Source organism: Cervus canadensis, chromosome 17 (assembly GCF_019320065.1).
Source record: "Cervus canadensis isolate Bull #8, Minnesota chromosome 17, ASM1932006v1, whole genome shotgun sequence".
NCBI classification, from domain to species: domain Eukaryota; kingdom Metazoa; phylum Chordata; class Mammalia; order Artiodactyla; family Cervidae; genus Cervus; species Cervus canadensis.
This window is the reverse complement of record NC_057402.1, coordinates 19,208,230-19,352,408: the sequence shown is the minus strand read 5'-3', so window position 1 is coordinate 19,352,408 and position 144,179 is coordinate 19,208,230. Positions and strand designations below refer to the sequence as shown.

At 37.7% G+C, this 144,179-nt stretch overlaps 2 pseudogenes; one reads left to right on the top strand and one right to left on the bottom strand.

The window, feature by feature from the left end:
- Positions 1-56,632: 56,632 nt before the first annotated feature.
- Positions 56,633-58,540, bottom strand: LOC122454912 (annotated as a pseudogene).
- Positions 58,539-116,497, top strand: LOC122454911 (annotated as a pseudogene).
- The last annotated feature ends 27,682 nt before the right edge of the window (positions 116,498-144,179 follow it).

The following is a 144,179-nucleotide window of genomic DNA, read 5'->3' as shown; positions in this document are numbered from 1 at the left end:
CATGTATATGTTCAAAAGATACTTTCTGGTCATATATGTATTAATCATTGCTGATCAAAATAAATGTCAGAGTGATATTTATATATCATGATGTTCCGAAAGTCATTTGAGACAACTTTCAGTTAAAAGGTAATTAAAAAGTAAATCCAAACTCCAGAAACAGAAGTAATAAGAATAGACCCTAAAATTTTATGTTAAGAATAATATAATAGGTCCAAAATGGAGTTGCTTATGTTAAGCCTCACATCACCAAATTGAGAGTTAGCTTAATTACAGTTTTGGTTCTTCCAGACATGGAATCTTAAATCAGTCAATCAGGAATCAGATCAGTACTAATAATTTGCCTAACAGACCCTTGCCATCCCCTAAAGTGTAGTAACTTTGTGATGTTACTGCTGTTTGGCCTAGTATAACTTCGTTGTTCCTGCTCCTTTCTACTTGTAAAAGTCTTTCATTTTGTGCATTTCCTCAGGCTCCTTTCTGTTTGTTAGATTAGATGTTGCCTTATTCAAATTGATTTTTGCCCAAATTTAAAGATTTTAATATGCCTTAGTTTACCTCTTAACAGGCACAAAGGGGAATGGAGAATGTTACGTGTGCTGTAGCTTGGTTAAATGGTCACAACCTGTTGTTGCTACTCAGTCACCCCGTTGTGTCCAACTCTATGTGACCTCATGGATTGCAGTAGGCCAGACCTCCCGATCCCTCACTATCTCCCAAAGATTCCCTAAGTTCATGTCCATTGCATTGGTGATACCATCCAGCCATCTCATCCTCTGATGCCTTCTCCTTCTGCCCTTGATCTTTCTTGCATCAGAGACGTTTCCAATGAGTTCGCTGTTCGCACCAGATGACCAAAATTCTGGAGTTTCAACTTCAGCATCAGTCCTTCCAATGAGTATTCACGGTTGATTTCCTTTAAGATTGACTGATTTGATACCCTTGCTGTCCTAGGGACTTTCAGGAGTCTTCTCCAGCACCACAGTTCAAAGGCATCAATTCTTTGGTGCTCTGCCTTGCTTACAGTCCAGCTCTCACAACTGCACGTGACCATTGGGAAGACCATAGCCCTGACTATAGAGGCCTTTGCTGACAGAGTAATTTCTCTGCTTTTCAACTCACTGTCTAGGTTTGTCATAGCTTTCCTGCCAAGAAAAAATTGTCTTTTGATTTCATAGCTGTAGTCACCATCTGCAGTGATTTTAGAGCCCAAGAAGAGGAAATCTCTAACTACTTCCAGATTTTCCCCTTCTATTTGCCATGAAGTAATGAGACTGGATGCCATGATCTTAGTTTTTTTGATATTCAGTGTTTTTTTGGGGGAGATATCATTTTCTTTTTTTTTTTTTTTCTTTTTTTTCATTTATTTTTATTAGTTGGAGGCTAATTACTTCACAACATTGCAGTGGGTTTTGTCATACATTGACATGAATCAGCCATGGAGTTACATGTATTCCCCATCCCGATCCCCCCTCCCACCTCCCTCTCCACCCGATTCCTCTGGGTCTTCCCAGTGCACCAGGCCCCGAGCACTTGTCTCATGCATCCCACCTGGGCTGGTGATCTGTTTCACCATAGATAATATACATGCTGTTCTCTCGAAACATCCCACCCTCGCCTTCTCCCACAGAGTCCAAAAGTCTGTTCTGTACTTCTGTGTCTCTTTTTCTGTTTTGCATATAGGGTTATCATTACCATCTTTCTAAATTCCATATATATGTGTTAGTATGCTGTAGTGTTCTTATCTTTCTGGCTTACTTCACTCTGTATAATGGGCTCCAGTTTCATCCATCTCATTAGGACTGATTCAAATGAATTCTTTTTAACGGCTGAGTAATATTCCATGGTGTATATGTACCACAGCTTCCTTATCCATTCATCTGCTGATGGGCATCTAGGTTGCTTCCATGTCCTGGCTATTATAAACAGTGCTGCGATGAACATTGGGGTGCACGTGTCTCTTTCAGATCTGGTTTCCTCAGTGTGTATGCCCAGAAGTGGGATTGCTGGGTCATATGGGCAGTTCTATTTCCCAGTTTTTAAGAAATCTCCACACTGTTCTCCATAGTGGCTGTACTAGTTTGCATTCCCACCAACAGTGTAAGAGGGTTCCCTTTTCTCCACACCCTCTCCAGCATTTATTGCTTGTAGACTTTTGGATAGCAGCCATCCTGACTGGCGTGTAATGGTACTTCACTGTGGTTTTGATTTGCATTTCTCTAATAATGAGTGATGTTGAGCATCTTTTCATGTGTTTGTTAGCCATCTGTATGTTGTCTTTAGAGAAATGTCTGTTTAGTTCTTTGGCCCATATTTTGATTGGGTCATTTATTTTTCTGGAATTGAGCTTCAAGAGTTGCTTGTATATTTTTGAGATTAATCCTTTGTTGCTTCATTTGCTATTATTTTCTCCCAATCTGAGGGCTGTCTTTTAACCTTACTTATAGTTTCCTTTGTTGTGCAAAAGCTTTTAAGTTTCATTAGGTCCCATTTGTTTATTTTTGCTTTTATTTCCAATATTCTGGGAGGTGGGTCATAGAGGATCCTGCTGTGATTCATGTCGGAGAGTGTTTTGCCTATGTTCTCCTCTAGGAGTTTTATAGTTTCTGTTCTTACATTTAGATCTTTAATCCATTTTGAGTTTATTTTTGTGTATGGTGTTAGAAAGTGTTCTAACTTTTACAAGTGGTTGACCAGTTTTCCCAGCACCACTTGTTAAAGAGGTTGTCTTTTTTCCATTGTATATCCTTGCCTCCTTTGTCGAAGATAAGGTGTCCATAGGTTCGTGGATTTATCTCTGGGCTTTCTATTCTGTTCCATTGGTCCATATTTCTGTCTTTGTGCCAGTACCATACTATCTTGATGACTGTGGCTTTGTAGTATAGCCTGAAGTCAGGCAGGTGGATTCCTCCAGTTCCATTCTTCTTTCTCAAGATTACTTTGGCTATTCGAGGTTTTTTGTATTTCCATACAAATTGTGAAATTCTTTGGTCTAGTTCTGTGAAAAATACCGTTGGTAGCTTGATAGGGATTGCATTGAATCTATAGACTGCTTTGGGTAGAATAGCCATTTTGACAATATTGATTCTTCCAATCCATGAACACGGTATGTTTCTCCATCTGTTTGTGTGCTCTTTGATTTCTTTCATCAGTGTTTTATAGTTTTCTATGTATAGGTCTTTTGTTTCTTTAGGTAGATATACTCCTAAGTATTTTATTCTTTTTGTTGCAATGGTGAATGGTATTGTTTCCTTAATTTCTTTCTGTTTTCTCATTGTTAGTGTATAGGAATGCAAGGGATTTCTGTGTGTTAATTTTATATCCTGCAACTTTACTATATTCATTGATTAGCTCTAGTAATTTTCTGGTAGAGTCTTTAGGGTTTTCTATGTAGAGGATCATGTCATCTGCAAACAGTGAGAGTTTCACTTCTTTTCCTATCTGGATTCCTTTTACTTCTTTTTCTGCTCTGATTTCTGTGGCCAAAACTTCCAACACTATGTTGAATAGTAGTGGTGAGAGTGGGCACCCTTGTCTTGTTCCTGATTTTAGGGGAAATGCTTTCAATTTTTCACCATTGAGGGTAATACTTGCTGTGGGTTTGTCATATATAGCTTTTATTATGTTGAGGTATGTTCCTTCTATTCCTGCTTTCTGGAGAGTTTTAATCATAAATAGATGTTGAATTTTGTCAAAGGCTTTCTCTGCATCTATTGAGATAATCATATGGTTTTTATCTTTCAATTTGTTAATGTGGTGTATTACATTGATTGATTTGTGGATATTAAAGAATCCTTGCATTCCTGGGATAAAGCCCACTTGGTCATGGTGTATGATTTTTTTAATATGTTGTTGGATTCTGTTTGCTAGAATTTTGTTAAGGATTTTTGCATCTATGTTCATCAGTGATATTGGCCTGTAGTTTTCTTTTTTTGTGGCATCTTTGTCTGGTTTTGGAATTAGGGTGATGGTGGCCTCATAGAATGAGTTTGGAAGTTTACCTTCTTCTGCAATTTTCTGGAAGAGTTTGAGTAAGATAGGTGTTAGCTCTTCTCTAAATTTTTGGTAGAATTCAGCTGTGAAGCCATCAGGTCCTGGGCTTTTGTTTGCTGGAAGATTTTTGATTACAGTTTCGATTTCCTTGCTTGTGATGGGTCTGTTAAGATCTTCTATTTCTTCCTGGTTCAGTTTTGGAAAGTTATACTTTTCTAAGAATTTGTCCATTTCATCCAAGTTGTCCATTTTATTGGCATAGAGCTGCTGGTAGTAGTCTCTTATGATCCTTTGTATTTCAGTGTTATCTGTTGTGATCTCTCCATTTTCATTTCTAATTTTGTTGATTTGGTTTTTCTCCCTTTGTTTCTTAATGAGTCTTTGCTAACGGTTTGTCAATTTTGTTTATTTTTTCAAAAAACCAGCTTTTAGCTTTGTTGATTTTTGCTATGGTCTCTTTAGTTTCTTTTGCATTTATTTCTGCCCTAATTTTTAAGATTTCTTTCCTTCTACTAACCCTGGGGTTCTTCATTTCTTCCTTCTCTAATTGCTTTAGGTGTAGAGTTAGGTTATTTATTTGCTTTTTTCTTGTTTCTTGATGTAAGCCTGTAATGCTATGAACCTTCCCCTTAGCACTGCTTTTACAGTGTCCCATAGGTTTTGGGTTGTTGTGTTTTCATTTTCATTCATTTCTATGCATATTTTGATTTCTTCTATGATTTGTTGGTTATTCAGAAGTGTGTTATTTAGCCTCCATATGTTTGAATTTTTAACAATTATTTTCCTGTAATTGAGATCTAATCTTACTGCACTGTGGTCAGAAAAGATGACTGGAATGATTTCAATTTTTTTGAATTTTCCAAGACCAGATTTATGGCCCAGGATGTGATCTATTCTGGAGAAGGTTCCATGTGCAGTTGAGAAAAAGCTGAAGTTGATTGTTTTCGGCTGAAATGTCCTATAATATATCATTAGGTCTAGCTGGTCCATTGTGTCATTTAAGGTTTGTGTTTCCTTGCTAATTTTCTGTTTAGTTGATCTGTCCATAGTTGTGAGTGGGGTATTAAAGTCTCCCACTATTATTGTGTTACTATTAATTTCCTCTTTCATACTCGTTAGCGTTTGCCATACATATTGCAGTGCTCCTATGTTGGGTGCATATATATTTATAATAGTTATATCTTCTTGGATTGATCCTTTGATCATTATGTAGTGTCCTTCTTTGTCTCTTTTCACATCCTTTATTTGAAAGTCTATTTTATCTGATATGAGTATTGCGACTCCTGCTTTCTTTTGTTCTCCATTTGCATGAGATATCTTTTTTTCCAGCCCTTCACTTTCAGTCTGTATGTGTCTCATGTTTTGAGGTGGGTCTCTTGTAGACAGCGTATATAGGGGTCTTGTTTTTGTATCCATTCAGCCAATCTTTGTCTTTTGGTTGGGGCATTCAACCCATTTACATTTAAGGTAATTATTGATAGGTGTGGTCCCGTTGCCATTTACTTTGTTGTTTTGGGTTCACGTTTATACAACCTTTCTGCATTTCCTGTCTAGAGAAGATTCTTTAGCATTTGTTGAAGAGCTGGTTTGGTGGTGCTGAATTCTCTCAGCTTTTGCTTGTCTGTAACGCTTTTGAATTCTCCTTCATATCTGAATGAGATCCTTGCTGGGTACAGTAATCTAGGTTGTAGGTTATTCTCTTTCATTACTTTAAGTATGTTCTGCCATTCCCTTCTGGCCTGCAGGGTTTCTATTGATAGATCAGCTGTTATCCTCATGGGAATCCCTTTGTGTGTTATTTGTTGTTTCTCCCTTGCTGCTTTTAATATTTGTTCTTTGTGTTTGATCTTTGTTAATTTGATTAATATGTGTCTTGGGGTGTTTCGCCTTGGGTTTATCCTGTTTGGGACTCTCTGGGTTTCTTGGACTTGGGTGGCTATTTCCTTCCCCATTTTAGGGAAGTTTTCAGCTATTATCCCCTGAGTATTTTCTCATGGCCTTTCTTTTTGTCTTCTTCTTCTGGGACTCTTATGATTCGAATGTGGGGGCGTTTCATATTGTCCCAGAGGTCCCCGAGGTTGTCCTCATTTCTTTTGATTCTTTTTTCTTTTTTCCTCTCTGCTTCATTTATTTCCACCATTTTATCTTCTACCTCACTTATCCTATCTTCTGTCTCCGTTATTCTACTCTTGGTTTCCTCCAGAGTTTTTTGATCTCATTTATTGCATTATTCATTTTTAATTGACTCTTTTTTATTTCTTCTAGGTCTTTATTAAACATTTCTTGCATCTTCTCAATCTTTGTCTCCAGGCTATTTATCTGTAACTCCATTTTGTTTTCAAGATTTTGGATCATTTTTATTATCATTATTCTAAATTCTTTTTCAGGTAGATTCCCTATCTCCTCCTCTTTTGTTTGACTTGGTGGGCATTTTTCATGTTCCTTTACCTGTAGGGTATTTCTCTGCCTTTTCATCTTGTTTATATTGCTGTGTCTGGAGTGGGCATTCTGTATTCTGGAGGTCTGTGGTTCCTTTTTATTGTGGAGGTTTTACCCAGTGGGTGGGGTTGGACGATTGGCTTGTCAAGGTTTCCTGGTTAGGGAAGCTTGCGTCGGTGTTCTGGTGCGTGGAACCAGATTTTTTCTCTCTGGAGTGCAATGGAGTGCCCAGTAATGAGTTTTGAGATGTGTCTATGTGTTAGGTGTGACCTTGGGCAGCCTGTATGTTGACGTTCAGGGCTAAGTTCCTGCGTTGCTGGAGAATTTGCTCGGTATGTCCTGCTCTAACACTTATTGGCTCTTGGGTGGTGGTTGGTTTCAGTGTAGGTATGGAGGCTTTTGGATGATCTCTTATTACTTAATGTTCCCTGTAGTCAGTAGTTTTCTGGTGTTCTCAGGTTTTGGGCTTAAGTCTCCTGCCTCTGGATTTCAGTTTTATTCTTCCAGTAGTCTCAAGACTTCTCCAACTATCCAGCACTGATGATAAAACTTCTAGGTTAATGGTGAAAAGATTCTCCACCGTGAGGGACACCCAGAGAGGTTCACAGAGTTACATGAAGAAGAGGAGAGGGAGGAGAGAGATAGAGATGAGCAGGAGGAGAAAAAGGGGGACTCAAGAGGAGAGAGACAGATCTACGCAGTTGTCTGTTCCCAGAGTGTTCTCCGTAGCCCAGACACCCACAAAGATTCACAGAATTGGATTGGGAAGAGAAGGGGAAAGGAGGAAATAGAGGTGTTCTGAGGTAGAAAACCGAGAGTCAAGATTGGGAGAGAATAATCAACACACTCCTGAATAAAAATGGGAACTGAATATTGGATTCTTAAATGTCCACAATTTATATCACATACTGAAAAACAAAGATTAAAAATCTAGAGTAGAGGTTAGACTCTTAAAAATACAATATTAAAAACAAAAACCAAAACACAAAAAAAATTTTAGAAATATATATGAAGTTCAGTTTAAAAATAGGGCTTCTCTCTCTTTTTTTTTGCAAGGTTTTAATATAATGCAAATGAAAATTAAGGAGTAGTAGAGGAGTAATAGAGGACTTTAAAAGGAAATAAGAGAAAAAGAAAAATAGAAAAAAGAAGAGAAAGAGGAAAAAACAAAAAATTTTTTTCCTAATTAAAAAGATCGTAAAAATCTATGAAAATGAAAGTTAAGGAGTAATGGGGGAGTAATAGGGAATTTTAAAAGAAAATGAACGAGAAAAAATAAAAAAGAAAAAAAAATTTTTTTAAATGAAAAAAACAAAAGTAAAAATATATCTAGGAATTTCTCTGGAGCTGTTGCGGTCAGTGTGGGTTCGCTTCAGTTTCATATAGCTTCTCATTCCAGCCTACACTTCTCGATATCTACAGGCCCCTTCCGGTGTAGTCAGTGTTATGTACAGGGATTTTAATCTGTTGCACAGGTCCCTTCTGAAGCGATTCCCTTTGTTTATTTGGCTTCTGTTTGCCGTTCTCTTCAGTGCCTAATTTCCGCCCTGATACAGGTGTGCGGAGGTGGTCTCTTGTTCAGGTTGCTAGTTCCGTCGCGCTGCCGGGAGGGGCTGGTGCTGCTTTCCCCTCTACGCTGCTCAGGCTCCCAGCTGCTCTATATGGAGTGTGTCCTGCGCTGCGCGCGGTTCCAGCCCTTGGGTGTTCCACAAAAGCGCGGAACAAAAAGCTGCACCTGCTTTTTGTGCCTTCCCCGTCTGAGCGGCTCAGGCAGCCAGGAGCTTGACGGGAGCACTCTCCCCGGGTGCAGCACGCCTTCTCCCCTCAGCGGTCCCAGTCTCAGTTTCCACCCGTGCCAGTTGGGTGCGTGCGCCTTCTGCCCTCCGAGTCCCCAGCCCCAGTCCCCGCCCGCGCCGGTTGGGTACCTGCGCCCTGTGTCTCCCCGTGACCCTCCCGGCGGATGTCAACCATCCAGAATCTCAGGAAGTCTTTGGTTAGAAACTGGAGGCCTGTTTGCAGTGCGGTAGGTGATGCGGTCCTTGGGGCCGAGCCTGCCCCTTTCCCCTCTCCCCTGCCTCCAGCCTCCGGCGGGGCTGGGCTGGGCCGGTCCGCAGCCTGCGAGCTCTTCTCTGGACTTGCTCAGACCCTTTGTTCTACAAACGGCCGGCAGTGTGTTTGGGCCGGTTAATTTTCTCTCTCTCTCTTGCTATCCCACAGTTTAAGTTGGTAACTCACAAAAGCTCCCTCCGATTGTCCTCAGGGCACTCAGGCCTGGTCCTTACCCTAAGCAGTGCCGCCCACTCCTCTCCATTCCGCCCCCACTTGCTGGTCTTGATAGTCAGTTTTAAGCTGGCTCTTTCACTCTCCTCCCTCACCCTCATCAAGAGGCTCTTTAGCTCCTCTTTGCATTCTGCCATTAAAGTGGTATCATTTGCATATCTGAGGTTGTTGATGTTTCTCCCACCTATCTTGACTCTAGCTTGTAACTCACCCAGCCTGGCATTTCTCATGATGTGCTCAGCATAAAGGTTAAACAAACAAGGTGACAGCATACAGCCCTGTCATACTCCATTCTCGATCTTGAACCAATCAGTTGTTCCATACAGGGTCTTAACTGTTGCTTCTTGACCTGCGTACAGATTTCTCAGGAGACAGGTAAGATGGTCTGGTATTCCCTCTCTTTAAGAGATTTCCACAGCTTGATCCACACAGTCAAAGGCTTTACCGTTGTTGATGAAACAGAGGGAGATGATTTTCTGGAATTCTCTTGCTTTCTCTATGACCCAGAGAACGTTGACAATTTGAACTCTGGTTCCTCTGCCTTGTCTAAACCCAGCTTGGACATCTGGAAGTTCTTGTTTGCATAATGCTGAAGTCTAGCACGCAAGATTTTAAGCATGATCTTACTAGCATGGGAGATGAGTGCAATTGTCAGTTGGTTAGAACATTCTTTGGCACTACCCTTCTTGGGAATAGGGATGCGGATTGACATTTTCCAGTCCCGTGGCCACCGCTGGGTCTTCCAGATTTGCTGACATATTGAATGCAACACCTTGATGGAATCATTCTTTAGGGTTTTGAATAGTTCTGCTGAAATTTCATTGCATCCACTAGCTTTATTTTATTTTTTTAAATTAATTATTTTAATTGGAGGCTAATTACTTTACAATATTGTAGTGGTTTTTGCCATACATTGACATGAATCAGCCATGGGTGTACATGTATCCCCCATCCTGAACCCTCCTCCCACCTCCTTCCCCACCCCATCCCTCAGGGTCATCCCAGTGGACTGGCCCTGAGTGCCCTGTCTCATGCATCGGACCTGGACTGGTGATCTATTTCACGTATGGCAATATATGTATTTCAATGCTATTCTCTCAAATCATCCCACCCTTGCCTTCTCCCACAGAGTCCAAAAGTCTGTTCTTTACACCTGTGTCTCTTTTGCTGTCTCGCATATAGGGTCATCATTACCATCTTTCTAAATTCCATATATATGCATTAATATACTGTATTGGTGTTTTTCTTTCTGACTGACTTCACTCTGTATAATAGCCTCCAGTTTCATTCACCTCATTAGACTGATTCAAATGCATTCTTCTTAATAGTTGAGTAATTCCATTGTGTATACGTACCAAAGCTTTCTTATCCATTCGTCTACCGATGGACATCCAGGTTGCTTCCATGTCCTGGCTATTGTAAACAGTGCTGCGATGAACACTGGGGTACAGGTGTCTATTTCAATTCTGGTTTTCTTGGTGTGTATGCTGAGCAGTGGGATTGCTGGGTCATATGGCAGTTCTATTTCCAGTTTTTTAAGGAATTTCCACACTGTTCTTCATAGTGCCTGTACTAGTTTGCATTCCCACCAACAGTGTAAGAGGGTTCTCTTTTATCCACACCCTCTCCAGCATTTATTGTTTGTAGACTTTTTGATAGCAGCCATTCTGACTGGTGTGAGATGGTACCTCATTGTGGTTTTGATTTGCATTTCTCTGATAATGAGTGATGTTGAGCACCTTTTCATGTGTTTGTTAGCCATCTGTATGTTGTCTTTAGAGAAAAGTCTGTTTAGTTCTTTGGCCCATCTTTTGTTTGAGTCATTTGTTTTTCTGGAATTGAGCTGCATGCGCTGCTTGTATATTTTTGAGATTAATTCTTTGTCAGTTGCTTCATTTGCTATTATTTTCTTCCATTTTGAAGGCTGTCCTTTCACCTTGCTTATAGTTTTCTTTGTTGTGCAGAAGCCTTTAAGTTTAATTGGGTCCCATTTGTTTATTTTTGCTTTTATTTCCATTACTCTTGGAGGTGGGTCATAGAGGATCCAGCTGTGATTTATGTTAGACTGTGTTTTGCCTATGTTTCCCTCTAGGAGTTTTATAGTTTCTGGTCTTACATTTAGATATTCAATCCACTTTGAGTTTATTTTTGTGTATGGTGTTAGAAAGTCTTCTAGTTTCATTCTTTTGCAAGTGGTTGACCAGTTTTCCCAGCACCACTTGTTAAAGTGGTTGTCTTTTCTCCATTGTATATTCTTGCCTCCTTTGTCAAAGATAAGGTGTCTATAGGTGCTTAGATTTATCTCTGGGCTTTCAATTCTGTTCCATTGATCTATATTTCTGTCTTTGTGCCAGTACCAAACTGACTTGATGACTGTTGCTTTGTAGTATAGCCTGAAGTCAGGCAGGTTGATTTCTCCAGTTCCATTCTTCTTTCTCAAGATTGCTTTGGCTATTCAAGGTTTTTTGTATTTCCATACAAATTGTGAAATTATTTGTTCTAATTCTGTGAAAAATACCGTTGGTAGCTTGATAGAGATTGCATTGAATCTATAGGTTGCTTTGGATAGTATACTCATTTTCACTATTTTGATTCTTCCCATCCATGAACATGGTATATTTCTCCATCTATTTGTGTCATCTTTGATTTCTTTCATCAGTGTTTTACAGTTTTCTGTATATAGGTCTTTTGTTTATTTAGGTAGATTTATTCCTAAATATTTTATTCTTTTCATTACAAGGGTGAATGGAATTGTTTCCTTATTTTCTCTTTCTGTTTTCTCATTGTTAGTGTACAGGAATGCAAGGGATTCCTGTGTTTAATTTTATATCCTGTAACTTTACTATATTCATTGATTAGCTCTAGTAATTTTCAGGTGGTGTCTTTAGGGTTTTATATGTAGAGGATCATGTCATGTGCCAACATTGAGTTTTACTTTTTCTTTTCCAATCTGGATTCCTTTTATTGCTTTTCTTCTCTGATTGCTATGGCTAAAACTTCCAAAACTATGTTGAATAGTAGTGGTGAGAGTGGACACCCTTGTCTTCTTCCTGACTTGAGGGGAAATGCTTTCAATTTTTCACTATTGAGGATAATGTTTGCTGTGGGTTTATCGTATATGGCTTTTATTATGTTGAGGTATGTTCCTTCTGTGTGTGCTTTCTGGAGCGTTTTTAATCGTAAATGGATGTAGAATTTTGTCAAAGGCTTTCTCTGCATCTATTGAGATAATCATATGGTTTTTATCTTTCAATTTGTTAATATGGTGTATCACATTAATTGATTTGCAAATATTGAAGAATCCTTGTATCCCCAGGGTAAAGCCCACTTGGTCATGATGTATGATCTTTTTAATATGTTGTTGGATTCTTTTTGCTAGAATTTTGTTGAGGATTTTTGCATCTATATTCATCAGTGATATTGGCCTGTAGCTTTCTTTTTATGTGGCATCTTTGTCTGGTTTTGGTATTAGGGTGATGGTGGCCTCCTAGAATGAGTTTGGAAGTTTACCTTCCTCTGCAATTTTCTGGAAGAGTTTGAGTAGGATAGGTGTTAGCTCTTCTCTCAATTTTTGGTAGAATTCACCTATGAAGCCCTCTGATCCTGGGCTTTTGTTTGTTGGAAGATTTCTGATTATAGTTTCGATTTCCATGCTTATGATGGGTCTGTTAAGACTTTCTATTTCATCCTGGTTCAGTTTTGGAAGGTTATACTTTTCTAAAACTTCATCCATTTCTTCCAAGTTGTCCATTTTATTGTCATATAGTTGCTGATAGTAGTCTCTTATGATCCTTTGTATTTCTGTGTTATCTGTTGTGATTTCTCTATTTTCATTTCTAATTTTGTTGATTTGATTCTTCTCCCTTTTTTTCTTGATGAGTCTGGCTAATGTTTTGTCTATTTTATTTATTGTCTCAAAGAACCAGCTTTTAGTTTTGTTGATTTTTGCTGTAATCTCCCTTGTTTCTTTTTCATTTATTTCTGCCCTGATTTTCATGATTTCTTTCCTTCTACTAACCTGGGGTTCTTCATTTCTTCTTTTTCTAGTTCTTTAAGTGTAAAGTTAGGTTATTTATTTGATTTTTCTCTTGTTTCTTGAGGTAAGCTTGTATTGCTATGAACCTTACCCTTAGCACTACTTTTACTGAATCCTATAACTTTCTGGTTGTCGTGTTTTCATTTCCGCCTGTTTCTATGCATATTTTGATTTCTTCTGTGATTTGCTGATTATTCAGAAGTGTGTTGTTTAGCCTCCATATGTTTGTGTTTTTAATAGTTTTTTTTTTTCCTGTAGTTGACATCTAATCTTACTGCACTGTGATCAGAAAAGATGCTTGAAATGATTTCATTTTGTTTGAATTTACCAAGGCTAGATTTATGGCCTAGGATGTGATCTATCCTGGAGAAGCTTTTGTGTGCACTTGAGAAAAAGGTGAAATTCATTGTTTTGGGGTTAGATGTCCTATAGATATCAATTAGGTCTAACTGGCCCATTGTATTATTTAAAGTTTGTGTTTCCTTGCTAATTTTCTGTTTGGTTGATCTATCCATAAGGTGTCAGTGGGGTATTAAAGTCTCCCACTATTATTGTATTACTGTTAATTTCCCCTTTCATACTTGTTAGCACTTGCCTTACATATTGTGGTGCTCCTATGTTGGGTGTATATATATTGTTATATCTTCTTGGATTGATCCTTTGATCATTATGTAGTGTCCTTCTTTGTCTCTTTTCACAGCCTTTATTTCAAAGTTTCTTTTATCTGATGTGAGTATTGCTACTCCTGCTTTCTTTTGGTCTCCATTTGTGTGAAATATCTTTTTCCAGCCCTTCACTTTCAGTCTGTATGTGTCCCTTGTTTTGACATGGGTCTCTTGTAGACAGCATATATAGGGGTCTTGTTTTTGTATTCATTCAGCCAGTCTTTGTCTTTTGGTTGGGGCATTCAACCCATTTACATTTAAGGTAATTATTGATAAGTATCCCATTGCCATTTACTTTTATATTTTGGGTTCGAGTTTATACACTGTTTCTGTGTTTCCTATCTAGAGAAGATTCTTTAGCATTTGTTGAAGAGCTGGTTTTGTGGTGCTGAATTCTCTCAGCTTTTGCTTGTCTGTAAAGCTTTTGATTTCTCCTTCATATTTGAGTGAGATCCTTACTGGGTATAGTAATCTGTGTTGTGGGTTTTCTCTTTCATTGCTTTAAGTATGTCCTGCCTTTCCCTTCTGGCCTGAGGAGTTTCTATTAAAAAATCAATTGTTATCCTTATGGGAATCCCCTTGTGTGTTATTTGTTGCTTTTCCCTTGCTGCTTTTAATATTTGCTCTTTGTGTTTGATTTTCATTAATTTGATTAATATGTGTCTTGGGGTATTTTGCCTTGGGTTTATCCTCTTTGGGACTCTGTGAGTTTCTTGGACTTGGGTGGCTATATCCTTCCCCATTTTAGGGAAGTTTTCAACTATTATCTCCTCAAGTATTTTCTCATGCTCTTTCTTTTTGTCTTCTTCTTCTGGGACTACTGTGATTGAAATGTTGGGGCATTTAACATTGTCCCAGAGGTCTCTGAGGTTGTCCTTATTTATTTTAATTCTTTTCTTCTTTTTTTCTCTGTTTCATTTATTTCTACCATTCTATCTCCCCTCTCACTTATCCTATCTTCTGCCTCAGTTATTCTACTGTTGGTTCCCTCAAGAGTGCTTTTGATCTCAGTTATTGCATTATTTATTTTTTATTGACTCTTTTTTATTTCTTCTATGTCCTTGTTAAACATTTCTTGCATCTTCTCAATCCTTGTCTCTAGTCTATTTATCTGTAACTCCATTTTGTTTTCAAGATTTTGGATCATCTTTACTATCATTATTCTGAATTCTTTTTCAGGTAGACTTTCTATCTCTTTCTCTTTTGTTTGGTTTGCTGGGCATTTATCATGTTCCTTTACCAGCTGAATATTTCTCTGCCTTTTAATTTTGTTTAGATTGCTGTGTTTGGGGTGGGCTTTTTGTAGGCTGGAAGTTTGTGGTTCCTCTTTATTGTGGAGGTTGTGTCCCTATGGGTGGGGTTGAACTAGTAGCTTGTCAAAGTGTCCTGGTTAGAGAAGCTGTGTCTGTGTTCTGGTGAGTGGAGTTGGATCTCTTCTCTCTTGAGTGCAGTGAAGTGTCCAGTAGTGAGTTTTGGGGTACTATGGGCTTGGTGTGACTTTGGGCAGCCTGTTTTTAAGGCTCAGGGCTGTGTTCCTGTATTGCTGGAGAATTAGCATGGTATGTCTTGCTCTGGAACTTGTTGGCTCTTGAGTGGAGCTTGGTTTCAGTGTAGGTATGGAGGCTTTTGGAGGAGCCCTTGTTGATTAATATTCCCTGGAGTCAGGAGTTTTCTGGTGTTCTCAAGTTTTGGATTTAAGCCTCCTGCCTCTGGCTTTCAGTCTTATTCTTACAGTAGCCTCAAGACTTTTCCATCCATACAGCACAGATGATAAAACATCTAGGTTAATGGTGAAAAGATTCTCCACAGTGAGGGACACCCGGAGAGGTTCAGAGAGTTACATAGAGAAGAGAAGAGAGGAGGGAGTAGAGGTGACCAGGAGGAGAAGTTCAGTTCAGTTCAGTCACTCAGTCATGTCCGACTCTTTGCGACCCCATGAATCGCAGCACGCCAGGCCTCCCTGTCCATCACCAACTCCCGGAGTCCACTCAAACTCATGCCCATCAAGTCGGTGATGCCATCCAGCCATCTCATCCTCTGTCATCCCCATCTCCTCCTGCCCCCAACCCCTCCCAGCATCAGGGTCTTTTCCATTGAGTCAACTCTTTGCATGAGGTGGCCAAAGTATTGGAGTTTCAGCTTCAGCATGAGTCCTTCCACTGAACACCCAGGACTGATCTCCTTTAGGATGGACTGGTTGGATCTCCTTGCAGTCCAAGGGACTCTCAAGAGTCTTCTCCAACACCACAGTTCAAAAGCATCAATTTTTTGGTGCTCAGCATTCTTCACAGTCCAACTCTCACATCCATACATGACCACAGGAAAAAGGAGGAGAAGAGGGGGAGTCAAAAGGAAAGAGAGCAAGCTAGCCAGTAATCAGTTCCCTAAGTGTTTTCCACAGCTCAGAACACCCAGAGAGATTCATAGATTTAAGTAGAGAAGAGAAGGGGGAGGGAGGAGATAGAGGTGACCTGTGGGAGAAAAGGGAGAGTAAAAAGGGGAGAGAGCAGTCAAGCCAGTAATCACACCCCTAAGTAAAAATGGGTAGTGAAGATTAGATTCTTAAAGGTACAAAATTGATAACAAATACCAAAAAGCAAATATTAAAAATCTAGAGTAGAGTTTAGACTCTCAAAACTACAATATTAAAAATACAAAACAAAATCAATCACAAATGTTATAAAATGTATATAGATGAAATTTGCTTTAAAAATAGTGGGGTTTTTTGCAAGGTAATAGTAGGTTATAAAAATGAAAATTAAAGGTGTAATAAAGTAAAAATTAAAAAAATGAAAATAGGAAAAATCTATATGTAAAAAATATATACAGTAACTGTAAAAATGTATGCAGTCAGCAAAAACAAGACCAGGAGCTGACTGTGGCTCAGATCATGAACTCCTTATTGCCAAATTCAGACTTAAATTGAAGACAGTAGAGAAAACTACTAAACCATTCAGGTATGACCTATATCAAATCCTTTACAACTATACAGTGGAAGTGTGAAATAGATTTAAGGGACTAGATCTCATAGACAGCTCCTGATGAATTATGGACAGAGATTCATGACATTGTACAGGAGACAGGGATCAAGACCATGCCCAAGAAAGAGAAATGCAAAAAGGCAAAATGGTTGTATGAGGAGGCCTTACAAATAGCTGTGAAAAGAAGAGAAGTGAAAAGCAAAGGAGAAAAGGAAAGATATACCCTTTTGAATGCAGAGTTCCAAAAAATAGCAAGGAGAGATAAAAAAAAGTCTTCCTCAATGATCAGTGCAAAGAAATAGAGGAAAACAATAGAATGGGAAAGACTAGAGATCTCTTCAAGAAAATTAGAGATACCAAGGGAACATCTCATGCAAAAATGGGAACAATAAAGGACAGAAATGGTAGGACCTAATAGAAGCAGAAGATATTAAGAAGAGGTGGCAAGAATACACAGAAAAACTGTACAAAAAAGATCTTCATGACCCAGATAATCTAGATGGTGTGAGCAGTCACCTAGATCTAGACATCCTGAAATGTGAAGTCAAGTGGGCCTTAGGAAGCATCACTATGAACAAAGCTAGTGGAGGTGATGGAATTCCAGTTGAGCTATTTCAAATCCTGGAAGATGATGCTGTGAAAGTGCTGCACTCAATATGCCAGCAAATTTGGAAAACTCAGCAGTGGCCACAGGACTGGAAAAGGCCAGTTTTCATTCCAATCCCAAAGAAAGCCAATGCCAAAGAATGCTCAAACTCCCACACAATTGCACTCGTCTCACACGCTCACAAAGCAATGCTCAAAATTCTCCAAGCCAAACTTCAACAGTACGTGATCCATGGGTTTCCAGATGTTCAAGCTGGATTTAGAAAAGGCTGAAGAACTGAAGGTCCAATTACCAACATCCATTGGATCATCAAAAAAGCAAGAGAGTTCCAGAAAAACATCTATTTATTTCTGCTTTATTGACTATGCCAAAGCCTTTGACTGTGTGGATCACAATAAACTGTGGAAAATTCTTCAACAGATGGGAATACCAGAGCACCTGAACTGCCTCTTGAGAAATCTGTATGCAGGTCAGGAAGCAACAGTTAGAACTGGACATGGAACAACAGACTGGTCCCAAATTGGAAAAGGAGAACGTCAAGGCTGTATATTGTCACCTTGCTTATTTAACTTATATGCAGAGTGCAACATGAGAAATGCTGGGCTGGATGAAGCACAAGCTGGAATCAAGATTTCCAGGAGAAATATCAATAACCTCAGATATGCAGATGACACCACACTTATGGCAGAAAGCAAAGAAGAACTAAAGAGCCACTTGATGAAAGTGAAAGAGGAGAGTGAAAAAGTTGGCTTAAAACTCAACATTCAGAAAACTAAGATCATGGCATCTGGTCTCATCACTTCATGGCAAATAGATGGGGAAACAGGGGAAACAGTGAAAGACTTTATTTTGGGAGTCTCCGAAATCACTGCAGATGGTGATTTCAGCCATGAAATTAAAAGACGCTTACTCTTTGGAAGGAAAGTTATGACAAATATAGACAGCATATTAAAAAGCAGAGACATTACTTTGCCAACAAGGTCCATCTAGTCAAGGATATGGTTTTCCCCGTAGTCATGTATGGATGTGAGAGTTGGACTATAAAGAAAACTGAGCGCTGAAGAATTGATGCTTTTGAACTGTGGTGTTGAAGAAGACTCTTGAGAGTTCCTTGGACTGCAAGGAGATCCAACCAGTGCATCCTAAAGGAAATCAGTCCTGAATATTAACTGGAAGGACTGATGTGGAAGCTGAAACTTCAATACTTTGGCCACCTGATGGAAAAAAACTGACTCATTTGAAAAGGCCCTGATGCTGGGAAAGATTGAGGGTAGGTGGAGAAAGGGATGATGGAGGATGAGATGGTTGGATGGCAGTACCGCCTCAATGGACATGAGTTTGGCAAGCTCTGGGAGTTGGTGATGGACAGGGAGGCCTGGTGTGCTGCAGTCCATGAGGTCACAAAGAGTGAGACATGACTGAGTTACTGAAGTGAACTGAACTGAAAATTATATCTAGGAATTTCTTGGAGTTGTTGGAGGGCAGTTCAAATAGTTCCTTGTTCCAGCTTGTACTTTTTCTCCAGGTCTATAGATCCCTTCCAATGCTTAGTCATTGTTTACTAAAGAGTTTTAATCTGTTGTCCCTGTCACTTCCAGAGTGGTTCCCTCGTCTTTGTTTATTTTGGCTTACTCTGCAAGTCTCTTCAGTGTCTAATTTCTACCCTGACACAGGGGGTGAAGATGGTCAGTTTTTAAGGCTCACTTGTTCTGTTATGTTGTGTGGAGGGAGGAACACAGCAAAAAAATATCCCTGGCGTGTGTGGAGAGTCCATGCAGTTTATGGACCACACTGGGTGTGCCCCAGCTCACTGCGGGTGTGTTCCTTCCTGGTCTACACTGCTCAGGCTCCAGCTTGCTCTGCAGGGGAACTCTCCAAAGTGGGCCCTGCGTTTCGTGCACTTCCCAGGTCTAAGCTGCTCATGTTCAGGTTCTCAGGTGGCTCCCCAAAGGCACAGACTCAGTTCGGTGTGCGTTTTATCCCCTTCCCAGGTCTGAGCAGCTCAGGTGTCCAGGTGCTTGGCGAGAAACTGTCCCAGGTGGGCCGTGTGTCTTAATCACCTCCCTGGTCCCGGCCCCTTGGTTTCCCGGGTGCACCCCAAGAGTGCTGTCTCAGGCGTTCTGTGTGTCTCCTCTGGGGAGCTGATCTCAGGCTGTGACCCTCCTGGTAGATGTCAACCATCCAGGATCCCAGGAAGACTTGGTTAGCAACTGGGAGCCTACTCACAGTTTGGTGAAGGATGCCATCTCTGGGGCTGAGATTGCCCCTTGCCTTCCGCTGTCACCTGCCTGTGTCTCTGCCTCCGCTGGGGGGAGCGGCGGGTCCGCAGCTGGCTAGCTCTCCTTTGGTGTTTGCTCAATCCTTTGTTCTGTGAATGGGCCAGGCTGCACCTTAGGTTAGAGCTTTTCATGGGAAAGTTCTCTTTCTCTTTTTCTTTTTTCCTCTCTGGTCATTCCACAGTTTGGGTTGCTATCTCATGTGAACTCACTCAGATTGTTCTCAGGGCATTCAGGCCTGGTCCTTACCCTAAGCATGTAACTCGTGCCTCCCTGTCCAGCCCCTGCTTGCTGGTGGTGGACGCTAGCGTCTGGGCTACTTCTCCACTGGGAGTTGTGGTTAGGCACGTATTCTGTGGGATTTTTCTTTTTTTTTTCCTCCTGCTTATGTTGCCTTCTGAGATTCTAAAACTCCCCACAGAGTTTCCTGATGTGAGAGGGTTTCCTGCTGTTTGGAAACTTCTCCTTCACGACTCCCTCCCCAGAATGTTTCTCCATCCCTAACTCTTTTGTCTCTCTCTTTGTCTTTTATTTTGTCTTACCTCCTTTCAAAGAGAATGGGCTGCCTTTCTGGGTGCCTGGTGTCCTCTGCCAGCGTTCAGAAGTTGTTTTGTGGAAGTTTCTCAGCATTCAAATGATCTTTTGATGAATTTGTAGGGGAGAAAGTGGTCTCCCTGTCCTACTCCTCTGCCATCTTAGGACCACCCACCTCCACTACCTTTATTAACAGTGGTGCTTCCAAAGGCCCACTTGGTTTCAGACTCCAGAATGTCTGGCTGATGTTAGCTGACTGCACCATCGTAGTAGTCCAGTTCATTAAGATCTTTTTTATACAGTTCTTCCATGTATTCTTTCCATCCCTTCTTGATCTCTTCAGTGTCTACTAGGTCTCTAGCATTTCTGTCCTTTATTGTGCCCATCTTTGGGTGAAATGTTCATTTGATATTTCCAATTTTCCTGAAAAATCTATAGTCTTTCCCCTTCTGTTGCTTCTTCTTCTAGCTTTATGCACTGTTCATTGAAAGAGGCCTTCTTGTCTCTCCTTGTTCTTTGGAACTCTGTTTAGTTGGTTGTGCAATTTCCTTTCTCCCTTGCTTTTCACGTTTCTTCTTTCTTCAGCTATTTGTAAAGCCTCCTCAGAGAAACACTTTGCCTTCTTGCTTTTCTTTTTCTTTGGGGTGGTTTTGTTCACTGCCTCCTGTGCAATATTGCAAACCTCCGTCCATAGTTCTTCAGGTACCCTGTTTACTAAGTCTAATCCCTTGAATATATTCTTGGCTAAATGGTCACAATCTAGATATGTGCAAATGTGAAGTGTTCTTTTTCAAAACTCTCCCCAAACTTTACTTAACCTTGAAACCCCTAAGCTTCCTTAAGAAGACAGTTCACATTTCAATTTAAATATCAGCCTAATCTTGTTATTTTTTTTTCTTTTTGGTAGTCAAATCTTAGCCACTTCCTAATTTATAAGATCAATCTAAGTTTCAGCAGTGTAAATGGATGTAAGGGTGAGTTTCTGGAAGGTGTAAATTTGCAAGGTTCAAACTTACTTTCTCACACTCTCCTTTCCTCCTGGGCCTGCTTTCCCATCCTTGCCCTGGACTGAGGATGTGTGATATATGACTAGCCTGTGACTGTTCACTGTTGGGGTGGTGACTGGATATATCTGCATACATGTGGACACACATCAGTAGGAGGTGAGTTTGCTCTACAGCCCCTCTTTGTCCCTGCTGCACTTGTATGAAACTGGCAATTGACTCTCTGAGTGACCAGAGTCTGTGTTCTGATTCTGCAGTGTAGGTATTGATCCCCTGGGGTCTGCTTAGCTCTGTGTTCACATCTTCAGTTGTCTGACTACCAAATACTAGAAAGATGAGTCCTTTGGCTTCTAGGGTCCTCATGCACGGTTGAGCACCCACACTACTTCCTCTTGATTGAAGAGACTCTCATCAATCTTAGCCATGCCTGCTCTCAGCTTTGCTTGCTTTCACTTGTGTGGTTCCCCACTCCTGGCTGCTTTAGTGACTTAGCAAATCAGGAAGAGTGCCACCATTTCCTTCATAGTGGATAGTAGGGAACCATGCAAGGGCCTCCACTCTGCCTCTTACTGAGGGAGTGAATCGAATGACTCCCTCCTCCTCCATAGCAGTAGACAATGCTTTACACTCTGCTACACCAAAATGCAGTGTCCTTTATGCCGTCTAGATGCTGTATATAAAAATATATACAGCATATATACACACATATAAAAAAGTGTATACACCATACTATATAAAAGCATCATGGTGCATAGACTGATCTTTAGAATTTTATGGAACACAACTTTTTTTTTTTTTCTTTTTAGCAAGACAAGACAGTTTGCTACATAGTGGGCTTTTGATGGCTTCCCTCCCCACCATTTTTTTCCTCAATTGAAACTCTTCTGTAGCAATCCTAGTGCATTCCATTTAACTCTGGATCTGAACTGAGAGGCCTGTGTTTATAGTTCTAGGTCCTGGCTGGACCCTAGTCTCATCTGGAAGCATTCAGAAACTGTAACTCATCAGTGTCCACCCCAAACTAATATGCCAGTATTTTGGGGTATGGGTATTTTCCCAGCATAGCATTTTTAAACCAGTGGGCTAGAGGAAAACCTAGTGAAGATGAATGAAAATGAAAAGTGAAAGAGTTAGTTTCTCAGTCGTATCCAACTCTTTATGCCCACATGTACTGAAGCCTACCAGGCTCCTCTGTCCATGGAATTCTCCAGGTAAGAATACTGGAGTGTGTTGCAATTTCCTTCTCTAGGGAATCTTCCCAACCCAGGGATCAAACCTGGATCTCCCACATTGCAGGCAAATTCTTTACCATCTGAGCCAAGTGAAGATGGATGAATATTCTATTAGCTCATTCAGTTCAGTTCAGTTGTTCAGTCATGTCCAACTCATTGCGACCCCATGAATCGCAGCACGCCAGGCCTCCCTGTCCATCACCAACTCCCGGAGTTTACTCAAACTCATGTCCATTGAGTCGATGATGCCATCCAGCCATCTCATCCTGTCATCCCCTTCTCCTTCTGTCCCCAATCCATCAGTACGATCTCACAATCTCAGAATAAGATAATATACTAGAAAACCTAAACTGAAGAAGGTAAGATGGTTGAACTAAGGATCTTGAGTTTTTAGCTTTCAGGCAGTCAAGCAAAAAGGGAAACAGATTGTACAACACAGCTTTCAGTATCTAATAAAGGACACATTAATAGTTCAGGGTTAAAACTTCTCCGTATAGAAGGCATTGATTGTATGAGTCTTAATCTAAGAGACATTCAAAGACATAATGGTTCATATCATTGATAACACTTTTATGATATAAAAATGTTTACATATGTTGTTATTGCTTTTATTTGTTGTGAAAAAGAAACATTACTCTCTGTTCATGGGCTTTTCAATCTACCAGCCCTACTACAAGCATCACAATATTGTAACTTCATAAATATTGTTCCTTTATAGCACAATTCATGCTTCTGCACATTATCTATACTGTACCCTTTATGTATTATACTGCTGAGACAGCAAATATGTGGTTAAACATCCCATAGTTCCACAACACTAATACAAAGTCTGCTCACGTATTGGCTGGGTTTTGTGTTCCAGGGACTTAGAAACGGGAGGGGAGGAGGGGGAGGGTGCGTTGTTTGTTTCAAAAAAAATAGCAGAAGTATAACAAATGTGGGTATTTGTTTCTGTAAAAATGTCTATATAAACCTAGCTCAACTAGGCCCACAGCTGTCAATCATCAGTGCAGGAATCAGCCTTAGTCTGTCTCTTTAAGAGTACACATTTTTATCACCATAAATTTCTCTTAGTAAAAATGGAAAAATCAGCCTGCATTTCTTCTCAGGTACTGGCAAATTAGGGGGAAGGAGTTCTATGTCTGGTGAAGCATTGTATTAAATATAAAGAATTTAGCAAGTCATGTGAAGGTGAGAAGTGTCTTTAAAATTTGCACATTGAAATAGCTTATAGCTAAACACTTATTATGAGACTATATATGTTTTATAACTTCAACCAACATGTGATGTTATGGGGATAAATCCAATTACCTAGGAAAAGATAAACTTCCAAAGGAAATATCAGTTTCAAGTCTTGGTTTCTAAAACTTCACTGTATATAAAGTCATTTATAATTGTCACTGGTGAAGTCATCATAATTTGTTTTCCTGGTACCTGTGGGCTGGCTAAACCCCTTCTGTTTTTCGATTTTATATTCACCTTTTCCTGTTTTTTCCTGGAGAGTAAGCAAAAGGAACTTGTAAAAGACATAATATGAGTCATCCTTCAACAAAAGATTTCTCTTGAGATGGTGCTTCTGAGAGTAAATTGCCTTCTTTCTCTTCTGCACAAAATAAGGACTGAGGGTTGTTCATTCTCTCTATTTCTTTGGCTATTGTGCCTATAATCTCTCTCTCTCTCTCTTAGTTTAGTGGATGGCAATTATGTGCTGTTTTTCTAGGTGCCAATTGTAACTGCTGTGTGATATCACAATGGTGGGAGGCAATTGTATATCTCTTTCTTTTGAGAGGCATGTATATAATCAGTGATTCTATCTATTATGATGGCAAGTGGGTGGTGTCTAGAGCACTCTCATTTTTCAAAATAAAATGATATTTATGCTGGATGTCCAACTGTTAATTGAACTATGAAAGTTCGACTCTTTGTGAACCCACGAACTATACAGTCTGTGGAATTCTCCAGGCCAGAATACTGGAGTGGGTTGACATTCCCTTCTCCAGGGGATCTTCCCAACCCAGGAATCAAACCCAGGTCTCCCACATTGCAGGTGTATTCTTTACCACCTGAGCCACCAGGGAAACCCAAGTTTCTAGTTAATTGAACTAGAAACTTAAAAAAAGAAAGTTAGAAAATAAATGATATATTCCTTATTTCAAGTTTCTTTTTGTTGTTGACCATAAAGAGCAATACGTGGAATTTATAATGAGACTATTTAGAAAGATGGATGCACATTTAAAGTATGATGAAAAAATTACAAAGATTTCTCTTTAGGCAAACCTAGTATTTATTCTTACCACTTCTTAGTAATGGCTTTTCCCCCCTAATTTGTATTCCCTTTTAAAATGTGTTGACTTGGTTTAGGTGTCTGTAATTTTGAGAGCAAAGTACTACACTAGCAGTGTTTCAGACTTGTTCTATGCTTGATGACTACAAAGAAGCAATCTAGAGTAGGATATCAAAGATATTTCAGCTGATGTGCTGAGAAAGTCACTTAACCTCTCAGAGTCTGAGTTTTCTAATTTTTAGAATGGGAAATGAATACTTGCTTCATAGGGCTATTGGGATAATTAAATGAGACCTAGTACATAAAAGAACTTATCAAAACATGCCATCTTTCCTATATCTGTGATGATGATAACGGTGATGAAATGTGAGAAGTGAAAAGGACTGCGAGGATCATCTGTCCCAATTCCTTTATTTTATTGGAAGATCAGAGATGGGATGGCCAGGGTCACCCACCTTTATGGCTGAACATTGCTAACTCTTTTAGATCACTACTTATGATGTTTTGCTATCTTATTCTACAGAATTTCTGCAGGCAATTCAGAATCCCATGGTTTGTCATCATAGACAGTATTGGTATTTCATGATTACCTTATGAATGGCAATAGCCACGGCTACAACATTTTTCATCATAACCAGCAAGAACAAGTGAGAATTTCAAAAAGCAACTCTCTTTGCTTCTCTGTTTTTTCAGTGAATCTCTGGAATTTAATTTGGTCTGAAAGTTCTCCTCTCCAACAATCAATAGCAACTTTAGGGACTGGGGAATGAGTCCAGAATCCTCAGCCTGACTGATATGAGGCTAGTGAAACATGTTTTACTCTTTACTTGTTATCTGTAAATTTGTATGCACAATATTAACAAAGAAACATCTGTCTTCATTTTAAAAAGAAAATAATTTTATTGGCTCTGGAAATCATTAATTTATTACAACCTTGCATCATTATTTGTATAGTCACAAAATTTGAAATATTTCAGTATAGTAATATTAGTATTTTGAAGACAAGTTTATACCTCTGTCTTATGGTTTTGGTTTATCTGGATTGTTTCATGATAACTGCTAAGCTAATTTAGTTATGGAGATCTTATAATTCCATAGTGCTCAGGTCTTTCTATTAAATAAATACTGAGCAATTTGATGTATAACCACTCTGTCCAAATTATGTCCTACAAGATTTGACAATAAAGAATTGTACTTAGCATGGATTATTTGGTTGGAAAACTTTGTGCTATGTGTAACAGAAAAGCCCCAACCCTCAAAAGTCTGCACATAAGAAATTTATTTTGTCATGTACAATGGGTTTGCTCCAAGGCTGATTAATTAGGAGATATAATGAAGTCATCAAGGCCTCAGGTTCTTTCTATCTTGTCTCTCTGCTATTTTTGTTATTGTGGCTTCTTTTCCACATGACTACAAGACTGTTGCTACAGTCCCAAGAATGACATCGAGACACAATGACATCCAGCAGAACTGTGACCGTTTCCTTGTCTCTTTATGACAATGGAAACTTCTCACAGAAGCCTTCTAGTAGATTTGCTCTTCTATTTCACTAGACAAAGTCACAACACAGGTTGTTATGGGGACTCAAACTATGCTGATTGGCTAGATTAATAAGGTTCCACTTCTGGGCTGGGACTAGGACTAATGTTCATGAGGAAGGAAGAAAGGGGCCATTGCTGTTGGATAGGAAACCAAGAGTGTCTGATGTATACACAAGGAGTTTGATGGTAAATGATGGTAAAACTAGGCAAAAAGGGAAAATAAGAAATTACTCTGAAATAAACTCATAAATATCATTAATGTTTATCTTCTTGATTTATCTGGAGGAAAAGGAGAAGAAATATAACTTAATTGTGCCATTTAAATGGTTTCTTTTTCTGGTAAATTGTCCTCCCGCTGTTGATGAAGATAATTATTCCATTTGTGTATTAGAGTCCTGCTAGCTTAATAGATCCCTAATGAAATTAGCAGAAAGTATGTGTCTCATTATGTAACTTTACGGACCAAAAAAATATATATTATTAGAGACACCTATAAGTATTTTTATGCCATGTATTTATGTGGTTTTATTCATTTGTGTTATCAAAAGCCATTTGGCTAAAGTCCTTATATGAATCCTTCATTTAAAGAGTAGCAATATGAATTGTATCCTGTGGGCTTTTTTAAAAAGCATTTTCTGATATTAATTTTGCATTCATTTCTAGCAATTTTTATTTTCTTTTTGGTGGGGTCATCAAATTTGAAGCCAGACTATTAGTGCTTTCAAGGCATAGTAATTTGGACTGTCTTTGAAAGTGAAAGCGTTAGTTGCTCAGTTCTGTCTGACTCTTTGCGACCCCATGACCTGTAGCTCACCAGGTTCTGTCCAAGGAATCCTCAGGCAAGAATACTGGGGTGAGTTGCCATGCACTTTTCAGGGGATCATCGCCACCCAGGGATCAAACCCAGGTCACTTGCCTTGCAGGCAGATTCTTTACTGCTGAGACACCAGGGACACCCCTGTAGGTACATCACCAAAGGCATAATCCATGAAAGGAATAATTGAAAATCTGGACTTTGTTAAAATTAAAAACTATGATAAGACAATATCAAGAGAAGGAAGAAACAAGCCACAGACTGTATGAAAATACTTGCAAAAGACAAAACTGATAAAGGACCATTACCCAAAATACACAAAGAACTCTTAAAACTCAACAGTAAGAAAGCAGCCCAATTAAAAATGGGTATAACTTAACAGACACTTCACCAAAGAAGATACATGTCATCAGGGAAATGCAAATGAAAATAACAATGAAATATATACCTACACACCTATTAAAATGGCCAAATCTAGAATGCTGACAACACTAAATGATAGCAAAGATGCAGAACATCATTTGTTACTGGTGGGACTGCAAGATGGTATAGGTAATTTGGAAGACAGTTTGGTAGCTTCTTACAAAAACTGAACATATTCTCATACCATTCAGTCATGCACCTTCATATTTACCCAAAGGAGTTGAAAACTTAATTACACACACAAAAAAATCCACACATAGATGTTTATAGCAGCTTTATTCATAATTGCCAAAACATGGAAGCAGCAGGATGTCCTTCATTAGATGAATGAATAAACAAACTGTGGTACCTCCAGACAATGGAAAATTAATAGTGGTAAAAGAAATGAGTTAGCAAGCCATGAAAAGACATGGAAGAACCTTAGATGTTTATTACCAAGCAAAAGAAGCAATCTGAAAAGACTACATAATGTATGATTCCAACTAAATGATATGCTGAGACGGTGATACTATAAAGGTAATAAAAAAGTCAGTGGCTTCCAGGAAGGTCAGGGGAGATGAATAGGTGGAACACAGAGGTGTTTTAGGGGAGTGAAAATGCTGTGTGATAGTGCAGGAGTGCATACATGTCATTACACATCTAGTTCAAACCTGTAGAATGTGTAATGCAAGTGTGAATGGTAAAAGTTGGTAATGGGGAGGCTGTGCATGTGCAGGGCTGGGGAATGTGTAGGAAATCTCTGTTCCTTTCTTAATTTTTCTGTGGACCTAAAACTGCTCCCCTGCAAATATTCTCAATGAAGAAATAGCATGTGGAAGAGAATTCAGTTTCTTTCATCTGAGGCCATTCTGGATTCGTCCTAGCTGGTCAAACCCAAAACAGAACTGTTTGTGTTACGTTTACAATTCTTGAAAAATCTACAGTATTATTTTGGCCTTGTAGATCATTACACCTAGAATTTCTCTTCCTTGACAAAATGTCCCTCTATGATCACTTTTGGAGGTGTGTTTCCTTCTAATTATCTTTGTAATCCTGCCTCATCCATGTGGTGGTTTACTGGATTTGATCTTCAGCAATCTAGTTTAGTCTACATATACCTTTTTCCTGAGGAGAATGTTGCTACCTTCATGATTTGAATTAGGTTCAGCAGGCAGATAACTCTGGAATTTATAGGTATACATTTATAACCACTCTTATCTGCATATACAATGTCTGCTCAACAACTACTATCTTGCATATCCTCTAAGTAAATCAAATTCAACATGGAGAACACTTCCTATCTTATTTCTTGTTTAGGTAGTCCTGTCATTGAAGCTAATTATCCTACAATTATTTTTCACTTTATGTTCTCTTTTCACTGAGACAACTTCTATCATAACCTTAAGTTTTGTCCCTTTATTTTCAACAAGTCTTAATAAAAAACTTTTATATACTTACACTGTAGCCTTTCTGAAGATAATTTTTGCATTTTTATCCTCATTTTTGTTTCTCACACCTCTAATAGATTCTGTGTATCATTGCAGTGATTTTACTAAATATCAGGGAGAAGAGGGAAAACCAAGGGTTTAATATTCATTGCAATCCCAATTCTGGAGGAAACTCTGGGCTATGTGTTTTATTCAGTCTTTCATTCAGAGTTTTTTTTTTTTTTTTTTGGTAATTACAAGAGGCAGTCATTATTCCAGGTACTAATGTCACTAGGATGTGTTGTGTGTACCATTCATAATTTCTGCCTTCACAGAGCTGATAATTTAGTAGATGAGAGACAATGTGCAAGTAAACAAACAAAAAAGCCCTTCCCCCAAACAAGGCCAGTTATGAGATTGATGTGAGTGTATGCTTAAAACTTTTTTTCTTACAGTAACAATATTCTTGAAAAGTTAATTAATACAAAGCTATTCTCCAAAATGAGAAAGTGAATTTTCCTTGCATTGAATACTGTGAAGTAGCCCATGTGGAATAAAGCAGGCAGGTGACTTCAACAGTAATCTAAGGAAAACACCTCAGGAATCTGCTCCATGAAGAGCCAACCCTGTCAAGCTCCATGGTGAGATACTGATGTTTAGAACATACTCAGGAAAAATGTGTTGTAGAAAATGAGCTCACAATCCCAAATCATCAAATAAATGTATAAGACTGATGCCAAAAAGTGTATTATAGAATCTAAAAATAGAAAATCCTGGGCCTAAGAAAACAATTAAAAGACAGTTTAGAATCTATTTTTGAAATTCAATTAAAAAAGTGAACAAGGGCTAGGCATACAGAAGAAAGGAAATTCCACAGAGCTAACAAATGTGGAAAGAGGTGCTCAAACACACATGTTAATTGGAAAAAATGCAAATTAGAAAACACAATGAAATATCACTTTATACTTATCAGCCCCCCAAATAGAAAATAGGATAAGTACCAAATATTAGTTGGGACATGAGACTATAAGAACCCTGATGGGAATGCAGATTGGAGCAGGCATTCTGGAGGGCAATTTTGCAACACTTAGTCAAATTAAATACTGACATTTCCTATAGCCTGTAAATGCCAGGATTTTTTCCTCCCAGAGCAACAGTTCCATAAAGAATGTGTGCAAAGATATTTGTTGTAGGCTTGTTACTGGTAGTGGGGAGCTTAAGGCAACAAACAGATAAATACAATGGAAAAGTATGTAGTGCTTGGGAACTACGGCTAAACAAACATAGAACAACATACATTTCTAAAATATGTAGCTGAGTAAAGATAGCAAGAAATAGAATGAAATTTACAAACCAATTGTATTACATACCCATGCCCAGGAAATTAGCATGACATATTTTAAATGGCATATACAATGAAATAGATAATTACCAAAAACTTTAGAATGGTTGGTGGTGGAGCAGTGAATGGAGATGAACTTTGGAAGGAGGAAAGGGAGTTTAAAAAATGAGAAAGCTTCACACAGACTAAAAAATAAAATATAAATTGTGAGCTTCCTTTGAGAGATAAAAGGAAATAATCACTTCCAAGAAAAAAAGAATAAAGAGATTAGGAAAATGAACTGGTTAAAGGTTCCGAATGTGAAGAAGCATTTGGAACTACAAAATGCTATGAAGGAAACCTGGAGAAGGGAATGGCAACCCACTCCAGCATTCTTGCCTAGAGAATCCCATGGACTGAGAAGCCTGGTGGGCTATAGTTTATGGGGTCACAAGAGTCGGACATGACTTAGTGACTAATCCACTCTCACCATGAAGGAAACCAGTCATATACTATCATAGAAAATAATGGTAATGTGAGAAAAGAATCCTACTCAGAGAGCTAGTGTAGTTTAAGCCAAAACCAGTAGGATTGAAAGCAGCCAGCCTGTAAATACTCTTGAGAAGAGCCTCTGAAACAGAAGTTGGCCTGTTTGAGGAATTGAAAGAAGGCCAGTGCAGCTGGTGTGTGGTGAACAGGGGGAGAGAGGTCTAAGAGAAGGTATAATCAGAGGCTAAGCCATGTAAATCCTTTGGATTTCATTCCAATTAAAATGAAAAACTCTGCAGGGTATTAAGCAGATGTTAACAAGATTTGGTTTACATTTTTAATTTTTAGGAATTTATTCTGCTGCTCTGGGTAGAATGAATTAGAAGACAGAAAGAGGAGGAGGAGAAGACTGAGGCATTCTATGAGAAAGCACTCTCTTGGACTAGCATGGTGATCTTGGAATTGGAGAGAAAGAGACAACATGTAATTTTCAGACAGAATCAATAGGAAAAGAATGGATTGGTTTGGTAGGTGAAGGAGAAGAAAATATAAGGACATTCCCTCAGGTTCTTAGCTTACCTTTTGCTGAGAAAAGACTCGTTAAAGAATATATTTTGAGGTAAAATCAAGAATTCAGTATCAGACAAGCTAACTTTGGCCTCTTGTGAGACATCCAAGTAAAGATGTCAAATCAAATGCTGAATAGAAAAGACTGGAATACAAAGGATAGGTGTAAACCAGAGATGTACATGGAAGAGGCAGTTTCATATGGACTGTATTTAAGGCATGGGAAAGATGAGATTAGCCAGACAGAATGTGTAGAGGGAGAAAATAGGATGTTATGGAGCATCCAGAGGCTGTCTGGTAAGGGCAGAGAGTTAGAAGGGAAGACTGAATAGGGGTGACCAAAGAGCAGTGTTTCATGAGAGAAGGAGCTGCAGGAATTGCCAGGAAGTGCATTGTGGACAGGAAGATGGGATCATTCAAATGGCAACATGGAAGCCATCAGTGACCTTAGTAAAAATAATTCCATGTCTGTGAGGGACAAAGGCCAGAGTGGAACAGATTGAGGAATGAACATAAGAAGGTAAGGTTGAGACTGTATTAAGTGTTGAGTATTGTCAACACTCTTGACAATACTTTGGAGGTCTGTTTCTGAGTAGTTGGGATAATAGGTAGTCAGTTATTTAATAACCTTCACAAACTGACTGTAAACTCTGAGTACTTGCTTTATTCCAGCTATATTCCATTCACTCATTCTCCCAGGTCAGGTTGAATGGAAGTATTTAATTTTTTAAACATAAGCTGATTACTGAACCTCCCAGGGCTTGGTTGTGTCCGACTCTTTGCAACCACATGGACTGTAGCCTGACAGGCTACTCTCTCCATGGAATTTTCCAGGCAAGAATATTGGAGTGGGGTTGCTATGCCCTCCTCCAGAGGATCTTCTGACCCAGGGATCAAACCCATGTCTCTTGCATTGACAGGCAAATTTTTCTTACCATTAGCACCACCTGGGAAGCTCACTGAACCTCCCAATACAGACTAGTAATTTAGCAACCCATGAAACCAATATTCTTGAAGTATTTGTTAAACTTTATTGGGAGTGGCACCTGTAACAACAAAGATTTTTGTTTATTTTAGCTTTGTTTCAGTTATTTTCTTCTTCCATGGGAGTAGAATTGGTTTATATGTTGTAAAAGAGATGGGAATATCAGACCACCTGACCTAATGCTTGAGAAATCTGTAGGCAGGTCAAGAAGCAACAGTTAGAACTGGACAGGGAACAACAGACTGGTTCCAAATTGGGAAAGGGGTACGTCAAGGCTGTATATTGTCACCTTGCTTATTTAACTTATATGCAGAGTATATCATGCAAAATGCTGGGCTGGATGAAGCACAAGCTGGAATCAAGATTTCTGGGAGAAAAATAAATAACTTCAGATACACAGATGACACCACCCTTATGGCAGAAAGTGAAGAAGAACTAAAGAGCCTCTTGATGAAAGTGGAAGAGGAGAGTGAAGTTGGCTTAAAACTCAACATTCAGAAAACTAAGATCATGGCATCCGGTCCCATCACTTCATGGCAAATAGATGGGGAAACAATGGAAACAGTGACAGACTTTATTTTTTTGGCTGCAAAATTGCTGCAGATGGTGACTGCAGCCATGAAAGTAAAAGATGCTTGCTACTTGGAAGAAAAGCTATGATTAACCTAGACAGCATGTTAAAAAGCAGAGACATTACTTTGCCAACAAAGGTCCATCTAGTCAAGGCTATGGCTTTTCCAGTAGTCATGTATGGATGTGAGAGCTGGACTAAAAAGAAAGCTGAGTGCCGATGCTTTTCAACTGTGGTGTTGGAGAAGACTCTTGAGAGTCCCTTGGACTGCAAGGAGATCCAACCAGTCCATCCTAAAGGAAATCAGTCCTGAATATTCATTGGAAGGACTGATGTTGAAGCTGAAACCCCAACACCTTGGCCACCTGATGCAAGGAACTGATTCACTGGAAAAGACCCTGATGCTGGGAGGGATTGAAGGCAGGAGGAGAAGGGGACAACAGAGGTTGAGATGGTTGTATGTCATCACCGACTTGATGGACATGAGTTTGAGTAAGCTCTGGGAGTTGGTGATGGACAGGGAGGCCTGGCATGTTGCAGTCCATGGCGTTTCAATGAGTCAGACATGACTGAGTGACTGAACTGAACTGATTCATAAAGTTGTGAACTAAGCTGTTGGCATGTTATTTATGTTCTAGTCTGTTGATAACAGTGCCTTTTGTAGACAGACACCAGGACAGTTTCCTAGCTGGCCTATCATTTTAATATAGCTTTCCTATTCTAGTTCCTTTGCTTGTGGTAATATTCTCATCTTTAAGTGCTCAACTTACATGCTCTAACATGTCCTTTTACTTACATAATTAATTTTTCTAGGTCTAAATTTCCTTCTCTGACCCTGTTGTTTCTACCCCTTTCCTTTGGACCTCTGCTTTACTTTATTTTATCTATAATATTTATTTAGCAATTAAGTTTGTTCTTTACTTGCAATTTTAATGTTATTTTTATTTAATTAATGAGTACTCATTTGTAATACCCAATAATGATTTTGAGTGGCTCCTGAAGACCTTGTAGGCTTGGAAGTTTGGTTTACATTTTGGCTCTCTCTGTGACATCTATCTTACACATATATTTTCTCAGGAAGTATAGATGGTATGTGACATCAGACATTCGACTAGAAAGGAGTTTTTGTATATTGCCTCTTTCCTTATGTCTTTGATAAACATTAAAAAAACTTTAAAGTCAATTTATCTATGTTCTGACATCCAAAATGTATCATATTAGTAAAAAACAACAACAAAATTTGATAAATGTTTGAAAATCTGAAGTCATGCAGACCAGCTTTAGAACCAACTTCTGTCTTTTACAATTGAGACCATGTTTCTTCTTCTCTCTAATCCCTGCTTCCTTCTATCAAATGGAAACAAAACCTACTTCTTTGTGATATTTTAATAAGGTAATTGTGAAAAGCACATAAAAGAATGATAACCATTGAGCTGTTAATTACCATAAAATAGTAGAAGTAAACAATTTTGGCTGCCCAAGTTGAAATCAGGCCCCTAGACTCTTCAGCTTTATGTCTTTGATATGATCTGGATGATTTATATCAAAGGATTTATTTGACCTATTTTTCAACTTGGGTAGGAATTTTCTCTCATTTACAAACACAGTGCTTGTTACCACTTGAAGAAATTCAATGTGTTTCTGCTGAGCTGAATTTCAAGTGACCACTTAGCCTGCAAATGTGTGTGTGTGACCCTGATTTTAGCATTTCTATCTCTTATGCCAGCTTTTAAAAATAGCTTCTCACGCAGGTATTCAGGGAAAAAACCTGCTTATATTACATCCAGTTTTAAGTCAGTTCTGTGCTACCTACCTTTCTATGTTGTGCTTTGATCTGATCCAGGCTAAAATGGGGATTAGTGCTGGAAAATTCTTAGAATTCATTTTCTTTCATCTTTCCTTTCATAGAACTGTTACCACATTAGATTATAATGACTGAAATGTAGGAAAGCCTTTATGTTATTTTTGCTAATTCTAATTTACCATTTACAAATTCTAGATAGTTATAACTGGGGCATTGAATTATCTAAAAGAAATTACCATGTGTGAGACATAAAATATATTTTAAATCAAACTGAAATGTCATGTCACTTACAAACCATGGCAAGAAAACAAAAAGATTATGTATATTTCAGATCTTATGAGGGGTACCTCAGAGCCTTCCTCTTCTGTTTTTAGGACCACTTCAAAGTGTTTCATTCTTCAACATGTTTGCATGTAAGTCTTCATACCCCTTTAGGAAATCCCAGTCCTGTCCTTGCTCCTATTATGGGACATGAAAATTTCCCAGCAGGCTGTGGGGCTGGGTTCTCCCCACCAAATCTAGTTTTCTTGGAGGAGTCCCTCCAGCGAGGCAAACCTATGCCTCTCCATTATTTTTCAGTGTCCAATGGGTTACACACACACACATGCACAAAAATACAAAGGGTAAAAGCAAAATCCAAACAGAAACATTTTCCTCAATATAATTATAATCCTTTTTTGTGAGTCTTCACCAAAAAAAAAAAAAAAAGTACAAATAGAAACATTTTCCTCCCTGTGGTTATAATCCTGAAGAATCTCCCTTCAACAAATGGAAGAACATGCCTCTGTATGTCTTGATGCTGAGCAGTGTTTGACTTTCCTTGTTTCTCCTACTGTGTTTAGCCTCAGTCTTTCCAGTACATAAATATAAGGAATCATTATAGCATCGAAAACTGTAACATTTCTTTATGGTGATCACCACTTCTTAACTACACAAAACTTATACTGTAACTTGGAGCTTTTAGGAATTCTTAAAATTTTATGTCAGGTCAGGTCTTGGATTATTGTAGATGAAAGCAGACTGTGAAGAATCATTATCTTTCATCCAAGCAACTTACAGGAAATGGGAAGGATGTTTTAAAAGGAAATAATCAACTGAAACTTACCTGACAATAACCAGAAAACATATCAAGAAAAAAGATCAGAACTGACACCAAAATGTTTCTGTAAGCAAGAAGAAAATATTGGAAGAAAAATGCCACTCATTAAAAAAAAATTATGTTCCTAGACACATAGAAAATAAAAATGAGTCTTACCAAGAAGATATAAAACCACTATCAATATTTTGGTGACCATTTGGGTCTACTAACCTATCTATAATTTTCTATTTCCTTATCTGAACAAAATTTTGGTCAAGTTACATTAACAAGGGAACTCCCTGGTGGCCTAGTGGTTAGGACTCTGTGCTTTCACTGTGGTGGCCCAGATTCAATCCCTGGATGGGGAACTAAGATCCTACAAGTCATACAGGGCAGGACCATTAACAAAAAGAAGTTGTATTAATCATTTCATAACTCAATTATTTAAATATATAAGTAACAGTGATTCTGACATGTTATTAAATATCTGAGGACTTGATTTTTGGCTGTGTGATATTCTATAATGATATGGTCTATGGCTTACTTTGTGTAATCAGTCATCTATTGTTGCACAATTAGAAAGTTTTCAAAGATGACTTTATAAAAGCACCTTCTGTAATTACTTCTAATAGTAACAGTTGACTTATCTTTGAGTCATTTTCTTGTGAAAATTGAGATCTAATAGCTTTTTAAAATATTTCTTTTGGTAGTAACTAGGCCCCTATATGATTAAAAAATCTACCTTTTATGGCTAAATTCACAGATCTATAACAAACTTTTGAAAGCAAGAACAAGTTTAATTCATGGTAACGTGTTTCTACTGGTAATCTTCCCCTTCAAGGTACTGAAAAAATGGGACTTACAGTAATTATAAACTCTTTTAAGTAACACTGCTGTGTGTGTGTCTGTGTGTGTTGTGGGTGTGAGGGGTGTCTGAAGTTCCTTTAAAAGTAAATATAGTAAGAAAATGTCAAGATTTTGACCTGTTTTTTCTGTACGATAGGAATAGTGGAGCAACAACTGTAGTGTCTGTTTATTAACAAGATCCATTTTTCTTTGTTGGTCATCCTGTTGGCATTTCCAGCAGATGGCATTATTACACTAAAGAATCAAGCAGTACAGTCAAGCATGACTTCAGTAAATGCACTTTTTGGAAAGGAAGGGGAGAAGGAAAGGATATATAACTTATTGGGGTCTATTAGGTGTCGGTTCTTTTATACATGTAACTATGCTTAATGCTCACAGTGATTCTTGTAGGTGGGTGTTATTTTAAGAATAAATTGAGGCTTAAAGAATTTAAGAAACTTGGTATTCACAAAACAAGGAAGTGACTGGTTTAGGATTATAATCTAGATTTGGCTGATTCAAAGAGCCTGTGTGACAATTGTGTTCAGAATCTGTGGTATTACAATAAAAATATTCATTCCATAGGAAAAACTTCAAATGAGTGAGATTGATAACTTCCAAAATATTCTCTAGGGGAAAAACATTTAGAGTTTTTTTGTTTTTTAATATTCTCAACTTAAAAGAATTCAGACAAGCATTTCTGGAATAGTGGAGACAAGGACCTTTGAAAATCTACTCCTCTATAAAAGCAATGAATATACTAGCAAAAAAATAAATAAAAATGTAAAAGTCAATGTTTTTAGAACTCTAGGAAATAACCAAAGATTGCAATGATCTGCTAAGTGTTTGTATCAGAAAAAATCACTGAATGTTGGTAATAGCAGTAATATCTGTTGCGTTATAATTTGTTATAGTCCTGTTCCCTTCTCCTGAACACCATGGTAGCTTTGAAATCCAGCAACACTGCAGCCCCAATTGTTGTGAATTTAAGCAGCTAAGAGATCATTGGAGAAGAATGCGTTTGACTATCTCCAGCCCAGGAAAGTCACAAGAAAACAGTAACTATAACTACAACGACAAAAACAGTCATGAAAGCAAACTCTGGGAAGGGAAATCTCGCCTTGAGTTGCCACTAATTTTTGACAAAAAAACAAGGTGAGCAGAGAAACAGGGAAATATGGTCCATATAAAGGGGGAGAAATCAATCAAGGAAAACTGTCTGAGAAAGCTCAGACATTGAACTATTTAATAGAGCTTGAACTTTAAAAAAATCTGTGATAAATAAGTTTAAAGAACTAAAGGAAACAATGTCTCAAAAAATTAAAGATGGATTTCCCTGGTGGCACAGTGGGTAAGAATCCACCCACCAATGCAGATGACACGGGTTTGATCCCTGCGCTGGGAAGATCCCACGTGTCGTGGGGCAGCTGAGTCCACGTGCCACTACTGAAGCCTATGCACCTACAGCCTGGGCTCCACAAGAGAAGCCACCGCAATGAGAACCACATGCATCACAACTGGGGAGTAGCCCCCACTTGCCACAACTAGAGAAAGCCCACACAAAGCAATGAGGAGCCAGTGCCTCCAAATTGGTAAATAATTTAAAAAATTGAAGGGAAGTATGATAATGATGTAATGCAAATAGAGACTATCAATAATGCAATAAATTTGTTAAAATACCCAAATAGAAATTTTAGTGTTAAGAAATAAATTACTTGAGATGAATATTTACTAGAAGTCTTTAACAGCAGGTCTGAATTGACAGAAGAAAGCATTAGTGAATTTAAAGACAGGTCAATTGAAACTATTCAACATGGGCAACTGAAAAAAAAAAATCAAGAGAAAAAGAGCCTCGGTGACCCATGGAATATTATTAAGAATATCAACAAGTGCATAATGGGAGTTCCAGAAGAAAAGGAAAGAAAGAGAGGGGCATGAAGAATATTTGAACACATAAATGATGAAAGCTTCCCAAATTTGATGAAAAACAAGAGCCTACACATTAAAAGGGGTTTCCCTGATAGCTCAGAGGTAAAGAATTGGCCTGCCAATGCAGGAGAACTGGGTTTGATTCCTGGGTTGGGAAGATCCCCTTGAGAAGGAAATGGCAACCCACTCTAGTATTCTTGCCTAGGAAATGCCATGGACAGAGGAGCCTGGCAGGCTACAATCCATTGGGTTGCAAAGAGTTGGACATGACTTAGCAACTAAACAACAATAACAACACATTAAAGGAGATCAGAAATGCCAAAAAAAAAAAAAACCCAGAAAAATATTCACACCTAGGCAAGTTAATAGTGAAACTGTAGAAAGCTAAAGACAAAGAATAATCTTGAAAGTTGGAAGAAAAAAATGATTTATCATCATCAAACTATCCTCCATAAGATTGACATCTAACAACTAGGAAATAAGACTTTAATGACAGTAAACTGTCTAGATTGAAGAGTTATATATATGGAAATATATATGTATACACACACATTAAGCCCTGGTAAAAAGGAAATAAGAAAGTAATACAGATTAGAGAAGAAATAAGTGAAATGGTAATTTAAAACAGAAGAACCCAGAAAACTAAGTCTTAAAAAAAGATCAACAAAATTGGCAGATTGTTAGCTAGAGTGAACAAGAAATAAAAGAGCTAGTTATTGTTCAGTCACTAACTCGTGCCCTGACCCTTTGTGACCCCATGGACTGCAACAGGTCAGGCCTCCCTGTCCCTTATAGTCTCCTGGAGTTTGCCCAAGTTCATGTCCACTGAATCAGTAATGTTAGACTTGTTACAAAAATCAGGAGTGAAAGGGGGTACATCATCATATCACTACCAACATTGCACATATAAAAATTTTTATAAGGAAATTCTATGAACAACTATGGCAACAAAATGCATAACCTGGGTGAAAGAAACAAGTTTCTAGCCAAGTACAAATTACCCAAACTGTTTCAAGGTGAGACTCACATTCACAGATCAGAAAACTCATTATTGTTAAGATGGTGGTACATCTAAAATGGATCAGCAGAGTAAAATCAAGTCCTATCAAAATCCCACCTCTCTTTTTTGGAAACCAACATTGAAAGTCATATGGAAATACAAGGGACCAAGACTCACCAAGACAATCTTGGAAAAGAACAACATTGAAAGATTTACATTTCTCAATTTCAAAAACGTTCTTTACAAAGCTACAAAAATCAAAACTATGTGCTGACACAAGATAAATGGAACAGAATATTCCTGAAATAAAACCTGACTTTTGTCAGTTGACTTATGAAATGGGTGTCAAAACAATTCAATGTGTAAATGATTCTGTTTTCAACAAATGACACTAGGACAAGTGAATATTCATTTATGAAAAGATTAAGTTGAACCCCATATCACATCATATAAAAATTAAATCAAAATGGATCAAAGTCATAAATGCAGCAGCTAAAACTATTGATATATAGCTGTTAGAATAAAGAGTAATTTTTTCAAGACCTTGGTTTAGGCAATAGTTTGTTAGATATATCATAAGTACAAAAGACAAAAGAAAAAATCAATTCACTAGACTTCCTCAAAAGTAAAATTTGTGTTTCAGACACCATCAAGAAAGGAGAAAGACAGTGTACAGAATAGGAGTAAATATTTGCATATCATACATCTGACTTACAAATTTATGTCCAGCAAATAAAATTCACAGCTCAATAATAAAAGGACAAATAACCCAGTTAAAGATTGGCTAAGGATTTGAATAGATATTTCCTCATGGACATAGAGATGACCTATAAGCACATGAATAAATGCTAACATCATTGGTTATTAGAATAATACAAATCAGAAAGACAGTGATGTATAACACCTGCTGATAGCTAAGATTAAAAAATAAAAACAAAAAATCAGGCAATAACAGATGCTGGGGTATGGAGAAGTTAGTACCTTCATACTTTGCTGCTGGAATTTATGGTACAACAGCTTTTGCAAACTGTTCAACAGTTCTTCCAAACAGTATATATAGAGTTGTTATTAGATTCAGAAATTTCACTCATTGGTATATAGCAAAATGTCAATCCTTGAGTCACCTAAAGTGGATCCTGCAATTACACTCCTAAATATATAACCAAAAATGAAAATATATGTCAATATAAAACCCTGTACACTGATGTTTCAGCAGCAGCATTCATGACACCCCAAGTTTACATAACCTAAACATCTATCAACTAATGAATGGATAATTAAAATGTGGTATATCAATGCAGTGAAATATTAATCAACAATAAAAGGAATTAAGTACTGATATATGGTACAGCATGGATGAAATTTGAAAACATGCTAAGTGAAAGAAGCCAACAGAAGACAACATTGTGTATAATTCCATTGATATATTATGTCCAGAATAGGCAAATCTATAGATCCAGGAAGATTAATTGATGCCTAGACCTTGTGGGTGGGGACGGAGAAAGAGAGTGATTGCTAATGGGGATGGGATTTCTTTATGGGGTGATGAAAACGTTTTAAAAGTAGATTGCAGTGATAATTCACAATTCTGTGAACATACTGAAACCTACTTTAAAAGAGTGAATCTTATGATATGTAAATTATATCCCAATAAAACTTATAAAAATCTATAACATAAATGTAGTTTGTCTTTTCAAACTGGGGCAAATGTCCCTATCACTTGGAATGTGTAGGCAGGATATGTATCAAATATTGAATAACTTTTGGGGGTCAAGGACTTTAGAATAAAATTCACATTTAGAATGATCCTCTTTGTCATATTATTATTATCCTTGTTATTTTATAGAAAAGGAAATATTATGTTTGAGGTTAACTTCTTTCCTTAGGGTCATACATTTAGTAAGTGCTAGGGCCCAAGTCTGTCTTTTATGCAAAGCCTGTGTGCTTTTTATCCTACACCTATAGTTCAATTTAAAGATGTTTAAGAACCTCCCTGGCAATCCAGGGGTTAAGATTTCGCCATCCAGTGCATGGAGTGTGGATTTGACCCCAGGTCAGGGATCTAAGATCTCACATGCCTTGCAGCCAAAAAAAATCGAAATATTAAAAAAAAAAAAAACCAACCAGAAACAATACTGTAAGAAATTCAACAAAGACTTCAAAGAAATGGTCCACATCAAAAAAGAATCTTAAAAACAAAGATGCTTCCCTGGAACCATGTTCTAACTTGTTAGGCTGTACCCAGGTTTTTTGCTCTATAAAGGGTGGTATGGAAATACTTACCCACCCCCATTTTAGCATTTACTATTAGTAAAAACAAGATGAGAAAAATGTCAGTTTTCTCTTCTCACACCACTTTATTAATTACTACTTTCAATGCTGATCTATCTGTGACATTCTTATTTGGTCCACTACATAGAAATGAGCACTGTGTGGACGGATGTTTCTTGTCTGTCTGCAATCTAAAATTTGACTCCAAAATAAAGAAGGTGAATGTTTGAGAGGAGGGGATTTTCCTTGGTATAAAAATGAGTTGGCTCTCATATCGACTGATGACTTCACTGCCACAAAGCAGTTCTGAAATAGTCTTAGTTTTCAAATATATGCATTGGTTTTGGAGTTGGTATTGTTATGTTAAAGTTGAGTTGGCTTTGAGAAAATTATATATGCATCTGTGTGAGATTTGTTAACACTTTCCAATTATAAAGGAATTATATATGGAATTCTTTGAAGAGGCAAACAACCTTAATGCACTGATAATGATTCTTTGTACAGAACCTTTGAAAAACAAGGTACTTATCTCCCTGGGTCTCATGAAAATGAAGCTCCATATTAGCTACTCCCAAAGGTCCTTTCAGCTCTTTGATTATATGACACTCTGACTAGCATGCCAAGGCACACGTGCAATCCTGCTGAGAGTTCCATGGAATCGTTAATGATTATTCATGGCAAGGGAAGCAGAGGTAACACTGACTCTGAAAGCCGATCCTTCTCACTGTAGAAGTGCACTCTTGTGTTACAGTGTTTCTGTGTATGAGAAATGCCACCTGCCAATACTTGAAGGTCTTTGAGCACAGGGGATCGACTCAATGCCCTTTAGGTTAAAGCATCTCCTGCAAGCCCAGTGGTGTACCTGTGGTGAGGGCAGTAGCATGGATGCTCACATTGATGTCTTTTAGAGCTTGTGCTACACGCATCCTGCTTGATCTTTGTTTCTTACTATCAGAGTCATGTCAAATCTAGGATGTCTTCTTATCCTTTTTTTTATTTTTATTTTTTGTTTATGGCTGCTTTGCTTTTAAGCAGAATCTTTGTTGAACTCCACTAAAATGAATGTTCTTCTAGTGCCTTACATATGTCTTTAGTGAGGTTCTATAGTAAAATAATAGTAGATTATTTGAAAAGAGAAAAATGTTCTAATATTATCTCAATTAGCAAGAAAAATTATAGATGATTCACAGAGTCACAAAATAGTTTTTGTTCTTGATCCTTTTTTTTGCCATTGAGAGCAAATTCATTTTTAGCAATATAAACTAAAAATTATTCATTAGTTCTCTGTGAGCATAATAATTAGCAGTCTAAAATTGGGACAATATTTTAAGTTTAACTTTATTTTTAATTAGCAAGATGAGATTAAGTAGGGATAGATCAATGCATTATTTCAAAACCAAATTTGCTTTAAACCCAGTTCTTTTTATTTCAACTTCCAGGGTACTGGGAAGGAGTTAAGGTTGCCATAAAGGGAAATGGTATACTGAGAAGCGTTGAATGGGGTTTCAAAGGGCTAGTCATTTTTTTTTTTTTCTGAAGAACTTGGGCTAGCTGTAGTCTAAATCATTGCTACATATAACTTCAAGAGCTTAAAGAATCTAAAAGCCAATAACAATAAACAAAAGAAATACCATTTTGGACCTTTAGAACTCTAGAATTCAGCCTTTTCTCTCTATAATCACACCTCACAGTTGAATTTTTTCCTCTAGTATAAGAAGGATACTCAAAGCTGGTGCACTGGGATAATCCAGAGGGAGGTGGGAGGGGTGTTCAGGATGGGGGACACATGTACACCCGTGGCTGATTGATGTCAATGTATGGCAAAAACCACCACAATATTATAAAGTAATTAGCTCCAATTGAAATAAATAAATTAAAAAATTTTGGAAAATACAAAACACAGAGGATATTAAAAAATTATTTCAGCTAATATTTTGGCATATATCATCCTAACTATCACAGTCTTAAGAAATTTGTGTACTATGTGAATCTAGCTAGTATTTGTGAGGAATTTAGCTAAAAAACAAATATGAGATAATTCTGGGGGCCTTGTTATCAAACGGATCAGTATCCTGAGAGAAACATGTTTATAATTGAAGAAATGTATATATTATTTAGTTTGCCTATGCCCTGGGTCTTGTATAGTGAGGGCTTTTGGGTTGCTTACTAGGGAAAATTAGATGCGGGTGATGGTCAGTGTTTTATAAGGTAGGAAATACCTTATATTTATTCTATAGAAATATTATATTGTAAAAAATAGAATATTTTATTGTAACAATGAGCAAAGAACAAATATAGGTAAGGATGTCTGGAAGGAAAAAAGGCTGGCTAATCTTGAATTGTCCAATGAGTAACTTAGAAAAAACAAAGAACACATGTGTGGTTATAGGAATTGTACTTTCCCCAATGGTTTTGAGTGGAAAACACTCTTCAGTTGTTTCTCCCTTATATGGATTCTGTACTTTAAACCCCTGAAGAGCCACATAACTCTTTTGATACAACTCTCTGTGCTGCTCCACCTGTATACTTTGCACGTTATAAAATATAGTCATTTTAAGTTAACGCCTTTAAATTCTGACATATATGTTATTGTATTATTATTGGCCAAGGCCTTTGTAAGAGGCTGTTATGAATGAAAATTTTCCTAGTAAAGAGGCACATTTGGAGAACTGCATAAATATTGATTGAAATACAAGCTGGTACAAGAAAATTACAATTTCCATGGTTTGAGCAAATATTACAGTTCTGCAACAGTGATGATTTTGTCAAATTTAAATTCTCCTAAACAGATATTCTATAATGCTCTTTTGTTTAGGTTAGAGATGGGCATCATATTTAATTGTCCAATTATCTTTTAATGCATCTTTACTAAAGGAGGATATTGTTGAGCAAAACTAGATAGAGGTGATAAGCAAAAGTTTACAAAATAGTCTTTTTATTTTATTTTACTAAAATGAAATACTGTAACAATCCTCTTTTGGCTAACAGGGTAAATTATTCTATAACCAAATGAACTCAGTGTACACATGAATAAACATAAATGCATTCATGTGTGCACACATACATGCACACACACACACAAGCCCACAATATTTAGCCATGTTGTCAGCTGGTGGAATCAAGCTTGATACAGCTATTACTTTTGCAGTTATTGCATAATATAGTTTAGTTGAGTAATGATGATTATAATGAAAGAAATTGGTTTCCTGTAGTTAACCTCTGACTTAAGTCCCACATTTAACCTGAATACTGATATGGGTATCTGTGTTTGATTAAGGTCATGACAAATATACCATTTTTTGAGGTTAAAAAGAGTAGAAACCTAAAGATGTTAAATGCATAAGCAGGTCACATTTCTGCTTCTTTAATTGTGCTTTATAATATTATTGCAAGTGAATAGATAATTTTAGATGTTGCTTGCATTATACTCCTGAGACAGACACTGCAACAGTATAGTTGTCAAGGAATTATAAAACTTTCAGTTAACTTTTTGTTAATATAAGCATTTTCTTTGGATGACAAGACCTTTTTAGAGAGAGTAAAAAACAAAGCTATTTTAAAAAGAAAACTGAAGGTCACTGCTCTGCCCTGAGGGAGTGGCATGATTTCTATCTTACAGTAGTACTTGGACGTTTTTTAACAAGACACCTTGAAAGACCTCTTTATGTTGGGAAGCAGGAAGCCTCCAGGGTATGGTTTTGAACGAGACTGATGGTTGGACTGCTCAGCATCAGAAATAAACAGTTACTTGTAGGTGGGCGTGAACTCAGGAGAGAAAAACAACAGGTCAGAAACATGATAGCAAGTGGGGGACAGTAGAGGAATATCAAGAGTGAGAAATTCCTAGGAGAGGGATGATTAAAAGTCTACACTCAGTTTTTGCTCTTTCTTATCAGGAGCTATAATCATCTGTATCTTGCTCCATCATACACATCTTCAGTAGTGTCTGTTATATACACAATTTTTTAATGTTATAAATAATTGTATTTTATTTTTTAAATTTAATGTTTATTTTATGTTGGAGTATCTTTTTGTTTGTTTGTTTGTTTTGCCACCCTGGTGGTAAACAATCCACTTACCAATGCAAGAGATGCAAGGGACATGGGTGTGACCCCTGGGTCAGGAAGATCCCCTGGAAGAGGAAATGGCAACCAACCCCAGTATACTTGCTTGGATGATTCCATAGACTGAGGAGCCTTGAAGGCTACGGCCCATGGGGTCACAAAGAGTCAGACATGACTGAACACGCACACATAGTTAATTTACAATGTTGTGTTAGTTTCAGATATACAGCAAAGTGATTCAGTTATACATATACATTATCCATTCTTTTCCAGATTCTTTTCCCATATAGATTATTACAGAATACACAAATTTCTTGACTGAATAGTCTTTTGATAAATCAAAGAAAAAGACTGTTCAAGAGGGAGGTCACATATGTATACCTATGGCTGATTCATGTTGATGTTTGACAGATAATAACAAAATTCTGTAAAGCAACTATCCTTTGATTAAAAAATAAATACATTAAAAAAAAAGACTGTATGTCTGAGGTGGTGCTGAGCAGAGAAGAGTAGAAATATGTTGGGTCAAACAATTAATGGTGAACACTGAGCAGGAGAAGAGATCATTTTTAGAGGTAATAAAATGCAAGCTTTTAAATTGTGGCAAAACTTCTCTCTAAGGGATTAGCTTTTCCCTGGACCTGAGATAGGGGTGAGAGGAAATCATAAAGTGAAGAATGACCTTGGCTGACATCTAGATAATCTTGCCTTGGTTGTTTCTGAATTTCCACGCGCAAGTCACTTCTTTTACATTAAAAAAACTTAAACAGCAATTTTAAATGGTGAGAAATTTTTTCTCTCTTGGTGGAGGCAGTGTGACATTTTTGGGCTCATTGGAGTTTCAGAGTATAATAGGGAATCTTTGAAACATTTCAAAAATTTTAAGCCCAACTAACAAAAATTAAATCGCTTTTCGTGATAAAGTGGCATGAGCTAACTAATCTGTCAAATATCTCCTCTGTAATAGAATTACATCCATTCAGTTGATAATTCTGTAATGTTATCACATGCTGATAAGAAGCTCTGATTAGCAGTTAGATGTCTTTGATGGAAAAAGAAGGAGAAAACAACTATTAAAAATGTCAGTTGCTATTTCTGCTCCTTCCTCCTGGACTGATGTGAGCTCTCTCATTTGGAATCATCTCTGTTCCTTGAGCAGACAGGCTGCAGAGCAGCAGCAAAGACAGAGACCTTTGACCCCTAATGGCTACTCCCTCACAGAAGACTGCTTCATTATGAGATGAGTGGAAATGGCTCACCTGTCTTGTAACTATAGGCAGATTCTTAAGGAAATCAGTAGAACTCTCAATAGAGGCATCTATAAATTTATGGTGATGACTGCAGATGCAAGGGTCCGTAGAGATTTCTTATATCTCCATGGTTTGAAGAGAAGAGCATGTGTCAAATAGGACCTGAAGTGGTCATTGTTCAGTCATCAGCAAAGCAAATTCTCAGCTAAAATTCAAGATTCAATCCATCCTTCAGACCCTAGTGAAGTGAAAGTGAAGTCGCTAAGTTGTGTCTGACTCTGCAACCTCATGGACTGTAGCCTACTAGGCTTTTCCATACATGGGATTTTCCAGGCAAGAGTACTGGAGTGGGTTGCCATTTCCTTCTCCAGGGGATCTTCCCAACCCAGGGACCTTCCTGCATTGCAGGCAGATGCTTTACCCTCTGAGCCACCAGAGAAGCCTTCAGAAGAAGCAGATATTTTTAACCAAACCTCCTACTGATGCTCCTCCCCACCCTCAACACCCCCCAGGAGAATCGTGCAATATATATGGTCTTTCTGTTGGCCTGTGGGCTTTTCAATTCATATTCATTATTAGAAAAAGATATAGTCTAGAATCTGATTCCTTGATTTTTTTTTTAAATAAAAATTTCACCCAATATTTTAAATACCAAGAAAGAGCTTGAAGGAGAGTGTGATGGTCTGGGAACAATATCTAGTCCCATTTTCATGAATAAACTGTTACAGAACACCTTTCACATACAGAAATGCTAGAAGATGCATAATGATACTTTTTGGACTCTTCCCCCCCTCTGAAATATTCACCTTGAGAATAAACATCATCAACTTTATGTACTCTTGCTCGGCAGAGAAAGTGTTATATACATATGAAATGAATGAAGAAGTTTCTTTTTTATCTCTAGAGACTTGGGAAACTAGACCTTGAAGAGGAGGACAGGCAAGGTGTTGGAAAGGAGGATATGGGGAGAGACATAGCCCTAGGCTGGGGCCAAAAACTGAGACCTTGAATCTGAGGAAATATCTTCTCTTTGTGGGCAGATAGGACTGGAAAAAGATCAGTTTTCATCCCAATCCCAAAGAAAGACAATGCCAAAGAAATGTTTAAACTATAGCACAATTGTGCTCATTTCACATGCTGGCAAGGTTATACTCAAAATCCTTCAAGGTAGGCTTCAGCAATTTGTGAACCGAGAACTGCCAGATGTACAAGCTGGATTTAGAAAAGGCAGAGGAACCAGAGACCAAATTGCCAACATCTGTTGGATCATAGAAAAAACCAGAGAATTCCAGAAAAAATATACTTCTGCTTCACTGACTACATTAAAGCCTTTGTGTGGATCACAATAAGCTGTGGAAAATCCTTAAAGAGGTGGGAATACCAGACCACCTTAACTGTCTCCTGAGAAACCTGTAAGGCAGGCCAAGAAGCAACAGTTAGAACTGAACATAGAAAAACGGACTGGTTCCAAATTGGGAAAGAAGTACGTCAATGCTGTGTATAGCCACCCTGCTTACTTAACTTATATGCAGAGTAAAGTTAGTTGCTCAGTTATGTCTGACTCTTTGCGATCCCACGGACTATAGCCCACCAGGCTCCTCTGTTCATGGAACTTTTCAGGCAAGAATACTGGAGTGAGTTGCCATTTCCTTCTCCAGGGGATCTTCCTGACCCAGGGATTGAACCCAGGTCTCCAGCATTGCAGGCAGACTCTTTACAGTCTGAGCCACCAGGTAAGCAGAATACATCATGTGAAATGCTGGACTGGATGAAGCTCAAGCTGGCATCAACATTGCTAGGAGAAATAACAACCTCAGACATGCAGATGATACCACTCTAATGGCAGAAAGCAAAGAGGAACTAGAGAACTTCTTGATGAGGGTAAAAGAGGAGAGTGAAAAAACTGGCTTAAAACTCAACATTCAAAAAACTAAGATCATGGCATCTGGTCCCATCACTTCATGGCAAATAGATGGGGAAAAAGTGGAAACTGTGGCACATTTTGCTTTCTTGGGCTCCAAAATCACTATGTATGGTGACTGCAGCTACAAAATTAAAAGACACTTGCTCCTTGGAAGGAAAGTTATGACAAACCTGGACACTATATTAAAAAATAGAGACATCGCTTTGCCAACCAAGGTCTGTATAGTCAAAGCTATGGTTTTTCCAGTAGTCATATATAGATGTGAGATTTGGACCAAAAAGAAAGCTGGACATCAAAGAACTGATGATTTCGAATTGTGGTGCTGGAGAAGACTCTTGAGAGTCCCTTGGACTGCAAGGAGATCAAACCAGTCAATCCTAAAGGAAATCATCCTGAATATTCTTTGGAAGGACTGATGTTGAAGCTGAAGCCCCAATACTTTGGCCACCTGACACGAAGAACTGACTCCTTAGAGAAGACCTGTATGCTGGGAAAGATTGAAGGCAGAAGGAGAAGGGAATGGCAGAGGATGAGATGGTTGGATGGCATCACTGACTTGGACATGAGTTTGAGCAAGCTCCAGGAGTTGGTGATGGACAGGGAAGCTGAATTGGACACGGCTGAGTGACTGAACTGAAATGAACTGATTCTTTGGAGGGACTGATGCAGATGAGTTCAGTACTTTGGCCACCTGATGCGAAGAGCCAGCTCATTGGAAAAGACCCTTATGCTAGGAAAGATTGAGGGCAGGAGAAAGGGGCAACAGAGAATGAGATGGTTGGTTGGCATCATCAACTTAATGCACATGAGTTTGAGCAAACTCCAAGAGATAGTGAAGGACAGGCAAGCCTGTGTGCTACAGTCCATAGGGTCGCAAAGAGTTGGATCTGACTTAGCGATTGAATAACAACAGTTTATCACCTCAGCTTGGACCTTTGCCCCAGTTCTGAGAGCTCTTAACAATCAGTCTTGCAAATATATATATATATATTTACCAGAATTACAGTGCTAAATGAGTCATATATTCTTGTGAGTACCCTAATAAAGAATTATATATATTTTACTTCTAATTTTTAAAAATTTCCATGATAATGACTTTCAAACACATCCATGGAAAAACATCACAGACATTGTTCTCGAAAGTAGCAAATATGACTTCACCACTAATTAATAGCAATGTCTGCCTTGATATCCCACTGGTGTTGTTTTAAGGACCCTAAATGTTCAAAGTTTGTTCTGTACAAAGTTGCATTGTGAATTATGTTCTATAAGTTCAGATCTTACATGTTATAAAGCAGTAGTTAAGATCCTAGTCCTTGAAGTAAAATTCTGGACTTAATACAAGGCAGAAATAAGACTTAAATGAATCTTTGGGCATGTCATTTAAAGTCTTTGAAGCCCAGTTATTTCATCACTTGCCACCTACCAAATACTTAACAGATACTACTTATATAGTGTTATTTTTATTGCATTATGCTTCCATTGATTTTAAGACAAATCTATTCCATAAATTAATAAATATTACCCTGTGCTGTTAGTCTTTCTTGGGCAAATATTTAGGGTAATTTGTCTTAGGAATGCATTATCAAGTGATGAATACCCTGATTCATATACTTTAAAAATTTTTAAATTGATATTGTAAAGAAGAGCAGAGATGTCTGTATCGGAAAAAGAGCTACATTCAATGCTTCAAATTTTTTCCAAAATTCTGTGGTATATACTGTGGTATATACAGTGTTCAAAAAAACATGAATTAATATCTCTTTGGTACATAGAGACCTTAGGAAAGAAAGCATTTAGATTAATAGCCAAGTTATTTGCTATTCCCTCACAGATAAAATATTGAAAACAGGCAAATGAATACAAGCAAAGAAAACCTGGCCTGTACTGGCTGAAATGTACAGATTAACTCTATTTCATGAAATGCCAGTTGTGGCAAGTAATGCCTGTGGTAAAGGCAGGGATCTGTGCACAGGTTAATATTTCAACTGTCCAGATTTATGACATTGGTGGAGAGCAGGAAAGCAGCTGTGCTTGGAGAAATGTCTTAGATGTGAGGAAGGTTGGAGTTAGGTCTTATTTGACTAAGAGAACGATATTTGAAGATGATTATTTGTGTTGCCCTGAGATGCTACAGGAATGTGTACTGAGGAATAAAATCATGGTGGAGAGTTCTGACAAAACGTGGTCTACTGGAAAAGGGAATGCCAAACCACTTCAGTATTCTTGCCTTGAGAATCCCATGAACAGTATGAAAAGACAAGATAGGACACTGAAAGATGAACTCCCCAGGTCAGTAGGTGCCCAATATACTACTGGAGATCAGTGGAGAAATAACTCCAGAAAGAATGAAGAGATGGAGCCAAAGCAAAAACAACACACAGCTGTGGATGTGACTGGTGATAGAAGCAAGGTCTGATGCTGTAAAGAGCAATATTGCATAGGAACCTGGAATGTTAGGTTCATGAATCAAGGTAAATTGGAAGTGGTCAAAGCAAGAGTGAACATTGACATTTTAGGAATCAGCAAACTAAAATGGACTGGAATGGGTGAGTTTAAGTCAGATGACCATTATATCTACTACTGTGGGCAAAAATGCCTTAGAAGAAATGGAGTAGCCATCATAGTGAACAAAAGAGTCCAAAATGCAGTGCCTGGATGCAGTCTTAAAAACAACAGAATGATCTCTGTTCATTTCCAAGGCAAACCGTTCAATATCACAGCAATCTAAGTCTATGCCCTGACCAGTAATGCTGAAGAAATTGAAGTTCAATGGTTCTATGAAGACTGACAAGATCTTCTAGAACTAACACCCAAAAAAGATGTCCATTTCATTAAAGGGGCTGCTACTGCTAAGTCACTTCAGTCGTGTCTGACTCTGTGCGACCCCATAGACGGCAGCCCACTAGGCTCCTCTGTCCCTGGGATTTTCCAGGCAAGAATACTGGAGTGGGTTGCCATTTCCTTCGCCAGTGCTGAAAGGAAAAGTGAAAGTGAAGTCGCTCAGTTGTGTCCGACTCTTAGTGACCCCATGGACTGCAGCCCACCAGGCTCCTCTGTCCATGGAATTTTCCAGGCAAGAGTACTGGAGTGGGGTGCCATTGCCTTCTCCGTCATTAAAGGGGACTGGAATGCAAAAGTAGGACATCAAGAAATACCTGGTGTAACAGGCAACTTTGGCCTTGGAGTACAAAATGAAGCAGGGGACAGGCTAATAAGAGTTTTGCCAACTCTATTAGCCAAGAGAATGCACTGGTCATAGCAAACACCCTCTTGCAACAACACAAGAGAGGACTCTACACATGGACATCACCAGAGTGCCTGATGAACTATGGACAGATGTTCATGACATTATACAGGAGACAGGGAGCAAGAGCATCCTCAAGAAAAAAAATGCAAAAAGGCAAAATGGTTGTTTGAGGAGGCCTTACAAATAGCTATGAAAAGAAGAGAAAAAAAAGGCAAAGACGAAAAGGAAAGATATACCCATTTGAATGCAGAGTTCCAAAGAACATCAAGGAGAGATGAGAAAACCTTCCTCAGTGATCAGTGCAAAGAAATAGGGGAAAACAATAGAATGGCAAAGACTAGAGATCTCTTCAAGAAAATCAGAGATACCAAGGGAATTTTCATGCACAGATGGGCACAATAAAGGAGAGAAATGGTATGGACCTAACAGAAGCAGAAGATATTAAGAAGAGGTGGCAAGGATACACAGAACTGTACAAAAAAGATCTTCACGACCCAGATAATCACGATGGTGTGATCACTCACCTAGAGACAGACACCTTGGAATGTGAAGTCAAGTGGGCCTTAGGAAGCATCACTATGAACAAAGCTAGTGGAGGTGATATATTCCTGTTGAGTTATATCAAATCCTAAAAGATAATGCTGCGAAAGTGCTGCACTCAATATGCCAGCAAATTTGGAAAACTCAGCAGTGGCCACAGGACTGGAAAAGGTCAGTTTTCATTCCAATCCCAAAGAAAGGCAATGCCAAAGAATGCTCAAACTACTGCACAATTGCATTCATCTCACATGCTAGCAAAGTAATGCTCAAAATTCTCCAAGCCAGGCTTCAGCAATAAGTGAACTGTGAACTTCCAGATGTATAAGCTGGTTTTAGAAAAAGCAGAGGAACCAGAGATCCAATTGCCAACATCCGTTGGATCATTGAAAAAGCAAGAGAGTTCCAGAAAAACATCTCCTTCTGTTTTATTGACTATGCCAAAGCCTTTGACTGTGTGGATCACAACAAACTGTGGAAAATTCTTCAAGAGATGGGAATACCAGATCACCTGACCTCCTCTTGAGAAATCTGTATGCAAGTCAAGAAGCAACAGTTAGAAATGGACATGGAAAAACAGGCTAGTTCCAAATAGGGAAAGGAGTATGTCAAGGCTATATATTGTCACCCTGCTTATTTAACTTACAGCAGAGTACATCATGAGAAACTCTGGGCTGGATGAAGCACAAGTTGGAATCAAGATTACCAGGAGAAACATCAATAACCTCAGATATACAGATGACAGCACACTTATGGCAGAAAGCGAAGAAGAATTAAAGAGCCTCTTGATGAGTGTGAAAGAGGAGAGTGGAAAAACTGGCTTAAAACTTGACATTCAGAAAACTAAGATCATGGCATCTGGTTCCATCACTTCATGGCAATAGATTGGGAAAGAGTGGAAACAGTGACAGACTTTTTTTCCGGGGTGGGGGGCCTCCAAAATCGCTGCAGATGGTGACTGCAGCCATGAAATTAAAAGATGCTTGCTCCTTGAAAGAAATGCTATGACCAACCTAGACAGCATATTAAAAAGCAGAGACATTACTTTGCCAACAAAGGTCCATCTAGTCAAAGCTGTGGTTTTTCCATTAGTCATATATGGATGTGAGAGTTGGACTATGAAGAAAGTTGAGGGCCGAAAAATTGATGCTTTTGAACTGCGATGTTGGAGAAGACGCTTGAGAGTTCCTTGGACTGCAAGGAGATACAACCAGTCCATCCTAAAGGAGATCAGTCCTGAATCTTCATTAGAAGGACTGATGCTGAAGCTGAAACTCCAATACTTTGGGCACCTGATGCAAAGAACTGACTCATTTGAAAAGACCTTGATGCTGGGAAAGATTGAAGTTGGGAGGAGAAGGGGATGGCAGACGATGAGATGGAATGATAGCATCACTGACTCAGTGGACAGGAGTTGAGTAGTCTCTTGGAGTGGTGATGGACAGGGAGGTCTGGCATGCTGCAGTCCATGGGGTTGCAAAGAGTCAGACAGGACTGAGCGACTGAAATGAACTGAACTGAAGGTGTAAATACCTTGAGGCTGACTGGCAGGCAAAGAACTTATCATTTTACTTCCCACATTGGTGAATAATGATTTATGCATTGCAGGTCTTTATTAACTATTTAGTGAACTGAATTGAAAAACAATAACCCAGTTTGCAACTCAAATTTATGCTAATGTTCGTAAGTTCAGTTACTAATGTCCACTGATTAAAATCACTGAAACCCTTTGAAATTTTTATGTAATTAAAAATGAGGAAAACAATGAAAAGATACTGAGAGGTTCAGCTTATTCAGTGGGGAGTTTGCCAAATGATCCCCTCTAACTTTATTTGGTGAATATGATTACAGAGTGCTGGGGAGGAAAGGAGGGAGAGGATAGTGTGGTAGAAATTGCCCCATGAATCACTTTTTTGGAATTTCACTTGACAAAAATATATACTGAAAATTTCCAGGTGATTTCTAATTTTTAAGGTATTTTAGGCTTCTTAATTTTATATAACTAGATGTTTCTTTAAATATTTAATAATTTAAGGCAGTTGCTAAATTTAAAATGACTTTCTGTATAAATTTGAGTAATTTGAGGTATTTTTAGTGTTGACTTTTAATTCTCTTTTTAAAACTGAAAATTTCAGATATAATATATTTTTTCTTATATTCCTTTAGAATAGTTAACTTTCTCTGTCATCTATATGAGCCAAAGAATATACTGATATGGGTTACCGCCCGACTTCTAGGGGCTATTATTGTATTATAGCTGCCCTATTTTGTCATTCAAAAATATTATACTTTGACTCCAGCGAATTACTTTTATATGCCATTTCAATGTTAGTAGCAGATTAAAAGAGGATAATGTGAAATAAGAGAGTAAATTCTTTTAGAAATATTCTTGATTTAGCTTTAGGTTTTATTCAGTACTTTGGTCAAAATAGCCTCAGCTTGATCTTTTTATGTGTGTATTATCTATTTTTAATATATTTGAGACTGAAAGAATAAAGCTTAAGTTTCCAGAAGCAGCCAAATAATCGCACTTTGAATTTATAAAATCTTTTCTTTTTAAGCTGACAGCTGATGAGACATTTGCATTTGAACCTGGCAACATGTAAATTTGAAAGTTTGAATGAACAAGATTGTGAATTAAATGAAGGGGAAAAATATTACTCTTAAAGTTTTTTGGAAACCATTAAATAGGATTACAAACCAATTTATTTTTTAGGCAAATGTTACTTTATCATCTTTTTCAGATCCTTATAATTTTTCTTCAGATTTTTTCCATAAGCCTATCTAATCTTTAGCTGTGATTTTTAATAAATGTTTCTGCTTAGGAATGTATTACAGGTCATATATCGAGATCTGGTTATAGATTTGGTTTTACAACTTTTTCCCAGTTTGAATTAAATGATCAAGCCTAATAATTTGGAAGATAGCATAAAGATAAATTACCAACTGAGCTATCAGGGAAGCCCAAATTTTAAATTAGTTACAGATAATGTCAATTTAGTCACCTTTCCAAATGTTTCAATGGTATCCATGGTGGGAGATTAAGCACAGTGTCAGATATGAACTAAATTTGGTATTTCTACCGAAATGTGAAGACTTTTCTGAATGTTAATTAGTAGTTACATGGTTGGTGGCTCAGTGGTAAAAAAAAGAAGCCACCTGTCAATGCAGGAGACGCGACTTTAATCCCCTGGGTAGAGAAGGAAATGGCCACCCACTCCAGTATTCTTGCCTGGAAATTCCACAGAGGAGCTTGGTGAGCTACAGTCCATGGGGTCACAAAAGAGTTGGGCATGACTCAGAGCCTAAACACCATCACCACCACCACATTACATGGTTGCTAAGTTGTTTAATACTGGTTTTGAGGATACCTTTTATCACACATAACATTACTTTTTTTTTTTTTTAAATGTGAGGATACTTTATTCCTTTTTGTTAAAACCAGTTGCAACACTAAGCTTCTGGCCCATCCTGCCGATACACAGCCACAAACACTTGCTCATCAGTTGAAGCCTTTAGTAGCATGTTTGAAAAGTGAATAAAAATCCATATAAAACAAATATTCAAATAGTTTTGTTGGAGGACTGTGTAATTTCCTCAGTTCTGTCTCGCTGCAGCAAAAATTTGAAGCCATGGAAGGACCAGTGTTACAGCTCCAGGTTACAGCTCAGTTTTATTTGGCAAGCAAAGGAAAATTCATCCTCGAGGCGTGAAGGTGGGCCAACCCAAAAGACGCAAAAAGAGAAACCCCCAGCTCAATTTTGGCTCCTCTTTTTATATGCTTTTTCTCCTCCCCTTGAGCCTACCCTATGTAAATTAGGCTAGCCAGGAGGGCTGTTTGTTTTACCTGAGGTCTTCACTCTGATCCTTGGACCTTCCTTTGTTCTATTTTCACAGGCTTTTCCCTTTGTCTTTTAGCCGCAGCCATTCTGGACTCTTTTTCCTATTCTAACTACCTAACAGTTTCCACAGGAACACAAATAAGTGTGACCCCATCTCCCAGTCTTCCACATTGGTGCACCTGTGCCAACCCTACTCATATACATCTCAAAACTAGCAGTAATTAAGTTAAGTAAGTGCTAGTTGCTCAGTCGTGCCCGACTCTGCGACCCCATGGACTGCAGCCCACTAGGCTCCTTTGTCCACGAGATTTTCCCCAATTAAGTTAAATGGTCCCCCCAAAACCTTTAAATCAAGCTAAACTCACAGTTAACAGCTACAGGAGTGGTAACTACACGTTAATATGAGTGGGAGCGCAGTCTGCCGAATGCTGCTTCATGCTGCTCTCCCAGGCCCAGGACAGGGTGCAGGGGGCTGACATCCTGCTCCTCCACTCTGGGTGAGGAGTCCTGGTTTTGGATCTGCTTCATCAGTTGCCATGTTGGCCCTGGCATCACACAGTAGATGGTGGGTCTCTGGAATCCATTGAAGATAGAAGCAGCAGCAACAGTGTAAGCACCCATGTTCTCAAAGAGCATCCAACTGCCCACATGCAGGTTATAGTGCTCAACAATGTGGTCCAGGCCATCACAGATTGGTCCCCAGATGCTGGATGAATAATACTTCTCGTCTGGTTTGGATCTCTTCTGCAGGAGAGTGTGTGTGTGTGTGATCCTAAAAAATGCAGTTAAATGACCCATATACTCCATCGTTCATGTAATACATAACTGTTCACTTGACTCCTCTTCATCATCAGAGTCTGTCTGTTCCTTTAATATGAGTTTTTTGGCAATGATATTAACTGCGAGTGTGAAAGCTGATGCAACATAGTATCTGCCCAGCTCAGGTATGATTCTCACTCCAGAGTCTGATGGAAAATACTTGTCCAATGCTGGGTTGATTACACTGGTGATCTCCAAATTTAAGCTTTACATCCTCAGAATCAGGAAAGCCACCACCAATGTCAAGCAGATACATGTTGAAACCAACCTTAGCTCCTATGTCAAAGACACAGCAGGCATCAGAGATCACCTGCACGAAGGTTTCAGGATCAGTACAGCCACTTCCCACATGGAAGTTGACACCAATGACATCAATATCTAGCTCTATTACCCATTCCAAAAGAAGCCTGTGGCACCAAATTTGACACTGAGGTGACAGACTGCTTTGGAATCATCAGTGGCAATCCGCAAAACCAACTTGGCCTTTGGATGTGCCCTGGCAACTTTCATCAACTTGACTTCACTATCAAAAGTCATCATCTGTACCCTGTTATTGACAGTGTACTTAATCTGAGACACTTGTTTACATGGATTTGCATAGGTAATCCTCTCTGGAGGCACCCCGAGATAGCACCAATTGTATTTCATTCTTGCTGGCACAGTCAAATCCTGTCCCAATGGCAGCTGGCATCTTCACTACGGTTCTACTATCATTGTATTTGACTGCAAAAATGGGGGTGACCCAAGGAAGGGCTTTAAAACCATCTCAGATGTTTCTTTAGAATGTCTCCCAGGTCTGCAACATAGAAGGCATGCTTATCATCATCAGAAGAAACTTCATTAATTTTTTGGTCCAGAATGTCCTTGGCAGTAAAGCCTTCATTCAAGAAATGGCAGTCAAACTCTTCATTACTAAAGCTGTTACTGGTTTCTTGATGTCTTTTTGAAACACAACAAACTGCAAATAGGGTCAGTCAGTCAGTCAGTTCAGTTGCTCAGTCATGTCTGACTCTTTGAGATTCCATGGATGGCAGGCCGCCAGGCTGCCCTGTCCATCACCAACTCCTGGAGTTTACCCAAACTCATGTCCATTGAGTCAGTGATGCCATCCAACCATCATCCTCTGCCCTCCCCTTCTTCTGCCTTCAATCTTTCCCAACATCAGGTTCTTTTCAAATGAGTCAGCTCTTGGCTAAGGTATTGGAGTTTTGGCTTCAACATCAGTCCTTCCAGTGAACACTCAGGACTGATCTCCTTTAGGATGGACTGGTTGGATCTCCTTGCAGTCCAAGAGACTCTCACGGTATAAACAAATATGGAAAACTTAGAGGTGGAATTTAAAGGGATGATGTCAACTTGTCACAAAGGCAATTCTCCAGGAATTTCAAGTCCCACTGAAGATGCGTGTGCCCTCCGTGCAGCAGTGGAAACGTTCGATAAACACACAAACTGCTCTCCACCTCAGAGCGCAGGGGCATGGCGGGCAGACTCCATCCAGAGGATATTCTGCAGCTTAGCACGCAGGACCACCGGCCGCCCACCGCCTTGCGCCCTCCTGCAGAGGACCACTGGTGAGGGGGCACCGGAGCGCTGGCAGAGGGGTGGAGGTGGCGGAGGCTGAGGAGGCTGACAAAAGCATATATTACATTTTGATGAAAAACAGAAAATAGACAGTATTATTAACTTCTTGAATTAAAAGTATAATTAGAAAAGATCCCCCCTAAAACCTGATGGTTAAATTGTTCAATTTAGCTAAAATATAGAGTGGGGAAATATTTTGAGGCACACTAAATAATTTTAAAGTCTGACCACAGAATTTCCTTTTCTTCTTGCCTCCCATTCATACCAATTTACTGTTCCTTCCATTTCCATAACTTACGAGACTATGAAAATCATTTTGGTATTTTACCACTGGGGGATGGTAGAACTAGTTTGTCAAATTTTATGCTGCTTTAACACTTGAGTCTTCCTAATCTTAAAATGAATTTGGAGATATTTGGTTGAATGATGTTTCGGAACCAAATTAGTTTATGACTTTTTAGAGTGAAGGAAGACAGAAACTACCCATTAGTCAAAAAATACTGAATTTGTTTCTGAAACTTCTGTAGTTTTTATAGGCTCTATATAGTTAAGTAATTGATCAACTTGAACAAGTTAACAACAGCCAGCAAGATTGAAACCTTCAACCCTATAGTCACAAAATACTGGATTCTGCAAAAATGGATCCTTCGTCGGTTTAGCCTGAGATGACACCATTATACCTGTCAACACCTTGATTGCAACTGATGAGACTCTATGCAGAGGACACATGTGAGACACACCCAGACCTTTTCTCACAGAAACAGAAAAAGTGCATGTTCTTTTAAACTGCCAATTTTGCTAATCCTAATATCTATGCCTAAACATATGCCTAATATGTAATCCTAATACAGAATGTCTATATCACCATGTGTGTAGAGCTTGAAGGCATCTGTATTAGAGTTCTCCAGAGAAGCAGTGCCAATATGATATGTGTGTGTGTGTATTTATATGGGTTGGATGTGTATATATTCTTTCTCTCTCTCTTCTGTCATAGGTCTACAGGGAGAGATAGAGATGGATTGATTAATTTACCTTAAGGAACTGGCTCATGTGAAGGTGGACATTGCCAAGTTCTAAATCTTAAGGGGGTCAGACTGGCGTGTTGGAGGCTCAGGGAAGAGTGACCGTTCAAGTCCAAAGGCAGTCTGCTGACAGAATTCATTCTTGCTTGGGAGAGGTCATTTTCTGTCCTATTACAGCATCTAGCTGAGGGCCACTGTCATTATAGAGGGCAATCTATTAATACTTTATTCAAAGTTAATAAATTTAAATGTTCACCTCATCCAAAAACCACCCTCACAGAAACATCCAGAATAATATTTGATCAAATATCTGGGCACCATGGTCAAGCTGACACATAAAATTGAGCATCACGAGTTCACCCCTTATCAACTTGACATTCATACACATCTCCTTAAACTGTACTTCATCTCCAAATAAAGACAATAACAGGGTCATACTTCTGTCTAACATACTATAGCTATCCTAAATACAACTGAAAACTCACTGTTTCTCCAGAAGAGGATGCAAAGTCCTTGGGTGATATTTACTTTTGTCCTTGATATTCCATAACTTAAGACACGAAGACGCAAAGTGATGGCACTTGAATAGTACAGTATAAGGTCAATATTTTTTAAGTTACATGATAAGGGGATAAAAGAGGGGAGACACGCAAAGATATTTATGTAATACACAATCATACTGATAACAGAATAAGGCAGACATACTCATGACAATTATAGTTTTCACTTCTGTAACTAGTCACATGGTCATAGTCTTAGTCCCTCAGTCATGTCTGACCCTTTGTGACCCCATGGACTGTAGTCCTCCAGGGTCCTCTGTCCATGAGGATTCTCCAGGCAAGATTACTGCAGTGGGTTGCCATGCCCTCCTCCAGAGGATCTTCCCAACCTAGAGATGAAACTGTGTCTTTACTTTCCTGAATCGGCAGGCAGGTTCTTTACACTAGTGCCACCTGGGAAGCCCTCTTTGCCTGGTGGGGTGACTCAAAGCTACTCTCCTGAAGGTCCAGGCCACTAGTAGTACTGCTTGGATTGTTGTTGGTTCTTACCGAGTTTAATCCCAGGTCATTGTTACACTAAGAGATGTTGTAAGGGATCTCCTGTATTTGAGACATACTTTTCCTTATCTCCATTTTAGAGCAGTCGTCCCATTCCGTCTTGGTTGTCAGGCCCAGTCACCCTAGCTGGAACTGTAACTCCCTTTTCTTGCCTGTTGATTCAGAGGCAGAAGGAACCCAACATGGCCAGGTGACTGTCTTAACTTCTACTTTAGTGGAATCAATGTTGTGTTTCCTGGTGGATGCATTCCTCCCTTTGGAAGTGACATCTAGATCAGCAGAACATGAGGTCTAGGAGATAGCAAGCAACAGTTTTGCTAGTGGGTCACTTGGGATAGTAGTGAAGGGTGCCACTCCCATTCTGACCTCTTGATTCCTGGCCCTGTGAATCCTGGCTATAGAAGAAACAGTACTATGTGTCAGACACTGATTCAGGACATGTACATCCTCCTGGAGAATCTTGCCCCAGTCCTGAAAGGTATCACCATCTAGGTGACACTCTCAGAGTCTTCAAAAGGCCATTCTACCAACTCAATTGCTTCAGGATGGTGGGGAACACGACAAGTCCAGTGAATTACATGAGCGTGGGTTCATTTTCAGATATCATTTGCTATGAAGTCAGTTCCTTGATCAGAAGCAATGCTATTTTGGGACCCCTTCCCCCAAACCCCTTTCTCCCACCCTGGTCCTTCCTCAGCTTTAGAGAAGCTTTCTCTTCCAGATTATTTTCCTTTTATTCCTATATGCCTTATGGCTGGTGCGATGTGGCGATTTGTTCTTGCTTCATCCTGGAAGCCAACATTGGGGACACTTCTTTTGGATCACCAAAATGCAAACAAACTCTAATAATACATTTTTCATTCAATGAAATCTTTTCCCCCCAGCTTCTTGGATTATAAATTCAGTGGTCAGAATTTGAAAATCAGTGAACCTTGAACTTGAAATAATGCAAACCTCAAAAACTTTCTTAAATAGAATCTTAAAATTGGTTCTCCTGAAAGCATACTTGTTCTATAATATTTTCCTCTAAAAACCTTTAAGAATTACACATTGCCTATTGCTAAGTTGTGGCATGAACTTTGTAGCCCATGCCTTTCTACTATTATTTTCTGGAATGCTCTTTTTCCATTCTTTCATCTCTACACACACATACCCATACAAACATACACTGCCTGCCGCACCCTCCCCCCCCCCCACCCCCGCCCCACACACACCCTCCCTTCTTGCTCTTGAGATACCCACTATTCTTTAGGCTCCATTTCATTTCTAATTTTTCCATGAAGCCATTTCCAATTCCCTGAGTAAATGTTACTCTATTTTTCTTTCAACCTTCATAGCATGGTTTGTTCCTCTTTTATGGTATTTCTCATAATCTTTTCTTAAATTCACTGTTTCTTATCTTCTTTGTTAGATCATAAGCTATTTGAAGGCAGGGATTGGACTGCTCTGATTCTGGCATTATTTAGGATCTAGATCACTGGCTTGAACATAATAGGTTAGTCCATAGATGATTACAGGATTAAAATGAATGAACGCCTTTTAGCCATGCTCAAGACTCTGCCAAAAATGAGCTGATGTTATCTCAAAAGGGATTTTCAGTGCACTTGGTCACGAAGGAGTTTTCACTTGTGTGTGGAAAATGAAAACATAAAGGTAAGATAGTGAGTTTTCCACAAAGTTAAATGTAACCAGTTTAAAGGAAAGCCTTTTATTTTGGGTTGCTCCCCTTTCTACCTGTTGAAGGTTTCTTCTTTCTTTTATGGTGGTTGGAAGTGCTTATTTTTTAGAAGAATAAAACTTTAGAAATGTTAGATTAGACTCTCCATTTTTTTAAATCTCACTTTTATTTTTTAACGGTCTGTGATTTCTAAAGTTTTGGGAACTTCTGCTTCCCAAGATCACCAAACAAAAGAGTGGAAGGATTCTGATAAAACTGGTTATGATGAAAGAAAAATGGACTAAATATAGGGAAAGTAATGGCAGTGGGAGCATTCCTAGTAACTAGTTATGCAACATTTGTCTCAACCCTGTGCAATTAAGATAAACACAGTTAAGATTAAGGGCTTCCCAATTTGTGCTAATGGTAAAGAATCTGCCTTCCAATGCAGGAGAGACAAGAGATGGCAGCTTTGATCCCTGGGTCAGGAGGATCCCCTGGAGGAGGAAATGGCAACCCACTCTAATGTTCTTGCCTGGAAGATTCCATGGAAACAGGAGCCTGGTGGGCTATATAGTCCATGGGGCCAAAAAGAGTCGGACACGACTGAGCACCCAAATAAGTAATTAAGTTGTGAAATGTTTTTGTTTTTGATATAGTCTAAAAGGAAGAGATTTTGTATTAGTTACTGGTAGTGCCTCTTTGTATCTTTAGCATTAACAGTTATTTCCTTTAGAGCCCTCTATAACCCAGAGAAAGCTCATGCCTTTCCTAGAATCTGAATTGCACAGTGTTCCTCATCCTTCTGGTGACATTGATTTGATGGTGTATCGTAAACTGTCCAGCAGGACTTTTATTGTCAGTTTAAAATGAAATAATAGCATTGGCAGCAGAATGCCAGTTAGGTATTTGTATGAGTGATTCCAGCTAAAAGGATATGCTGACACTATTTGGTTTTTGTTACACTCTGGTCAGGTGAGAGGGTGAACTTTAAGTCTGAAGCATCCTTACGTGAATATTCTATATGAAGGATTATTTCTGTAATGCGAAATTACTTTTCACTTTGCATGAATCACATCAAATCAAATGAAAGCGATTGCATTAATTCCTCGGGTGATTACACATCTACTCTGTGTGAAGACGTGTTGCCAAAATACTGCATTGCAGAAGGACTTGCAAAATCCTAGAGAAGAGTAGGGTTAGATCTGGAAGAGTAAAATTAGCCACTTTGTTTTTCTCTCCTCTGTCATTTTCATTAAGAAAATGAAAAATTGCACAGACCACATGCATTTTAGAGTTGATGAAATTTGTCGTCTGTCCTTGCACCCACTCCACGTTCCCTTAGTGTCTGAATGCAAGTTCCTACAAGCAATAGGAATTTCCATTTTACCTCTTAGGCCCAGTGGCATCTGCTAATAAGGTACTACCCCTGGTCTTCTCTCCTAGGAAGTGAGTGTCACAGGCTCTTGAATGAACTTTTTCTTCATTTCTGTTCTAGTAAAACCTTACTCTTTAGGATAGTTGATTTGAGTTAGATGCTAGCAAAAAAAGCAGTAAAATAAATTTCACACCAAGAAGCCATTACTAATAGCTAAGAATGGGTTAGGTATTGCAAGTTCAATTTGTAAAACCAAAAAATGGACTGGCCAATGTTGGGCTCACAGGAAATAGATTCTGATAGGGATCCTTCCTAAACTGCCTAAAGTCATCCATCAGAGATAAGCTTGAGATATAGGCTGTCTTCCTGAATTAAAAATTGAATGGATTCCTGTATAAAACAGAGATATTGCTCTGTATCTAAAGATAATTTTATCTGTGGAGAATATCCTTAATGTGGGAGATGAATGGAACTCTAGTGAAAACTCACCTGCTGCTGCTGTTGCTGCTAAGTCGCTTCAGTTGTGTCCGACTCTGTGCGATCCCATAGATGGCAGCCCACCAGGTTCCCCTGTCCCTGGGAGTCTCCAGGCAAGAACACTGGAGTGGGTTGCCATTTCCTTCTCCATTGCATGAAAGTGAAGTCTCTCAGTCATGTCTGACTCTTAGCGACCCCATGGACTGCAGCCTACCAGGCTTCTCTGTCCATCAGATTTTCTAGGCAAGAGTACTGGAGTGGGGTGCCATTGCCTTCTCCAGTAAGGGCCAATTGAGAACCCTCACTGACAGTAGAAACAGTATTTTGAAATGGGGTCCTTGTCTAGATCCATTTAAAATAAGAAATAGATGATCAAAAGGAACAAAAAAATGGAACGAAGGAGAGAGAATTGATGGTTTTAAATGTATCAAGTCTTTAAATATTATTTACCAAACATGTTAAATACAGGGTAGGACACTAGTGTTTAAAATATGAAAGACATGGTCTAGAACTCAGAAGGTTCATCTCGAGGGAGTAGGTCTGCAACTAGAGAGTTACCTTATAAATATGTGATAAATGCTATGATAGAAAAAATTGGAAGTATTCTGAGAGCTCAAAGTAGTACCTAGTCTAGATAGGGAGTAGCAAAACAGAGTGTGATATTCTGGAAAGGTTTTATTTTGGTAAAATAATATTAACTGAGTTTTGGAGGCTGAATAAAGATTAACAAGAAGAGTATAAAAGCTCTCTCCTACTGTCTTGCTCTCTATCTTAACTGGAAAGTCATTAACCCTGAATTAGTCTTTGTTGTTGATGTTTAAAGTATTTTCTAAGCTTACATGCATAATACAGGATAAAATAAAGGTTGAGAAAGCAAATGGTGTAAAGGTAAAAAGCTTTAAGATTCCTTTTGCATACCCAACAGTGTATACATTTTGGTAATTATGAGTTCGATTACTCATGTACATTTTCACCAGTTCCATAAATGACAAAGGAGAAGAGAAGAGTAAATTCAGCCAGAAACTATTTAAAGTGGTTCAGCACTCATTAACTACAAGAACTAAATGAAAACAAATGAGGTACATTAGGAACTTGGATTCAAGACACAGGAATGGATCTGCAATACAATCTCTACTTGGGGTTCTCACACCTTATCAGGGCCATAATTATGGACTTCCCTGGTGGCTCAGATGGGGAAGAATCTGCCTGTGATGCAGGAGACATGTGTTTGATTCCTGGGTTGGGAAGATCCCCTGGAGAAGGGCATGGCTATTCATTGCAGTATTCATGCCGGGAGAATTCCATGGACAGAGGAGCCTGGTGGGCTACAGTCTAAGGGGTCGCAAAGAGTTGGACAAGACTGAGTAACTAACACTTTAACTTCAATAATGTGCCAAGGATTTATAGTCTCCAGGATGAACTTCATATGTCTACATAGAGAATCAATTTTACTGAAAGATTTAGGAAAATATAGTTAGTAGTAAAACAAGAGACACAAAATAGTCCATGATGGATTGAGACAATATATGTATTATATATATATATATACATGTATATACATGTATAAAACCTCAGATATGCAGATGACATCACTCTTATGGCAGAAAGTGTAGAGAAAAATAAAGAGCCTCTTGATGAATGTGAAAGAGGAGAGTGAAAAACCTTGCTTAAAACTCAACATTCAAAAAATGAAAATCATGGCATCTGGTCCCATCACTTCAAGGAAAATAGATGGGGAAACAATGTAAACAGTGACAGACTTTATTGTCTTAGGCTCCAAAATCACTGCAGATGATGACTGCAACCATGAAATTAAAAGACGCCTGCTCCTTGTAAGAAAAGCTATGACAAACCTAGACAGAATATTAAAAAGCAGAGACATTGCTTGGCTGACAAAGGTCTATATAGTCCAAGCTTTGGTATTTCCAGCAGTCATGTATGAATATAAGAGTTGGACCATAAAGAAGGCTGAAAGCTGAAGAATTGATGCTTTGAGATGTGGTGTTGGAGAGGATTCTTGAGAGTCCTTTGGACTGCAAAGAGATCAAACCAATCAATCCTAAAGGAAGTCAATCCTGAATATTCATTAGAAGGGCTGATGCTGAAGCTGAAGCTCCAATACTTTGGCCACCTGATGTGAAGAGTCAGCTCATTAGAGAAGACCTTGATGCTGGGAAATATTGAAGGCAGGTGGAGAAGGGAACGACAGAGGATGAGATGGTTGCGTGGCATCACTGACTCAATGGACATGAGGTTGAGCAAGCTCCTGAGATGGTGAAGGACAGGAAAGCCTAGAGCACTGCAGTCCATGGGGTCATGAAGACTCAGAAATGACTGACTGACTGAGATATATATATACACTCATATGAAAAAGTAAGTGAAGTGAAATTTGTTCCGTCATGTCTGACTCTTTGTCATCCCATGGACTGTAGCCCACCAGGCTCCTTTGTCCTTGGAACTCTCCAGGCAAGGTTACTGTTGTGGTTAGCCATTCCCCTTTTCAGGAGATCTTCCTGACCCAGGGATCGAACCCGTGTCTCCTGCATTGCAGGCAGATTCTTTACCATCTGAGCCACTAGGGAAGCCTATACACATGTTTATGTACATATATCTCCTTTACCTATTTGGTTTATTTAAGAAAGTTCTAAAAGACGAAAAGAGAAAAACAGAAAAACTATCACATATTTGATGGTCTTTATTGAATCTCCCTTTTCTTCATTGTTTATAAATATGTTCAAAATGCTATTCGATTCAGAGCACAAATCCTGACTCATAATTCATCTCTCAGTACTTGTAATTGCTGTGCTTTTAAGGTCTTTTAGAACAATTCATTACTCCACTCAACTCTCAACTTGACATTTGCTTTCACTTCCTCTCTCATCATTTTCAGTCATTACAAAGGCTTGTGAAAAAGGTACGAAAAAATAAATATAAAGGAAGCTCGTTCAGTTGGTATCACTCAAAGGACTAATTAGTGGTGTAATTGTTTTCATTTTGGGGGTAGATTATGGCATGTAGAACTTTAACATGACCCTGAAGAATATGGGGAATTTTAAGGAATAGAATAACAAAATAATCTTGTCATATACTATCCCTTAAATTTTAACTGGTCCTAAAGTTCATATTGAAAGGCAAGAGGCTCAGAATAGTCAGATAATCCTGACAAAAAGAACAGTTGGAGTAAAAATGTTGGATGATCCAGACTTCCAAATTTTAAAACTTACTACAATAGCCTATAATTCTTAGAAGAAAATGTAAGTAAATTTTCATGACTTTTAGTTAGACTATGGTTTTTAGATAAAAACATGAGCAATGAAATAGGTAAATTTTGGTTTATCAAAATCATATATATTTTATAAGATTTTGTATTTATACTTCTAATAATGCCACCAAATAAATTGAAAATACACATAGAATGGAAGGTAATATCTGGAAATCATTTTTAGAGGTCTAGTATCCAGAACATATAAAAGAACCTTTTACAACTCAGCAGTTAAAAAAAAAATGTGCAAAGAACTTGGAGAGCTACAACTTCAAAGAAAATATACAAATGGGTCACAAACATTTGAAAAGATGCTAAATGTCATTAGTTATTAGGCAAAAGCAAATTGCCTACAATGAAATACTATTTCAAACCTACTAGGATTACTAAAATAGACTGGTAATGATAAATGTTGACGAGAATGTGGAGAAACCAAAGTCCTGATACATTGCAGCTAGGACTGTAAAATGGCTGCTGCAACTTTGGATAAGAATTTAGATGTTCCTGAATGTGTTAAACCTGTATTTATCATATAACATAGCAACTCCACTCTTAGGTATATTCTCAAGAGAAATAAAGTGTATCTCTACTCAAAAACTGGAATGAATGTTCATAGCAGCATTGTTCTTAATAACCAAAGCACAGAAACAAGCTAAATGGCCACCAACTGATAAATCAGTTCAGTTCACTTGCTGAGTTGTGTCTGATTCTTTGCAACCCCATGGACTGCAGCACACCAGGCATCCCTGTCCATCACCAGCTGATAAATAGAATCTAGTATATCCATACAATGGAACGTTATGAGGTAATAAAAAATCACATACTGATGTATGCCACAACATGGATGAAGCTTGAAAATATTATACTACATGAAAGAAGACAATCATGAAAGGACACATATTGTATGATTCTGTTGATATGACATGTCTAGAGTAGGTAATTCCTAGAAACTAAGGGTAGATCAGTGTTGTCAGGGGCTGAGGGTGGTGAAAATAAAAGTGACTGTTAATAGGTAAATGGGTTGTTTTGCAGGTGATGAAAATATTCTAAAATTCTTGTAATGGTTGCAAAACCATGTGAATCTGCTAAAAACCCTTGATTTATACACATTAAATGTGTGACTTTTGTGTAATATGAATTATATCAAATCTGTTATACAACAAATTATATAACAAAAAGCAAACATTATCAAACAAAACAATAAAATTACATTTTATTATTTTTGTAAGAGCCTACACAATGCTTTTATATTCCTTTTCATTTTGATGTTGATTCTCCTAGTGGACCTGAGTTTGGATAGCATGTGTTGCCGCCCACCGCCCCCCCCCCCCACACACAATGGTTTACTTGTCACATAGCAAAATTTACTTATTTCTGTAGGCAAAACCATGTTTTTCAAATCTCTAGGCTCCATTTATAACACATTATTTCATATTTCATCATTCTGCTCTTTTTGTTATTCTATCATAGATTTAAATATACATTCTGCCTAATTCTAAAAGAGTACAATGAAGCTTAGTGATCACTTAATTCAAGAAGCTCCCAAGAGTTAAACTCCAACATATGAGTTAAACTCCAATGAATCTGAATCTAGACGCTGGAGAGAAGCTCAAGTCCAGTGAAATAGATCCAAGTTTGAATTTCAGAACTGTCGGTTTTTAGCTGCCCCATTTGTAACACTGACCTAGACACATATGAAAGTGTTTTTGTTCAAACAAAATGAAGTGTAGCTATAGGCTGCCATTGTTGTTAAACAAGGAACTTCTAAATCTTTTAAAGGATAAATGTAACATTAAATTGCCAAAATGATGTACACTACTCATCCTACTGGTACAACATAGATAGCAGTTTCTCCTAATTTGTTTGAGTATTAGTACTATCACTTTTTATCTGAATAATCTTTTTAAGCAATGACGGTTTGTTATTTCAAACCCTAGTGTACTAGCTTTTCATTTTACAGTTTTCTTTGAATTGCAGTTATGAGGTCATGTTATAAATGACTCAAGTCATAACACATGTTTCTATCCATAATGGGCAGATTTATCTTGAATTTAAATATCATTGCACAACATAGACCCAACAAACACAAATTAAATTCATAGATCCTCACAGTGGAAAGGGTAATTTATTGGCCTAAAGTCTCATTGACACATTAACACACAATTCCATCAGTGTGTGCATTTCAGGCTTTATTAGGTTAGGAAGAAAACATGAACATTCACATGACCATGCCACAGATATGGGAGTAAGCAAGCAGATTGGTTTTCTCTGAAAAATAAGTCAGCACAAATTTTGTTTGAAGTCTTGACATGGATTTTGCTAAGAGAGCTACTTTATGATGAAGATATACCTATGACCAAAAAGGAACACCTCAGAGGGTAAGAATCCACCTGCAATGCAGGAGACACAGGAGATGCAGATTCGGTCCCTGGGTTGGAAAGATCTGCTGGAGAAGGAAATGGCTACCCACTCTAGTGTTCTTGCCTGGAGAATCCCCATGAACAGAGAAGCCTGGAAGGCTACAGCCTAGGGGGTCACACAAAGTCGGACACAACTGAGTGACTAACACTTTATCCATAATTTATATACTTAAATTCAGTGTCTTTCAGAAGCATGTGAAAGAAGACAGGAGGTACACAGTGACTGGAAGTGATGAGGTTCTAGAATATTGCTGTGATGATGCAGGAGGTATGAAGTCTAATCATTTTATTCTGTGGACTTCTCCTTGGAGGGGTAGGCTTGTTAATGCTGTGGCATTTTCAAGTGGTGTGAGCATGTGTGTGTGTATCCTCAGATGTTTAATAACAACAAAAATTGTGTGCATATATATACATTTCATTGAACATAAAACATATTAATTAGGTACAGATCTTCCTCAACTTATGATGGGGTTATTTCCCAATAAACCCATTATAAGTTGAAAATATCCTAAGCAGAAAATGCATTTACTACATCTCACCTATTGGATGTCATAGCTTAGCCTAGCCTGCCTCACACATGCTTAGAATATTTATATTGGTCTACAGTTGGGCAAAATCATCTAACACAAACCCATTTTATAATAAGGTATTGAATATCTCATGTAGTTTATTGAAGGCTGAACTAAAAGTGAACAAATAAATGGTTGTAAGTGTATCAGTTGCTTACCTTGTGATCACGTGGCTAACTGGAAGCTGAGGTTCAAGGCTGTTGTCCAGTATCAGTATCCCACTATTGCTAGCCCAAGACAAGTTCAAAATTCAATGTTTGAAGTAGAGTTTCTATTGAATGACTATTGCTTTCAAACATATAACGCTGAAAAATCTTTTTAAATTAATTTATTTATAGTTGGTTGTGCCGGGTCTCCATTGCTATGCGCAGGCTTTCTCTAGTTGCAGTGGGCAGGAGCTGCTCTTCATTGTGGTGCATGAACTTCTCATTGTGGTGACTTCTCTTGTTGTGGGGAGCACAGGTTTTAGATGTCCGGGTTAGTATTTCAGAGCCTTGATAATTTTCATAAAGAATGATGATGGTAGATGCTTACTGAGTACACCAAAGAGGTTAGACATCAAACGCTTTCAGTGTAAGATTGCCACCAACTGTTTTGACTAATTTAAAAATTGATTTTTTTGGAATTGACCTCATTGGTCAATTTTCTTTATACTAGTGTTGCTGTAAATAGACATCGATACGCTCAAATATACAGATTTGTTTTCTTTCTCAATTCGTCTTCTTATTTTTCTTTAGTTTCAATTCTTTGTTTCTGTTGCTCTATTTTGCTTTCCTGTCTCATCCCTCTTTATATTGTCATTCTGGTGTTGTTTACAATGGCATTCCCTTTTGAAATATTTCACTAACCAGGTTCCCTAGGGCATATTTATTTCTTCTAGTTTCCTCTTTTTTTTTTTCCCAAACATCATCCTGCTTATGTTCAATCAAATCAATATGGTTAGCCAATTCTTATAATACTCTTCATTGTCATGGAACTAATACTTCATTCTAGAGATTTTTAACTTACACCTCTATTTTGCTTTCCTCTCACATGCGCAGAGACTATACAGGCCCTTCAAAGCTGCATGTTGAACGAGTGTATACAGAAAGAGGGGTTTCCTTGGAAACACTGAATATGGAAAGCCTTTATATCTGCCTGCTCATCAACTAGTGAATTGACAGCTGTTTCTCTGTAAAGTTTGTCAGCTTATTTCAGAATACTATGCACATTGTTAATAGGGAAACGCACAAAACATCAGAGTTGCTTCACTGGATACAGTAATGAGGAAGAGAAAGCTTCCTATGCTTCACAGATAGCATAAAACATTTGTTTTAAAGCCTAAAGAATTTTTCATGGAAGTTTGGCCTCTTTGTCTCTTCATAAGGGAATTTCATTCATGTAGATGGATTTGATGAAATAAAAATAAAAATTACTTTTCATTTGTTTTTCTCTCTTAACATCATTTTTAATTAAAGATAAAATAATGTGATTTTTGCTGATGCTTTTTAAAATTGAGTTTTTTACTAGAATGAAGTACAATAATAATTCACGCTTATGCAAATATATATTATGCTTCTTGAATAATTATGAATGTGTTGATTAGGTTAAAAATCATGAGAAATTATTTTATCTCTTGCTTGTTGCATAGAAGAAATACATATAGGTGACTTTTTGGCAAACTAGATAGACTTCCTTGTGTTTGTAAAGCTTTCTTATAGAATTCAAGTTAATTGTTTAGATTTATTTGATTCTAGCTTTCCCCACCAACAGTACACAAGGTTTCCCTTTTCTCCACATGCTCACCGACATTTGTTACTTCTTATCTTTTTGATAATGGCCATACAACAGGTGTGAGCTGCTATCTCAGTGTGGCTTTGGTTTGCATTTTCCTGATGGATAGTGATGTTGAGCCTCTTTTCATGTGCCTGTTGGCCACGCGTATGTCTTCTTTGGAAAATTTTCTATTCAGATTCTCTACCTGTTTTTAAATCAGATTTTTTGTTGTTGTTGTTACTGAGTTGTATGAATTCTTTATTTTGCATGTTAACCCCTTATTAGGTGTGATTTGCAAATATTTTCTCCTATTTGTTGTTTTTTTTGTTGTTGTTGATTATTTCCCATGCTGTGCAGAAGGTTTTTAGTTTGATAAAGTCCTACTTGCTTATTTTTGCTTTCATTGTTTTGCTTTGCTGTCAAATGAAAACAATCATCGTTAAGACCCATATCAAGGAGCAAGGGAGTGGGAGAACATGCATGTAGCAGCTGCCCTCTGAGGTCTCTGGAGAGGGTTACAGTCAGCCCTTAGATGTGCGTTTAGTTAGAAGCCTGTCCCTCAGGCTGCGGCTGTGAACACAATAGGTCTCTTCCATAGTGACTGGGAGTTCCAGTCTCCTGCCTCTTCACTTTGCTCAGGGAGGTGGCTTTTAGAAATCTTTGTGTTTGTTACAGCTCAGTGGAACCTGAGAATCCGACCCCACTGGCTATCAGAGCCAGGTGATCAAGGGGTGTCCTCTGGGTGGCAGCTGCAAACACTGGGGCACCCCAAGTTTTCTGGAAGATAGGCTCCTTTCTGGAAGATGCTGGGGACTTGGAATGAGACCAAGGGAGAATACAAAGATGGCACCCCCCCAGCCTCCATCTTTGGAGAGCATTTCAGTAGGGCCCTAGATTTGTGTTAAATTAGACGCATCTGCCTCTCAAGTCCAAGTTTTAAGATAAGCAACCAGGCCTCTTTCACAGAAAACCATGCATTTCAGGTGGTTACATCTGTGCAGGCTCTGGGATGAAGGGTTAGCCAGATGAATCCATAAGAGCTGGGTAAGAAGTATTTCTTAGATCACTGTAGTCTTATAGATGAAGGCCCGATTGGCTTCCCCCACCCCCCCAGTTGTCTTTTAGAGCTAGATGCTTTGGGAGTTGATTTCTCAGAGGCAGGTCTTCAAAGCTGGGGTATCAGATGTGGGGTGCAAACCTTTTGCTCTTCAGGGAGAGGTTCAGGGTCTCCAGGTTGTGAGTTTCTTTCCCATTTTTGTTGGCTGTGCTGAGGGTGGGGCTTATGGCCAGATTGTGTCTCAGCCTCTCCTAACCATTTTGATGTGGGTTTTTTCCCTTGTTTGCCTGATGTACAGGAGTTGCTTAAGTATTTTGGAGGTTTGTTTCAGAGGAAATGGTCCTTTATGTACTCTAGTTTCAGTGGGTTGATGAAAAGGTGAATTCAGGATCTTCCTACATTGCCATCTTGAACAGGAACCCACATTAGTTTGAGCTACCTATTAGGTCCAACAGGAGTGAGATATTACTTGGAACTATGGCCCAAGGGTAATCCTGGAAGGTAGATTGCTGCTTCTGCTGTAAACCTTCACCCAGAGCCCACTAAGAAGAGAAGCCAGAAAGTAAAAAGGATGTAGCCAAAAAGCCTAGGCTTCCGGGCTCCAAGTCCACAGGCACTTGTAGAAATCTCACCACAGCTGAAAAACTCTATGAGAAAGACCCAGCTCCAGACCCTGAATCCAGGCTCTGGTTCCAAGCCTTCATAACTAGCTTGCTTAGGTTTGGGTGTTTCACAATTACCCATTCCTAAATTTTCTTCAAGATGCCCACAACTTAGCAGCATTGGAATGATGGGCGATGGCTTAAGGAAGGAACTTTGCAGAGCTAACAAATTTTCCATCCTTAAATAACTTGTATCTTTCCAGAAACTTTGCCTTAGGCTCCACAGATCAAGTGACCCTGACCCTAAGGGTAATAAGGTATCCAGGTAGCCTGGTGAACTCATCCTTATTTCAGTCCTTTCTTGTCTGTACTTACCAATCGTGTTGACTCTTTCAAGAGCAGGGCCAGGTTAAATCACCTATTTCATGTTTGAGAAACAGTGATGACAATATACAGGGTTTAGTTTATGTCACTGTTTGGTTTACTCTTGTACCTGGAAACAGGCAATGGGGAAAATACTCATGTAGTATATATTTCAAGAGCATAAGTCCTCAATATTTCTCCTTGCTTTTCTTGAAGTCTGTATACCCAGAGTTTGTTGGTCTCTGAAGCTTATGAAAAGTGGCATCTGTCACAGTTGCATTTGCAGCCTTTTACTGCATTTTAGGTCAGGGTGGAGTATGTACCACGTGCTTCCACCTGTTATCATCTAAGAGAATTCAAGGGTATTGATCCATGCTGCATTCCTCACTAGTTATCTGGCTTACCCAAGGTTTAATTCAGCAGGCCTGACTGTGGCTTGTCACACATGTCTATCTTGAACCCGTCTCTGGCAGGTGGGAATCAATGGAATTGCTTTGAAATAAATTAAGGCTATCTCTCAAACTGGGTAGGTCAGCTTTTCTAAGATATCATACCTGTGCTATGCTGGAGATAAATGGATTCTTGATAAAATCAGGAAAGAAAGGATGCTGGAAGGCAACCAGGCGAGCCCTGAGGAGCCCTGAGTGAGGATCAGAGATATTGATGCATATTTTCAGGCTCAAGATTTTCACCCAGCTGCTAGGTAGTATGTTCAGGTGCTACTTCACGTTCTACCCATACCTCTGCTGCTTTCTTCTCCACGAGAGGTAGGAGAACAGTGCCTACTCCTCTTAGTTCTATTATTTTGTTGTTGTTATTGTTTTTCAGTTGCTAAGTTGTGTCCAACTTTTTGCGACCCCATGACTGCAGCACTCCAAGCTTACCTGTCTTTCACTGTCTCCTGGAGTTTGCTCAAATTCATGTCCACTGAGTTGGTGATGCTATCCAAACATTTCATCCTCTGTCACCTGCTTCTCCTCCTGCCCTCAACCTTCCCAGCATCAGGGTCTTTTCCAATGAGTTGGTTCTTTGCTTCAGGTGGCCTATAATTTTATTTATTATTTTAGTAGTTCCTAATGATGTTAGTGTCACAGAGAAGGGAAACATCTATTCTAATATTATAAATTGAGAAGTTTGAATCAGAATGGGTTCTGTAGTTAGCATCACTTCAATTTTGCCAGCTTGGTTATATTTATAAAATATCTAGTACATTAGTAATGCCATAAAACTTGTATTTGCTACATTACATGCCCACATTCAATATGTATTGTTATTTTCAACTGTATGCAAATACATGTTTTCTTTCAATGTGGTATTTAAGGTTATTTTACATCAACTTATGCTTTGAAGAATAAATTAAAATATACAGATATACACATATACACATGTAACTACACATGCATGCAAGGAGTACCAAGACATAATAAGAATTAAGAAGGCAGAGCAATCCTAAAAGCATTTACTGTAATTTGAAATGTATTTACTGTCTTAGAGTCTTGGGCTAATGGGATTTTACATTTATGAAAAAAAGTGTTATATATTCACGTGTTTTTGTATTCTTAACAAATGGTGGTCACTGGAAGGTGGGAATGACTAGACAGAAGTGAGCAAAACTTAGGAAAAGAGGGAACAGAAAATACAGGCTTTCTTGGAGCTGAGATGGTAGAGAGTACAGATGAGAAGTATGTTGAAATAGCTTTTGCTCTTTTGTTATTGGCCATCTATCTACTTCTCAGCTATATGTATTTCTGACTTTGTATATTTTTTCCAATTGGTTGCTGGGGTAAAGTTTCCTATTATTGTAGTGTGGCATTAAAATGGATTATCAAATCCTTTTATTATAGGTATCTTTATGGAAACAAATGGAAATGAAAGAATTTATTCTTTTGGGTATTCTTTTGATATTTGTAGAAACCAAGTACCTGAAATTACTAATAAGTTTGACTATGTGCAGATGTGAACTAAAGCTGGAATCATCTCCCACCCTTTCTGAGGCACAACAATACCTGTTTTGTACATGAAATATTTTGCATTCTGCTTTTATGATTATTATTAAAAATCCTTAATTTCTGAATTGGTCCTCTTCCTGTGGTTTTGGAGTAACACCTCATTTTCTCAGGTGCAGTGATACTTTGTGAGCCAGAGAACAGAAGCTAACACTGGAGCCATGAAGAGAGCATAGAATGGATTGATTGTTATCAACATCTAAAACTCACTCAGATTTCTCTGACATTCAACAATATGTAATAGTATCCTGCAGAGTAGTTAGAGATCAGTAGTATATGTTTGAAGAATATGACTTGATTAACATTAGTTTTGAATGACTGAATCAATTTAAAATTCTATGTTTCTATGACTGGGGTCATTTATATTTAAAAATAATGCTATGTTAAAATTTTTGCCTGGTTCAACGTACTGCTAATCAGTTTCTTTTTCCGTCTTTGTCTCTCGACTCTCTGTCTCTTTGGTCTCATGTTTACCACTCTCATGTCCGGTTTTTCTCCCTTACTGCCATTCCTATCTCTCCTTTCGTATGAGGTTAATGAGTATAGATCTACCTGCTTTCAACTCTAAATCTAATATATCAAGTAGGCATAAAATGTGTTCTGTGAGTTGGGGTTAGGGCAGTGGAAAAGCCAGCACTGGTGATCACTGGCTGTGTACACCCAGCCCAAAGGTATTAGGACAACTAGTATAGTTCTCTGAAAGAAGAGAGGTTGAGCAAAATGGTAAAACCTGAGCTAGATTTGGAAATAGGAAAGCAATAGTTCAGGGCACTATCTCAGAGGGAAGCTGAAATATCACTAAAATGAGACAGAGCTGTTTAAGCCCAGTTTCCACACATAACTCCTTATATAACTGGGAAAATGTAAATTGGCCACACTCCTGCCGGAGTAGACAGTGCCCTTCAATGAAAAGGAAAAGAATAAAATAAAACATTTGCACAGTGCTGATACATAGGCTAGATGTTTTTTTTGCCATCTACTTCCAGTTGCAGTCCATCACAATCAGATGCTATAGTCTGTTTAAAATCTGAGCTGGAAAAACTCCTGGGTCTACTGTGGTTTACTTGAAATTAGAGTGATTTTCATAAAACTTAATTCATTCTAAATTTAATTCTTCTAATATGCTTCCCAGGAAGCAGTCTGGTTCATACCTTTGCGAAGGAAAACTGAAAAGACAACAAGAGCTACAGAAATGTAAGAAACGCTTTTAGCAGTTTTTTTCATAACATGGATTCTACTTAATTAGCAGATAAGATCCAAGAAGAAAATTTTTTTTTTTATGTACAGTTTTTGTCAATGCAAAAGTATGTCTTCTTCCACTGTCTAAAAGTTTGAAACATATTTAAGGTATATAATTTAAAATCAATGATATACTGTTAGCTTTTCAAGGTTCCTGCCTATATTTATGAAACTGTGGGTGAAAAAGTCAAGTATCGGTGAAAGCGTTGGCATCAAGGTAGGCACTGGCATCCTTGAGATCCAGGCATTCTTTCACATAGGCAGGGAATGAACAAATGCAGGTCACAATACAAAAGGGATTATTTTTCCTTTTTTTTTTTTTCTCTATTTCTATAACTTCCAGATGTTGGAAGTGATGACTGAACTAGAAGAAAAGGGTGGGGCAGTGTGGTGGTGATTGGAACAAGACAAAGAAATTATACTTAGAGAAGGAGATTGGCAAGACCTATGTCTTTATTCAACTGCCAAACAAATAAATAAATGAGAAAGAGTGACCAAAACAGCATACACATTTTTAAGCATGATAGTACATAAAACAAGCTTATTATAAATTTACCAACTTGTTGGTCCATGATGGCAGGTTTGGAGGGTGTTGAAACAAAGCACGATCTATAAGACTTCTGTGAGAAGATAAAACATAAAAAGGGAAATGAACAAAAGTTTGGAATTGAGATTGCTTGTGAAAATAAAGATCTGGAGAAGTACATTTAAAGGCCACAGTTTTGAGATGTGGTTTCCACGATAGTTTGCTATACTTTTCAGAATGACAGATTTTCTTCCCCATTTTTTTCAGTCAAAAACTATTTAATGAGTATTTGCTAGGTGCCAGGCACTGTTTCAAGTTGTGAATAATTCAGACTTCCCACACGCAGAAGGTTATTTTGGCCTAGATTTTCTGGTGTTGATAAGTGACGTATAAAATAAAATAGGACAGACAAGGGGAGGGAAGAACTTTAGCTAGCGTAATGCAGAAAAGTATCTCTGAGAGTGTTGACTTGAGTAATGTGGAGTCAGTTGTGCAAAATTCTGAAAAGAAGCATCCATAACAGAAGAAATAGGAAGATCAAAGGCTTCTGTGATGGGAAAGATCTTTGCTTCTTAAAGAGACAGAAATAAGGACAGTGTTGGTAAAGTCTAGTGAATATGAAGAGAGATTAGATCAGAGAGGTAGGCAAAGGTCAGAATATTCAGGATCTTAGAAGTTGGGGGCTTCCCATGTGGCACTAATTGTAAAGAACCCATCTGCCAATGCAGGAGACATAAGAGTCATGGGTTTGACCCCTGGGTCAGGAAGATCCCATGGAGGAGGGCACAGCAACCCACTCTAGTATTCTCCTGGAGAATTCCATGGACAGAGAAACCTGGTGGGCTACAGAGAGTCACAAACAGTTGGACATGACTGCGTGACTGACACTTAGAAATTGTGGTAAAGCTTTATTCTGGTTGCCATGGGATGCCATTGGTGAGTTTCTAGAAAGGTAGGCAGCATTGATATAAAGCCCCCCAAAACACTGTGGAGGATAAATCTTTGTGGATTAAGAATGAGAGATAGGGACGTCTCTTAGGAAGTTAATGTATTATTCCAGGTGAGAGATAATGATGGTTTGGACTAGGTTATAGTAATAAGGAAAGCTGAGTGCCAAAGAATTGATGCTTTTGAACTGGGGTGTTGGAGAAGACTCTCGAGGGTCCCTTGGACTGCAAGGAGATCCAACCAGTCCATTTGAAAGGAAATCAGTCCTGGCTATTCATTGGAAGGACTGATGCTGAAGCTGAAACTCCAATACTTTGGCCAACTGATGTGAAGAATTGACTCCTTGGAAAAAACCCTGATGCTGGGAAAGATTGAGGGCAGGAGGAGAAGGGGACGACAGAGGATGAGATGGCTGGATGGCATCACCAACTCAATGGACATGAGTTTGAATAAACTCCAGGATTTGGTGATAGACAGGGAGGCCTGGCATGCTGCAGTCCATGTGGTTGCAAAGAGTCAGACACAACTGAGCAACTGAACTGAACTGTAGTAATAAACAAGGTGAGAAATGACCCATCTGGGGAGATAGGTTTGAAGTAGTGACAGGAAGAGTTAGTGATTGATTAGTTAATGTGTGAGAAAAAAATAAGAGTATTCAAGGATTAAGCCAAGCTTTTACATTTGAGATACCAGAGGAATGTGTGTGCCATTTACTGAGATACGGAAGGTCTGAAGCTAAGTGCATTTCTCAGGGTAGAATTTGTATTCTACTTGGGCTTTATTAGGCTGCAATGGTGATAACAAGTAAGTCGTTGGTTTATGAATTTGAATCATAGGTGAATTGACCAGTCTGGAGATGTAACTTAGAGGGTCATCAGCATAAATATTATTTATAGCCATTTGGTAAAAGTCATCTAAAGAGAGAAGACCAAGTAAAGGGTCAATGAGAGTCTTCAGAAGAAGTCCAACATTTAAAAATTTGACAGGGGAGAAGGAGGAGACAATAAAGGCAACTGGGAAGGTGTAAGCAGGGAATTGGTAGGAAAATCTGTTACATGTAATTACCTAGTTGTATGTAAAGATTTTCAATAAAGAAAAAAGAACCTACAGGTCAAACTGTTGAGAAGCGGAAGATAAAGATGGAGAACTAAACATGAGTAAACTACCTCTTTCTAATGTAATATTAATATATTCTTCCCAACTTGGGCCACTCAGCTTCTGTTGGTGGAGCCCTGACTCACGGTAAAGGAAGCAATCCTACTTCTAGGTCAGTAATTCATACTCTTAGGATCTTGTTGTTGTTCAGTCTCTAAATCATATCCAACTCTTTGTGATCCCATGGACTTCAGCAAGCCAGGCTTCCCTGTCTTTCATTATCTCTCAGAATTTGCTCAAACTCATGTCCATTGAGTCGGTGATGCCATCCAACCATTTCATCCTCTGTGGCCCCCTTCTCCCCCTGCCCTCAATCTTTCCCAGCATCAGGGTCTTTTCCAATGAGTTGGTTGCTTGCATCAGGTGACCAAAGTATTGGAGCTTCAGCATCAGTCCTTCCAGTGAATATTCAGGGTTGATATCCTATAGGATGGACTGGTTTGATTGCCTTGCTGTCCAAGGGACTCTCAAGAGTCTTTTCCAGCACCACAATTCAAAGACATCAATTCTTGGCACTCAGCCTTCTTTATAGTCCAACTCTCGCATCCATACATGACTGCTGGAAAAACCATAGCTTTGATGAGACAGACCTTTGTTGACAAAGTGATGTCTTTGCTTTTCAATATGCTGTCTAGGTTTGTCATAGCTTTTTTTCCCAAGGAGCAAGCATCTTTTAATTTCATGGCAGCATTTACCATCAGTGATTTTGGAGCCCAAGAAAATAAAGTCTGCCACTGTTTTTATTTAACTTTATTAACCTATTTTCTGATTATTGGTTTGCTCCTCAATGACTAAGGCCCAGTTTGCTCAAGAAAGTCTCAGATAAGGCTTTTTAGGGCTCCATTTTATGACCCAAAGTGTATACTAAATTATATGGTCATCCTATCATCAATCCTATGAGTCTGAAACAACAGGGGCAAGGACTCAGTTACAAGGAAACTATATTCTGTTTATGTAAAGTCAAAACAATATTTGCTGCATTTGACTTGCAAAGCAGTTGAGTCATGGGAAGGCTTTAGAAATTTGGTGAAATTCCACATGTGAGCTGATAGTGACAGGTCTGGCCACAGGTCTGGCCGTACAGTGAGACGGGATGTTCCAAGCTGCATTTCAGTGTGGATGGCATTGAGGGTCAAGAAAGGAAATAATCTTATATTCATATTGCTCTCTGCAGGTTCAAGAGAGACCTCACTAGGTGTTCTTAATTTGGCTCTGGATTGATTTCAGAGCTTTCCAGCATTTTACATGCATTGTACATATTGAACATGATAATATATTTGCTGTTCAGTAGAGTAGATGTTCTCCAAGGCTTTGACTTGCCTGGAGGACACGAGTGCTCAGCATGTGAGTAACCCATTCATGACACAGGGAAAGATGTGTGAAGACACACTCCTTAGAAGGCAGGTGAGGGAGTCCTGAATAGTTTTACAGGAGGCAGGGGGAATAGACTCTGTGATACAGAACTGAAAATGCCTGCCCAGTGACAGTGGACACTATGCTTTCAAGTGGAGGCTCCCAAGTGGAACATCACTACCAGGGGGTAATGTACTGCTTGAGAAAAAAAGAAGGCACTTCAAACTTAGAATTAGTGAGTGCTATGCATCACCATTATAAATTTTCTATAGATTGAGGAAAGACAGTATATTTTGCAATGCTGTTCTCTAGGAGAATAAATTATTGGTGTTGGTGGACCTCTATCTCTTCTGTTGACTGGTACAATCAAAATCTTAATGGGCTAAGTCTTCCACTTGACTTTATATTCATAACTCTTGGATTCTAAAAAACAAAACCAGTTGCAGACTGACTTTAACTACAGTCCCACTTACCTTTAAGCTTCTGAGCATTGGGCTCTATGAACTGTTACCTATGGTAATGGTTCCATGGTCTGGGAATTGGCTCAGTTTCTAAACCTGGAGGGTATAGGTCCAGAGCTGAGAAAATCTTGTCTTACTAAAGCTTTGAATTCTTCAAAGTAAGGCTCAAGAGAAACTTATTACTAAATAGTTCAACAAGTTAATTCCTAAAAGACTATACTGATTCCAGTGAAAGAGCCAAAACTTCAGCTGCTAGAAGAACCCTAACTATAACAGCTGAGACTGAGCAGAATTAGAAGGGTAGGAGGGAGATATTTATTGAATGTTAATTAATTCACAAACACAAGATATTTTGAGTTTGGCCTTTGTTGAGACTTTAAATTTGGATCTTAACTCGCAGAGAGATTTCATTTTTAGATTTAGTTTCTCACAGGAAATTTTACAATGGAAGGAGTTTTATATTCAAATGTGAGGCCTCTCTTATAATGGTGATATTTAATTATTGGAATCTCTTAATATTGTCAAGGGATCTTTCTGAAGAACCCCTACTAGGTTCTATGAGACCTATGTGGTTGGATATAAAATTCAGGATGGGAAATATCATAGACAGTGAAATTTTAGAACTTGAGTGTAAAGTGGATATGCCACAGAGGATTTCTGATTAACCTTTGCTCTAACAAAATTCCTTCAGTGAAATAATAACAGTGTTCTGCAATGCCCGCCTGCCTGCAGTCTTCAAACTGCCTATACTTGGACTCCTGCCAGTTGACTTCTCCGGTGCTATTTTAAGATACATTCTAATTTTGGATTCAGTATGAAATTATTGCTAATGGTCTTTCCACCTTATATGCAATTCCTGGCATTCAACTTTCCTTAATATGGTTATCTCCAAGTACTTAACCTGGTATTAATTATTCTGTGCTAAACTATTCCTTTTCTTTCTTAATGTGTCCCATTGCCATCCCAAACTATTGATCACAGAGTTGTTATCCCGTGACCTAAGCTTTTCAAGGTGACCCAAGCCATAGCTTAATATGATGTGTTTATATCCAATCTGGGCTAGAAGAAGGTAGCTTGACCTTATTTATTAAAAAGAATGTTTGTTACAAGAGTACATGGAATAAAAGTTGAAAACAAAAAACTACTACCCAGTAGTAGGTAGTGAGAAAAAAACTGAAATTTGATATTTTGAGATCAACTCATTGCTTTGTGGAAGTAATAATAGTCAAAGTCAACAGTTTCTTTCCTCCCATTCCTTCCCTTTTTCTTTCTGCAGAGCTGGAATGTAGACTCCGTAGACTTAGCTCCAGAGCCAGGGGTCCAAACCTCTGTGATTCACTACCGCTCTGTGTTGTTCAGTCGCTAAGTCTTGTCTGACTCTTTGTGACCCCATGGACTGTAGCACACCAGGCTTCCCTGTCCTTCACTATCTCCCAGAGTTTGCTCAGATACATGTCCATTGAGTTGGTGATGCTATCTAACCATCTCATCCTCTGCTGCCCTCTTCTCCTTTTGCCTTCAATCTTTCCCAGCATCAGGGTCTTTTCCAATGAGTTGACTCTGCATCAGGTGGCCAAACTATTCAGCATCTCTGTTCATTATGCTCTATTCCACATGACCTGCCTCCTCCATGACTTTTATTAATTCATTCCTAGGGCTGGGAGGCTGGTTTCTTTGAACAAGGCGAGAATGATAAATACTGTCCAAACTGCAAATGCCAGGTATTATGGAACACAATTCAGAGTTTAACTGTGGAGCAACAAAAACTCTAGTTATTTAAAATATCATATTTTTTTTTCTTGGATCCCATATTAGTTGGCCACAGACTTGAGTCAGCAAGAGCTGATCTAGGTTTCCTTCCCAGATCTGCCTGTCACTGCGTGATCTGTGGAAAGCTACTTCAACTCTTAGGGCTTCAGCTTTTCATCTGTAAAATAAGGAGGTAAGTCTACTTTCCATTGAGCTTTTATGAGGATAGCAATGATGCTTAAGCACAAAGCTAGGCCCTGGCAGGAGATCAATAAGTGGGAAGTATTTATAGGAGTGACCTTGCTCCATATTCTGTGAAGACTCTTGGCAAAAAGTCCATTTTTAAAGAACTTCCTTCCTTTCTTCATCCTGGGGTGTTTTAATTTTTAAGGAAAACCCACCTTAGGTGGAAAATCTGTTTACTTAGGGGGAGAAGTTAATGCTGGTGCAGATATTTAACTTCTTGCTAAGTTTTCTTACCTGCTGGATTTTGTCAAGAGATTAGCACTGTAAAAAAGAGGCAAAGAAGTCTTCCCTCAGGGATAAGACTCAAACTAAAGGTTTGTAATTTATTTGAGATAGTGGGTACTCATTTCATGCACTACAATTTTCTTTCTTCCTTCCTTCTTTCCTTCCTTCCTTTTATTGTGAGGTTTGCTCTATATAGAGAAATGTCTTAATTCAATAATCTATTTCATTTTCTACTGACTGTGAGGATTCCTTTAGGGGAATAGGACTATGATTTTTATGAAAAGAAAGGATTTAGCATAGTAATAGACTGTACACAAATATGGGAGTCACTGGGAAAATGAAGTTCTGGAAGGGAGTATTCAGGGATCAGAGAGGGTCACTTACCAGGTTCCATCTAAAACATTGTCATGAATGCAAGTCAAAACCTTAAGGTAAAAACAAAATGCCAAACATATCCAACTACCAAAATGGAGCCATGAAGAAAGGGTCTTTGGAGAACTCTACGCATTAGTACAGACCAAGTGTTTGGTGGTGAACCAGGAGCCAACTTTGATCAGCAAAATGGATACAGAAGCTGGACATGAATGGAGGACAGTGAGGGCAAGCTGAGCCCTACTGGGCTCTTCTCTCTCTCTCTCTCTCTCTCTCTCTCTCTCTCTCTATATATATATATATATATATATATATATATATATATATTTAAAAATTTTTTTGGTCTATCTACCTGACCGTAACAATCTTGAGAATGATGCGAAGCTTCTTTGTTTCCTCCTCCCAAATGTCAAAGAAGTTCTACTTTTAGTGAGCTCTTCTTACATGAAACTATGCCAAGAAAGGAATTCTAGAAAACATAGTTTCCATTTTAACTAAACTACCACAATAAAAGTGGGTTATTTCCAGTTGTGTTAAGCAGAATAATGGTCCCTCAAAGATGTCCCAGAACATGTGAATATGTTACCTTATGTGGCAAAGTAGACTTGAGGATTTTACAGATGTGATTGAGGTTAAGGACCATGAGATGAGGTTGTCTGAATGGACCTAATCTAATCTTATTTAGAAGGGAGAACTTTTCCAGGCTATGGTTAGGGGAGTGTGACTGTGGAAGAATGATCAAAGATATGCAGTGTTGCTAGTTTGGAATTAGTGGAAGGAAGATAGCCACAGAAAATGGATGGCTTCTAGAAGCTGGAAAAAATGAGAGAACAGATTCTCCCTAGAGCCTTCAGCAAGGAATGCAGCCCTGATGACAAACAATGAAGCTAGAAAACATGCCATGTCTGATTTCAGTCCTTGGAAATTTCTTGAGATGTGTTTGGTGGACTAGTATGTAGTCAAAGTATATATATAAAAAGTCATGTATATGCAAAATTTCATATATATATATATATCTCCAAAGAGTTGAAGAATACACATTAAAATTTTTTTTTCTCTCCCTCTCAGAAATGTGAATTCAAGGGTTGATTTCTAGAGTTTTAATGCAGCATTTATGATTAGTATTACCTGCTAAGAGTCTCTCCAATAAACTCTTAAGAATAATATTATAGTGGCACCATTCCTAGGAAGCCATATTTTCAGTCTGTGGGTCATTCATAGTTTCCTGTGGTTTATACTTCTGAAAAGTCCTTTGGACTAACTGATGGTAATCTTGAGTATACACATTAAAACTTTCTGCTATTACGATAAATTAGATCATGAAAGGGCAGAGTCAAAGACAGGGTGAGATCCATAGGTGCAGGAAACATCTGGTAGCCAGCTTACTACAGCCAATTCCAGTAAAAAAAAAAAAAAGCATCTAAGATTTACGTGATTGCTATGTATACTCAGAGTCCCATCTGCATTTTAATAATGGCATTGCTTCCAAAGCATTTAAAAGTTATGAACCTTGAAAACATATCTGTACAATCTTTATACACATTTGTTCTATCAGTTCCATTGACTGGAAGGTCTAAGCAAAGGCTGAAGTTTCAACTATTTTTGCAGATTTGATGTCTGGCAGGGGGTTGGACTTGAGTAGGACTGAGGAGAAGAGGAATGGTGGGTGTTTTTAGTCATGAGTAAGGTGTGAGTAGCCTGAAGAATCATGAGATAAAATAGATTTTCTAAAACTAAGTCAGCAGAGGCCCCAGTTTACTCTGCTGCTGCCACCACTGCACCCAAACCAGAAGGATTAACTTTTGCTCTGGGGCCAATGAGCGACTATGGTAAGTATTTTCTCATATCCATTGTAAGTGTGCCCCAAGCTTGACCTGATCTTCCAGGCACAATTAGAAAAGATGCAACTGGGAAGTCCAAAGGAGGCTTTCTATGTGAGTTATTTAAATTATAAAAGACAACCAAGGAAAAGCCTTTTCCTATCGGCATTTCTCACATCAGAAAAGTTAGGAATTTGATATCCACATAGCCTATGGAACCAAGAAATCCTTTTAGTATTTACCCAGGTAAAGTCATGAATAGTTTCCAGTATTTGGGAAGAAAGAGATTTTTCATTTTTTCCTGACGTGATAGCCTAGACAATGCACTTAGGTCTAAAAAAAGTGGAGTTCATAGGTCTTTGACAAAGATTTCACTTTGTCTTTCTTTTATGGTAATGCTATTCTCAAATGAAGAGAATTAATTCTATAAGACTCTCAGAGAGCATAATAGAAGATCATTAACATATTGTATATGAGTGGATTGCTGGGAACAAAAAGTCTTTAAGTTTATGATTAAGTATTAAGTAAGTAGTAAGTGAGTACTTCAGTAAACCCTGGGGCATGACTGTTCAAGTGTATTATTGATTTTCCCAAATGAATGCAAATACTAGATGCTGTAAGTATGGGTGGAAGTGTACACTGAAAAATACTGAGTGTAGATCTAACACCATAAAGTAAACAGCTGTCAGTGATCAAGGCTGAGATGATATTGGCACTGGGGAACACAGGGATGCAGAGAAGCACAATCTTTTAAAACTTTTAAAACTTGTACAAATCACTTGTTGTTTTTGTTGTTGTTCAGCTGCTAAGTATTGTCTGACTCTTTGGGACCCTGTGGACTGCAGCACACCAGGCTTCCCCATCCTTCACTATCTCCATGAGTTTGCTCCAACTCATGTCCATTGAGTCAGTGATGCCATCCAATCATCTTATCCTCTGTCTCTGCCTTCACTTGTCCTCAATCTTTCCCAGCATCAGGGTCTTTTCCAATGAGTTGCCTATTCTTATCAGGTGGCCAAAGTATTGGAGCTCAGCTCAGCATCAGTCCTTCCAATGAATATCAGTAGTTGCATCTATTTGTCTTCTTAATGGGTAGAGCTGGAGCGGTATGGGGTCTAATAAAGGGACTAATGATTTGTTTCAGAAGATATATAAATATAATGGGCCATAGCACTTCAGTAGTCTTTTTAGTGGGTCTTTGGCTAGTTTCAAGGGTTTGGTCAGATCAATTGAGATCATTAAGCATTCACCTTCATTTATGTGTCCCATGTCAGAACTGTTTCAAGCCTAGAAGGTCTTGGAGACAGATTCAGATCTTGAGGTATCAATAGAAGAGGTTTCAAGTAACAATTGTGCTTTTGTCAAACTATGGACTAAGAATATTTAGAAAGTGGCTGTCTGATCCAAATATAACTGGGGCATCTCACTTCTGAAGTAGATTTTGTTCCAGCAGATTCACTGGAGTGAACTCCCTAAGCAGAAAAGCAGGTTGATTATATTACAGTGTTTCACACAGGCAGGAATGGAGACAGAAAGTAGTCAAGATGAAAACAGAAGTTTGAGGGGTACTTGAAATCCTTACCATAAAATATTTTTGTTGGTCCAAGGAAGGAATAATAAAAACGTCATAAGATCAGTTAGTTTGGAATATAGTGTTCTTGCCAATTGCATGAAAAATTCTGCTTTCTGTGGTAAGAGTAGTTTTAGGTAGAATGGAGATGCTATATCCTTGCAGGATGTTTTTCTGTTAGACAGATTTGTCCTTTGTCTTTTGATATTTTTTGATATCTTCTGAGTAAACGCTGTGTCTGTTTTTCTTATAATATGAACTTTTTGTCTAGATTAGACATGAAATTGCCCTTGTTGCTTAATTTGAACAGGTATTAATTTGGTCTGCATATTTTCTTTTTCTGTAGTCAAAGTATCTTCAAAATATTTTTGCTTTGTTCTTTTTACCAACTCTTGTAATTCAGATAGGAGGTAAATAGTATATTTTCTAACTACATCTGCCACTTCAGTTTTAAAATCATGCCCAAAGAAGATGCACAGTATAGATAAAATATTTTCTCTGTCGAGATTGTTATGATGTCTAAAGGTGGTAGTTCCATGGCCTTGAAAGTCTGAAATAAGCTTGATTTTATCCTGTTTACAGGCCTGAACTTTTGACTGAGCATCTTTGATAGAAAAGAGGTCAGAGATAGCAGCTAAGAGATCTTGGCACTGTTTTATACCCATTTTGTTGTTAAGTTCAATTTTAATCCATAGATTTGATATAATTTTGTAATCATTGATTTTACTTTTAAAGAAAGCTACATTTTTGCATCTCTGGGCTTCATAAGATGATAAATTAATTGATAAAGGTAAAAAAGTCTCAAACTATCTGACCCGAGGACAGTTCTGTTTTTCACTGATTTTTTCTTTTCAAATTGAGAGTTAAGAAAGTTGCTTGTGTTGGTATGACTTTGAAAAATATTTGGAGATATAATTCCACTGGAATTAGGGTGTTCTTTCTCACTTACATGGGATGAATTTGGGAGGAGGGCAGTTTAGGAAGGGGCAGTAGAGGGAAAGAAAAGGGTCCATTGGAGGTGCAGCAAAGGAACAGATCAAGGAGAAGATAATCAATGTACATGGGCCAGGAGGCAGGACAGCCCTGAGCTGGATAAGAAGGAGAGGAGACTTTAAGTTTGGATTTTAGATCCTGGATGTTCTCATTAATCTTTTTAAAGGACCCCTTAAGGGAAGAAACTTTAATTTTTCCCATTTTTTAAAAGCCTCTCCATTCCGATTTTTAAGGTGCTGACAGAGGGATATTCGGAGTCTTTGAGCTCTTTGATGCTAGGACATAACATGAGGGGTTCTAAGATGTATATCTAAAATTTTCCACGATGCCTACTGAAGTTCTAGATTGCTCTTGGTGAAAATCCTACCAGAATTTCCAAGTATTTAGTGCTATTTTGTCTCATTGACATTTGTATCTGGTTGATGATCCATAGTCACATTGAATGACTAGAACCTACCCATTTTCAAATGACACTAAGGTGAACATTCAGTGCCTAAGAATCTCAGGACTATTCCCCCAACTCATTCATGAATACTCTGAGTAGTTAAATGAATCAAATAAAAGGCTTTTACAAAGGAAAATTAGAGGAAGATTAAAGCCTTAGGTAGTGCATATGCAAAGAATGAATTCCTTGTCAGGAGCCAGATGGACTTTCATCCAGTCACTAGGACTCAGAGGAGCAACAACTCAGGGCAAACGTATATGTTCAGTATGTGATGTCTACCTGGAGGTTCATTTCTCTTTCTTCTGCCTCAGAACTTTTCACCCATGGCCACTTCTTAGAACAATCAGAAGAGCTTTAAAAGTATCAGTGCCAAGCATCACCCTAACCCCAAATGTATAATTTGGAATCAATATTTTTTTAAAGCTCCCTAAGCAATTCTAATATGTATCAAGAAACACTGCAAGTCAACAAGTTGCTGCAAAAATTCAGACAATTTCTGTCCTAAATAGGGAAAACCTGGTTTGGGTTTTATATTAAAAAAAATTAGTTTTTCCTCACTGTTTTAATATGTTTTAATAACAGTTTTTGACAAGTGAATTATCTTTGTGTGGTTCACCTATGGAGTCTATGAAAACACTGAAGGTTTCCAACTGAGGAAAAGCTAAGAATAAGAGTTGGGCAAGGATTACTCTTTGAATATTTGAGCCTTTTAGTGCTAGAGTAAGTTAGCAAGATCACAGAAGGACACTTTATGATATTCATTACTTCCTTTCTCTATTTGATAAACCTACATTCAAGATCAGAATATGTTCAACTATTTCATTTTCAACCCTAGAAACATATCAACAGAATGCCTCTAGGTGTTTATTTTGCTGTTGATCTTGACTATAAGAATACCGATGCTAATTTTTATTTCATAAGCTAGTCTGGCAACTGAATTCTTTAAACTTTTTGTTTTTTAAAAGAGACACTTTCAAATATTAACTCTAATTTTCATTGTCATAACTACCATAGACGCGAGAATGGCAGAATGATGGAAATCAACGTAAAAGAGGTTTGGATCTGTAGAGATGGGGAGATGCGCTCGCTCTGCTGTTTCCCTTTAAAAAATTAGGTGTTGAGTCCTCTAATGTACAAGGCATTTGATGACAGAGGATCACTGTCCTGAAGGTGCCAAAGTAGCTGTTATAGAAACCAACGTATATGTGTCATAGCATGAAATTTCATTACTATATGTTCATTTTGTTAAGTTACAAGGACTTATGATAAAATATTTAAAGTATTTTCTTGTAGATTTGCTCCAACAAAGGACTATTGTTCAAGGACCACTAATCTTTGGTTGATACAGATATAAAATCTTCAGCAACAATTAAAGAACACTGCTAAAATGAGTGCTGATTATTATATAAACATTTATTCTAAGTAATTAAATTTAATACTTCCTATGTAAAAAAAGAAAAAAAGGGCTTCCCTTGGTGGCTCAGTGCGTAAAGTTTATATAGCAAATACCATGGCAAAATAAAGCTGCTTTAATTGATAACCAACATTCTTTTTAAAATTAAAATACTGAAAGACGTAATGATTTCTTCCTCTCTCTCTCCTTCCCTTTATCCATCCATCCATCTTAATCTTTCTTGTTCGTTGTTGTTCAGTTGCTACGTCGTGTCCAGCTCTCTGGGACCCCATGGACTGCAGCATGCCAGGCTCCTCTGTCCTTCCCTATCTCCCAGAGTTTTCTCAAATTCATGTTCACTGAGTTGGTGATGCTATCTAACCATCTCATCCTCTCTGTCCCTTTCTCCTTTTGTCCTCAGTCTTTCCTAGCATCAGTCTTTTCCAATGGGTCAGCTCTTTTATTTTTCTAGTGACTTTTAACTGAATTATGGCCAGTAGGATGTCCTCAGAGGTTATGTGTCCTGCTATGATGTTTAGTTTTCTCTGTTAACTTGGCTAGGTTATAGTACTTAATGATTTAAGCAAACACTAATCTAGATGTGTTTGTAAAGGTATTTTGTATAGGTGTGGTTAACATCTGTAGTCAGTTGACTTTAAAGGAGATTGCCCTCAAATGAGTGGGTAGATCTAATCCAATCAGCTGAAGATTTTAAGAACAAAAATTCAGTTTCCCAGAGGAAAAAAATTCTGCCTCAAGACTTTGAAGTCAACTCCTGCCTAAGTTATGCCAGCCTGCTCTCTGAATTTTTTTTTTTTTCTGCTCTCTGAATGTTAAACTTGTCAGCTCCCACTATTCTGTGAGCCAATTCTTTAAAGTAAAATTTATTTTATTAAAATTATTTTATTTAAATCACTGCCTGATTTGCAGAGCAGAATTGTTTCTCTCGGAGCTTCCCTGGAGGCTCAGATGGTAAAGAACCCACCTGCAATGCAGGAGACCTGGGTTTGATCTTTGGGTAGGGAAGATCCCTTGGAGAATGGAATGGCAACCCACTCCAGTCTTCTTGCCTGGAGAATATCATGGACAGAGGAGCCTGGTTGGCTATAGTCCATGGGGTTGCAGAGTCAGACACAACTGAGTGACTTTCACTTTCATTATTTCTCTCTGCAGAGGTTTCCAAAAGTTTTTAATTATTACAATATAGAGTTACTTGGTGTATAGATTTATGCACATTTTAAGAAATAAAGAAAAACTTTTGAGCTTTTTTTGGCACGAAGAATGAATAAATATTTACTAAAATTTTATATTAAGACATGAAGTGAAGTGAAAGTCACTCAGTTATGTCCAACTTTTGTGACCCCATGGACTGTATAGTCCATGGAATTCTCCAGGCCAGAATACTGGAGTGTATAGCCTTTCCCTTCTCCAGGAGATCTTCCCAACCCAGGGATGGAACCCAGGTCTCCAGCATTGGAGGCAGATCTTTTACCAGCTGAGCCACAAGGGAAACCCACATTAAGACATATTGACTAAATAACATGGACAGATTAAACACGTCATTTCTTTCTTAAATAAATTTAATGAAGAAGTCAAAGCATGAAAAAAGTGTGTAGTTTAGTTAATACTAACGTGAAATGTTGATTCCTTAGTTGCGACAAATGCACTATAGTAGTATAAGATAGTAATATAATATGTTCATAGTAGGTAATATGTTAACAATAGGGGAAATTGAGTGTAAGAGACATATGGGGGCCATACTAGTATAGTAACTTTTCTGTTAATCTAAAACCATTCTAAAATTAAAAGCAATTAAAATTTTAAAAAGTCAAAACAAAGATAGCTTAAGAAAAAATCATATCATTTAATTAGATTTCAAAGATAAGTCCAACTAGCTAGTAGACCATAATTCTCAGGAAAGCAGGTTCACACAATCTCTTCCTATTAAAAAAATAGACTGTATTTTCAGGAATTTTTCTGGTAGACATGTGATTAGAACAGAAATGTAAGATGATATTAATAAGTGCATGCTCAGTCATTCAGTTGTGTCTGACCCTTTGCAACTCTATGGACTGCCTGCAGCCCACTAGGTTCCTCTGTCCATAGGATTTTCCAGGCAAGAATACTGGAGTAGGTTGCCATTTCCTACTCCATAGGATCTTCCTGACCCAGGGATCAAACCTGCATATCTTGTATTGCAGGTTAATTCTTTACTCCTAAGCCATTGGGAAGCCCCCAGTGACTCTGAGAGATTTTCTGAGACTGTCTTCTCTCAACTGATACTTCAGACATAGTCAGAATGTTCAACTTTGCCGTCTTTAGCCAAGGGTCTTGGATAGAATAATGTATCTCCTTTTTCTATCTCTCCCTGGCAGACCATCTGCCTTTTGTTCATAAAGTAAATCTCTTTCCAGAGTAGGTAAAATAAATTGAGGTTACTATTAAAACATTAGAGTTCTCCCAATTCTACTTTCCTGAGATTATTCTGAAACCAGTGTTTTCAAGTTTAGGTTGTTTCCATTTCTTTTTTCAACATTTTGAAGAGCGTCTCTCTCTCTCTCTCTCTATATATATATAGCTTTATGTACTTTCCAGCTAATTTAATAAGATAATTTCCCCAAGATTTAGGCCTATAAATATTCATGTAAGGATTTTGTGGTTTCATTAAATTTCACTATTGAATATTTGTATTCATTTATGTATCCAAAGGGAGTGACTGGGAATGCTCATTTCCTAACATACTTGATGACCATTTGGCTTTAACATTACTTATATTTTTTAAAATGTGCAAAACCAAGACCGACTTGGTTTTAATATTAATTTGTTGATGACTTGTGAGGGTAAACATATTATCAGATGTTTGTCATTACTTCTTCCTTATGAATTGCTAATTACTTTGTTCAGGGTTTTGATAGTCAGAAATTAATTTCTATAAACTTGATTCATCTGTATACAGACTCTTCTTCTGGTGCTGGAAAAACTTGCTTTCTGAGCCTGAAGCCCTGCACAGTGGTGAATTCACCCAGAGAGCCACCTTGACTCCCAACCTCCTCAGGTGATACCTTTCTTTCTTAAGTTGTGTTTGATATTTGAAATTAGGAGAGAAATGGCTGCTTCTTACCTTTCTGTTGTGCTCTACACCCATGACTTTTCCAAACCTTAACATCCCCCTTTTGTTTTCTTCAACCAGTTACAGAAATAGCTTATTCTCACAATTAGCCACCTGTCAGCCATATATATATTTTTTCCCAAATGCCCATCACTACTGTCAATGTGGTCATTTCACTTTAAACTTCAATTTACATGTGCCAAAGCCTCCATCCTCCTCTAACCCCCACTTAAGAAACATGGTATATTTTGGTTCTCACTCTAAAATATCTTTTTAAAAAGTTCCAAGAACATAAGTAATGTTAATTTAAGCTGTTCCTTAAGAGCATATGTGCTGCAGTAGGATTTTGTTTTAGTCCTTTAGCAAAGACTGAACTAGAATGCTGGATGTTGCTGATTCTTCTTTACTGTCCATACAGATAAAAATTTGTGCTCAAAAAGCTTTCCTCAAAGCTATTTCTTTTAGGTCTTTCATGTTGCATATAAATACCTGCTTCTTACCCTGTTCCCATATGGCATTTGAAGTCTTATGAAATTCCCCTTGATATTTATTTTTGCTTTCCCTCATGACTCCTTTACTAGTGAGGAATAATTTATAGGATCTCCAAAGTTCCTCAGTCACTGTCTTGAAGCAGAATGCTATTTAAATATATTTTAGAAGAGCTGTTTGTAAAATGAAAATGAATGTCATATCAGGCTTTATGGATGTTCTGTATAAAGAATAGATTCAGCTTTAGAAACTGTAGTGTTATCATTTTCAGGTATTGTCTGAGCTGTGGTAAATATTCTCTATCCACAAGATATTATGTAAATGTAACACAGCAAGTTAAACTTTCTGACTTTTAAAAGACTTGAGTTTTGTGCTGAACCAAAAGGCCAAGAAAAAGCAAGAAATAGTCATTGTTTATACACTCTCTCTCCCTCTCTACCACAGTGTTCTAATCAATCCCTTCCTAAACATTAATCCCCCAAAATTACCAAGACAGAGTACTTGTTCCAACGTGGTGGACAAGTTTCATAAAATCTTCACTGGTACCTGGTTCTCCTCTCCTGTTATAGTTTGTTTGTCCATGTTTTATCTTAACATAGGACTTGACCAATGTGATTATGTCCTTAGTTTTTGGGACTGATGATTTCATTGGCTTAGCAGCTTTGTGAATTTCAATTAAGTGTACTGGAAAGTTTGAACTTCTTGGGACCCTTGGGATCAGGGGATCTGTGACTTCATGGTTTTCTCCTATACTGAAAACAGTTATTTTTCCTGGGTCTTCCCATCAAGTCCTTTTAGGATTATTTGTTTTTGTTTCTTTGACTAGGCTGTATTTTTTGAGTGAAGTACTAAATCATACATAATTATGTTCCCTACTTCTAACATAACTCCATTCTGTAATAAGTTTAAAACAAGGGTTTTATAAATAAAAGTGATAATTTTTTGAGGGCTTTTCTCTATGCCATGTCCAAATTGAGTATTACCTAAATGGAATTCTCATTTAATTTATTATATACCTTGAGTGGGAGATTCTGTAATTGTCTTCATTTTTATGATGATGATCTGAAGCGTAGAGGGGAAAGTTAAATATATTATCAAACGACATATGGTAAATAAGTGATACAGCTAGGATTTGAACAAATAAATGCTCTTACCTTTAAGCACTCTTCTGTGCTGTTCCTCATGAACAAATGAATAGACAGACAAATAGTGCTTCCAGATTAACTTTGACTTGAACCTTTAAATGCCTCAAAAATAGAATTTTGGCCACTGGCACCAATATAAAAGTATAGATCTACTAAAATATAAAAGTATAGATCTACTATCAGATGATGAAGACTACAGAAGTATCGAGCTATCTCTGTTGATGAGTAAATTAAACATCTCAAATTTGGGCAGAGAATCAGAAGGAAGAGATGTTTTAAGAAGTATGATTATTTAATAAATCTAATAATAAACTCTAAATACTTAAAACTTCTTGTGGCATGTATATGCAATTTACGTGCTTATAAACTGCACATCTAGGGCCTTTATTATTCTGTGCTCCAGTGTAGTGGTGATTGTGCTTATCTTGACCTTTTCTTGGGATTTTAGTTTAACTGCATATCTGGTGAGGACTTTAAGTGGAAATCATTTGGAATTATAGTACCTGCAATGCCTCTGAAACACATTAAAAAGAACAATGGTTGTGATAAAGTATTCACAGCTTCTAAAAAATATATTCATTTATGTCTGATGAGCATCACTGAGCAATTGTTTTATTTAAATTACCTTTATATTTCCTTGCTTCTGTTGATTTCCAAGCAGTAGGATCCTGTAGCCACACTTCCCTTGGACAACCCAAAAGTGAGAAGCCTATATAAAACCCAGATATTTAACTGACTGCTTGAAACAATGACTTTGAAAATGCAAAGGTGTTTTGATGAAAGACCAACAAGTAAAATTTTCTACCAAATGCATTCTTAGAGAATAACTTTTTCAATTGTTCATCTTGTTGAAAGATATGAATATATTCAGAAAATCCTCAAATGAATTTATGATGCAGTCTGAAAGCACAAATAGCATATCACTATGATAGCAAACAGGGTTAAAAGGGAAGCTAGCCACAGTGCCACAGGAGTTTAGTCTAGGTTCCTAATTAATTCTTTCATTGCACTGTGTGATTTGTGATTGCTCATGAGATGGCAGTGGATTTCATGACATGCAGCACGGAGTTAGCTTAGAAGCTCTTTTGTACATTTCTTTCGGCTTCTGCATCTTTAACTTGGGCTGCCAGCTGGCATCTGGAATGTCAGCTCTGCAGTATGTTAAGACCAACAGAGAGAGAATGGGGTGATTAGATCTCATCATTTAACATATTCATTTGTAGGGGCATTTGTGCAGAAGTTTTTTCTTTATCAGTAGTGAATATAGGGAAAGTCATTCTTCCATTATTTGAAACATAATGAAATCATCTATTTCTTCTCTGCTATTAACTCTAATTTGAAATAATCTACTCCAGTGTGCCTAAATTCACTTGTGGTGAGGATGGAAATAACAATCCAATTGGAAAACTGGGTGAACTATCTTTAAAATGGATGCATAAATCTCATTATTTGATTAAAAAAAAAATATATATATATACATGGATCTTTGGAATGTGCTTCTATGTTGAGATTGTGGGAAAAGTCTAAATTGCTGAAACTTGCCAGTCTTTCTAATGAAATCTTTTCATCCAATATAAACATCCCTAGGGACCACTTTTGACTGTTTCTTATCCTATGTACTTGACAATGTTTACTGTCTGGGTCAAGATATTTTCTAACCCAGAAAGTAGATTTTCCCTGTTTTATATTGAAAAATGAAATGACATTTTTTAGATTATTTGAAAAGACAACTGAATATACATCTTCATTAGAATTCTGCAGTCATAATGGAATTTGAAGGAGATTAATGAAAACTGGGAAATATGATATATCTTTAATCTGGGAGACAAGATAACATATAAAAATGACTAATGTAAACATCAAATATACATAAAATTGCTAAAGAAAATGGCAATTTTCTGTCTGCCTCCAAATATTAGGGCTTTCTTCCAAATTGCAAAACACCTTTAGCTCATATTAAAATTGCTATGAACATTATATATACATACATTAGAATGGCTAATCTTTGAGCATCCATCTTGACTGATTAAAGATATTTCACACTTGTTTGAAAATCATTAAAAGTTAATACCATACTATTATGATAATTAAGAGTCTCATACAACAAAATAAAACATGGAAATGAGTGTTTGTGATAGGTCATATAAATGTAAAACCTAAAAATTTATTGCTTGGTATTTTAAGTTAGCAGTTTAGATAATTTTATTAGTCAGACTGACACTTAAGGCAGTGTTAAAATTGGAGTTGTGAATTTGCCCTCTATTAATCCTACTATTGGAGAAGGCAATGGCACCCCACTCCAGTACTCTTGCCTGGAAAATCCCATGGACGGAGGAACCTGGTAGGCTGCAGTCCATGGGGTTGCTAGGAGTTGGACATGACTGAGCGACTTCCCTTTCACTTTTCACTTTCATGCATTGGAGAAGGAAATGGCAACCCACTCCAGTGTTCTTGCCTGGAGAATCCCAGGGACGGGGGAGCCTGGTGGGCTGCCGTCTATAGGGTCGCGCAGAGGCGGACACGACTGAAGTGACTTAGCAGCAATCCTACTGTATGTAAAGGACAGCTGGTCAGAGGGTGTCTGCTTTGCGGTTCATCAAGTGGGGTTTGTGGATAACGCAGGAGAGCAGAGTTTATACTGACCAGTTGAAAGGCTGTGATCTCAAATGGATCCTTGCATTTCTGTCTTCTTTTCCTCATCACTAGCCGCTGAGGCTCTACAGCCCTGACTGCACAGTTGACAGTGCAGATTATCAGACAAAGATGTTACTGAGATGTTTGCTCTCAATTCTGTCTGGAATAGACAGACATATGTAAGTCCTGTACTTCTCATTCCTAAATAAACCACCAAGGCATGATGAGTCATCTTACTTCTACACAGCAGCCATCCGTCATGAGAGTAGGCCTTGCAGTGGACCTAAGCTGTCTTTCATGTAAATAAAACTTCAATGATATTTGTCTACTTATTACAAGAAAATTTTGAGAATAAATGAACATTATGAGGAATATATATATATATAGTATATGTGTGTATATATATGGTGTGTGTGTGTGTGTATAATTGTCAACAGCATGAGATTAGTTAATAAGGTATTAAAGAGCTGTCTGTATAGCCTTGAGCTGATTATATAATTTTTTAAAGATTATTTAGCATCTTTTAAGTAAGGATATTCATAGTATATGACAGGATTGTTGTGAGATTGAAATAAGACAATATTATAAATTCATTAACATGATGCCTAGCATAGTAAGTGCTCTATAAATTATTTAAAATTTATGTAATAAAATAATTGAAGTCAAGCAAACTGAGACTAAAAATAGAATCCCAGACATTATAGACAACATATAATTTCTTAAGTCATCACCATATGGCTATGTAAGTATTTCCACAAAATCCTGTAGAGTGAAACAACAAATATTTTAAAATCTTTAAATGCTGTTTCCCACATAAAACTGATGTCTGAGAGAAAATCTACAGGGTTTTCCTGACTAAAAAAGTCATCTTTTAACTGTTTTCCTTAAGATATACAATTTTAACTACAAATGTAGAATATGTAGAAGGCACTCACTCTTCATTTTATCATGGTCTTTCCAAACACATTATCTATTCCTTCTAGAAGTTTATACTTTGGCAATGAAGTATATTTGTACATATATAACTACGTACATATATACACATACATACATATGTGTGTGAGTGAGGTTTTTCAACAAGCCCAGTATGTAAAAGAACTTTTCTAAATTGTCAGTTAGTTTGCTTTTTGTAAAATAATGTTTTTATGCCATAGTTGTAAAGCATTTGAGCTGTAACTAGCCAGCAATATATGATTTAATTTCAATTTTCATTTCTTTGCATTCCTGGGTGAAACATTTCCTATTTAAATCAGATAAGCATTTTCTAATGTGCCAGGGTTTTACTTGGTTGACTGGGCATATGGTGGCTTAATTCACCTATTCATCTCCTGCCCCACTTTCAGACATGTCCTAATAGCAATCATTGTTTCCACATCTTGTAAACTGAGCATCCTGAGTCTACATCTCTGTTTTTAAAAAAAACACAAAAAACCCCTGTGGTATAATATCCAAGCTGCTACTGGAAAGGATTAGAATGTGTAAACAGAATGAGGACACATCTTTTAATATAATCTTTGAAATTTAAACAGCTATTGCCAGTGAAAAGAGTAATTTCCTTCTGCTTGCCTCCAAAGATTAGTACTCTGTTTCACATAGCAAACGAGAAAGACTCTTATGTTGCTACTTTTGATTAGGAAAAGCAGTCACAGGCAGATGAAAGATCAGAAAAAAAACCTCTAAAAATACTCTTTTCTTCACCAGCAATGGAACTTGGTAGCTTTGAACCAATTAAAGATGTTTTTCATTGTAAGTCTCTACTTCTTGGGTGTCGAATATCCATTCAAAGCTGGGTTGAAAATCTAGGAATGTGCATAAATCTCATACTGGCTCAAGTAGGTCCAAAATATTCCAGCCACTCATTGAGGCAGTGAGAGCCATGTCTTCATCTCAGTCTGAGATGTCTTAAGCTGCCAAGACACTAGAAGGGCAATTTTATCCCAAGATGTCGTTCATAACACAGATGCCAGAGTCAGCCACTGACATCCCTGGCTGGTCCTGTGGAACTCCAGTTAACAGCTGGCTGCTTGGCTTGCCAAAGCAATCCACAGTTCTTTGAACTCCCGCCTTTCTTCTGGCTTCCAGCCTTTGCAAAAAGAAAGCACATAGTCATTCCGTTTTCACAGTTGCAAAGAAAATCAGAAGCTGGCAAGTAAGGATGATTTGCGGGTTGAAGGAAGGAAGGTATGTTTTCAATGATACAATCAAGGACACCATTAGCCTGGAGCAGGGCTCCTCAGGTGGCGCTAGTGGTAGAGAATCCACCTGCCAATGCAGGAGACACAAGGGACATGGGTTAGATCCCTAGGTTGGGAAGACCCTCCGGAGGAGGTAGGAAATGGCAACCCACTCAGTATTCTTGCCTGGAAAATTCTATGGACAGAAGAGCCTGGCAGACTACAGTCCATGGGGCCCCAGAGAATTGGACACAACTGAGCATGCACAAACATACTTGAGAGCAAACAAATAAAAGGAGCCCATTTCTTGGAAGTTATAGGCTCTTAGCAGCAAGGCTGGGCTATCAAATATAATTTATGTATGAAAAAATATGGATCTTGTCCCTTGTCCTGCTGGTAGAGAGACATAGCCTTGCGTACCCCTCCTCACCCTTGTGAACATCATGTATGCATAACCTGAATCTCAGAACCAGTGGGTTGCATGAGGGGACATTGGAGGAAGGTGGTCAAATGTTACAAATTTCCAGTTATAAGGTAAATAAATACTAGAGATGTCACGTAGAACGTGATGACTCTAGCTAACACTGTGTATGATACATAGGAAAGTTAAGAGAGTAAATCTTAAAATGGATCCCAAGTAAAAAGTTTTGTCTTCTTCCTTTTCTTTTTATTGTATCTACATGAGAAGACTGTGGTTAGCTGAATCTACTATGGTAATCATTTCACAAAATATGAAAATCAAACCATCATGCTGTATGTCTTAGACTTATACATGATCTGTGACAATTATTTCTCAATAAAACTGAAAAAAAAAATGGATCAGAAACACTGCTGGACCAAAAAGATGGCAGAGGCTGTAGGGAAATGGCAGCAAATTTAGAATGACTGGCAGAGACAGAGGTTACTGGGAAAAAAAATAAAGAATAGCCCACATCTTACAAAAAAAAGGTAGGATTCCAACATGACCTGATTGGGATTTTACTCCGTTATGATACATTTAACTTTAGTTTAAGCCAATGGGTTTATAAGAAATTATAAAAGCATTCCCAAATTAGACCCTAACACTTAAAAATAGGTCAACACATTTCAATAGCTTGTAAGGCCAATGAGGGTGCTTGTCTTAATTCCAGCCATATCATCAGTATATAGTATGTTATTGGTACAAAATAAGGGTTCAATAGATATTGACAGGAAGAAGGAAGGAGGGGATTAAGAAAAGGCAGGAGGGAGAGAGGAAAAGAGAAGGTGTGAAAGACTTAGAAACCTTCTAAAAACGTAATGTAAAATGCGAGGCTGGATGAAGCACAAGCTGGGATCAAGATTTCTGGGAGAAATATCAATAATCTTAGACATGCAGATGATACCACCCTTATGGCAGAAAGTGAAGAGGAACTAAAAAACCTCTTGGTGAAAGTGAAAGAGGAGTGTGAAAAACCTGGCTTAAAACTCAACATTCAAAAAACTAAGATCATGGCATCCAGTCCCATCACTTCGTGGCGAATGGATGGGGAAAGAGTGGAAACAGTGACAGACTTTATTTTTTTGGGCTCCAAAATTGCTGCTGATGGTGACTGCAGCCATGAATTTAAAAGACCCTTGCTCTTTGGAAGAAAAGCTATGACCAACCTAGACAACATATTAAAAAGCAGAGACATTACTTTGCCAACAAAGGTCTGTCTAGTCAAAGCCATGGTTTTCCCAGTAGTCATGTATGGATATGAGAGTTGGACTATGAAGAACGCTGAGCACTGAAGAACTGATGCTTTTGAACTATGGTGTTGGTGAAGACTCTTGAGAGTCCCTTGGACTGCAAGGAGATCCAACCAGCCAATCCTGAAGGAGATCAGCCCTGGTTGTTCATTGGAAGGACTGATGCTGAAGCTGAAACTCCAATACTTTGGCCACCTGATGCGAAGAACTGACTCATTGGAAAAGACCCTGATGCTAGGAAAGATTGAAGGCAGGAACAGAAGGGGACGGCAGAGGACGAGATGGTTGGATGGCATCACTGACTCTATGGACATGTAAGCTCTGGGAGTTGGTGATGGACAGGGAAGCCTGGCATGCTGCAGTCCATGGGGTTGCAGAGTCGAACACGATTTAGCAACTGAACTGAACTGAAAAACATGATAACATTTAGAAACTAAAGCTAGATTTTGAAATTTGTAACATAGCTTTTCACCTGCAGATTTATATATAATTTTAGCACAAAAGATAAAGATCACAATTTTGATCCACCTGTTCCTGTTAAAATAATTATTTTACTGAGGGGAAAAATGAATGCACTAAAAGCAAAGTAAAGTGTCATCTGGGAATACTGAGTGAGGCTCATAATATGCAACAATAACTAAAAATTCAAAGGCCAGATGGCTTATAGCAAGGAAGATAAAATAGTTGTTATAGGGATTAGATGAAAATCAACAGAACATTATAGCCAAAAGCCACAAAATTGATAGCAACAGCACATAGAGGGGAAAAATATTTATTTAAATGTTGAAAGTTTGGATTCCAAAATAGGCTACACTTTATTTAGTTTCCAAATAATCTATTTTATTCTAATTTAACTTTAAGTAAATTATGTTTATTGGTTATCTATTAACATGTCAGGAACCCTATTTGAAAAAAAAAACAAAATTTGCTAATGACTACAAATATGTCAGGAAAATGAGCTAGAACTCAGAAGTATTATGGTAAAAGTAAAAATTAGCCACTTTGACACAGAAGGAACAAGAATTCAAGTTGCAGCTGGTGTTGTGGGATGTCATGGGATATGATTTAATGCATAAATGAATGTACTTTGGATAGATAATGAAAAACTTGTCTCAAGAGGGATTGTATCTATAAAATTTAGAATTACAAGACAAAGGCAAAGACACTGGCTCAGAATTGAGTGATCTAAGGTCAAAATCTGCCTATGACTCTGGTGGAATTAGGAAACCAGACTTCATCAAAACCACACAGTAGAGATCGCTGCAACTTTAATAATATTTATTAATGATATAGTTGTGAGTATTCAACATAATCTCAATGAGATATTTGAACTGGAACAATATGAGGTGCCATATAAGGAAGTAATAACTGTCAGAGTCATTACCATTGCTGTAATTGAATTAGGAATTTTCTTATATTGATAAACTGTGCAGATAAAAAGGGGGATAATAGCAGGAGTGAAGGGGAAAGAGTGTGCATGTAGAAAATTGTGTAGTAAGGCTATCTGGATGGGCTTCCTAGGTGGGTCAGTGGTAAAGAACCTGCGTGCCAATGCAGGATTTGCCAGAGATGCAGATTCAACCCCTGGGTTAGGAAGATCCCCTGGAGGAGGAAATGACAACCCACTCCAGTATTCTTGCCTGGAGAATTCCATGGTCAGAGGAGCCTGGTGGGCTAGAGTCCATGCGGTTGCAAAGAGTTATACATGACTGAGCGATGGAGCGCACACACACACACAAGGCTAACTGGTGACAGATTTCCACTGAACTGTTTAGACCCAGTAAAAATTGTTTTCTGTGGGGGAAAAGTTTTTCAATGCCAGACCCCTGAGAAGAAAAACATCTCGACTTTCAACACACCAAAGTTTCCCATATAATGTTCTATTAACTTCCTTCCTTTGTGGTTGACATCTTAACACAAAGATATTATTGAACAGACATCACAGAATCCTTACAGACAAGATAAACTTGTACTAGACATCTAGCTTTTATACAAAGTCTCTCAAAATAGTAATTATTGGGGCTGTTCTACCATGGGAGATGATTTGTTTTTACTTCCTGCTAGAGCTGTCGGCTTACATCTTGTCAACCTATACTGTGTAGGTGTATGTACATCTATGTGGAAAGGTATGGAAATTTTTTAATCTGTTACAGAAATATTCTGAACCCATTTGTGAGTGAAGTGTACTTTCCTGACATGAAATTTAAAATGTAAATAATTATTTTATTTTTTTAACTGATGGTTTTCTCCTCTGTGGCAGTGGTGGTCTTTGGCCACACAATACAGGAGACATCAGAGACCATGGCAATAGTGGAAGGCCACACACTTCAGATTTATGCTCTCGAGTAGTTTGTATGCCATTTGTCTTTTTGACTGAACACTGCACGCTGGCACAGTATTAGATTCTGTGAGCACATCAAAGAGATATAAGATATTATTCTTGTCCCCCAGGCCTGAGTTGTTTTACTGCACTTTTCTCAAATGAAAACATAATGAAACCCCTGAATTGGTTAACTTTCGGGGGAGAGTAGCATGCTTTTCTTTTCTTAGGATCTCACAAAAGATTTCAGTTCACTTATTCCCCTCAGATAGAAGGACTGAACGGCCTGCATATGGATTTAGGGGGAGAAAGCAGTTTGAGCAAGGTGGGGGCATCTCAGCACTTCATTGAGAAGAGTGAAGTGATTCCAGATAAGGTGTTGAAAGCCTGTAAAACTCACCTACGACAAAGGCAAGAGCACCTTTATTTGTGATTTCTAGCCCGCAGTTCTGTGGCATAGATTCCTGATGCATTTTTATAGATTTTATTGGCTACCTTTAAACGCTTTCTTGAGAGTTCCTTTTCATACTTTCATAATTTGCTGAAACTGTCTAAGGCAGAGGACAAGTTTGGGATGTGATGAGGGATGGGGTGGGGTCCTACACTTATTTTACATGCTGTGAGCCAAGCTGAATGATTTTTAAGGTATCATGTCACAGATACATATCGAGATAGTGATTCTGGGTTTCGCAAAATGGAAAGACGATAAACTACCTGCATATTAGCATAGAAGGAAATATGGAGTCTATTTCTAATCAGGGAATACTTTGTCGATATGCATATTAGCATTATGAGTATATTAAAACACTGGAGGGATTTTAAAGTAGGGGCAGACAATAGGCATTTATTTGCTAAGTTATACTCAGTATTCAACAAGGAGAAAAAGAGAAGATGAGTCTGGAAGTATGGATGGGAAAAACTGAGGAAATTTACTGTTTTAGTAAAACTATTATCATAAGGGATCAGGAGCAAGGAGGAAAATTAGCAATCAGGTGGGTGTAGACTCTTGAGGGAGGCAAAATTGTAGTCTGTAAGGGAGTATGTAAATATAATGTAAACATAGAATATTTTCCCTTAATGGCATTTTCTGATTTTCAAAATTCAGCTTTGGCACCTGACTATGATCTGAGGTTTTATTTTTATTTCTTTCATCACTCACATTTTAATTTTCAAAGTTTTAGTGATTGAAGCATAACTTGATAAAATATTTTCTGAGGCCTCACAGTCAGAAGTTGAAGCCACAAGCTTCTGCAATCTTCAATAATTTTATGCTAAGTACTTGGGAACATGAGCTCTTCATTTGAATTAAGGATGGAGATGTTTCTGGGAATAAAGAGCCACTTGTTATTGGTCTCCTGGCCAAAATCAAACCAAATGGACTGTGAAATGATTGTGTTCATAAAAAGGCATGTAATAAAGGCCAGTGTGAGTATAATAGGAAACTTTCACTATCTACAGAATCAGTAGAAATGTTATGTTAATAAATCTGGTATACTGGATTGTTTTTTTTAACTCTATATATGCCTTAAATGACCATGTTATTGTATCTTTAGACTTGAAGTTGAACAGAGCTCTGCAATAATGTTTCATTCCTGAAAATAAAATGAGTCCTTTCCCTCTTTTCCTGTAGAAATGCTTTAAGCTTATATGTATTCACTAGATTTTTAATATTGTATTATTCCCTGTTTAGAGCTTTTATTCAGGAAAATGTAAGCTTAAGATGTTCATTTATTGGGCAATTTAGTTGAGGACAAGTTATACTTGGAGTATTTTAAAATAGAAAATGACTCCTAGCCCTCTTGTTCCCTTCATTAGACTGGAGGGGAAAAAAAGAACTAAAAATTATCCAGATTTCACAGACACATTTTTTAAAATTTTATGCAACAGATTCTTTATAACATTAGAAAATGTGTTCCAAGCAAGAGCTATTGGAATGGAATTTTCAAAGTCTTAAGGTTTAGAACACATACTTAATACTGTCACAATTCATGGTGAAGTGAGCTAATAAATGCTTTGTGTATCACAAGTGCACATAAATTGAGCATTTGTTGCCTCTACCCAGTTTATAATATAAGAAGGGAAAAGGGCCTGCTCTAGGGTAAACGCTAAAGAAATGGTCTGAACCATTGTAACTTTTTGATTATTGGAATTACCAGGCTGGGTTTATTTATCTTCTCTATTAGCTGCATTTCCTCTCATCAGTATCACCCTTCACCCTACTCCCAACCCATCTGATGCCCTTAAACAAATTCTTAATTGGGCAGCACATTGAATTATCTCATTGTATTATATTCCATTATCTTCCAGAGAATGTTCATGAGCATAGAGTTGATACTAAAAGTTCTGATTCCTACTTCTAAAACTATGCATTCTATTCCTAGGTGGATTTATTGTGAAGTTAATAGAAAGCTTAAGCTTCAGATTCCTTTGCTTCTCATGAGAGGGGTTTTAGTAATACATTCATATGGTTGAACACTTCTGTAAATTTTCAGAAATGAAGCATTTTATTTTTTAAAATGAAGTATAGTTAATTTACAATGCTGTGTTAGCTTCAGGTGTATTTTGAGCAAACTGATTGGAATATATACATATTCTTTAGAAATAAAGTATTTTAAGTGCGATTAGTTAGGCCCCACGATCTTTGAAGGGCTTCCCTGATGGCTCAGCAGTAAGAGAATCCACCTGCAGTGCAGGAGGTGTGGGAGATGCAGGTTTAGTCCCTGGGTTGGGAAGATCCCTTGACAGAGGAAATGGCAACCCACTCCAGTATTCTTGCCTGGAAAATCCCACGGACAGAGAAGCCTGGAAGGCTCGTCCATAGGGTTGTAAGGAGTTGGACACGACTGAGCACACAGCACACCATCTTTTATAACACTGACTTCCTGCTTATTACACTTTTTCTTTACTCAGATGTATTGAAATGGGATGTTTGGGTTGCAGCCAAAGAGATGATGAGCTTAGTGGAATATATTGATGGTTTATGGTCCTTTTCATTTACTATTCGTTTCTTTATTTCTTGCTATCCTGGTGCAGGAATGGTGTCCAGAAACACTTTCACTGTGCTGATCTGCCTGACTTGTGAGCCTGAGGTTTAGAGCCAGGAGTCTCACTGTATTGTGAACATGTTCTATATCCCTGGGTAATGAAAGTATATGCACAGTAGAAGAGAAACTAATATTGAGCTATATAGCAGCAAAAGGGTACCCATTTCCAATAACTGGCACACTGGCTAATGAATGTTTTCAATTCAAAGAATATTTAACATTAGCCACTGCACAATAAAACTTGAAATACTGCGAAGCTGTGTAATTTATATATGAAAGAAATTTGAGAGTTTCCCAAATTTGACAACAATCATAAATATTTAAATATTATTATCATGAATCAACTATGAAGTGGAAACATTTTAAGTTGTCAGTATTGAAAATTAAAATAAAAATTCAATATTATGAGAATAAATTTTGATCCCAACTATGCTGGAGGAAGGAGTTTCATATCTCAGATGTTGTTTGCTTTTTATTCTATTTAATATAGAAAGATGAGAGGTTGTTATAATTACAATAAATGGTAGTAAGGGTTGAAAGAATGGTTGTAAGTCCGTAATAAATGGTTTCTAAGAGGAAGGTGTCTTGTTTGCTGAGAAACAGAGAAGTCTCCATTTTCACGTGTTACTTAGAAGTGATTCTTTTCTAGGAAATGTTAGGTCAAAAAGACTAACACTAACTTTCATGTCAGGAGAAGCAGGCATTGATCCTAGTTGGATTATGAAAGAATATTTGAAAGTGAAAATTATGATGAAAGAAAAATTATGTAGTGAAAAAATTGTACAAACAACACTTAGGAGTAACAGGAGAAAAAGAATAAAGATTCAGGGAAGTAATTGAAAATAAAAATATTTCTTACCTCAGGAAGAAGCCAAATTGAAGTGAGATATAAAGCAAGGTAGACAAGAAAAGAAAAATTAGTGATAGTAGCAATTTGAGCAACTTTGGACATTAATGCAGAAGCTGGAAAAATTAGAAAGACAGCACTTAAAGCAACAGGATTTCTAAGCACTGCAGAATCTCTGTTACTGTGAGATGTATCAAAACTTTTTAGTAAATCCACATACCTATGATCACTTAATCTATGCAAAGGAAGCAAGATACAATATATTAAAAACAGTTTTTTTCAGCAAATGGTGTTGGGAAGACTGGACAACCAGATGGAAATCAATGAATTTAGAATATTCCCTTATACTATGTACAAAAATAAACTAAACCAATGGTTTAAAGACCTAAATTTAAGACATGATAGCATAAAACTCCTAGAAGAGAATATAGGCAAAAAATTCTTGGATATAAATCATAACAATATTTTCTTAGATCAGTTTCTGAAGGCCAAAAATAAAAAGCAAAAATAAGCAGTTGTGACCTAATCAAACTCAGAAGTTTTTGTAGAGCAAAAGAAACCATCAACAAAATGAAAAGACAGCCTATGGAATGGGAGAAAATATTTGCAAATAATGCTACAAATAAGGGGTTAACATCCAAAATATACAAAGAGGTCTTAAAACTCAATATCAAAAAAGCAAACAACCCAACTGAAAAATGGGAAGAAGACCTAAACAGACACTTCTCCAAAAAGACAGATGACCCACAGGCAGATGAAAAGGTGCTCAACATTGTTATTTATTAGAGAAAAGCAAATCAAAGTTACCATGAGGTTTCACCTTGCACCTGTCAGAATGGCTGTCATCAAAAAGTCTACAAAAAATAAATTCTGAAGAGGGTATGGAGAAAAGGGAACCCTCTACACTGTTGGTGGGAATGGAAAACAGTACAGAGGGTCCTTAAAAAAATAAAAATAAAAAATAGAGCTGTGATATGATTTAACAGTCCCGCTCATGGGCACATGGCCAGAAAAAAATCATAACTCAAAGAGATACATGAACCCCAATATACATTGAGCACTATTTACAACAGTCAGGACAGGGAAGCAACCTAAGTGTCCACTGACAAAGGAATGGATAAAGAAGATGTGGTACCTATATACAGTGGAATATTACTCAGCCATGGAAAAGAATGAAATAACATCGTTTGCAGCAACGTGGGTGAACTTAAGAGACTGTCATACTGAGTGAAGTAAGTCTGACACAGAGAGACAAATATCTGATATCATTTGTGGAGTCTAAAAGAAAGGGTGGAAGTAAACTTATTTACAAAACCGAAGTAGAGTCACGTAGGTAAACAGCTTATGGTTCCAGGGAAATGAGAGGGGAGGGATAAATTGGGAGACTGGGATTGACATATACATGCCATTAGATATAAAACAGGAAACAAGAAGCTGCTATAGGGAACTCTACTCAATACTCTGTAATGACCTAGATGGGAAAAGAATCTTGAAAATAAGAGTGAATATATGTATCTGTATAACTGACTCACTTTGTTGAATACCTGAAACTAATAGAACATTGTAAGTCAAATATACCCCAAGAAAATTTTTTAAAAATTAAAAAAAGGATACATCAACCCCAATGTTCATAGCAGCACTATTTATAATAGCCAAGATATGGAAACAACCCAAGTGCCACGTATACACAAATGGTTTAAGAATATGCAGTATATTTACCTATATACCTGTCATAGTGGATTAAGACCATCCTAATGACTAACTTGATTAGACTTTAATTCTAAATAAGGCTACATTCATTCACAGGTTCCAGGTGGTAGGACTTTAACATATCTTTTTGAGGGACAGAGATTCTTTGTGACATTGTATTCCTATCTTAGAAAATGGAGTGCCAACTTATTCATTTATTTCACCATTGTAAATGAAGCCTCCTATTATATCTTGTAACATTTTTGTATGTATGAAGCTTTTTGAGTCTTGTGTGCTGTTATATAACTTGCCATTTATAAAATTCTCTACCTAGCTGTGGCAAAATGAAAGTACAATTTGTAAGTTTGAACTGTCCGATTGTTGCAATAAATTATTTTACTTTGTCCTTTGTGATCGTAATATCTATCTTCCTTTCTTTTGTCTAATTGCACTTGTGGGTACCTTCAACACAGTGTTAAACATCAGTGGAGAAATTGGGTAGCTTTTCATTTTTTCCTGACTTTTTTTTAATTAAGATACTAGATTTTGAGTTAAGAGGTGTGTGTGTGTGTGTGTGTGTGTGTATGTGTGTGTGTAATACTTGTACATGAACATCTCTCTAGTTTTCTTTATCAGGTTTTGAGAACTATGTTACATACATTTCATAAAAGTAAGTCTGAATGTTTTCCTCTATTTTCTATGATTTAGACCAATTTAAATTTTATTTTATATGTAAGCATTTCTTAATGATAATTGCTATAAAATCACATGGGCCTGATGTTGGGAGAGCTCTTTAATCTCTTACTAGCTATTCTATTGTCTTTATTCAGTCTAAGCCTTTTGTCTCTACTGGAGTCAATTTTGAAAGGTAGTTTTCTACCTTTCAAAAATATCCATTTCTTCTCTCTTCAACTTTATTTATAAAATTATATAAAATACAAAATGTATTTCCATCTTAACATTAAGTCTTTCAAGTCATCTGAATATTGGATGGTCTTCCATTTATTTAGTTCTCTTAAAATTATGTTCAACAATGTTTTGTAGATTTTAATACACACATCTTATACTTCTTTAAATTTAATCCTAAGTATTTTGTTATGTTTGCTGCTACTGTGAATGGAATTGCTTTCTTAATTGCATTTTGATTGGTCTACTGCTAGAGCATAGATATTAAATGATTTTGTATATAGATCTCATATCCTACACCTTTGCTAAATTTATTAATTAGTTCTAGGATTATTTTTTTCTATATTACTCAAGATTTTCTGTGTGCAAGAGCACATCATCTATGAATAGGTTTGCTTCTTCCCTTCCAATCTGAATGCCTTTTATTTCTCTTTTGCCTAATTGCTATGGCTAGAACATCCAAGTGAGAGTGGGTATCTTGTTCCTAACTTGAAAGGGAAATTATTCAATCTTTTACCATGAAATATAGTGATAGTTGTGGGTTTTTCAAGAAAGCAAGTATCAGGGTGAGGAAGTCATTTTATTTTCTATCCAGTCTTGCATTCCAGGAAAAAGTTCTGCTTGGTCATGGTGAATAATCTTTTTGTTGGATTTGGTTTCTTATTAGTATTTTGTTGAACTTTTGGTCTGTAGCCTTCTTGTGACATCTTTATCTAGTTTGAGTATCAGTGTAATACTAACTACTGAACAAGTAAGTGTTACTTCTATTTTTAAGAAGACTTTAAGTAGGATTGGTTCCTCTCTAAAAAGTTTTGAGAGAATTCACCAGTAAAGTCATCTGGGTGTGGGCTTTTATTTGGGATGGTTTTGTATTAGTGTTCTTTTGCTGCTGTAGTCACAAATGTAATGGCTTAAAGAACACAAATATATTATTTTACAATTCTATAGGTTAGAAATCCAGCATATGTCTAAAATCACCATGAGCTAAAATCAAGGTGTTGGCAGTAGTCCCTATATGAGTAGAGCTTTAGAAATGCTGTTCTTAGGAAAGGATCAGTATCAAAAATTTTCAATGAAGAAATTCTTTAAAATAGCACATGTTATACATATGTCAACTTTAAATCTCACACTGTTTATCATGGTTCGTGTTAGTTATTGGCATATATCCATTTTACAGCCAAATTTTGAGTAGCATTTGAAGTGAAACACTGATTGGCATAAATCTTATCACATAGTTGCACTGAAAAGACCTAATTAATAAATTTAGTATGGAAACTATATAGAAAAAATACAGAATTTTGAGTCATAGTAGACTCAATTTAGGTCTTGACCTATCCTGTGATATTTTTATGAACTCAGATTCCCAAACCTTTCTGTAATTCAGAATTTCTGTTTATAAAACATCTCTGTTTATAAAACAGAATCTCTGTTTATAGAGCTCCTGTGAGGGTATTATGTCAACAATTAGTAGAGCGCCTGAATGCAGTACATGCCCAGTAAGTGATAGCTTTTGGATGTTACTAGCTAAAGGAAACTTTGGACGGAGGAGGACGGAGGAGCCTGGTAGGCTGCAGTCCATGGGGTCGCGAAGAGTCAGACACGACTGAGCGACTTCACTTTCACGTTTTACTTTCATGCATTGGAGAAGGAAATGGCAACCCACTCCAGTGTTCTTGCCTGGAGAATCCCAGGGACGGCAGAACCTGGTGGGCTGCCGTCTATGGGGTCGCACAGAGTCGGACACGACTGAAGCGACTTAGCAGCAGCTAAAGGAACCTTTCTTTCCCAGCACAGGATAATATCAACCTTTCTTTGTATCTGGATTTCCAAACCATCAACCTGCTTAGTGATGCTTACTTTAGCATCCATTGAGAGGCACATGTGCGTAACTGTTTCTTAAACTCTTGAGTTCTTTTTCCGAGTCATTGCTCATGTTCACCTACATATTTACCTTCCTTACTCACTCTGAAAACTTGTAGACTACCTGATTCTAAGAACTTACAAGTTTCACCAGGCAGAAAATAATTTATTTTTTTTCAGGATTGATTGATAGTTTTTTTTTTTTCTTTATTATGCATCCCTTTTCTCTCTGTGGTTTCTTTTATTAATGAGAACATAGTGGCAATTAGATGTGATTTACTATTACTGCTGCTGCTAAGTCGCGTCAGTCGTGTCCGACTCTGTGCGACCCCATAGACAGCAGCCCACCAGGCTCCCCCGTCCCTGGGATTCTCCAGGGAAGAACACTGGAGTGGGTTGTCATTTCCTTCTCCAATGCATGAAAAGAAAAGTGAAAGTGAAGTCGCTCAGTCGTGTCCGACTCTTAGCGACCCCATGGACTGCAGCCTACCAGGCTCCTCCGTCCATGGGATTTTTCAGGCAAGAGTATTATTATCCATTCCTAAATTACTTCATAGGTCTGGTAGATTAGCCTTGGTCTTTTATGCTTATGTCTACTAATAGTCTTGCTACACATTCAAAAGTTGATACATTTGTCATTTTTAGTGACAATTTCCCCTTCCTATTTTCTGATTCTCCCTTGAGCATAATTTTTCAGTAGCAAGTTTCCTGTTTTTCATTGTAGCAGTCAGAGGGGCCTATGCTTTTTTCCATCAACTTTCTGGTAGAAAGAGTGTGGAATGTGTGCACTTAATCTGGGCTTGATTTTAGGAACATGTGTGTCCAGAACAGAATTTGCAGCAACTGAGGCAAAATCAAAGTGATGGCTAAAGTCCACTCATTTGTGGACTCAGTGTGTGCCAGGGAGTGGTGGAAGCATTGTTCTGGGTAAGTTTTGCTTTTGGCCTTCTAGAGTTGCTTTGCTTTTTGGCCATTTTCCAAAATGTTTCTTTTTTTACCTAACATATCAATAGTTGGTTTCCACTTAATGTAACAAAGAATCCCATTAGATGAAAAGCTTTCTGCATAATCTGGCCCCATTCTTCTTGATAGCTTCATCACCTCACTTGCCATTCCTAACTAACTACTTTTTACAGTTGCACTGAATTTCATGCTACTTTATAAGTAGTAAGCTCACAGTTCTCAGCAACATCTGTATTGGCTGTCTGTTATTGCCATAACAAATTATGAAAAATTTAATGGCTTAATCTGCACAAAATTTTATATTACAATTCTGTAGATTACAAATCGAATCCAAGTATCATTGTGCTAAAATAAAGACGTCAACAGGGCTATTCTCTTTTCTGTCTTCTCTGAGGCATGGTATATTTACTTGCTTATTTGAGTCATTGGGGGAAGTTAGTCCCTTGTGGTTTCAGAACTGTGGTCCCTTTTTCTTACTGGCTATAAACTAAGGGTCATTCTCAGCTTCTACAGGCCACAGAATACTTATTTCATTCATCTTCAAAGCCAGTAATGGTAGTTCAGGTCCTTGTCATCTGTCTGAGTCCTCTTCCATCATCACATCTTTCTTTGACTACAGCCAGGAAATAATTTTCCTGGAGAAATTATACTGTTAAATATATATGTATATATGTGAAGGAAGGACAGTTTGCTTCTCATAGGTTCCAGTGAAGGTGTAGTCGCTCAGTCATGTCTGACTCTTTGTGACCCCATGGACTACAACCTTCCTTTATGTATATAGATGTATTTATATATATATATATATATATATATGTAGTTATAATATATATATTTACAGTATAATTTCTCCATCTCAGATTCCATATTCTTAATCATATCTGTAAAGTCTCTATTGCTGTATAAAGCAACATATTCACAAGCTCCAGGCATTAGAACATGGATAGCTTAAGGGAATATTATTCTACCTACTATGGTCTACCTTCTGGCTCCAAAAGATTCACATTCTTCCCATATACGAAATATATACAACACATCCCAATATCCTCAAAAGTCTTAATGCATTATAGCATCAACTTAAAGGCCAAAGTCTTATCTGTATCTAATAAAGTAAAAAAATCCATGTATCATCATCTGTATTATCTAAATTAGATATATTTTAGACGCTCTGATAATCTCTTCCTGGTACAATTTCTCTCCATCTATGGACATGGGAAACTAAAGAACAAAGATCTGCTGCCATAATACATGGTGAGACAGGGATAGGTTAATATTTTCATATATGTGGTTCATAAATGGATAAAACGGAAGGAAAAAAGTACTCACCAGTCCCAAGAACTTTTGAAACTCAGCCTGGCAAACTCCACTAGATTTCAAGAGCTGGGGATAATGCTGTATGTTTCATCATTCTATTGTCTAGGCTCTAGCATCTCCCATCTGAGTCACTGTTTTTTCATGGAAAATATCGTGTTTGCAGCTGGGTAGTTTTATCAGCCTGTTTCCTGCCATTAATATTTGGAGCATGAGAGGGTACACAGCTACATCCTTCTTTCATTTTCTACTCTGTCCGTTTCAGTCCAAGTTGGTGGTGTTTCTTGCATAAAGTACTTGAAACCTTATGAATCTTCTATTTATGTCACAGAGATTCCTGTCCAGGAGCTCTGCGGGATTAGGCTGGAACGGGCCACACCTGCTTTCCATAGCAATCTGATGACAGTGGCCCTGGGCTGTGTGTTTCTTAGGACTCTCTTCCAGACCTGCTGCTCTTAGCAATCTTTTTCCTGTCTGTGCCTCCCTGAGCTCCTGAAAGTCTCCAGTGTTTGTAAGAGATGGTATCATCTAGTGACTCTCACTGTGAGGACACAGGAGTCCCTGCCCTTCCGTTCACAGGGGTGCTGGAAATAAAGACACTCCAGGTTTGATGAGTCTCTCTGGCAGACTGGAGACCTCGTGGGAAGAAACCTCTACCCAGATGTGGTTGGTTGGCTGCTGTCCTGAGGGGTGTTTGCTTTCTGCTGTTCACAATCATTTATGGATCAACCGTTAGTTGAACATTTCAGCCCTTTTTGTCTACAGCATGGGCCTGTCGAACTCCGTGATCGATGTATCTACCTACACAGCCTTCTGTCTCACTGCTCCAAGTTGCTGAATCTCAGTCTGGAAGGCCTCCGGCTTTTGGATCCCATTCTTGATAATTTTGCTCTGAACACAGATTTACTGCGACTAAACCTTTCGGGTGTTCTGGATTCTCTGAATCTGTCCTGAAGACTTTGCTCAGCAGCTGTTCCAGATTGGATGAGCTGAACCTCTCTTGGTGCTGTGACTTCACCGAAAAGCACATATAGGTGGCTTTTGCACACGTGTTGGAGCCCATCACCCAGCTGAATCTCAGTGAATGTCGAAAGAATCCGCAGAGATCAGATGTCTCTACCTTAGTTGGAAGATGTCCCAATCTTGTCCACCTAGACTTTAGCGATAGTGTCGTGCTGAAAAATGACTGCCTTCCAGAATTTTAACAGCTCAACTACCTCCAACACCTACCACTCAGTTGGTGCTTTAACATAATACCTGAAACTTTACTTGAATTTGGAGAAATTCCTGGATTAAAAACACTACAAGTCTTTGGAATTGTGTCAGATGGTACTCTTCAACTGTTAAAGGAAGCCCTCCCTCATCTACAGGTTAATTGTTCTCATTTCGCCACCATCGCCGGGTTGACCACTGGCAACAAGAAGAACCAAGAGACATGGGGCATCAAGTGCCGACTGTCACTGGAGAAGCCCAGTTGTCTACGAAGCCTCTATTGCAAGATGGTGTCTTCTCTTTCCTTTGAACAGGGCAAGTAGGCAGGAAGCCCAATTGTGAAGAGCTCAGCTATCTTTATTCTTGGTTTTCCATTGCCTTCTTTACAAGTATGTTAGAGAACCATTGGAGAGAGAAAACTATGAAATGTTGCTTTTTAGAAATGACTAGGAAAGCTTTTGTCACTGCTATACCCTGAAGAGCCTAAGCTCTACGCTTTTTGAAGTTTTAGGGAGAGTGAGCCTATAATTTCAAGATACCTTAAATAGCAAAATTTGAACCACATCTTCAGGTGCCTTTTTTTGTAAATCTATTTAGAATCAAGCTTAAAAATCACCACCAGCAAATCATTTTCATAGCCTATATGGCAACTGAACTTTCTTCTATTTAATTTTTCACACTGCTTTATCATAAGACATAGGTTGCAAAAAATAATAAGCTATTTGTACTGTAAGCTGAAAAGAATGAGAATCTTTCTCGTTTGTAGCAATCTCTTCTGAGGATAGCAAGAAAAATAGGCATTTCAAATGTGCCTTTAGATTAGCAATGGGGTTGATGGAAACAAATATCCCAGGTCATTCACCTTAAAACCTAAATAAAGAAAAAACTGACCAACCAGAAGTATAGAATTGGTACAGATTTTAAAGACTCAAGAGACAGTTTTCTGTAACAGTTTAACCTAGGGTATCCTCTAATGCATATTAATGAAGATTCCTTTATGTACATTTTCCCCCCTGGAGGAGGAAATGGCAACCGACTCCAGTATTTTTGCTTAGAGAATACCATGGTCAGAGGAGCCTGGCGGGCTACAGTCCATGGGGTCGCAAAAAGTCAGGACACGACTGAGCGACTAATACTTTTATTTTCTTTATGTACTATGTTCCCAGCGTTCTGAATTAGCTGAGGAAATTGAATTGTGGACTTCTGACTTTATGATCAAATTATCTTAACCTGGGTTCTTTAGCTTTTAAAATGACTTGTTTTGTTTTAGAGAGGTGGGAACCAGTCAGTCTCCGGTTCTTGAAATGTTGGATGGAATTCTGAACTGCGGATGCCTGCCATTTTCCTTTTTGCTGAGGTTCTTGAAGTTATTTTTATTTTACTCTGGAATGAAGTATTTTAAATTGGCTATTTTATTTTTAATGGCCTTCCACAATGATTATTTCTAACAACCCGTTTCATAAAGTTCTGGACCTGGAGTTCCCTAAGAACTGCATGTTCCTTTCAATTAGGAATATATACTAGAAGCAGGTGTGTGTTCTGTACAGTTTCAGAGCAATAAGCACAGCTGGAACCTGCATAAAAGTTAAAACTCTGGTGCTGAACCTTTTGATAACATCAGTGATTTTTTGTTTTAAAAAAACATAGAAGCAAAAGGATTAAATTCTACTTAAAAAAAAAAAAAACACAAAACACTAATTTCTTGTTTAAATTGATGACCTTCCCATATGTTCAAAATGGAGCAAAAAGCCCAAACTCATCATTTCCTTTAAAATTGCTTTTTTAAAAAATCAGATCTTTCAAATGATAGAAACAATGGTGTGAAGTGAAGTGCCCTTATCTGCTCAACCCTAAGGAAGAACATTTTTACAAAGTAGTGTTATATGGGAAATGATTAGGTTTCAGTTTTGTAGTAGTTTAAAAGTGCTACATACTATTTGAAATTATTGTTTACAGATTAGTGAGATGGACTGGAGGGAGGATCCAGTTGGCCTCTGATTTCCAGATACCCTCACACATACAGTACTTCCAAACTCAAGTCCAGCCATAAGCTATTTTGCTAACACATCAGAGTAATCTGTATTTTAGTATGTGATTTCTACTTTTATAGACTTGTTTTAAAATAAAACACATTTTTTATAAAAAATGAAAAAAAAAGATTCCTGTCCATAGCAAGAGGCTTGTCCATAGATCTTCCTGGACAATCTCATCCTCACTTACGACTGCTCACATGGATGAGGGACCATGCCCTTCAGCTTCCTTGCTGTTCAGTCATCCATTCACATCCCGCTCTTTGCCACCCCATGAACTGCATAGCATGCCAGACTTCCCTATCACCAACTCCCAGAGCTTTCTCAAACTCATGTCCATGGAGTCGGTGATGCCATCCAACTATCTCATCCTCTGTCTTCCCCTTCTCCTTCCGCCTTCAGTCTTTCCCAGCATCAGGGTCTTTTCCAATGAGTCAGTTCTTCGCATCAGGTGGCCAAAGTATTGGAATTTCAGCTTCAGCATCAGTCCTTCCAATGAATATTCAGGATTAATTTCCTTTAGAATTGACTGGTTTGGTCTCTTTGCATTCCAAGGGATTCTCAAGAGCCTTCTCCAACGCCACAGTTCAAGAGCATGAATTCTTTGGTGGTCAGCCTTCTTTATGGTCCAACTCTCACATCCATACATGGCTACGGGAAAAACTATTGCTTTGACTATGCGGACCTTTGTTGGCAATGTAATGTGTCTGCTTTTTAACTTCCTAGATTCTTTTAAGTTTAAATGAGATGTGATCCAGACTCCTTAGTCTTTTTAAAGAGCCTTATTATGTGACTGAATACTCTGACCTTTTGATCTTTCGGAGGTATAGGCAAAAGATTGTACAATCATGCACTGGGTTTTTTGTCTAGAGCATACTTTCTCTTAATTTTAGTATCTTTTGCAATCTGGATAGCCTGGAAATTTCTCAAATCCTCAAGTCCTCCTTCCTCTTTATTTAGCAATTTAACCTAAATTTATCTCATTCTTCTCACTTTTCATTATAAATATCAAGAAGATCATTCAACACTTTCCCCAACTAAATATGTAAGTGTTGCTGTACTTTCAACATTTTGCTTGGAAAATCTCAGCTAAATGTTCAGTTTTGTCATTTACCAAGTCTGCTTTCCACGTAACAGCAAGACATACTTCTACCAAACTTACTGCCACTTTAAGACAGGATCCAGTTTCTGCTGTTCTCACTTCATTCTTAGCTCTCATTGGCAGTAACTTTCACGTCCATATTTCTTAACAGTTTATTCATAATGATTCATATATTTTCTGAAACAATTTCGATTTTTTTATCACACGTCTCACCTTATTCTAAGTCTTCGGCAACAGAGTCACTAACATATATATTTCTTACAATCTATTCAAAGCAATCCAGGCATTTTCTATCATGCTTCTCAAGACAGATGTATGAGAAAAGAAATGTTAGCAAATTATAAATTTTAAAAACTTGTGACTATGTTAAAGTTTTCAAAATCCAGAAAACTAGCATACTATGTTTTATTAATAAACTGACTGAGAAACCTCTGTGATACTTTCCCTCCTCTATTTTTTGATAACCTCATCCAAATAACTTAAAAATATAAATTTTATTAGAGAGAAGAAAAAGATAATTCTGTTATTCCTCTAACATAAATGATTATTTTTTTCTTACTTTGATATGCTAGAAATATTTCTTTTTGCTTCACAATCTGTTATTGGAAATCCCATGTAAAATGTTAGAATTATTATAAAATTTGGGTAAAATCCTTTTCAAGTATTTTCTTTTCTGAATTGTAAGATTTCAAGGAACATACAGTTTTCTTGGGTATTCTCCCATCTTAAATACTATTTGAACTGTTCACGGACATTCATCAGCTTGTCACTGAATCTTTATAACAGCTCTATATTATATTGTTTGTTGTTGTTGGAGTTGTTAATGTCACCATTTTGTGTCAATTGAGAAGTAATGTTAAATATATTTCCCTTATGTTCATATGATTTCACTTCTTGTCATGAATTGGATAATCAAAAATACAAGGGCCTAGTCAATACAACAACACCAATTTAGCAATGAATTTAAAAAGGAGTTCCTCATTGAAACCCATATTTTTCAGTCCATTTCAGTTTCAAGGTGGCATTTTGTGAACCATTTTAAGAAACTGTCAAGCTTCAGGAGAACAAGATGAAACAGATATATAAAGATGTGATCTGATACTTTAGAATATTTAAATGTGTGACCTCACACATACATTCAATCTTTATAGTGGTACTTCTGCAAATACAGAAATTCTGAAAAATTCTATTTTGTATGATTCTCATAAAATATTTTTCTCTGGTCATAACTGTGTAAACTGTATCATTGAGCATAATTAGGATAGAAAAGAACTGTTTTGAATAGGTGGCAATGAGTATGAAATTTTGTGTCTACAATCTTATACATATGATTGCTAGAAGAATTTTCCACATACTAAATTATTGTTTAGTACATTTAAACCCTTGTTTCTCCTCTGTTACCCATAGTTTTACTCCTGGATGCCATAGACTGTGTTTATTTGCAAATTGTGACCTTGTCCCTGTGTGTCACAATGCCAGATCAATCATCCCATCAGTAGTGGGACTATAGGAAAAGGACTAGCTATATAGCAACTATACACAGAAGTGGTACATATATTCCATTAAGCTCAATCTAATCATGTCCTCAAATTATCTTCATTTGGATCCCCGAAATACCTGCAGCCATCCCAGCACCACTAAACAGCAGAATTATGATGAAGAGGAAGTTGAAGTAACAAATTGCAGTCAGCTAAAATATCTTATTTTGGCAAATTTTACAGAAAAATGATTCATGTAGTATATTTTCAGGACCCCTCCCAAGCCGTTGAAGGGCTCTAAAGGGCCATAAATACAGGGCCATAAGACTTTAAGGAAAAATTTCTCCTCTAAGAAACTGATTCATCCTAGGTCTTTTGTAACTTCGTGCGAAGTTGCTTCAGTCGTGTCCGGCTCTTTGTGCCACACGGACTGCGGCCCACCAGACTCCCCTGTCCATGGGATTCTCCAGGCAAGAATATTGGAGTGGGTTGCCATTTCTTCCTCCAAAGAATCTTCCCAACCCAGGGATCGAAACTTTGTCTCTTTTGTCTCCTGCATTGGCAGGCAGGTTCTTTACCATTAGCACCGTCTGGGAAGCCCCATTTGATGGCAATTCCATTAAGAAAAATGGAGTGATTTTTACTTAATTTTTAAATTCACTCTCCCTGTGCTAAAGTGCTAAAGTCAAGTCCGACTAGTAAATACTTCAAAGTATACTCAGATTCCAAACTTTATTACTGTGACTTGATTTTCCATTGACTCTCATTTGTATATTTTAATAATGTCCTAATGTAGATAGAGAGACAGTGGAAACAGTGTCAGACTTTATTTTTTTGGGCTCCAAAATCACTGCAGATGGTGACTGCAGCCATGAAATTAATAGATGCTTACTCCTTGCAAGGAAAGTAATGACCAACCTGGATAGCATATTAGAAAGCAGAGACATTACTTTGCCAACAAAGGTCCGTCTGGTCAAGGCTATGGTTTTTCCAGTGGTTATGTATGGATGTGAGAGTTGGACCGTGAAGAAAGCTGAGCACCAAAAAATTGATGCTTTTGAACTGTGGTGTTGGAGAAGACTGTTGAGAGTCCCTTGGACTGCAAGGAGATCCAACCAGTCCATCCTAAAGGAGATCAGTCCTGGGTGTTCATTGGAAGGACTGATGCTGAAGCTGAAACTCCAATACTTTGGCCACCTCATGCAAAGAGTTAACTCATTTGAAAAGACCCTGACGCTGGGAGGGATTGGGGGCAGGAGGAGAAGGGGACGACAGAGGATGAGATGGCTGGATGGCATCACCGACTCGATGGACATGGGTTTGAGTAAACTCCGGGAGTTTGTGATGGATAGGGAGGCCTGGCATGCTGCGATTCATGGGGTCACAAAGAGTCAGACACGACTGAGCAATTGAACTGAATGTATTTCTCTTATTTTGCTTTTACTTTTCCTTTCATCTACTCTTAATATGCCAATATGACTGCTACATTTAACATTCAGTTATATCTAAATTGGATCATGATGCTTCTCTGCTCAGCACCCATGACTGATCATCTTAAGTAAAAGCCAGGGTCATTACTGTGGCCCAAGAGGCCTAGACCCCTCTCTTCTTGGCCTCATCTCCTTTTACCCTCACTCTCCTTTGCTACAGCCACCCTGGGCTCTTCACAGCCTCACACACGTCAGGCAGTTGCACAGCTTATGATCTTAGCCCTCGCAGCTCCCACTGCCTGGAGTAACTGTGTCCACATGTTCCCAGGGCTTGTCCTCTCACTTCTGTCAGGACTTTACTCAAAAGTCACCTCATTGAGGATCTCCCTGGCCATCTTATCTATAATTTCACCCTTGTCTACTGCCACAGATTCTTCAGATTGCTTTTCTTGCCCTCTTTATTTTTAGTAATTATCATTTTCTAAATGAATATATGCTTTATTTTTGTTTGTGTATTTTTCTTACACATAGTCTTTACCTACCACTAAAAAATAATCTCTGTGAAGCAAATGTATTTGTCCCTTTTGTTCACAGTGCCCTTCTAATGCATAGGAGGGTGTATAGCCTAAAGTAGGTGCTCAAAAAATATTTTAAATGAATATTTTTAAATAAATGACTTATTGACTTGGAGAATACACAGTCACCTTTTATTTATCAACCTCTTGAGTTGTTCTCAAGTCCTTCAAAATAGAACTTATAATGTCAGTGTGTTACAATATTTTGCAATGACCTACAAAGTATCGTCATCGTCATATGATTGTTTTTTAATTTTCTTCTTTACTGTACACCTCTTGGGTCAGGGTCTGTGACACAATCATCTTTATATTCTTGGTGTGTAGTTTATCAACTGTAACGCAGTAAGCTTTTGAATAATATACATCAAAATAATCCTAAAATTAAGCGATCACATTGCCTAAATACCGATGATAAATTTTATTCTAAGACACAGAGGTAAGAGTTGTTCTCTCCTCCAGATAAAAAAGAGTTGACAGGTCAAATATTTAATTGTAAAGCCTAAGTTAGACAATCCTTGGAGTTCCATGTTCAGCAAGAAAGTAGCATTACAGTAGCTCAGAAGTTATAATCAGAGGCAAGCCCATGATGGATTATTCGATTAAACTAGTTGTTTACAAATCATGAGGCGTGTAATAAAGGCCCTTTTTGGTCTAAAAGGCCTTTCAATATTTTTCTTGTCAATGGAAAGGGGAGAATCACTTGAAATGTTCAAGAGATCCTATTCACTTGTGGATTACACTCTGGAGCAGCATCTCCCAAAGTGTATAGAGAAAATTACATTCATGGGATGTTGATTTGATGAAACAGGTTAAATGAAAAGAAGCAGGAAGGACCTAACAGGTGAAAGAAAGTTAGAATGATTTCTTTACTGCAGGATTTCTCCCAACCTTTATCTATTTATGGCCATGCTGGATCTTCCTAGCTGCACGCAGGCTTTCTCTAGTTGCGGTGAGTGGGGGCCAGTCTTTGTTGCGGTGTGCGGGCTTTCTCATTGCAGTAGCCTCTCTCGTTGCAGGGCACAGGCTGTAGACACGCAGGCTTCAGTAGCTGTGGCTCACGGGCTCCAGAGCACAGGCTCAGTGGCTGTGGCTCATGGACTTCGCTGCACAGCGGCATGTGGGATCTTCCTGGACCAGGGATAGAACCTGCGTCCCCTGAGTTGGCAGGTAGATTCTTAACTACTAGACCACCAGGGAAGCCCTCCCCCAGCCTTGGATATGTGTGGCGATTCACCAAGAAATAAGTACAGGAGCCCATATTCTTTAAAAGACTTTGTTCAGAGAACCCCTTTATTTGCTTTTCCTTGCATCTTTTCTTTGAGATACATTTTAGAGGTATCTCCATAAACAGCAAATCCTGATGTATCTTAACAGTTCTCAGAAAAAGTGACCCACAACAGAGACCCTGGCTTTGGGTAATGCTCTCCACAGATTGTTACCATGTGCTGTGACAATGTTCTAACTCAAGCTGTCTTCCTTTCACACAATGCCTTAACACTCATTCATATTTACTACTGAGATACATATTTCATTGCTTTATTCATTCAGTGATTTTTTTTCCCTTTAAAAAGACCCATCAGCTGATAGTTGACAGGATCTTCTAATGCTACCTGAAAGTGAGTAATTCTGAGAAACTATATTAGAGTAGTCCCCCTATGGATTCTAATGGTTCAAACTACTGTAATCATTTTGCCAACCACTGTAGGTATTGTTGTCAGGCCCCGTGATGTGATCTAAATACTTTGCAAATATGAAACGTTTTTCTGTTAACCCTGTTTGGGACTATCGGCATTCTGATTATATCATTTGGCAGAGGCCACTTTTTCCAACAGAATATTCTCCATATCTGAAATATTACACAAGACAGTATGGCAGCTGTGTGAAAACCTGGTTGATTTTGAAGTGATCTCCAGCTTTATGATTGTCTGAGTTTCAAAATAGAATGAGTGTGATTACAGCCTACATAAAATGTTACAGGCTACAGAAAGGCTGGCTCCAAGTCAAATGCCAAATAATGCTATGTTGTTTGTACTTTAGAGTTGTTGAAACATTTAGAAAACACTGGGTTTGACTTAACAAACATTTATTGAGCACTCACTGTTTGCAAAATAGTTTGTTTCCTGCTAATAATCCCTGGAGCAAAAATAGTCTCACTGTTTAATCGAGAAGCATTTATGGTACACCCAGTGAGATGGTTCTTTTCAATACCAGAATTGTAATTCTGTGTAGCTAATATTCATCCAGGCCATATAAGAAATGTGTGAAGATAATTAAATGAGTGTAATTGGGAAAGGATCAGTAATGCTGACAACCTAGTCACTCTAACTCCACATCAATTCCCCTTTTGATGAACTGGGCAAGTCAGATGTGATTTGACAGGGTTGGATGCTGAGAGAGGAATTATGTCAATAATTTCACCTATTAGAGATTAATTCCCAATGAATTAGAAATTGAATGATTAAAACCAAACAGAAAATAAAGAGTTTTTCTAAGCCAAGACTGTCTCTCTGAGACCCAGGAGAGAACATTAAACATCTATCCAGTGTCAGCAGTGTGAATGCTAAAATGAGTCTGGGTGTGGAGGAAGCTAGAATGGGCTCAGATGTCATGATGCAGTTCAGGGAGAGGGTCCAGGGCCAAAAACTGAATCATACCATACTTGATATTTGATAAATATCAACAAGTGGATGAAGACGTGAACTCAAGACTAAGAAACCAAATCAGAAAATCCAGGAAAACATTAGAGAGAAGAACAACATCAGCAAAAGTTAATGTGGTGGTTTGAATGAGAGGAACAACCTAGAGGGGAGAAAATATTGGCATTTGTTCTTTTGTTTACATTTAGAAATTAATGCAAGGAAATGTCAGGCTTCAGGGACTCCTCAGGAGGTGGAGATTCAAGACTGATACATATGAATTCTTCCTTTCTGAAAATAGGCCCCCGAGAAAAGCAATCTCTAAGTTTGTACCTATTCCATCATCAAAGCATCCAATCTGCTTCAGTTTATCTGGGGATTTGGAAGAAGATCATTCTGGAGAATGGAGGGCAGAAATTCCCACCCACCAGCCCTTCTCCACCTATATTTTGGTGCTTTTCCTCACTTGGGCTGTTGATCACTTTTTTATATCTTTATCAAGGAAATTGGAAGGGGCAGTGGTCTGTGGTGAGGTAGACAAATGCTTATGGAAGAAGAATAAGGATCATTTTAGGCTTAATTTCAGCTGTGTGCTCTAGAGTCAAAATAAACATTGCATCAAGATCTATTTATAGCAGCAAAGCTTATTGCCAAAATACAGATTGTATTGCTAGTATGTTATGATATTGTAAGTATTCTTAGTAGCCAAGATTTCATATGATCTCTGCAATCAGGGAAAGCTAAGAAGTAAAAAATTTATTGAATTCCTTAGTATATTATTAAGAGATATCAATACAATTCAAGAAATATTCATTGATAGCCCTAGAAAGCAAGGTGGGCATTTCCCTCCATCATGGAGCTAACAGTTTAGCCTAAATACATATAATCAGTAACAACCAACTCAAGTGTTAAAAAAGAAGGCCTATGGAGAAACTCAGTAGTCTCTGTTAAGGTGCTTAATCTAGTGTTGTGAGTTAAGGACATCTTTCTTGCATAACTAATAGTTAAACTGAAACTTAAAAACATGATAATCTGATGAATAAAAGAAATCATGAAATGAGTGTGATGGTATCACTGTAGGTGGGGCAAGTCAATAACTATCACTCATGAAGACTTGGAGTGTGTCAGACGTTTTGTGTATCTTAGGTCATTTAATCATGACCACAGCCTCAGAAGATGGATACTAGCATCTCCTAGGAAGACTGATGGATTTTCCCAGTGCTGAACATCTAATGATGTAGAGACTGCTTTCACATACAGGTCTGATTTCAAAGCTCCCCATGCCTTTTATCTCAAAGTCCTTTACTAGTGCCTTGCATGTGTAAGAGCTCAATCCCTTCAGTCATAGCAACTCGTTGCAATCTTATGGACTGTAGCCTTCCAGGCTCCTCTGTCCATGGGATTCTCCAGGCAAGAATACTTGAGTGGGTAGCCATTCCCTTCTCCAAGGGATATTTTAGACCCAAGGATTCAACCCTGGTCTCCCATGTTGCAGGCAGATTCTTTACCATCTGAGTCACCAGGAAAGCGCAATACATACAAGGAAATAAAAGAAATTCAGTGGTTGTAATTTTGATGCCTTTGAGGCCTGCATCGCATCCCTTAGCCACTTTGATTTTAACTGCAGCTGGATGCCCAGCCAGCAGTGCACTTCAAGCATGAATAACACACCACGTTTTACTGCCTCTGGGCTTTCCCGGAAGCCATGGGAATTTTCTTATCTTTGGTGAGTTTGTGCAGGTTAATTAGAGGGTTAATACTCTCTGAAGTAACGCTTATAGAATGGAGGAGAGTTGGCTGGTGGATAAAGGCCCCAGTCTTCTCTCCTTGGAGGGATAGTTCTAGTGCACCTTCCACATGACTCCTCGGAAGGCCCTGGGGTACTAAGACCCAGCTGTTGACACAGGTAACCAGCTTAATAAGGAATGATCTATTTTTCTTGTTTCACTTTCTCACTCTTTCCACTCCTTTCCACTTGCTTTGTATAAAAGCTTTTACTGAGCTCTTGGTATGCAGAAAGTACCTGGTTTTTAGACAGCATAAGATTCCCATGCGCCCAGTCATGTCCCAGAGTTAATGTTCTTCTTTTACTTTGATGCTGTCTTCTAGAACCAAGGGCATCACACAGCCGGGGGCAGCAGTCCTGGCATGAACATGTTTCTCAGTATGAACATGGAGGAACAATCAGCGCATGTTGCAAGCAGCATTCTGAACCTGCACTGACCTGGCGTTCCAAGGTCCACACTATGTACCTCCTTAGCTCAGCAAGGCATGATGACCCCAACTAATCAGCCCCATGGACTTTTTGTTGAGATTATACATAGTTGCTATATCTCGCTTTTATTCTTTTCCCATGCTGTTCTTCTCATGGCTTAGCCAGAGCAACAGGCGGTCGACTATTAACCCCTGCAGTCAATGACTTTTAAATTTGTGTTCTTTGAATCAGTGTGTTGTATAGATGGTACCAGTGATTTATAATTTCTCTGAGTAAGTAAACTTCCTCATGATCTAGTTTCCTTATAAAATGTCACATGTTTTTCAGAAAATATAGTCTTCCAAGCTTTCTGTCATTCACATATATTTCAGGAGTAATTGCTGTAGTAAAAGGTTTGTGTTTGAAGGGTTTCTATGTTTTTCTGTCTCCTTTAAGTGTCAAATATAGGAACATAGAGAAAGCACACATCTTGTATTGAACAATCTGTCATTCATTGGTTGGTGATGGATGGGGTCAGACTTGTTCAGCCAGTAAATTCACATCCATTTTCTCAGAAAGCTTTTTGACATAGTTTTGTAAAGTTCTCCCTTGATGTAAAACATTATCCCCTTCTCCCAGTTACTCCTCTTTTTCCATTTCCTACTCCCTGTTCTACAAGGCAGTGAGATTTCAATTACCTTGTAGGCCTTTTTAAAAATCAAACACATCTGATGTATTCAGCGAAAGTCAGTGCCTTGATAATCTAGAACTTTCCAAAGAAAATAAATTATGGGTTTTCTCTTCTTAAAATTCATTAAAATGAGTTGCAAGCAAAGGTAATTATTTGTCTCACATACTGAGAAACAGGTGTACATGCTATTTGGAGATCCAAATGAACTTGCCAATTAGTGCATTAGGTTTATGTGCAAATGTAGGCTAACTTAATTGCTGTGTCTGAGAAAATTTGGCTGTTTTATAAAGTAAGTTTGGAAAATAACACTGCTAGTCATTCATGAGCCATGATGATAGACTTCTAACAGGCAAGTGGAGAATGGCCACACGCTGCATCCACATCTGGACCTTTTGGGGATGCCAAATTTGCAATGTCCTGTGTTCTGCCCCCTCAGTTAACACTTTGCACTATTGCATGTGCCACTTGGGATCATGATACTGCTTGGAGCACAGAGCTACAGAAAGATAGCTCTGACAGAGCATATATGTGGAGGCGATGGGAAATATGTAACAATATGATGTTGCATTTTAGAAGAATTTGATAAGCCAGAAAAGGACAGGAAAGCAAGGCCTCCCATATCTGATACCAGTATTGCATTTCAAGAGAATTGGCAAAAATTAAGAAACATCCATCTTAAATAATCTTGCTAAAGATGAATGTTGAGATGTCTGATTTCATTTCCTTTTTCTTTTAATTTTAATCTCATGGAAGAGAGCGAGGGGAAGGAGGTTAACTTTCTGAATATTATTGTCTGATGTGTGAATTGTGATATTTTTAGGCCAGAAAGATTATTGATGTTTTGCAGAGTGAATTTCCATGAAGCAAGCAAGCAATGTATAAGACAACTGATGATTTAGAATCAGCATTTATGCCATGTAGGCTACAATTTGGCAATCTATAAATAGCACCTCTTATGAAAAATGCTGGTGCTCTCATAACCCAGCAACTTGTTTGAGTAGCTCTGTGCTTTGTTAAGAACAATAAGAGGTTATAAAGATATGCAAGTGGTGTCTTTGTAATGATAATAAATAGCAAGTTAGTCTTTCCTGAAAATGTTTTATCAATTGTAAATATTGGGTTAACTTAGTGCTATGTAGCTTTTGCAGCAAATGATTTGAAATAATTGTTTTTTAAATGTGATTTTTGACAATACCAGTGTTCTTAGGACACTAGTCATAAAAGTGTAGATGGACACAGAAGGTATTAGCAGAAGAAGTTAGTGTTATCTAGTTCCTACTATTTAGAAAAGTTTAGAGTCTGGCACACCTGCAAGCTGTTACTTGGCCTATACACGAAACAGTCAATTGATATTTTAGAAAGATATACTACTTAATAGGCAGAATGTTTTTTCATTCAAAAAATATTACTTAGACATCTTTTTTACTATATCTTGGGAGAAATAAAATTAAATTCAAATTTATAATTGGTTCTGCCATCCCTCAAAAAGCATCAAAACTAGTTGTTAGATGAAACATATTTACATGAATTAAATGGCAATGAAAAAGTCATTAATACATGGAAAATACAGTTACTTTATATGCTATTAATATTTTTTCAGAGCAGCTTTTCCCTCATCTTCTCACACCTTCTTGACGGAAACAATGACGACCTCTCTCCATTCCCACCCTTTGAATAACTTTTTGAAATTTCTTAACAAAGAAAAGAAGGCTTTTGCCCTATTCAATGTTAATGACTTGACTGTTGTACTTCTTTGGTCCAATTAACTGCACACAGAAGAAGAGCTCAGATGCTCTTATAAGACACCTAATATAAATCTCTCTGGTTTAACATCACTAATGAATATATTTTTGTTTTCTCTTTCTAATGTTGTCTCTTAATCCTCTTTTTTCACATGTATGCTTTTCCTTGTTTAGAGCTAAGTCCATGTTTCATATAAAGGAAATGTTTGTTTGGAAGCTAAAAGAGCAGTAGGTAAAACTTACAGTAGGTTTTAAGTTTTAATGATATCAGAGATTTCATTAAATCGAATGGGCCAGAATTAAATAGCCATTCAGTCTATATTAAAACTGTATAAGATCTGAATGTTTCTAACATTTATTTACCATATTCTAGAGACAAAAGTAAGCATTTTTGAGAGGTATAACTGTGTTCTGCTGGTATAATAGTCCATTCTGTTAATCATAGGCTTCCAGCTGCTTCTTAATGAGATATGACCATAATTCAGAGAAAAATAGACTAAGAAACCAAGACTATTAGTGGCAAACGATGTAATAAGAGTTAGAGAGAAAAGAATATGAGCCACAAAAGGATTTTTTACCAAGCTCCACTGTAGTATGCTGTGATTGTGGGCAGGCACAAATTGAGATTCAACATTACATTCAAAAGTTACCAACTGTTAAATTGGCAACTTTATGATGGAAAAAAGAGAGACTTAAAAAAAAGGTCTTTCAACTCTGAATAAAAATATTTCTTAGATTGATATATGTGGCTTTTTAACTTTTTCTGGATAAATAAAAAGATTTTTCATGCAAATTCTTTAAATTGTAATTACTGTCAAGCATGCTTAAGCCCAATAGATTAACTTAGAAATTGTGTAATTCTTCAGATGTTAAAAATTGACTATTTTTATCTAATATTATCTGGATATTTTAGTATGTAATCACAAACAAGTTAGACTTATCACCTAGCCAATGCCAGCTATGTTTTAGATGTGTGCATAAATAGACAAGCAAATAGAACCCTAGTAGACAGGTAGAAAGGTGTCTACTCTCCTAAAAGATGCTGGAATAATCTGTCTCTCATCTTGTAGGAGAAAGTCTTTGCATGATAAGTACCCAACGTATTTAGTGCTTAGTTGAAGGACTTGGAAGAACTCACTGAGCATAAGTATTTGGTGCACAATTAATAGGTTAGCTTTGAACAGGTTCTGTGAGATATAGACAGTCAGTCACGGGGAAATTTCTGCCTTTCATGATGATGTTTAGTGGGATTTTGATTAGAAACAATTTTACCTGAAATGAGAAGCTAAACACATAGCAGATGAAATCATACAGTACACATTTATTGGCAAGGTAGTTTTTAAAGGTATAGAATAAAAGCACCTAGATACTCATTTGTTTTGTTTGTGCCTTTCAAGAGTCTGTTTCCCAGTCATGTGTAAGTTCCGGTGGCTCTCTGGTGGGGTTAATGGTGACCTCCTCCAAGAGGGATTATGCCATACCCAATTCTGCAGCACCCAGAGTCCCTGCCCCTGCAGCAGGCCACTGCTGACCTGTACCTCCTCAGGAGACACTCACAATTCTGTCTTAGTCTCTGTGGGGTCTCTGGGTCCTGGTGTGTACAAGGTATGTTTGAGCTCTCTGAGCATCTCTGGCAGTTATGGGGTTTTATTGTAACGTGATTTTGCCCCTCCTACCATCTTGCTGTGGCTTCTCTGCCCTTGGACGCAGGGTATATCCTCACAGTAGTTCCAGCATCACGTAGCCACCACTCCAGCACTGTGAAGCTGCTGCTCCAGCGCCTACAGTCTTGCTGGGGCTCTTGAACCCAGGAGAAAGGAGCAGAAAATGCACTGCTCATAGCAAACACCCTCTTGCAACAACACAAGAGAATACTCTACATGTGGACATCACCAGATGGTCAATACTGAAATCAGATTGATTATATTCTTTGCAGCCAAAGATGGAGAAGCTCTATACAGTCAGCAAAAACAAGACCAGGAGCTGACTGTGGCTCAGATCATAAACACCTTATTGCCAAAATCAGACTTAAATTGAAAAAAGTAGGAAAAACCACTAGACCATTCAGGTATGACATTAATCAAATATCTTCTGATATAGAGTAGAAGTGACAAATAGATTCAAGGGATTAGATCTGATTGATACCTGAAGAAATATGGATGGAGGTTTGTGACATTGTACAGGAGGCAGTGATCAAGACCATCCCCAAGAAAAAGAAATGAAAAAAAGCAAAATTGTTGTCCTAGGAGGCCTTACAAATAGCTGTGGAAAGAAGAGAAGTGAAAAGCAAAGGAGAAAAGGAAAAATATATCCATTTGAATGCAGAGTTCCAAAGACTAGCAAGGAGAGGTAAGAAGGCCTTCCTTAGTGATCAATGCAAAGAAATAGAGGAAAACAATAGAATGGGAGAGACTAGAGATCTCTTCAAGAAAATTAGAGACACCAAGGGAATATTTCATGCAAAGACGGGCACAATAAAGGACGGAAATGGTGTGGACCTAACAGAAGAAGAGGATATTAAAAAGAGGTGGCAATAATACACAGAAGACCTATACAAAAAAGATCTTCATGACCCAGATAACCATGATGGTGTGATCACTCATCTAGAGCCAGACATCCTGGAATATGAAGTCAAGTGGGCTTTAGGAAGCATCACTACAAACAAAGGTAGTGGAGGTGATGGAATTCCAGTTGAGATATTTCAAATCCTAAACGATGATGTTGTGAAAGTGCTGCACGCAATATGTCAGCAAATTTGGAAAACTCAGCAGTAGCCACAGGACTGGAAAAGGTCAGTGTTCATTACAATCCCAAAGAAAGGCAATGGCAAAGGATACTCAAACTACTGTACATTGTACTCATCTCACACTTTAGCAAAGTAATGCTCCAAATTCTCCAAGCCAGGCTACTACAGTACATGAACCGTGAACTTCCAGATGTGCAACCTGGATTTAGAAAAGGCAGAGGAACCAGAAATCAAATTGCCAACAGCTATGGGATCATTGAAAAAATGAGTGAGTTCCAGAAAAACATCTACTTCTGCTTTATTGACTATGCCAAAACCTTTGACTGTGTGGATCAAAATAAAATGTGGAAAATTCTTAAAGAGATGGGAATACAGATCACCTGACCTGCCTTCTGAGAAATCTGTATGCAGGTCAAGAAGCAACAGTTAGAACTGGACATGGAACAACAGACTGGCTCCAAATTGGGAAAAGAGTACGTCAAGGCTGTATATTGTCACCTGATTATTTAACCTATATGCAGAGTACATCATGAGAAATGCTGGACTGGATGAAGCACAAGCTGGAATCAAGACTGCTGGTAGAAATATCAATAACTTCAGATATGCAGAAGACACCACCCTTATGGCAGAAAGTGAAGAAGAACTAAAGCATCTCTTGATGAAAGTGAAAGAGGAAAGTGAAACAGTTGGCTTAAAACTTAACATTCTGGAAACTAAGATCATGGCATCTGGTCCCATCACTTCATGGGAAATAGATAGGGGAACAGTGGCAGATTATATTTTGGGGGGCTCCAAAATTATTGCAGATGGTGACTGCAGCCATGAAATTAAAAGACACTTGCTCCTTGAAAGATAAATTATGACCAACCTAGACAGCATATTAAAAAGCAGAGACATTACTTTGCCAACAAAAGTCCATTAGTCATAGCTATGGTTTTTGCAGTAGTCACGTATGGATGTGAGTCACATATGGATTATAAAGAAAGCTGAACACCGAAGAATTGATGCTTTTGAACTGTGGTGTTGAAGAAGACTGTTGAGAGTCCCTTGGACTGCAAGGAGATCCAAGCAGTCCATCCTAAAGGAGATCAGTCCTGGGTGTTCATTGGAAGGACTGATGCAGAAGCTGAAACTCTAATACTTTGGCCACCAGATGTGAAGAATTGACTTTGGAAAAGACCCTGATGCTGGGAAAGATTGAAGGCAGAAGGAGAAGGGGAAGACAGAGGATGAGATGGTTGGATGATATCCTTGACTCAATGGACATGAGTTTTGGTCGGCTCTGGGACTTGGTGATGGACAGGGAAGCCTGGTGGCTGCCATCCATGGGTTCTCAGAATCCGACCCAACTCAGCGACTGAGCTCAACTCAACTCAGATATTCATTGGTTTTCTCTGGAAGCTATACATTTGCTGTGCAAAAATATGAGTAAGTAACCAATTAGAGGCAATCTAAACTATCAAAATAAGAAAATTTTGTCACACATTTAATAAAAAATGCATCTAGATGAAAGTGATTTGCATTGATTTTTCATATATAAGGTCTAACATCCCTCTTATTTTTAAAATTAATTTTTATTGGAGTATTTACAATGTCCTGTTAGTTTCTACTGTACATCAAAGTAAATTAGCTATACATATACATATATTCCCTTTTTTAAGAAAAATTTCCTTCCCGTTTAGTTCACCACAGAACACTGAGTTCCCTGAGCTATAAAGCAGGTTCTCCTATTTAAAAGCAGCAACTTAAACTGATGGAAGTAAAAATGCTCTGTTCCTCACACCACTTCCATATATCCTCATACATTAATTAGCACTCTTTGTAAGCTTTGGTGAGTCCTTTAATTTTTCTGTACTCCATTTCTCCTGTAGAAACGAGAGACCACTCTGACACAAAACATGTGATCATTTTCCCCTCGAGATCTCTAGGAGAGAAATTTTATAATCACTTTCAATAAAAATTTCATTGTTTTAATCACCCATATGCAAGGTATATATATTTTCATCTTTGCATCTAGTATTTAAAAAATCTATGTAATAGGTTAAACTGTTTTCCTTTAACTCTGAGCTTTAAGGGTCTAGGAAATAGCAGCAGAATCCCCTTGAAATTACTCTTTACATTCTAGCAGACAGTTCTGCTTTCCTTCAGGTGAAATGCTTCTGCCGTGCTGACATTTATATGAAGTAGCTCTCTGTTGTTTCAGTAGATGCTAAATAATTCATTCAAGTGGTGCCTCTGGTTCTGAAGAAAATGTTTCTTTAGTACAAGCCCTGCTTTTCCTCAGGAGCAGTTACCGTATTTGAAACAAGTCAAAAAGGGGTATAACGAAAAAAAGCTGAGGAGGTATTTGTCCGCAAAGTTAGGTGTATGCAATCATAAATAATTTCACTTTCTCATTCTGTAACTTCACTTAGAGATGTTTTTCTCATTAATGAGGGAACTCACCTAAATTGCTATACATGTTACTTGGAACTTTTGTAAATTAGTCAGTTTACTTTAATATTGACATAGACTTTCTTAGGTCTAAGTACTGCTTCTGACTCTGACACTTGGGTGACCTTGAATAAATCTTTTCATATTTAGTGGCCTGAGTTTTCATAGCTTTAGTAAAGTATTAGCTGTGAGGCTATGTGTGTATCTGTCCTTGAGAGTGGTCTTGCATGTAAAAATTACTAAATAGAAATTAATTTTGGCTTAAGAAATTCACCTTCAATTACTAAAATTCTAAACTAAAAACTAATTCTTAAGCTTCGTTTGGACAAAATTTTTTATTAAAAAGTTTTTAAAGTTGAAGTATACTTGATTCATAATGTGTTAGTTTCAGGTGTACGGCAAAGCTATTTATTTATACATAGATACATATATATACTTTTTCAGATTCTTTTCCATGATAGGTTATTATAAGATATTAAATATAGTTCCCTATGCTGTACAGTAGGCCCTTGTTGTTTATCTATTTTATATGCAGTAGTATGTATCTGTTAGTCCCAAACTCTTAAAGCATCTTTATCCCTCCCTTTCTTCTCTTTCTCCTTGTGAAAGCATAAGCTTGTTCTGTGTCTGTGATAGGAATATATGTTACTTCAACCAATGTTGGGAGTACCTCCAATAGAATTTTTGGGGTAAACTTCCTACTTTCTGGAGATAATACATATTCAAGGACAAAGACTGGATTCTTATTAAAATTACCCTACAATTTCTAGATGAAAGTTGTCATATATTTGCATTCAAGTTGCAGATTAATTACATAATTCTTCTGTCTACCCATAGGTTCATATATATTGCTCCCATGATTTGAGTTTTTTTTCAAATCTTAATATATATGAATGTATTTTCCAGAAAACTTATAGACATTTGCCCTTGTTGAAATCTTTATTATTGTTTCTTGAATCATACTGATTTATAGGTTTTATAATAATAAATGATTAAAGTTTAGATACCTTTAATTGTTCCAAATGATTATTTTGTTATAACTTTGAAAGTCATCCAAATGACATAAAAGAAAATAATTTAGCAATGTTTTCAACATTAATACTCAACTCACTTAAAAATTGATTGTGCTTATACTATGCAAAAGACCGTTTCCAGGAATTTGGAAAAATAAACAGTTCATCATGAACTGGCCTTTTAGAGAGCTAAAATTAAAGAGGAAATAAACATTTTAGAGTAGAATTCAAGTACAATGAAATACCAGGTGTTACCACAGATATAAAAATACTAATAGAGTGTTTTGAAAGGAGCATTTTATATAATTTACTAGGAAAAACTAGGTTGGCATCTTAGAGAAAGAAATTTATGGTTGAGTTTTGAAGAACTGACAGCTAAGAGGGCAAGAAGTGGATATTATGAAAAACTTTAAAGTAGAAGATATTTAACAAAGCCAAAAATTTTGAAGATCACTAGATGTATTACGGGAATAACTGTATAGAGAAGAAGAGATGAGAGTGAAGTAATATTAATGAAGCATGTATATCCTCCCACTGAAAATAACTTTGAATGCCAGAAGAGAGTCAGAACTTCATTCTATATTCATAAGGAACATAACTCTAATAATCATGCACTGGGTAGATTTGAGAGTATTACGTACTAAGAAACTAAGAGCTTAGAAAAGAAGATAGTGGTGAAAAGTATACAGTGAGGGAGCTAGTCATATAGAACTTGGATGTGACAGGTGATTTTGCAAGGTGTTAACTGGTGAAAGAAGAGAGAGATCTGATTATTAAGATTCAAAAAAGTATGAACATGTATATCAATTTATGCATGCGTGTGTGCATGCTCATTCACTCAGTTGTGTCCCACTCTCTGTGACCCCAGAGACTGCAACCTGCCACGGTCCTCTGTCCATGGGATTGCTGCTGTTGTTCAGTAGCCCAGTCATGTCTGACTCTTTGCAACCCCATGGACTGTTCACGCCAGGCCTCTCTGTCCTTCACCATCTCCCCAAATTTGCCCAAGTTCATGTCCATTGCATCAGTGATGCCATCCAGGCATCTCATCCTCTGATGCCCTCTTCTCCTTCTGCCTTCAATCTTTCCCAGCATCAGGGACTTTTCCAGTGAGTCAGCTGCTCACATCAGATGATCAAAATACTGGAGTTTCAACTTCAGCGTCAGTCCTTCCAATGAGTATTCACGGTTGATTTCCCTTAAGATTGACTGGTTTGACCTCCTCGCTGTCCAAAGCATTCTCAGGAGTCTTCTCCAGCACCACAATAAGGCATCAGTTCTACAGCGCTCTGCCTTCGTTATGGTCCAGGTCTCACAACTGTACATCACCACTGGGGAGACCATAGCATTGCCTCTATGGACCTTTGTTGGCAGAGTAATGTCTCTGGTTTTCAACACACTGTCTAGGTTTGTCATAGCTTTCCTGCAAAGAAGCAAACGTCTTCTGATTTCATGAGTGCAGTCACCATCGACAGTGATTTTACAGCCCAAGAAGAGGAAATCTGTCACTATTTCCCACTTTTCCCCTTCTATTTGCCATGAAGTAATGGGGCTGGATGCCATGATCTTAGTTTTCTTAATATTTAGTTTTAAGCTGGCTCTTTCATGCTACTCTTTCACCCTCATCAACAGTCTCTTTAGTTCCTCTTCACTTTCTGCCATTAGAGTGGTATCATCCACATATCTGAGGTTGTTGACGTTTCTCCTGCCTATCTTGATTCCAGCTTGTAACTCACCCGGTCTGGCATTTCTCGTGATGTGCTCAGCATACAGATTAAACAAACAGGGTGACTGCAGACAACCCTGTCATACTCCTTTCTCAATCTTGAACCAATCAGTTGTTCCATACAGGGTCCTAAATGTTGCTTCTTGACCTGCATACAGATTTCTCAGGAGACAGGTCAGGTGGTCTGGTATTCCCATCTCTTTAAGAGCTTTCCACAGTTTATTATGATCTACACAGTCAAAGGCTTTGACTTTTAATCAATGGAACAGAGATAGATGGTTTTTTGGAATTCCCTAGCTTTCTCTATGATCCAGCAAATGATCTCTGGTTCCTCTTTTTTATTTTCTAAATCCAACTTGGACATCCGGAAGTTTTCAGTTTGCATAATGCTGACCTGATTAGCACATTCTTTAGTACTACCCTTCTTGGGAACTGGGATGAGAATTGACCTTTTCCAATCCTGTGGCCACTTCTGGGTCTTCCAGATTTGCTGACATATTGAATGCAACACCTTGATAGCATCACCCTTTAGGATTTTGAATAGTTCTACTGGAATTTCATTGCATCCACTAGCTTTATTAATAGCAATACTTCCCAGCAGTCCATGGGGATATCCCAGCAAGAACACTGGAGTGGGCAACCATTCCCTTCTCCAGGGTATCTTTCCAATCCAGGGATCAAACGCAGGTCTCCTGCATTGCAGGTAGATTCTTTACCATCTGAACCACCAGGAAAGTCCTACATCAACTCAAGCTCAATATAAACAAGGGGGGAAGGAAAAAAGAAAAGGATGAGCAGAACAAGAGGAGTCAGGATGAGAGTCTGTGAAAAAGCAACCAGATTTGAAGAAAGATAACCATGATTCAGAATAGCCTAGAGAAAAGGGAAATATGGGTGGTGACTGAATGTATCTGATGCTGTAGAGGTGAGATAATAATTTTAGGAAGGTATGATCAGAGCTCAGCTTCATGAGTGGAAAAGAAAAGAGAAATAGAAGACGCAGAAGATACAAAAGCCTTGTCAGTAAGTTTTGTGTTAAAGGAAAATAAAAGGGAATGCATAAGACTTTGAGCAGGGTCAGTAATTGGGTGAAAATGGGGAATGCGAGACTATTAGGAGGTAATACCCAAGAACCCAATGAACACAAAGAGGGAAATACAAACACATTTAGGAGTTGACAAGGCAGAATAAACATCTCGATAGAGGCTGTGTTAGAGTGGAGATGGGGATGGAGGAAGAGTCTGAGGCAGGACATCTAATGTCTCCTGAGCTGGGAGGAGAAGAACAAAGGGTTGATTCAGATTTCCAGGGTTTTGAGGTAAAGAGAAGAAGAAAAATTTAGGGAATTATTAGTTGTGCTCAGTGCTGTGAATGATTAGTCAGAAATGGTTAGTTAGTAGGGGATAGGTGGGGATCATTTTCCTTTCCATGCCTTCAGTAATAACTTTTCTGTTTTAACATGTTTGAGAAGTAAAATGAAATCCAACACTACATTTTATAGTTACTTATCATCATTGATTTTTATGGTACCTCTGGTAGGAAATAATCAGGCAGATACATCCTAATGCTTAAAATTGAATTCATTTTAATACTCGAAATGTTACTGTTGTATCCATCTTAAACAATTTTATTTTGTATTTTGAAATTTCATTATATGTTGGTATAAATAATGAAATTTGTTAAAATGACTTTGATGGGGAAGTTTAAGTATCTGTGTGTTAATAATTATAGAAATCAACTCACCAATAGCAAAATTGGGAAAATCACAAATAGGCTATTCACAAAAGATATAATGCAAATGAAAATTTGGCCTCAGTGGCTAGCAATATGGAAAGTAATTACGTTTTTGATCTACTGGTAGAGATGTTTTTAAAAAGTGACAGTGCTCAGTTTTGGTGAGAATGAAGTGTAAAATAGTATCGTGGGACAGGGCATTAACAAAGCTGCAGGACCGTTGGTATGTAAGTTCATCTGACTTGAGTCTGAAAGTTCTACTTGTCCTTTTTATCTTACCTGAAAACAGACAATAGACAATATGGACATATTGTTATATGGACATATATTATATGGACAATAGACATTTTGAATAATGAGTAGTATTTTACTACTTATATTATTTTACTTATTATTATTACTAATATCCTCAGTAACAGTTTTATGGAGTAAGTTTTTCCGTCGCTAGATACCCAGTTACGGAAAATTCAGATGTGAAACACAAAGGAAAGCAACTTTTTCCCCCAAGCTTTAATCCAACCTGAAAATTGACATGTAATGTTCAGACATATTTATATCCTATGACTGAAGTAACTGAATCAAATCCATTTGAAAATAAATAAAGGAAACTTTAGGCTTGAGCTTGTTTCTGTTCCATCTTTACAGTCTCGAGAAGGTTGTTGGTGGTGGTAGTTTAGTCTCTAAGTCGTGTCCAACTCTTGTGACCCCATGGGCGGTAGCTTGCCAGGCTCCTCTGTCCATGGGATTCTCCAGGCAAGAATACTGGAGTGGGTTGCCATTCCCTTCTCCAGGGGATCTTCCCGACCCAGGAATCAAACTCAGGTGTCCTGCATTGCAGGCAGATTCTTTACCGACTGAGCTATGAGGGAAGCCCTCTCGAGAAGATTAGGTCATAGGGATGCAGAACATACTTTGGAAAAATCTTGGACTTTTGGCTTAAAAATTTTCTCATGAATGCAAGGACTTTAAATTATTTTATCTCTACCATGATAATAGATGGAATGGTGGAATTTGTATACTACTGGCACAAAGGGAGGAACTAAGAAAGTAAAAATCAGCTTTACTATTGAGCTGGAGTAAGATGAAGTTACTATTGAGATGGAGTATAGATGAAGCCAGCTGCAAAGTTAGTGTGAGACAATTTCCCCCCAAAACATGCTACAGATATTGTGTCATAGCCACATCTTTAATGGCCATTACTCTTATTCACTGAGAATTATAGTTCTCCAAAATCTTAAGCTGCTAGAAACTTGGCTGTTTAAAATGATATCAATATGAGAAACACATTTCATTCTTGCCAGGAGTCTCTAAGTCATTTTGATGTTGAGAAACAGCTTTGATGTACAACCCAAATGCATAGCTTCTTCAGATAGGAAGTTTCTGGATACAATCTGCCACATTTACATTGACTTTGTATTTCATAAGAAATAGGGCCATGGATCCACTTTTTTTGATAATTTTCATATTTTGGGTTATTTTTCCATTCATCTAAGTTGTTGAATTGTTGGAATTGTACATAACATTCTCATGCTATCCTTTTCATTTCAGTAGGATTTATATTGAGGTTTTATCTTTCTAATTTATTGATTTCTATGCTTATCATACTATTTTCTTCTTTCTAACTTGGGTTTAATTTGCTCTTTACTTATTAGTTTCTTAAGGTGGTTATTTAGATCTTTGACTTCTAAGCATTATTCATTTTTTTAATATAAACATTGAATGTTACAAATTTAACTCTGAAGACTGCTTTGGCTTCATTCCAAAAATTTTGCGTTTTTATACTTATGTTTTTGTGTTTGTATTTTTATATATTTTATGACTTCAATTATTTTATATAGTTTTATGTTATGGCCCAAAATATGGTCAATACTGCTGACTGTTCACGTGTACTTCAAGAAAGTTTACTGTGTCTTGCTTGGTAAATATGCTTTACTGGTGTGTTCTGTAAATATCAGTAAGAATAAGTTGGTTAACGTTGTTTAGTTATTCCATATCCTGATTTTCTGTCTACTACTATCAGTAATAGAGAGACATGTTGAAATCTTCAAAGTAAGTTTTGATTCATTGCAGTCTATCCATTTTTTGCTTCATGTATTTTGAAGCTCTGATACTGACTGCATACACATTTAATATTTCCATGTCTTCTTAATGAATTCACTCTGTAATCATTAACTATTTTCCTTCATTATCCCTGTTAATATTCTTTGCTTTCAAACCTATTTTATTCAATACTAAAATAATAATTTCAGCTTCCTCTTATTTAGTGTTAGTCTGGTACACCTTTTTCCATTCATTTTTCTTTCATTCATTTTATAATTAAAATGAGTTACTTATATAACGCAAGAGTTGAGTTTTGCTTTTGATCAAGTCTAACAATTATGATCATTTTTTTTTTTTGGAGCATTTGGATCATTTATGTTTAATGTAATTATTGATATGATTGGGTCTCCTGTTGTTTTGATTTTAATATTTCATGTTACATTTTATATCTATCATTTAATAACTTTATTTTTAGAGTTTGTTCTAAAGTTTACTATTTTTTAACTTATAACAGTCTACTTTGAGATAATATAATACAACTTTGTTTAAAGACATTGCAACAATATCCTGTTCCTCGCCTCATACTTGTACTTTAGCTGTCATATATATATATATATATTTTTTTTTACATATGTTACAAACTATACAAGTCACTGTTTTTATTTTTGCTTCAAGATGTCAGTTATCTTTTAAATAATTTAAACATCAGAAAAATATTTACACTTACTAACATATTTACAGTATCCCGTGTTTTCCATTTCCTTGGATAAATCCAAATTTTTATTTAATATCCATTTTCTTCTGCCTTAAACAGTTTTTAGAATATACATTGCAGTGGAAGTCTTCTGGAAATAAATATTTTCAGCTTACATTTTTTTTGCCTGAAATTATTTTTCATGCTCATTTTGAAAGATTTTTTTCCTCTGAATATAAAACTCTGAGTAAACATGTTTATTAACAAAATTTAGCACATTAAAGGTAGTGTTTATCTCCTTTTAGTTTGAATTGTTTCTAATGAGAAACCTGTAATCATGCTTATCTTTGTTCCATGTAATATCTTTTCCCTGTCTACTTTGAGGAGTTTTTTTCTTCAACTTTGGATTTTAGCAAGCTGATTATGGTGAGCCTTGTTATATTTTATTTCGAGTTTATCCTGCTTTGGAATCTGTGGGCTTCTAATTTTCATACTTTAGATATTCAGGGCTTTAATTTCTTCATTTTTATCTGCCTTCCATTCCTCCAGGACTCAAACTGTACATATTTTGAACTGCTTGATATTGTCCATTTAGTCTGTTTTTTCTTGTTTCAGTCTCTTTCCTTCCCATATTTCATTTTGTATAGTTTCTCCATTGATTTTTTTCCCCATATCTTTCAATCTGTTGTTAAACTCATCCAATGTATTGTCATCTCAAATCTTGAATTTTTTAACCTTTAGATCTTATATTTCAGTTCAGTTCAGTTGCTCAGTCGTGTCCTACTCTTTGTGACCCCATAGACCGCAGCACGCCAGGCTTCCCTGTCCATCACCAACTCCCGGAGTGTACTCAAACTCATGTCCATCGAGTCAGTGATGCCATCCAGCCATTTCATACTGTCGTCCCCTTCTCCTCCCGCCTTCAGTCTTTCCCAGCATTCTCTTCTTTATGGTTGGTCATGTCTATACTACATTCTTAAACACGTGAAGAATATATGTGTTGTTCTAATATCCTTACCTGCCAATACTATTACCTCGGTCATTTGTGTCTGTTTCTATTGCCTGATTTATCTCCTGGTTATGAATTATTGTTATTATTTTCTGCTTCCTTGCATGTTTCAAAATAACTGATCAGATCCAATGCACTGGAACTTCTGGGCTGTGTGTTAGAGCTTTTGTTATGCGGGATATAGTTCTGGTATTGAGTTACTTGGGTCGCTGTCAGTTGTGGTCTGCTTTGAAGACTTCATTCTTGGCTTTTGATGTCATTAAACCACACTATAAAGAAACAGCCTGTGAACTTAATCTGATAGCATGTCTTATGAAGCCACACTATTCTGGCTTGTAAAAACAAACTATTCCCAGCTTTGTGTGAGCTTTGGGAATTTTTATGTCTCCTCATTTTGATTATTGTTTCTCAGATTATATAGTTTCCGCTTAAGAATGTGCAGGTTTGTATCCAGCTAAGATGTGAGGGGACTGAAGATTTCCAGAGCACTCTATGCAACTAGCTCCTTTTTCTTTGGTGCTCTCTACCATATATTCTAAATAATTTGATCTCTCAAAATCTAATCCTGTCCCCTCTGCTCAATGAGACCTCAGGCTCAATGGTACTTTCCTCCTCTCTTTGCTGAAGATTGGAAAGTAGCTCTGGGCAATAAACTGGTATAATTTTAGGTCCTGTCCTTTCTCACTAGGAGCATGGTCCTTAACTGCTTGTTGTCTAATGTTTTAAAATCTT